The sequence below is a fragment of the Oryctolagus cuniculus genome, chromosome 17 (genome assembly GCF_964237555.1).
Source record: "Oryctolagus cuniculus chromosome 17, mOryCun1.1, whole genome shotgun sequence".
Classification (NCBI taxonomy): Eukaryota; Metazoa; Chordata; class Mammalia; order Lagomorpha; family Leporidae; genus Oryctolagus; species Oryctolagus cuniculus.
Genome location: NC_091448.1, coordinates 19,228,125 through 19,362,354, shown reverse-complemented (window position 1 = coordinate 19,362,354; position 134,230 = coordinate 19,228,125). Strand labels below are relative to the sequence as shown.

Sequence of the window (134,230 nt, the reverse complement as noted above, 5' to 3'; positions counted from 1 at the left end):
TCCCTAAATGGCTGCAATGGCTGGGGCTCAGCCAATCTGAAGCCAGGAGCCAGGAGCTTCAACCAGGTCTCCCCCATGGGTGCAGGGGCCCAAGGACTTGGGCCATCTTCTACTGCTTTCCCAGGCCACAGCAGAGCTAGACTGGAAGTAGAGCAGCCAGGACTTGAGACGGAGCCTTATATGGGATGCTTTACCCACTACGCCACAGCGCCAGCCCCCTTAACTAGCATCTAACCACTAAGCTAAACGTCCACCTGTTTGCTCTTTTATTGCTGAGTAACACTAATGATGTGGTTGTTCCATGACTTGATCACCATCTATTCACTGAAGGACATTCGGGTAGTTTGTTTATTTTTAAGATTCATTTTATTTATTTATTTATTTATTTTGACAGGCAGAGTGGACAGTGAGAGAGAGACACAGAAAGAAAGGTCTTCCTTTTCCATTGGTTCACCCCCCAGTGGCTGCTGTGGCTGGCGCGCTGCAGCCGGCGCACCGCGCTGATCCAAAGCCAGGAGCCAGGTACTTCTCCTGGTCTCCCATGGGGTGCAGGGCCCAAGCACTTGGGCCATCCTCCACTGCACTCCCGGGCCACAGCAGAGAGCTAGACAGGAAGAGGAGCGACTAGGACAGAATCTGACGCCCCGACCGGGACTAGGACCTGGTGTGCCAGCGCCACAGGCGGAGGATTAGCCTACTGAGCCATGGCGCCGGCAGTTTGTTTATTTTTAATATTAAGGATAAAGCTGTGGGGCCGGCACCATGGCACAGTAGGTTAATCCTCTGTCTGTGGCACCAGCATCCCATATGGGCACCAGTTTGAGTCCCGGCTGCTCCTCTTCCGATCCAGCTCTCTGCTATGGCCTGGGAAAGCAGTAGAAGATGGCCCAAGTCCTTGGGCCCCTGCACCCACGTGGGAGACCTGGAAGAGAAGCTCCTGGCTCCTGGCTTTGGATTGGCGCAGCTCTGGCCATTGTGGCCAAACTGGAGAGTGAACCAGCAGATGGAGAACCTTTCTGTCTGTCTGTCTCTCTTATTGTCTATAACTCTACCTCTCAAATTAATAATAAATAAAAAGTCTTTAAAAAATATAAAGCTGCTACAAACATTTGTGCACAAGTTTCTGCTTGCAAATAAGTTTTTTTTAAAAAAAAAGATTTTATTTATTTGAGAAGCAAAGTTACAGAGAAAGAGAGGGAGAGATAGAGAAAAAGGTCTTCCATCCACTGGTTCACTCCCCAGATGGCTGCAACAGCCAGAGCTGAGCCTCCTCTGGGTCTCCCATGTAGGTGCAGGGACCCAAGCACTTGTGCCATCCTCTACTGCCTTCCCAGGCCAGAGAGAGCTGGATGGGAAGGGGTTCACAGTCAGGACACAAACCAGCACCGATATGGGCTTAACCTGCTACATGGCACTGACCCTGCAATTAAGTTTTGATTTATCTGGGACAAATGCTCAAATAGTATGGTAGGTTCATTTTCAGGTATATATATATATATATATATATATATATATATATGTTAATATATATATATGTTAATGAGTTTGATGTTTGAGCTAGTTTTGTCCCAAATTGATGAGCTGTTAATTGTCTTAAAAAAAAAAAAAAAGACTTATTTGAGAAGTAGAGTTACAGACAGTGAGAGGCAGAGACAGAAAGATCCTCCCTCCATTGGTTCACTTCCCAAATGGCTGGGACGCCAGAGCTGTGCCGATTTAAAGCCAGGAGCCAGGAGCTTCTTCCCAGTCTCCCACGCGGGTGCAGGGGCCCAAGAACTTGGGCCATCTTCTGCTGCTTTCCCAGGCCACAGCAGAGAGCTGGACTGGAAGCGGAGCAACCGGGACTAGAACTGGTGCCCACAGAGACACCAGCGTCACAGGCGGAGGATTAACCTATTGTACCATAGTGCCAGCCCCTTGTTTTTAGTTTTAAAAGGAACTTTTCAGAGTTTCATGTTCCTGCCAGCAGTGGATGAGTGATCCAGTTTCCCCACACCCTCAGCAACCCTTGATACCATCTCATTTTTATTTTAGCCATTCTGACATGTGCGTAGTGACATCTTGTATGGTTTAAATTTGCATTTTTCTAGCAGTTAATGAAGTTGAATTCCTTTCATGTGCTTATTTGCTATCTGTGTGTCCTCTTTGGTGAAATGCCTGGGCGTGTCTTTTGCTCGTCAGTTAACTGGATTTTCTAACACTGAATTTTGTTATATGGTAAATATGTCTTTTGCCAAATACATGACTTGCATGGATTTTCTCTCAGTCCATAATTTTGTCTAACAGTCTTCCCCAAACTGTTTATCGTGATGACATCGTTTGTTCTGTCTTCACCGCAGCGATGTCAAGGTGCTGACTCTGACAGTGCAACGTGGTTTTGCTGGCACTGGGGCCGGCGTGGTGGTGTAGCGAGCGAGCCCCCCCCCCCCCCCCCCGCGGCACTGGCATCCGGCACAGGCACCAGCTCGTGTCCCAGGGGCTCCTCTGCCCATCCAGCTCTCTGCTGATGGTCTGGGAGAGTGGAAGATGGCCCACGTGCTAGAGCCCCTGCACCCTCGCGGGAGACCCAGAGGAAACTCCTGGCTTCAGATCAGCTTGGCTCTGACTTTTGTGGCCATTTGGGGAGTGAACCAGTGGATGGAAGACCTCTCTCTCTGTCTCTCCCTCTCTCTGTAACTCTACTTCTCAAATCAATAAAACTTAAAAAAAAAAAAAAATAGACTAGTACTTGGAGGCCCAGGAATGGGGCTCACTGGGTCTGATTATTTCTTATGCATATGTATATCTGTAATTACTTCAAAAGTTTAAAGGAAAAAAAGTCAAGATTTCCAAACATAAATTACTTATCAGCTGGTTCCCATTCATCTCGTGTGTGTGTGTGTGTGTGTGTGTGGAACAATCATTAAAGCCAGGAAGTCACCTTTTGCTCTCATCCTGACCCCCTCCCTACAAATCTCCAATCTACAAGGCCTACACTATCTCAGGCATGTGTGATTTATAACTGGTGTTAACACCAGGTATGCCCTGGTCACTCTGTAGTTGACCTCCTTGGCCTTGGCCATTCTTCCTCACAGGCATGGTTTTTTTTTTTTTTAAGATTTATTTATTTTATTTGAAAGTCAGAGTTACACAGAGAGAGGAGAGGCAGAGAGGTCGGTCTTCCATCCACTGGTTCACTCCCCAAATGGCCTTAATGGCTGGAGCTGGGCCAATCCAAAGCCAGGAGCCAGGGGATTCTTCTGGGTCTCCCACATGGGTGCAGGGGCCCAAGGACTTGGGCCATCTTCTACTGCTTTCCCAGGCCACAGCAGAGAGCTGGATCTGAAGTGGAGCAGCCAGGACTTGAACCAGTGCCCATATGGGATGCCAGCACTACAGGCAGTGGCTTTACTCGCTACACCACAGCGCTGGCCACAAGGCATGGTTTTAAATACAGCATCCAAGGCCCACTGTGATCCCGCCCTTCTGTCTTTGCAGCCTTTCTCAGCGCAAATTCTTAATTTCAAGCAATAAAAGCTTTGATTTAAGTGTTGAAATAATTCATGGAAAGAAAATGAATTCATTGGCCGGCGCCGTGGCTCAATAGGCTAATCCTCCACCTTGCGGCGCCGGCACACCGGGTTCTAGTCCCGGTCGGGGCGCCGGATTCTGTCCCGGTTGCCCCTCTTCCAGGCCAGCTCTCTGCTATGGCCAGGGAGTGCAGTGGAGGATGGCCCAGGTGCTTGGGCCCTGCACCCCATGGGAGACCAGGAAAAGCACCTGGCTCCTGGCTCCTGCCATCGGATCAGCGCGGTGCGCCGGCCACCGCGCACCAGCCGCGGCGGCCATTGGAGGGTGAACCAACGGCAAAGGAAGACCTTTCTCTCTCTGTCTCTCTCTCTCACTGTCCACTCTGCCTGTCAAAAATAAAAAAAATAAAAAAATAAAAAAAAAAAAAGAAAATGAATTCATTAAAAGTACTTGCTAGGAAACTGCAAAACTAAGCTTTGAGGTTTTTTTTGTTTTGTTTTGTTTTTGTTTTTGTTTTTTTTTGGCAGGCAGAGTGGACAGTGAGGGAGACAGAGAAAAAGGTCTTCCTTTGCCATTGGTTCACCCTCCAATGGCTGCCACGGCTGGCACACTGTGACCGGCGCACCGCACTGATCTGATGGCAGGAGCCAGGTACTTATCCTGGTCTCCCATGGGGTGCAGGGCCCAAGCACTTGGGCCATCCTCCACTGCACTCCCTGGCCACAGCAGAGAGCTGGCCTGGAAGAGGGGCAACCGGGACAGAATCCAGTGCCCCGACCGGGACTAGAACCTGGTGTGCCGGCACCACAAGGTGGAGGATTAGCCTGTTGAGCCACGGCGCCGGCCAGCTTCAAGGTTTAACGCGAGAACCACACCCAGGATCCGGCCACGGGGCCTGATTTGGAGGCGCAGCCACTCACTGCTGCCCCCAAACTAGAACTTGAGGAGCAGCTGCTGCGGCCTTGAGGCTCCGCTGTCTGCCACTCCAGGCCAGGGAAGGCGCAGGTGACTCGTGTGACTCAGACCCTGCGTCCATTCCCTGGCTGCAAAGGACTCTGGGAAGGCGATGTATCTGGCTTTTGTCCCCTTCCAGGCATGGGCTCTTCCTCTCGCAGGAGTCGGAGGACAGGAAATGTCCCCCAGATCAGGACGGGGCTCAGGCAATACGTTCCTGAGCACATCACGAACTTCCGCATCTTCCCTCTCATCACTCCTGGCCATTTCAGGCTAACAGAAGATTTTTTCTCCGCCCATGCTTTGCATTGTCCTTTCTAGCCAGAAGCCCACTCCCCAGGAAATTGCCATGAGCTACTCCAGATCTATCAGGCACAGTTTCAAAATGTGAGGGCATTTTTCTATTTTCATTGTTACTGAGTTTTGGTTTGATTCTGTTACGTCCAGAGAAAATATCCTATAATTTCCATGCTTTTTCGTTTGTTCAGGTGGTTTTATGACCCATGATGTGGCCTATGTAGGTGACTACTTTATGGCAGCTGGAAATAACGTGGACTGTGGGACTACGGGCAGGCGGGAGCTCTATGGATGTGTCAGGTCCTGATGGTTGATGGCGTCAGTTCTTTGGTTCTATCCACTGCTGGGAGCCCAGTCCCCTCTAGAATCGCAAGTTTGTCCATTTCTCCTCTCAGCTCCGTCAGTTTGGCTTCATGTATTGGAAGCTCTGTGGTGTTTGGTGAATACACATTAGGGCTGCTCTATGTTCTTGGTAGGTTGATCACTTCATCGCTCAATGTCCCTCTTCGTCCCTGGTTATTTCTCTGAAGAGTACTTATCTTCTATCAATAAAACCATTGCTGCTTTTTAAAAATAGCTTACGTGATATATTTTCTATCCTGACTCTCAGCCTATGTCATGGAAAACACACTTGCAGTCAGCCTATAGTCGGGTTCTTTCAGCCACTCTGCCAGTGTCTTAATTAATGCCTTTATCATCTCAACTTTTCAATGAAGATTTATTTATTTGAAAGGCAGAGTGACAGAGACAGTGATAGAGACTCAGAGAGAGAGAGAAAATCTACCATCTGCTAGTTCACTTCCCAAATGGCCACAACAGCCAGGGCTGGGCCAGGCCTACGCAGGGAGCTCAAAATTCCATCCAGGTCTCCCACGTGGGTGGCAGCAGCCCAAGCACTTGGCCATCATCTGCTGCTTTCCCAGGTGCACTAGCAGAGAACTATTTCTAGCTTCTCCATGCTTAAAATATGATTATTTCTTCTACGTAACTGGCATACCACATCAGAGGGTTGGTAGCTGCTGCTCCAATCAGGACATCTAGGAAACTGGAGAGGTCAAAGATGTCGTCCCTGATGCTGCTTCTGTTCTTTTTTCCCTCCAGTCTGGCAGGCCCAGCCGTTCGCTGATTTCTTTTGTTGAGAAAGCTTCCTCTACTCACGCTTCAAGGGCAGGTCTCAAAACACGTTCTTCCCTTCCATCCGAGGCTTTTTCTCCTTCATCTCGAGGTGCGGTGTCAGCAGATCCGAGACCAAGACCAGCTGCTTTCAGAACGTGACAAATGCTCCCTGCTTTCCGGACGTGGACTCTGCTGCGTGATGCTGGCTGTTTCTCCCTGTCTCAAACACTGGTTTCTTCACCTCTGGTTTTCAGATGAACCTCGAGGGCTCAGTGTGGGTTTTGGCTAGGTAGGCTAGAGTTGGGTCAACGTCTCGAATCTGTAGCTTTGTCTTTCCCCAGAGTTGGGGAGTTTCCAGGCCCCTGCCTCTCGCTCTCCCTCTCCCGCTGGCCTCCCTGACCCGGCTGTGAGCCCCCACCTGCCCCAAGGCACTTCCTTCACTGCTCTGTCCTCAAGTGTGCTGGCGGGACTTCTATCATAGCTGCTCTGCAGGGAGTTCAAGGCTTTGTGTTTTTTTGTTGTTGTTGTTGTTGTTGTTTTTACTTATTGTATTTTTCATTTCCATAGTTTCCATTTGGTTCTTTTTCACATCTCTTTGTTTGTTTGTTATGAAGATATCCTTTTTTTTTTTTTTCATTTATTTCAAAGGGATTTATCACTGTTGAAGCATTTTCACCAAAACTGCTTTGAGGGGCCGGCATGGCTCACTTGGTTAATCCTCCACCTGTGGCGCCGGCATCCCATATGGGTGTTGGGTTCTAGTCCCTGTTGCTCCTCTTCCAGTCCAGCTCTTTGCTGTGGCTGGGGAGGGCAGTGGAGGATGGCCCAAGTGCTTGCGTGCCTGCACCTGTGTGGGAGACCAGGCGGAAGCACCTGGTTCCTGGCTTAGGATTGGCGTAGCTCCAGCCGTAGTGGCCCTTTGGGGGGTGAACCAACGAAGGAAGACCTTTCTCTTTCTCTCTCACTAACTCTGTCTGTCAAATAAATAAATTAAATTATTTTTTAAAAAAGCTGCTTTGAGACCCTGCCAGCTACGCTGCAGCACCTGCATCGCGTTGGCATCATCCCCAGCTGTCTTGCCGAGGCTGGGGTTTTCCTGGTTCGGGTGTGCTCAGTGATTCCCCACTGCATCCCAGGCGTTCGGGCTATGACGTCAGGCATCTCTTACCCCGTATGCAGCAGGTGGCCGTCCTGTGTAAGTGCAGGGTCGAGGCTCGTGCCTCCCTTGGTGGGTTTTGGTTCCAACGAAACTTGGAGCCTTTGTGAAGCTACCGTGATCCGTTTCGCCTTCAGTGTTGCTGGGGCTCCTGCTCCGGGCCTTCGCTGGTTTCTGCCAAGGCAGAACATGCTTCCCTGGGGCGCGTGGTGTCACTCCCTGGCCATCCGCAGACGCAGACACGGCTGGGCCTGCACCTCCACAACTGTGCCACTGGGGGCAGGGCAGCAAGACACAGGACTTGGCTGCTGCTACTAACAAACTGAACCAGCAGCTGGTGTCACGGCAGGAAGCTAGGGCCGGGCTCCCCACTGAGTGTCTGTGGCGCTGTCCCTTGTCCAGAGAAAGCAACCTTGTCAGGACCAGAACTGTGGCACAGCAGGTTAGGCCAGCATTTGCGCTGCAAGCATCCCACATGCTCCACTTTGGTTCCAGCTCCCTGGTAGTGCACCTGGGAAAGCAAGGAAAATGACCCAAGAGCTTGCCACTCACGTGGAAGACCCAGATGGAATATTCCAGGCTCCAGCTTCAAGCCTGGCCCAGTCCTGGCTGTTGCGGTCATCTGGGAAGTGAACCAGCGGATGGCAGTGAGCTCTCTCTCTCTCTCTCTCACTCAATCTTTCAAATAAATAAATCTTTTTAAAAAAAAAAAAAAAAGGGTAAGCAAGCCACAGACCACTGGAGGGAGATGGGAAACAAACAGGAAACCCAAGGCTCGCCATCGCAGTTCCTCCAGCCCGAGGTCCTGGTCAATCCCCCACATTCTGTTCCGCTTCATCCCTTTACCACTGCCTGTTGCATTTCCAAGGTGTTTAATTGTATTCAGAGGAGAAGTGGAAGAAAAATCATTCGGCACCATGTTGTGAGAGCCAAGTCTGAGCCTTAAAGCAAGAACAGCTGGAGAATGTATTCAGGGAGCGGGGAAAGGGCAGCAGGAAGTCGATCAGTGTTAACTCCACCAAACTGAAAGGCAGCTGACTGGCTCCCTAATGATCTGATTCAAAAATGGGCTTCGCACAGAAGTGGAAATCTGTAGTTATTAAATAAACCAAGTGTTGGGGCCGGCACTGTGGCACAGTAGGTTAAAGGCCTGGCCTGCAGCACCAGCATTCCACATGGACGCTGGTTCGAGTCCTGGCTGCTCCACTTCCGATCCAGCTCCCTGCTGATGCATCTGGGAAAGCAGTAGAAGATGGCTCCAGTGTTTGGGCTCCTGTACCCACATGAGAGACCTGGAAGAAGCTCCTGGCTCCTGCCTTTGAGTTGGCTCAGCTCCAGCCATGTGGCCATTTGGGGACTGAACCAATGGATGGAAGACTTTCTCTCTCTCTGTAACTCTTTCAAATAAATAAAACAAATAAAAACTAAATAAACTGGCCGGCGCCGCATCTCAATAGGCTAATCCTCCACCTGCAGCGCCGGCACACTGGGTTCTAGTCCCAGTTGGGGTGCCAGATTCTGTCCCGGTTGCTCCTCTCCCAGGACAGCTCTCTGCTGTGGCCCGGGAGTGCAGTGGAGGATGGCCCAAGTGCTTGGGCCCTGCACCTGCATGGGAGACCAGGAGAAGCACCTGGCTCCTGGCTTCGGATCAGCTTGGTACGCCGGCTGCAGCGCGCCACCCGCAGCGGCCATTGGAGGGTGAACCAATGGCAAAAGGAAGACCTTTCTGTCTCTCTCTCTCTCACTGTCCACTCTGCCTGTCAAAAAAAAAAAAAAAAAAAAAAAAAAAACCTAAATAAACCAAGTGCTTTGGCAAACAGATGGACAATCTGGCCACCTGTTTAAAACAGGTATTAGAACAGAAAATGGTGACTGCACAGTGGGCTTGTATTTAACATACCAGAGCCCTGCTTGTGAATGACAGACGGTTGTAACTTTCTTAAACCCAACTCCTGTAGGGAGTAGAGAGGGTGTCAGATTACACATCCCTGGATCAAAGGTGGCAAGTAAGATATATTTACTTGCTAATTCTGCTCAACTGGTACTGTGTCCTGCAAGATGCGAAGGCAGTGCCTACATTCAACAGGAGAGTGCTGTGATCAATTAGCAATGTCTGTCACAGATGCAGGAATGGGTGGTGGCAGCACACACGCCAACCATTTAGCATTCCTGAACCAGGAAATTCCTCTAGAGCTCACACCCTCTCTGGTTAGACACAGGGAGAAGGGCTTACCTGTGTTTGACGGCCCAGAGAGAGCAGGAGGAAAGTACATCTCAGAGGGTTTTATGAGACTTCTTGGTGTGGAAGCTCAGAGTGAGACTTTTAAGCAAATGTGGGCAAGGTGCTCAGAACCCATGTAGTGCTAGGTGGAATGGGACTTGGAATGCATTCACACACAGTCCACCAATACGTATCTGCACACAGGTGCAATTTTAAAACAACGCTGCTGCTGCTTATGAACAGCAAAATCATCTTTCAGATGACCCCTTCCTCTGGGGCCCCGTCCCCCCTCCTGTCACACATCGAGCTGCCGTCGGCCTGGGTCAGGAGGCTACCTGACAAGAAGTAAAGAAGCTGCCTTTTGGGGCCAATGTTCTGGCACAGCAGATTAAGCCACCACCTGCAACGTTGGCATCCCATATGAGTGCCAGATCAAGTCCTGGCTGCTCCACTTCTAATCCAGCTCTCCGCTAATGCACCTGGGAAGGCAGCAGAAGATGACCCGAGTGCTTGGGCTCCTGCCACCCACACAGGAGTGGATGGAGTTCCAGGTTCCTGGCTTCAGTCTGGCCCAGTCCGGCCTGTTGCAGCCATCTGGGGAGTGAACCAGTAGATGGAAGCTCTCTCTCTCTCTAAAGATAGATAGATAGATAGATAGATAGATAGATAGATAGATAGATAGATATAGATAGATAGATAGATATATGGATAAACCTGCCTTTCAAGTAAAAATCTTAATCACATTTTAACTCCCTGTTCCATAATACATGTAAAGAGAATCACTACTGTTTCATATGACAATGTGCAAAAACATTGAGTAAGCAGCAGAAATTACCTACTGAGTCATACGACATACAGAAAAACTGACTCCCAGCGCTCAGCCACTGTATTCCAGGAGTGGAGGGAAAGTCGTCCAAGTGGGACTTCCTACCACTGGCGTGGGGTTCCACCACGTGGCCTCCCAGGGGTTTGCAAGAGCAAGTTTTGAATTTTTTTAAGATTTATTTTCATTGGCAAGGCAGAGTTACACAGAGAGAGAGAGAGACCAAGAGATCTTCCATCTGCTGGTTCGCTCCCCAGATGGCTGCAACAGCTGGGGCTTGGCCAGGAGCTTCTTCTGGGTCTCCCACATGGGAGCAGGGGCCCAAGGACTTGGGCCATCTTCCATTGCTTCCCCAGGCCATAGCAGAGAGCTGGATCGGAAGTGGAGCAGCCGGGACTCAAACTGGTGCCCACAGAGACGCCAGCGTCACAGGTGGCAGCTTTACCTGCTACGCCACGGCGCCAGCACCCCAGGAGTAATTTTCACCTGTGTGTTTTTCACCTGTGATGGCCGTTGGCCCCCAGCCCTCCCACACAACACACAACTGCGGTTGCGCCATCCACACTTCCCAACACAACACCCTCCCCCGCCCAGTTCTGTGTGAACCACTCAAGGCCACTTTCCCTTTAGGAGAAGCCAACACTCTAAGTGCAAAGCAGTCCCTGTCCTTTTGCTAGAAAGTTCTGAAGAGCGTGATCCTCTAGGTGGGCCCACCGGGTCGGGGAGCCGCAGGGCAGCACAGGCGCCCTGGTGTAAGGAGGTAAAGGGGACTCACCTTTGACCTGGCATCCTTTGCTCCCCATGGATTAAAAAAAAAAAAAAAAAAGAACTTAAAAACGTACACATGTGTAAGTAGCCACGTTTCAGTCTTACACACTTTGTGAACTCGCTCCTCACTTGCATGTCAATCATTTACTGAGCTGCCTCGACGAGGGAACCACGGAAGAACGGGACAGTATAGCACAGTGGTTAAGGACCATCTCTGACATCAGGGGGATAAGGGATTTTTTCGGAGCTTTGTACGCTTTGGTACATGAACCTTTCCAAGCCTTACTTATGCTCCTTTGTGTGATGGGATAGTAAGAGTCTCCTGCACTGGCCTGGTGTGTTTGTGAAGATAACACGAGCAAAGGCCCTGTTACAGTGTCTGGAACAGGATAAAGACTCAAACACATTGGCTGCTCACAACAGATCAATTCTCTGAGCAGCCAGGCTACGACCTGCACGTCTGTCACAAACAAATCCCATAGATGTCACAAGTCCTCGGTGACTTTCGTCGCTTTTGCCCAGAGACAACCCCTTAGGCCCACACTCTGAGTCTACAGACTTTTATTTTGACAGAAATGACATCAGGACCTACAGTTTTGGCAAGGAGTCACCTGGTTTCCCATGACCTAGCACAACAGGAGCGCCAGGAATCTCAAGTGGGGACGGGCTAGAACCAAGGCCATTGTCAGGAACAGAACAAACCAAAGCCAGGGCTTGACTTTAGAAGTCCAAGGATGTTGAGACGGGACCAGCGGCCCAGAGTCCCCCAGCGTCCCCGAAGGCACAGCTGCGACGCGGGGCGGGCCAGGCCTTCGCGGGGACGGTGAGGTGTGCCTCTGTCACCCAGAAGTCCACATCCGCCCACTGTTTAAAAAGGCAGAACCACGCCGTCTGTTTCCAGGCAAGCACTTATCCAGAAAAGGTTATGAGTGCTTGGACACGCAGCCGTGCCAGCTGCTCGGTCCCTCGGCTCAAACCATTTCATTTCCGATAAAGCTAAAAAAAGGAAGCATCCCTGGGCTCTCACGGCGGCCGCGCCCTGCCCATCGCCTGCGCCGCTGCCACCCCGAAACGCAGAGGCTGCTTAACTTTGGTACAAAGAATCAGGGCCTCCGGCCTGCGACACTTTGACAAAGGAAAGGTGATATGTCCCCTTCAACTCACGGATCCAAAGGGCGCCAACGGGAAACAGCCGACAAAACCCAGGATCCAACAGGATCTCCCACTTCTGGGCTTCTCGATGACAGCGTGGGGGCGGGGCAGAGGAGCAAGGCCGGGCTGGACAGTCCTCAAGGCCCCTCCAGCCACCTGATGCCTGGGAGGAAGTTACCTGACCCAACCAACAGGCACCCAGTGAGCGTCCTTGCGTAGCGCCTCCACGAGCCCGCGCAGCTGGCTGCAGGCAGCCTGCAGGTCCTCCCTCAGCAGCACGGCGTCCACCAGGTGGCCATAGTGCTGGTCCACGAAGGCGGCAGACGCAGCCATCTCCTGCTGCTGCTCGTCCTGCAAGGAGAGAGGCTGCGTAGAGCAAGGGGCGGTCCTTCGGGAAAGCCACGCCCCCACCGCCACCGTTCGCTGCGGAGTGCACCCGGCCGCCCCGCTGACACCACCCGTGACCACAGGGGCAGAACGCAGTGACGCCACCACATCAACGTTGCAAGAAAGCGGGCAGGCCACAGACACGATCACAGCGTGGTCACTCGCTCACAAAATCCCCCCAGGACCTGTGAGCTGAGAGCCACCGCACACAGCGCCCCAGGGGATGCTGGGTTTGTATCTGAGGGCGAGAGGTGTGTGTTAGCGTCACCACTGCTGCCCCCGCAGGACCCCCAGAGACGCCGCCATCCTGCGTCCCACGGCCATCCAGCGTCCAGGCTAAATGACAAGACAGGACTATAAATGATGTTCACGAGATAGAAGCAAAGCAAGCAGTTCTAGAATCACCCTGGGGAACAAAGAGGCAAGTAAGGGGTTCTAAAGACCTACAGCAGACAGCTCAACTCACAGCGCAGAACTCGGGTTCTCTCTGCACATCCTCATTCAATGGCCAAACACAAGCATGGCAGACAAAGCAGAGTCATTTAGGAAAGTGCTGGGACACCCCCGACCCCCCACTTCTGAGGGCGCCTGACCAGACTGCTCTCCTGCCACCTAGCATCAAGGGACAGACAGCAACTCCATCTGACTCAACCTGGCAGCGACTGCTTCTTCCTTCCAAACAAAGTCTACAAAGTCCACTGGACAGAGCTGCAGCCCGACAAGCAGCCTGGTTTTTGGAAGAGAAGAAATCGGCAGTGAAGTTACAAACTGCAAGTTCTCACTGCGTTCGCTCCCCCCCCTTCCTATCCCCGTCCAGGCCTCTGCCGCCTTCTCAGCTTCTTCCGGGGCTCAGTGCTGCCAGGGGGAAGGGGTGGGTTCTGTCCGGCCCGCAACCCCACCCCCCAACCCAAAATGTTCCTTCCTCTTCTGCCACCAGGCAAAGAGAGTACCTACAAGTTCACGATGTGAGTTCCAAAGGTCTAGAAGACAGGGTTTCAAAGACTGATTAATTTATTTGGAAGAAAGAGACAAAGAGATAGACATCTTCCATCTGCTGGTTTACTCCCCAAATAACCACATGACTGGAGCCGGGCCAGGCTGAAGCCAGGAGCCAGGAACTCCATCCGGGCCTCCCACATGGGTGGCAGGGGCCCAAGCACTTGAGCCACCTTCAGGCACATTCGCAGGGAGCTGAGACTGGAAACGGAGCAGCCAGGACACGAACCAGTACTCCCATCAGCGATGCCGGCATCACAGGTGGCAGCTCCACCTGCCACGTCGCAGTCCCGGCCCTGAGAGTTTCTGCTACCATACACCCAGTGAAAAGCTAAGAGGAGGCCGAGCTCACTGCTTCTCCTTCCTGCTTCCCCCCACGAGGGGAAAACCAGACCCAGGAGAGAGGCCTCCAGTCCTCGGTCTGTCCTGCAGGGCTCCTGTCACACTCAGAAACGCTCTGCAGCGGCCCTGTCCCCACAGGGCTCCTGGGCTGCCAGCCTCGCCTTCCCCACCCTGGGCACACGTCCCCGGGGACCTGTCTGCCGCCTCCAGAGCCCCCTGCTGCAGGCAGCCACGCAGTTCATCCTGGAAGCACCGAGCTGGCTGAGATTACAGACGGACAATGTCTGCATCCAAGCACCCCCATCTCCCTAACAAACACTTGTACCCGGGAAGAACTGCAGTAACCCCACTGCAGAACAAGCTGGGCATTGGCTTCGTGGCCACGAACCCCTGAACTCTCTTCCCAGCCTGTAAGGTGGGACCCGCCACCTGCGTTTTCAGCATGGCGGTGACGGTGACAGTGACGCCCCTGCGTCACACAGGAAAGATCCTCCCAGGCTGTCTCTTGTCCCCCTGCTGGCTCAGCTAGCTGTGTCAGCAGCAAGAGCCCCATCAGCTTGTGGGCAGCAGAGGCAGGGACAGAGGATGTGCCCAGCGGGTGTTTCACAGAACAGGTCCCCCACCTGGACCCCGGGGGCCACACAGTGCACAAATGCTGTCTGTTATGGCAAGTGTGGCCTGGGGGCTGCCCACATGCTCCTAAGTCACGTGAAAGGTGGAGGCTAGAAACAGAGACGCCAGAGCCCCACGCAAACCTCCCAGGTCAGAGTCTCCGGGGGTGGAGCCTGGGCTGTGTGTAGGGACAGCCTCCGCGGGGACTCCGTGAATGACGGTGGCATCAGGACAGGGTCTGCAGAGGGGCACGGTGACTTCACAACTGGAGAGTGAGCCAACTGACCCCCAGACAGCAAAACCCATCCACCAGGTGCGTGCAGTCATGCGGCGGGCACTAGAGGAGATGGCAAAACTGGCCTCACCGGGAGGGTGCCAGCAACAGACCACGTCCGCTTCTCCCGAACAACCGCCGCGGGCCAGGCAGCACCAGAAACACGCACTTCCCGCGGACCCGAAGCTCTGGCAGCACATTCCTGCGCCCTAGGAAGCCATCTCTTACCCTCCCTACACCCTATAGACGCCTTAAAATAAGTCTTTCCCACTCTTATTCAATTCTACCAATCCTAAAACATTTGTTAAAAAAAAAAAAAAAAAAAAAAAACAGCCAGCACTGCGGCTCACTAGGCTAATCCTCTGCCTGTGGCGCTGGCACCCAGGGTTCTAGTCCCGGTCGGGGTGCCGGATTCTGTCCCGGTTGCTCCTCTTCCAGTCCAGCTCTCTGCTGTGGCCAGGGAGTGCAGTGGAGGATGGCCCAAGTGCTTGGGCCCTGCACCCCATGGGAGACCAGGAGGAAGCACCTGGCTCCTAGATTTGGATTGGTGCGGCGCACCAGCCATAGCGGCCATATGGGGGAGGTGAACCAACGGAAAAAAGAAGACCTTGCTCTCTGTCTCTCTCTTTCACTAACTCTGCCTGTCAAAAAAAAAAAAAATATATATATATATATATATATATATATATATCAGAATGGCTGGCATGGCGGTGCGGTGGGTTAAGGTGCATCTCACATCAGAGGGCCAGTTTGAGTCCCACTTGTTCCACTTCCATTCAAACTCCCTCTAATGCTCCTGGGAAAGCAATGGATGATGGCTCAAATACTTAGGCCCCTGCTACCCATGTGAGAGACCCGGATGGAGCTCTAGGCTCTAGGTTTCGGCCTGACCCAGCCCTGGTCGTTGCATGCATTTAGGGAGTGAATAAAGATCTCTCTCTCTCTCGCTCTCTTTCTCTCTCTTTCTCTGTCACTAGTTCACTATTTTGAAGATAAGTAAATCTTCAAAAACATTTTTAAAAAATTTAGAGTAAATCGCCGGCGCCGTGGCTCAATAGGCTAATCCTCCACCTTGCGGCGCTGGCACACCGGGTTCTAGTCCCGGTCGGGGCGCCGGATTCTGTCCCTGTTGCCCCTCTTCCAGGCCAGCTCTCTGCTATGGCCAGGGAGTGCAGTGGAGGATGGCCCAGGTGCTTGGGCCCTGCACCCCATGGGAGACCAGGAAAAGCTCCTGGATCCTGGCTCCTGCCATCGGATCAGCGCGGTGCGCCGGCTGCAGGGGCAACCATTGGAGGGTGAACCAACGGCAAAGGAAGACCTTTCTCTCTCTGTCTCTCTCTCTCACTGTCCACTCTGCCTGTCAAAAAAAAAAAAAAAAAAAAAAAAATTTAGAGTACATCTCCAGGATCTTGAGTTGGGCAATGTTTTCTTAGACACGGCAGCAAAAACGAAGAAAGAAAAAACAGATCAATTGAACTTGACCAAAATTTTTTAACTTTCTGCTTCCAAACTGGTGGAAGAAAGTATTTGCAAGTCATACATCTGATAAGGGACTGTGTCCAGAATACATGAAGGGTTCTTACGACCCAATAACAAAGAAGAGAATCAGATTTTAAGACGGACAAAGTATTTCAATAGACGTTTCTTGTTCTCACCACCGCCACAAGGATTTCTAAGTAGCTCTGCACCCAAGCTGAGGCTCCCCCCAGGGCTCCTAGAGAGGAAAATGTCCGATGCTCCCACAAGTCAGTCACCCTCAGTAGCTGGCGGAGTGGACGCTTGCGTCAGAACGCGCATGGCCAAGCTCTGCCTCGCACTCCTCCTTGGGCCGGGGCTTCCCCACTGAGGGGGAGGACCCGAGGGCCTCTCGGAGGAGCCAGCCACACTGGAGCCTGCTCTGGAACGGGGCTGCTCCTGACCCCTGGAACAACTTCCGGCTCAGACTCCCGCCCGCCTCTGTTGAGAGCCAAGTCAGCAAGCCCAGACCCCTGGGACAACTCTGCCAACGCCCAGGTTTGGGGTGGGGGTCCTGACACGGCCGTCCCGCCTCCCTGATGGGCTGCCCACAGCACTCCCAGGAAACAAACAAGCCCCTCCCAACTTACGAGAGGGGCCGCTGTGCCCTCACAGGCCGGAGACACCGGGGGCGACTTCCTTTGTTCCTGAACGGCAGGCTTCACGAAGATGACATAGGGTTTGAACTCCGAGGTCCTCACTTGCTTCAGTGCCTGAGAAAGAAAGTTCCGGAATGTCACATACCCTCGAAGCACTGCAGTGTAAAACCCATTTTTTGAAAGCGCCATCCCATAACCTCCAGGTCAAAGGTCCCGGTTACACTGACCCTACGACAGCACACTGCAGACAGATCGCCTCATCCTCCAATGTGACACTCAACCCAGCCGGGCCCTGAGGCCACACACACAGGATGGAAGATTCCAGAGCCTGGCTCAGAGCCTCGAGTCCCCTCGGCTCCAACTAACCTTTGGAGGCTTTTCCCCACCCACTGGGTCCCCACGCACGGGGGAGCAGGATTCAGCATGCATCAGTCTGGCCAAGTGGCAGCACCGTGGACAACGCTCGGGGAATCCAAGCTGCCACACAGGCCTCCTCCTCCTGACTCTCAAAGCGTGGCCGCCTGGAACCAAACCGCAGGCTAGGTTTTTGATATGCAAATCATACTGCTCATTAGTGCATTTTATCCATACTGTTTGGAAACATCAGTACTAAACTGCTATTTGCATTATCTGCACCCCCCAAAAAAAACAGCAAAATCACTTTGCTTAAACAATTCAACATGCAGGCACTGCACATCGCCTGCGAGCTCCCGGCGGGACGCGGCCGGGGAAGGCTGTCCCTCACAGGCCCGCGCACTCTGGACCGTGTTGCAAGCACACATCTATACAATAAAGCCTACAGTGGGGATCACAAGTCAAGATCTGTCTCTACAGAGGGAACAAAAAATCCCCAGGCTGAGTTCAAAGCTGAAAGTCAAGGTTAAGAAGATGGCTAGGCCCCTGGGGCACCCGCCACAGGCTGGGCGGACAGAACTGGAAATGTTTTTGAAGCACCACACAGGGCCAGCCTCCCTCCCTCTTTTGCCCTTTCAAACCACTCTCTCGCCTGCCTCCCTGGGCGGTTCCCTGAGCACCAGTGCCATTTGTTCCAGCTGGGGAGGAGGCAGCCCGGCTCCGCCCGGGTCACATGTCACAATGAGCCAGCGCTGCCACCATCTACCGCGTGATTCGCTCCCTGCGGGGGTTACCAGCCCCGGCCTGCCATCCTACTAGAGGGGCTGTGCTCTTGACAGTTGGTACAGTGCCTGTGGATGGAGATGCACCTGTGGGTACAAAGCTCTCACTCCATTCTCCAGGTGAGACCCCAGGAAAGGGAACACCCGTGTTCCGGAATGAAAATCCCTCAGCCGGGGGGACAGGGAAGTGTCGAGCGTTCTGCACATCAGCCAGTCCCCTGGGTTATAAATACCAACTGGAAATCCCCAGCTGGCCCGAGAACTCACTTCCGGTTCCACATCCACCAAACAAACTTTGTTTTTGGCCATAACAGCCTGAATGGCCTCCAGGCTGGTTCCGTAGAGGTTATCTTGGTATTCCCCGTGCTCCAGGAACCTGAGACACCAGCAAAGGGGACAAGACCTTGAGTTAGGAAAACAGACTCCCTGGTGCCACTTCTCGCCCACCACCCCCACAGTTTGTCACAGCGCCCCCTGGAGGTCAAGGAGCACAGGACAGACAGACGCACGGCTGGCTCCAACAACCTACTTGTTGTGCTGTATGTCGGCTTCGAACGCTTGCCTCGAGACAAAGTGATATTCCACCCCTTCCTTCTCGTGGCTCTCCCGGGGCCGCGTGGTGTCTTGGAAAGAAAGAGGGAGAGCTGGGCAGAGCGAAGTCCAGCCCAGGGAGCCGCAGCCTCCCGTGGGAGCCCCCAGCCTCTGCTCGTCTAAGCCGCCCACCTCCACGTGGCCCTGTGCCCTCCCCAGGCCTGTCACCACACAGCACCATTCTCTGACGAAGCACAAGGAGGCCGCCCGTTCTGCAGCTGAAGGGACTGAGGAGCCGAGCGGTTAAGCTCAGGGAGCCTCGGCCAGGAGTGGTGCAGGCAGGGTGGCTATCTGTCTCCCTCTCTCTCTCCCATGGCCTCAGTGACACTGTGGCTTTGGAAGAATCAGCTACGGAGCCTCTGGTCCCCGCCTTTATTTCTTCATCGTTTTTCAGTTTCAAGGGCAAAAGGAGCCACAGCTGCGCCTGCCCTGCTGTGTGCCTTTAATTCGTTATCCAACTGCTCCTCACTGTGACAGCAAAGGAGACGTGCGGCCAGCCAGCCACCAGGTGCATTCAATGAGTTTAATGTCTCCCCACTGATCTGCACGCTAGGACCGAGAGACACACTTCTGGGGCACACACAGGCAGCAGCACACGGCTTCTTCCAAGACAAGGCGGGGTCTCGGTGGGGACGCCGTGTTCTCCGAGTGGCAGCTTCATCGCAACTGCGTCATTCCCTCGCTCACTGTTCTCCGCCCACTGGTCACATTCTTACACCTCAGATGAGCCGGTAAGACCCTCAGGGTCCGCTTGACCCCTGCCTCAGCGTCACCTCCTCCCCGGCCTCCCCAGTCCCTAGCCCAGCTACTCCAGGTCACCTCTGGCCCCTCGGCACGGGCCAGTCCCTCTCCACAGAGAACCCAGCCACCCTCTCTACCACAAAATCCCAGCTGCGTGGGGGACGCCTGGCGGCACTGAAGAGCTCGTCGGGGAGCGACTCCATCCACATGAAGCCTTCCAGGTCCATCAGAGGGGTGTGGCCAGAGTGGCCCCCGGCCCCACCACCTCCCGCACATCCCTGCCCCTGCACACTGGTTCCCAGAGCCCAGGGGCCAGGCTCTGGCGCCGAGGCCCAGGGGACAGCCCGTGACCTAAGCAAGCCTCTAGCTGCCCTGCCCAGAGCAGTCTGGGAAGGTCCCATTGCCACCACCACAGCATCCTCCCTTGGCAGTCACAGGCCATCTGCGCCACATCTGCCTCACGACAGCAGGACCCACAGCGACACCCAGAGTGGACAGGGCAGGAGCGGCAGGCAGCAGAGAGAGGCCGTGGCACAGCCTCATTAAGAAGTGACTGGGGCCAGCCAGATCCTGGCTTCATCACTTACCAGCTGCATGACGCTGAGCAAGTAACTTAACCTCTCTGATCCCGCTCTCAGGGGTCCCAGAGCGCCTGGCCACCTGGGGCAGCAGGAAGCCTCAGGACCTGGCTGGAGTGGTGTCACCCAGGAATGCACAAGCACCCTGACAGGCTGGCACCCAGCTGCAGGGGGCAGCCTGGGCAACAGCACGAGCTGGGCTGCCCAGCGTCCCCGAAATGCTCTCTCCAGTCACCCACAGGGCAGGGCCAGAGTTAGCTCATCTGCCCCCTACTGTAGGAGCCTCCGTGGCGTCAGATTGGGACTGTCTGGGACTGTCACCTGGCCTGCAGTGTGCTCCGGACTCCCCCCCCCCCCAGCCAGGAACCAGGCCTGTGGTCCTCCAGCTGCTGTCCCAGAGGGTGCTGGTGGACCACTGGGGGCAGTTATCACCCTCATGCCGAGGTCTCACGATCGGCTACAGCAGGCAGCGCCTGGCATCCCCCAGACCCGAAGTGAGGGTGGGATGGACACAGGGAATCAAGTTCCTAGGAAAGTGCGTGCACACACACATGCACACACACACATACGTGCACACACGCACACAGGGGCCCTCTTACGTGGAACAGCAACGCCGAAGTGCTGTGGGTCCTCAGCCACCACCTTCTGCTTCAGCTCATGCAATCGGGCTCCCAGAGACCCTGGGAAACAAGGGAAATTCGGGCTGACCGGGCTGCCTGCTGAGCCCCCTCCCCGCCCCTCCGGGGAAGAAACCGCGGCATGTCACGTACCGATCAGGACCACCAGGCGGGGCCGCTCCCCGGGCTGCTGCTGGTACCTGGTCACCTCCTCATAGGTCAGCAGCTCCGGAGACTCGGCTCCCACGGACGTCTTCCCCTCCTGGGAGCCCCCCAGCCTCTCCCGGCAGCCAAGGCGGAAACTCCTCCGAAGACCAGCTTGCGGGGAAGGGCAGAGGGACACCACTGGCAGTTGTCCCAAATTTTCCAGTAAAGGCTTTCTCCTCCTGGCTGGACCTGGAGGTGGGACTGAGTCCCACTGACCTCTCCCAACCGCCTCCCGCTCCGGGAAGGGCTGTACCGGAAGCACAGCAACGTGGAAAGAGTGGCCCTGGCACCCAAACACTAGGGTTCAAGGTCACTGTTTCTCTTGGCATGTGACCGACCTTGGGAAAACCTCTTCACCGCTCTGAGCCTGGGAAATGGGGACACAACCCTCCATGAAATGGGTGGTCCCAGGTTGGATCCTGGGTGAGGGGACCCTGCCTGAAGGGCGAGACTGTGACAATTTTTTTTTTTTTTTTTTTTGGACAGGCAGAGTGGACAGTGAGAGAGAGAGACAGAGAGAAAGCTTTTCCTTTACCGTTGGTTCACCCTCCAATGGCTGGCATACCGCACCGATCCGCAGCCAGGAGCCAGGTGCTTCTCCTGGTCTCCCATGCGGGAGCAGGGCCCAAGGACCTGGACCATCCTCCACTGCACTCCCCAGCCACAGCAGAGAGCTGGACTGGAAGAGGACAACCAGGACAGAATCCGGTGCCCCGACCGGGACTAGAACCTGGTGTGCTGGCGCCGCAGGCGGAGAATTAGCCTATTGAGCCACGGCGCCGGCAAGACTGTGACAATTTTAACAGCAGCACACAGCACAGCTGCAAATCCAGGACGTGAGAACCACCCTGAAGGTCGGTCAGGAGAGCCCTCGCCCTTAGGATACACCAGCTGAGCTGTGTGGGGTAGACAGGAGGGCTACAGCTGACTCCCGCGTGACGCGGGCAAAGACTGTCCCTTCAGCCGCCCTGTCTGTGGCTTCCGCGGATTGGATTCCACCAATAGTGGATCAAAAATGTTGCGACTGTACTGAACGTGTATTTTCCTGGTTATTATAAACAATACAGTATAAACACTACACACCACCATATAGCAAGGATTCTGTAGCATTTACAGTGTCAGGTACTACAGGTAATCTAGAGATGACTTAAAGGAATCGGGAGGGAGGGGGCAGGTTACGCGCAAACACTGCGTCATTTTGACAAAAGACTCGAGCAGCCACGGGAGGTCCCGGATCAAGGCCTGGACACGGATGGACGACTGCAGACATGGAGAAGGAAACAATAAAGCAACCAAGGCCAAGTGTTAACAAGGTGGCCCTGGGTGTGGAGGGCAAGGGAGATCTTTGTGCAACCCGTACGACTTTTCAGAGAGTTTGAAATAACTTCGAGATAAAAGCTTAAGCTCTCGGGACCGGCCCTGTGGCGGAGCAGGTAATGCCACCACCTGCAGTGCTGGCATCCCAAATGGGCAACGGTTCAAGTCCAGGCTGTTCCACTACTGATCCAGCTCTCTGCTATGGCCTGGGAAACCCATGGAAGATGGCCCAAGTGCTTGGGCCCCTGCACTCGCATGGGAGACCCGGAAGAAGGTCCTGGCTCCTGGTTTTGGATCGGCACAGCTCCAGCCATTGTGGCCATCTGAGGAGTGAACCAGCGGATGGAAGACCTCTCTCTGCCTCTGCCTCTCTGTAACTCTGCCTTTCAAATAAATAAATCTTATTTAAAAAAAAAAAAAAAAAAAAAAAAAGCTTAGGATCTCTGGCTGTCTCTAGGGCCTGGGGAACCCTGGTGAGAGGAAGAGTCTTTGGAGGCCCAGCCCGTGCAGCGGAGCGTGAACCATGAATGAACTCCCATCGGGTGATGCGTGGGTCAGGCGTCTGCTGCAGCTGTCAAGAGGCCGCGCGAGACGCCCACCTCCACCGTCCCAGTGCCTGGTGTGAGGCCTGCTATTCCACTTCCCAGCCAACTTCCCGCTAATGCACACCCTGGGGACAGCAGGTGACAACTCAAGTACTTGGGTCCCTGCCACCGTGTGAGAGTCCCAGATTGAGTTGAACTCCTGGCTTAAACCTGGCCCAGCCCTGGCTGTCTGTGGGCATCTGGGGAGTGAACCATCACGTGGAAGGACTCTGTCTCATTTTCTGCCTTTCAAATACAATGAAAACACACACACAACTTGATAGAAGACGATAACCACGGTAAAAGCAGTGTTAATGCAGTGGGCTGTGTGCCAATCTTTCACCAGTGGCTGGCGGAAGGCGGGGCGGGGGCTCCCCCAGCTGACAGGGATAGGGAGAGGTGAGCGCCCTTCACCCCGGCCCGGCTGCTCTTGGCTCGTCCCTGCGGCTCAGATCCTTCTGCCCATGTCCTGCCTGATGCTGGAGCCGTGGGTGGGCAGCCTGGGCAGGGGTCAGCGAGGACCTTGCTACTCACCCACGTAGTGTCCTCTGAGATAGCCCTCACAGTCGCAGGTCTCTGGCAACCAAACAGAGGGAGGGAGGCCAGTGAGTGGCGCTGGACCCTCACCCTGCCAGAGGGGCCCAGTCTCCGGCTGGCCAGGTACCCCAGCGTGGAGCCTCGGGGCAAGCTCAGAAACCCATGTCTTGGCCACCCTAGGAGAATGAACCCTTCCTCTCCGCCCACTTGTCCACACTCAGGCCCCTCGCAGCCTTTCCAGGCCCTGGTGGGGGCTCTGGGCCACTCTCCCAGCCCTGAACCAGGATCCACTCTGCCTGCCCCAACCCCCAGGCTCCTGGTCACACAGTCAGCCTAGCTGAGCCAAGTGGTGGCCTTGCAGGGTGTGCAGGCAGGGGCCCTGAGGCCTGAGCCCTGTCCCCACCAGCTCTGCACGCTTCAAGGTATGAGCCAGGCCCGCTGCAGCCCCGGGTGGATGTGCAAAAGCTGGGGCGACGGCGGGGCGGGGGCACAGCCCCCAGTGGGGGATGGAAGACGAGCCCCTCCAGCCCAGGACATGCCATAGAAACAGGCCCCTGCCCATGTGCACAGGGGACGAACACCGGCCTACCTTTGTCACAAGGCTGGTCATCTGCGGTGTGCACAAAAGACAGACGGAGTGGCATTAGCACAGTATCGGGAAGCCCTGCGGCTGAGAGGCAGCCGCGGCCTCGGGGCCCCAAGGAGCCTCCATCTGTCCCCTCTCTTCCTCCCCCAAAGCTGTGATCTGCGCTGCTCTAATCAGTCTTCCTGTGCACATCTCATTAGTAGCCCACAGAGAGCCAGCTCATCTCTGCGGGGGGCGGCGTCAAGGCCGTTCCTTCCAACTGGACAGTGAGCCTGGAAAGGCGCCCTTGGCAATGGCCACTGAAGCTGCTCCCTGCATGGCCCTGCAGGGAGAATCCGCCCTGCTCTCCCTTGCCTGGGGTTCTGCAAATGCCAGAGGGTGGACGGGGCAGAGCAGAGCAGCTGCCAGCTACACTCTGGTCTCTGTGCCTGTTCGGGTCTCACCTGCACCAGAGGGGCCAGGCCCTGGCAGCCCGGCCTCGGAGCTAGGGCCTTAGACAGCGGGCCTGTGAGACCCCAGCCCAGCTCCCCTCGCTGGACTGCGCCCAACTCTGCCCATCTTGGAAAAGGAGATGCCCGACTGCACCTCCATCCCAGGGTGGTCGTGGCAATGGCAGGAAGGTAAAGGGATAAAGGTGAAGTGCCACACGGGGCAGACGAAACACCGGCCTCTCAGGGATGCCCCAGTTTCAAGCAAACAAGGAATTTCTTGGTATAAGTATATCCCGAACACTGCATGGGATATACTTATGCTAAAAAACAAATCTATCTGACATGCAAATGGAACTGGGTCTCCTTTGTAGGCACCTGAAGGCACAGGATCACTCAGGCCTGCTCCCCTCCCCTCCCTCCCAACGTCAATGGCTCCATTTTCAGAGTCAGACAGAACCAAAGGGAATCTGATGAAAGCCATGGACCCCTCCCAAACACACACCCCCCACTTGGGGAGAGGCGTTACTATATGCCTCTGTGGCCCCCAAATACTGAAGTGCCTCCGCAGGCAGCAACTGCCCCCTGCCCACCCACCCCCATGTCCCCTCCTCCCGCCAGCCCCGACACCAGTCCCCAGGTCCTAGCCCCGGGCCCTCCCTGCCAATCTACTCACAGGGGGGCTTCTTGAGGCTCTGGGGGCTCGGCAGGGTGCCCGCGGCCCTCCGGTAGCTCAGTCGTCTAGGGAGAGACAAAGGGTCACCCGGGCTCTGGGTCAGAGAAGCAGCTGCAGGGAACCTTCCAGGCCAAGGCCCGGGGCCACCAAGGGCAGAAACCGGCGCGGCGGGCTCCGGCGCAGGGGCCACTTTCCCCGGGGCCTTGCTAGTCTCTTGCCCTTGGAAAGGCCTGCACAGCTCGGGACAGCTGCACATGGGGACCCAGGCCCAAATTCTGTATCCAACACTTGGAGGGAAATCCCGGGAAGCAAATAAATGTTGCTGTTTAGAGTGGCGAGACCTGCTCCTCCTCGTCTGCAGTTTTGCACCCTCTAAGCGCCTCTGCATCCAAAGTCTCCACCCAGGGATCTAACCAGCCTCAGGTCGCAAACACGGGTTGAAAAGACAAGTGCACACGCAGAGACTTTCCCACCTCACTGTTATTCCCTAAATGGCACAGAGTAACCGTGTTCAGGGCACTCGGATTGCATTAGGTATTACAAGTGACCCAGAGATGGTTTGAAGTGTGTCAGGATGGGTAGAGATTATAGGCAAACACCCAGCATTTCATATAACAGATGGACTTCAGCACCTGAGGGTTTTAGGATCTGCCAGGGGTCCTGGAACCAATCCCCCAAAGACACCAAGGGACAACCGCCTAAACTAATAACGATAAGTCCACGAACGTAGTTAAGTCTCAGTCATCAGCACCCATCACAGGACAGGAAGAACTAGCACAGCCTAATTGGTACTTACCGCAAGGAGCAACACTTAGCAGGCGCCCCTATTGGGGTTGGTACCCAAGCCTCTGGCCACCGCAGGGCCACCCCAGGACGGCACGCCCCAGACCCACCTCTCCTGGAACTGCTTGGAGGGGATGAGGCCGGCTCGAAGGTTGGCGTCCCCGACACGCTTGGCCTGCCACCACGTGGGGTCGTCCTGGCTCACCACCTCCAGGACCTGCCTGCGCTGGAAGGGCAGGCCTGCCTCCTGGCACGGGATGGCCCGGTCCTCCCGAGGGTTGTAGTGGAAGAGGGCCCGCATGAACACCTGCGTGGGAAGGGCTCTGGTGAGGCGGCAGTGCAGCCACGTGACAGTGGCCGGTCACAGGCAGGAAGAACAAGCAGCCTTGAGAAGAGGAAGCTCATCAGAAACACAGTGCACCTGCTTTCTTATTGTTCTTCCGCCTTCTTAGCTATGATAGAAAATCCAACAGGAATTGGAAAACTGGGACCAGAGTCCTGGTGCAGTGAGTGGGCTAAGCCGATGCCTGAGATGCCGGCATCCCAGATCTGAGCGCCAGTCTGAGTCCTGCCTACTGTGCTTCTGGTCCAGGTTCCTGCTAATGTGCGCCCTGGGAAGGCCGCACATGACGGCTCAAGTACGTGGGTCCCTGCCACCCAGGTGGGAGACCTGGATGGAGTTCCAGGTTCTGGCATTGACCTGCCCCAGATCTGGCCATTACAGCCACTTGAGGAGTGAACCCGCAGATGAAGATCAGTCAATCTCTCTCTCTCTCTCTCTCTCTCTCTCTCTCTCTCTCTCTCTGTTTCCCTCCCTCTTCCCTTCTTGCTCTTTCAAATAAATGAATGAATAAATCTTTAATAAAAAAGAATCGGAAAATCGAGGCACGCCTTTGACAGAGAATTCAGTCAGCGCCTGGGGACACCCACCTCCCCCATCAGAGAGCCAGGTTCAAGTCCCAGCCGCTCTGCTTCTGCTCAGTGCCCGGCCAATCCTGGGAAGCAGCAGGTGATGACGAAAACTACTCGGGTCCCACCACCCACGCAGGAGACCTGGATGGGCTTCGGCCTGGCCAGCTCCTGGCTACTGCAGGGAATGTGGGGAGAGACCCAGAGGACGGAAGACCTTGTCTTTCCAATAAAATGAAAATTAAAAAAAAAAAAAAAAAAGGAATGTTAACAGATAGGCCCATGACTGAATCTTTTACTTTTTTTTTTTTTTTTTAGATTTTATTAATTTGAAAGAGTACAGAGAGAGAGGGAGAGAAAGACAAAGAGGTCTTCCATCCACTGGTTCACTCCCCAGATGGCTACAATGGCCGGGGCTGGGCCAGGCTGAAGCCAGGAGCCAGGAGCTTCATCTGCATCTCCCACGTGGGTTCAGAGGTCCAAGCACTTGGGCCATCTAGTGCTGCTTTCCCAGGTGCATTAGCAGGGAGCTGGGTCAGAGGTGGAGCAGCCAGGTCTCAAACTGATGCCCATATGAGATGCTGGCATCGCAGGCGGAGGCTTAACCCACCAAGCCACACGCTGGCCCCTGAATCTCACTTTTTTTTTTGACAGGCAAAGTTAGACAGTGAGAGAGAGAGACAGAGAGAAAAGGTCTTCCTTCCGTTGGTTCACCCCCCAAATGGCTGCTACAGCTGGCGCACTGCGCTGATCAGAAGGCAGGAGCCAGGTGCTTCTCCTGGTCTCCCATGGGATGCAGGGCCCAGGCACTTGGGCCATCCTCCACTGCACTCCCGGGTCACAGCAGAGAGCTGGCCTGGAAGAGGGGCAACTGGGACAGAATCCGGCACCCCAACTGGGACTAGAACTCGGGGTGCCAGCGCCGCAGATGAAGGATTAGCCGAGTGAGCCGCGGCGCCGGCCGAATCTCACTTTTCAACCTAAATATTTCCTCATCTACCTGGTCTGCTACCCTCCTGACAGCCTCTTAACTACACAAAGCAACAACAGATCCTGGGCACCAAAGGCAAAAGCAAGCACAACCAGTAACTCAAATGCTCCTTCGGATTTGCACGTGCGCCTAATGAGGACAGCAGGCATCTGTCAAACAAGGAATCCAGATGCTGCTGGAAGACACCAATCCACAAAGCACAGGTCCTGAGTCCCCAGCTTCACTTGACACTAAAGCTGCATCCCAGCCCCTCTGCTCCGACTCACCTTTCACCCTGGAGCCCCACTCTGGAGCAGACAGTGAGGACACGGCGATGTCCCTCCCGTGTCTGACTCAGCGGCATGGGTTGATTTTATTTCTACTTCCAGACCATCAGAGCCCAGTTGCTTCCGTGGCAAATGGTGGGTGGGACAGAGCTATTTGGCATCTGTGTTCAAACTGTCTGCCTGTCTGTGCCAACGGAAAAGATTCTAGACAAGAATAAGAGTGGCGTGAGGACAGACACCCTTACCCAGCCCAGCTGTCACCAGGGTCCTGGGCACTTAGGAAAGTGTCTTCCTAACTGGCCAGCCAGCTCACGCATGAGATCAGGAAAAAAATAGCGAGGAGGGGTGGCCTGAGGGACAGCTGCCCATCGTGTCCTCCAGGAAAGCCAGGCTCTCCTGTGCCACGTCAGAGCCTCTGCCAGCCTACCCGGTGCCTCGTTCACCTGCAAAGGAAGAACCACCTTCCACCTGGTCAGAGCCGGTGGGACCAGTGCCTGGGGCTTCAAAAGGGTGCAAATTAGCAACAGCCATATAAAAATTAGTTCTTCCCTTGTTGTAAAAAAGCTGTCATTGCCGGCGCTGTGGCATAGTGGGTAAGGCCACTGCCTGCAGTGCGACTTCCCATATGGGCGCCGGTTCAAGTCCTGGCTGCTCCTCTTCTGATCAGCTCTTTACCTATGGTCTGGGAAAGCAGCAGAAGATGGCCAAGTCCTGGGGGCCCTGTACCCGTGTGGGAGACCTGGAAGAAGCTCTTGGCTTTTAATCAAATTGGCCATTTGGGCAGTGAACCAGTGAATAGAAGACATCTCTTCCCCCCCCCCACCCTGCCTCTGCCTCTGCCTCTCTGTAACTCTGCCTTTCCAATAAATCTTTAAAAAAAATAAAATAAAAGCTGTCATTGAAGACATCGCCCTTTATTAATCTTCATCCATGCAAGGATTTATTGGCATCTCCTCTGTGCCAGATGCTGCCGGTCCCTTCTTTCCTGCACTGAGTATTGGGGGTGGGGGTGGAGGAGACTTGGCCTGCTCCCTCCATCCACCAATGGAAAGCAAGAAATTCACTGGGGGCCAGTGCTGTGGTGCAGCAGGTTAAAGCCCCTGCCTGCAGTGTCGGCATCCCATATGGATGCTGGTTCAAGTCCCAGCTGCTCCATTTCCTATCCAGCTCCCTGCTAATGGCCCGGGAAAGCAGTAGAAGATGGCCCAAGTACTTGGGCCCCTGCACCCACGTGGGAGACCTGAAAGAAGCTCCTGGTGCCTGGATTCGGATTGGCTCAGCTCTAGCAGTTGTGGCTATTTGGGGAGTGAATCAGCAGATGGAAGACCTTTCTCTCAGTCTCTACCTCTCTCTTTAACTCTTTCAAATAAAGTAAATCTTAAAAAAAAAAAATTCACGGATCCAATGTTGTGGCACAGCGGATTAAGTGGCCACGCAATATGCCAGCATCCCATGTGAGCACTGGTTCAAGTCCCAGCAGCTCCACTTCTGATCAAGCTCTCTGCTAATGTGCCTTGGAAGGCTGTGGAGATGGCTGAAGTGCTGAGGCCCCTGCATCCGTGTGGGTGACCCAGTGGAATTCCAGGCTCCTGGCTGTGTGTGCTGCCCCTGCCCCCAGGGCTGGACCATGTCCACGCACCCCAGACTGACTTCCAAGAGCCAGCACTGCACGGCTTTGCCTAAGCACCTGCTCTCTGCCACCCTAACCCAGCAGGGAGGCCTTGCCAGCAATGAGCCCAGGGCAGCCCGGCAGGGGCTGGTGCACAGAACTCAGCATCTTGGGCTCGGGGGTGGGATTTTGGAGGCACGTGTTCTACGGGGTTCCCGAGTTCTTTAGCAAGCCAAGCCCAGGTGCCCACAGTGCCAACCGGCTTCACGGCACAGCCTTGGTCACATGGCTGCCTGCCCTTTCCCTCTCCTATACCGGGACTTTGGGGTCACCTCCCAAAGAAACCATTTTCATCCAAATCCTTATCTTCAGTTGGCTTCTAAGAGACCCGAAACTAAGCCGAGGTTGTGCCAAACCCCCAGCAAAACCGGCAAGTCCACCTGGAGGACAGACTGGACCCTCCCCTGGGCCCCACATCGCCTCTTCTCACTGTACCCTAATCCATGCCCTTCATGACACCCTGGAGCCCCCGCACCTGCAGACACCGCCACCCGCCCCACCCGCCCCCAGGCCCCACTGCCAGCTCTGTGACTGCGTGCCCGTGCCCGTGGGGTCTGTAGCTCTGAAGAATCCTCCCCAAACCACAGCCAGGAAACACCACTCCCCACGCCCTGCCTCTGCACGAGGAACTCTGCAGACCACCACGGCCACCCCACCCGGGGCAGCTGGCAGGGCGCCAGGCACAGAGTGGGTGCCCACAAGAGGGAGGCCAGCAAATAACTCAGTCACCGGCAGTTCTCCCCTGCTCCAGGGTCCAGCACGCCTGATGCCTTCTCTCCTCCTCTCCGTGGCCCTGAGTTCCTATTCCAGCTAGAACACCCGTGTCTTTTATTAGCAAGCTACATCAACTGCTGTTCAGAAAGAGGCAGGGTACAAACAAATGAATCATTTTGCCCCTCCAATGAAGCTACTGGCCACAGATGCTGTGCTCCCAAATGGTTGGCCCAGGGGTTGTGCTGTGGCACAGGGGGCTAAGCCACCACCTACGACACCACCATCCCAAACAAGTGCAGGTTTGAGCCCCTGCTGCTGCTCCATTTCCAATCCAGCTCTCTGCCATGGCCTGGGACAGCAGCAGCAGATGGCCCAAGCACTTGGGTCCCTGCATCCACATGGGAGATTGGATGGAGCTCCTGGCTCCTGGCTTCAGCCTGGCCCAGACCTGGCCATTGTGGCCATTTGGGGAGTGAACCAGAAGATGGGGACCCAGTGCCCCAGCCCGCCAGCAAGTGCCCCTCCGGAGCCGATGGCGCCCACCTGGCCGTACCTTGCTCTCCTTGAAGCGATCCTCCTCCTGCGTGGCTGGGATGATTTTGAGGGTGATGGATCCCTGGGACTGGGCCTGCGAAAAGAGAGAACAGAGACCGTTTACCTTCTCGGTCTGACTCTCCACGTGTTCAAGGCTTACTACTGAGGTCTAAAAACCAACATTCAGGGGCCCGAGCGTGATACAGTGGGTTATGCCACTGCCTGTAACTCCAGCATCCCACATCTGAGCACAGGTTCAAATCCCAGCTGCTCCACTTCCAATCCAGCTTCCTGCTAATGGGCCAGCAGATGACGGCCCATATACTTAGGTCCCTGCCACCCACCTGGGACACCCAGATGGAGTTCCTGGCTCCTGGCTTTGGCCTGACCCACCTCAGGCCACTGCAGTCATTTGGGGAGTGAACCAGTGGATGTCTCTCCTTCCTTCACTCTATCCCTCCCTTTGTCTTCCTCTCTCTCACTCTGCCTGTCACATAGATAAATAAACCTTGAAAAATTTTAACAGAAAATGGAATTAGGGGCTGTCACTGTGGCACAGTGGGTTAAAGCCATGGTCTGCAGCACTGGCATTCCATATGGGCGCTGGTTCAAGTCCCGGATGCTCCATGTCTGATCCAGCTCTCTGCTAATGTCCTGGAAAAGCAGCAGAAGATGGCTCAAGTGCTTGGGCCCCTGCACCCTCGCAGGAGACCCAGAAGAAGCTCCTGGCTCCTGGCTTCATCTTGGCCCTGCCCTGGCCATTGCAGCCATTTGGGGAGTGAACCAGCAGATGGAAGATCTCCCTCTGTAACTCTACCTTTCAAATAAAGACAATAAATCTTTTTAAAAATTTAGAAAGAAACATGGAATTAAAAGTTTAACAAACAAACAGAAAGTGATGTTCCAAATACAGCCTCACTCCTAGAGCCCACCCTTGCAGAGGGCGCCCCGAATAAACCAGCAATGCAAACCCCAGAGAGCAAGCGTGTGCAGGCCCTGGGACAGAGCGACAGCAGAGTTTAAACACAGCCCCAGGACACGGCATGCGCGGGGCCTCCTGACCTCGGGCCCTAAAATCTCCTCCTGTGGCTTTTCTCCAGGGTCCCCTTCATGGTCCTCTTTCTCGCTGGATTTGGGGCCGCCCCCCAGCTAGCACTTTCCTCTGCGCATCCATCTTCCTGTGGCTCTTCCACCCCAGGCCACTCACATCTTTTGAGAAGGCCCCCTTCCCTCCACATGACAGGGACCCTGCCCCAGGGCCAGGGACCTCGTGAAGGCGGCCGTCAGACCAGGGGGTTCAGCCCCTCGGGGGCCTCCATCCCCGCATGGCTGCCCAGAAGGCCGGATCGCTGCTCAGGAGCGTAGGAGGTAGGGCCAGAGCCGGGGAAGGAGATGAAGGGCCGAGCTGTGGCTGGGGGCTCTGCCGCGGGGCCTGCAGGGTGGCCTCCTCCTTCTGGACTTTTCTGTCTCTGCCCCCGGACCACCAGAACTTAGCAGAAGCACCAGGCTGCTGGGGACAAAGCTGTGATGGGGGCTCTTCCCCACTGTGGCTTTGACTGGCAGCCCTCGTGCTGCACCCCCAGCCCAGGCCCCAGAGCACGGGAAGCGCCTCGTCTTTTTCAGGTGCCTGCACCCTCCTGAAAGCCACGAGTCCTTTCCCTACCTCACAGGGGAAAGAAACAAGCTCAGATGATTTGATGACTTGTCCGAGGCTGCGCAGTGAGAAAGGGGCAGAGCCAGGATTCAAACCCAGGCCCCAGCAGGGTCAGAAAGGGAGCCAGGGGCAGGGGCATGGGTGGCTGTGCTGAGAGAGGTGGTGGCCAGGAAGCTCTGTCCTGCTGCCCTCTCCCACCACCTTGAGTACTCTGTAAGGCTACTGGGCCTGCCGCCTCCGCATGGACACAGCCAGGCCAGGCCGGAAGCTGCCTGGCTCTGGGAGACCTGCTCGGGGGCTCTGGAGACGCCCACCCCATCCCCAGGAGCGCAGCACCCACCAGGATCTGGCTGATCTCGTCCGGCCTCTTGTGCAGGACGGCGATCCCGTTCACTTCCCGGAGCTCGTCTCCAACGTGCACCAAGCCTGGCAGACACAGGAAGCAGAAGCAGGCCTCAGCGCGGGCGCTCACAGCTTAGGGCACCACCAGCGTCTGTCTGAGGCTCCCACGGCCAGGCAGACACAGGGTTAAAAGATGGGTGGGGACTGGCACTGTGGAGCAGCGGGTTAAGCCACAGCCTGCAGCACTAGCATCCCATATGGGCACTGATTTGAATCCTGGCTGCTCCACTTCTGATCCAGCTCCCTGCTAATGCAACTGGGAAAGCAGTGGAGGATGGCTCATGTCCTTGGGCCCCTGCACCCATGCGGGAGACCCAGAAGAAGCTCCTGGCTCCTGGCTTCAGAGTGGCCTAGCCTTGGCCATTGTGGCCATCTGGGGAGTGAACCAGCAGGTGGAAGATCTCTCGGTCTCTGTCTCTCCCTCTAACTTTGCCTTTCAAATAAATAAATAAATCTGAAAAAAAAAAAAAAAAAACACAAAAACACAAAAACAGGTGGGTGTGAGGGGACGGCCTGAGCCCTGTGTGCTGGGTACCTCGCCCAATAGCGGAGTCTCACCCCCACCAGCAGGGACAGCCCTAGTTGACAAGCTGGAAGCTGAGACCCAGGCAGACAAAGCAGCTTGCCCAAGGTCACCAAGCTACAAAATGATGGAGCCTATATTCAAACCCATTTCTTTGAGATAGGAAGTCTATGTCTTTGCCCTGTAAACTCTGCTTTGTTTTTTTAAAGATTTATTTATTTATTTGAAAGTCAGAGTTACACAGAGCAAGAAGGAGAGACAGAAAGAGAGAGAGAAGTCCTCCATCCCCTGGTTCACTCCCCAATTGGCCTCACCGGCCAGAGCCCCACCAGTCTGAAGCCAGGAGCCAGGAGCTTCTTCCAGATCTCCTATGTGGGTGCAGGAGCCCAAGGACTTGGGCCATCCTCCACTGCTTTCCCAGGCCATAGCAGAGGGCTGGATTGGAAGTGGAGCAGCCGGGACTCAAACTGGTGCCTATATGGGATGCCGGTGCTGCAGGCAGTGGCTTTACCAGCTATGCCACAGCGCTGGCCCCACCTCTGCTCCTTTAACAACACAATTAACTCCTCACCTTGCTGGGTTTACAGGCACACTCAGGCCAGCCCTCTCAAATCTCCACTGAGAAATCTAAAGGTACCAGCAAGGGGTCAGTGCTGTGGCGCAGTAGGTAAGGCCACCACCTGCAATGCGCATCCCATGTGGGCACTGGTTCAAGTCCCAGCTGCTCCACTTCCAATCCAGCTCCCTGCTAACGTGCCTGGGAAAGCAATGGAGGAGGGCCCAAGTGCTTGGGCTCCTGATCCCACGTGGGAAACCTGGATGACGCTCCAGGCTCCTGGCTTTGGCCTGGCCCAGTCCTGGCCATTTTGGTCATTTGAGGAATGAACCAGTGGATGAAAAAAAGGAGAAAGGAAAGGGGGCTGGTGTTGTGGCAGGTTAAGATTCCGCCTGTGACACTGGCATCCCATATAGGTGCCAGTTCAAGTCCCAGCTGGTCCACTTCTAACCCAGCTCCCTGCTAACGCACCTGGGAAAGCAGCAGAAGACGGCCCAAGTGCTTGGGGCCCTGGCACCCACGTGGGAGACCCAGATGGCGTTTCAGGCTCCTGGCTTTGCCCTGGCCCAGCCCTAGCCATTGTGGCCATTTGGAGAGAAAACCAGTGGATGGAAGATTGCTCTGTGTTTATGTCTCTGACTCTCTGTAACTCTGGCTTTCAAATAAAATAAATCTTTAAAAAAAAAAAAAAAGGCACCAGTAAGGACACCACCAGGAGCTACAGAGGCCTGACAGCCCCAGCATTAACCCTGGCGGCTCCGCAGCCCCATTCCCGCCTGCTACTCCTGGGGCCCTGGGCGACAGCAGCTGCTGAGCACGGCCTGGGAAGGGTCACAGTCCAACTCCCAGGCCCCCCCGGCCTTCAGGGTCACAGCCTGCACTTGACCCAGGTGCCCGCCCAGGGGGCCCCTGCGCTCCTTAACATTCGGGAAGCACTGCTTGAGGACCCCCACGCCCAGGGCCCCCGACTGGGAGGGGATCAGCCTCCTGCATGGGCAGCTCTGCCTCCCGGCCTCGCAGCCCTTCCACTCCAGTGCCCCACAGCCTGTTTTCCACGCAGATGAATCTGGGACACACACAGCCTCCCTTTGGTACGAGGAGCATGAGAAAGCAAGTCGGGGTGGGGGGGACCATCCTCCCCTAGTTAGGAACCCCCTTACCAAACCCACACTCTATGCTTAATTTTCATTGTCCTCGAGCTAAGCCAATGTGCCCCAAAGCACTCCATGCCCCTGGGCTTTCCGTAACAATCCCCACTGAGCTCGGGCAGGAGACCAGAACTCCAGTCCCAGTCCCAGAAAGCAAAGCGCATCCCAGTGAGGTGCGAGGCTGGGCCACCACGGCGACGGCCCTGCCCCAGCCAGGCCGACAGCACCTGGCCCGCACTCACCGCTCCGGTCGGCTGCGCCCCCTCGCATGATCCTGGCCACCACAACAGCCCCCGAGTGCTCGTCCCGCCGGATGGTGGCACCCTGCATTAGACGCGGAACGGGCAGGCTCCTGAGAGGCAGCCCCAGAGTCACCCTGACTCTGCCACTGCCCCTCCCCCCTCCGCCTGCCACCCCAGAGGGCGGACCGGTGGGGACCCTCTAAAAAGCAACACCTCGGCTTAGCACAGTCCCACGGCACAGCCTAAAAAAGCACAACCGCCCTGCGACATTGAAGACCCTCAAGGTCACTGGGAGGGAAGGTGGGCGCTTTCTGAGAAGCCACAGCCAGCTCGCCCCGACAGACCCCGGCACCCTCACCACTTGCCAAGACATTCAATATCGAGGACAGGAGCCAGCTGACTCTCAACCCACCACTAACCAGTCACGGGGTCCCTGGGACCAGCCAGAGCCCCAGGAGCCCCGCAGAGACAACGTCTAGGAGGAGGAAGGCCCTGATGAGCCCTCCATGTCCGCCCCAGGCAGCAGGGAGGCCAAGAACTAAGCCAGGGCTTCGAACCCAGCTCCACCACTGACCAGCGGCCACGCGGCCCGAGCAAGGAAGCCCCTTGTCCGCTCTGAGCCTGTTCCCTCTATTAGGGGCAGCACTGGACTCACAAGGTCGCGACACGATAACATCAGGTTAACTTGAGCGCTCAACAAACGAGCCGTTTATGTCTGCTAGAACGGCCAACGTGTTAGCGCAGTTGTCCACTCCACTCGTGTCACCTCTCTGAAGCTCATCAGACAAAGGCTGCAGGCAGGACAGGCCACCTGCTGAGAGCCCCGGCTTGTCCCCAGCGTCTCTGGGCATCACTCACTCGTCTCTGAGCGCCAGCCCTCGCCCGCTTGCAGAACCCACGGCTGACTGCCCCCTTTGGCAGGTGGAACAGGGGCAGAGGAACCCGGCCTGTTTGCAAAGTCATCAGAGGTCGCTTAGTGAGAGCCGCGTGTAGAGAATGCCAGCTGTGGGACTGTCCAGGGCCAGGACGCCACCTCTCTCTCCATCTAATAAACAAGGCCGCCCCTGTGCGCAGGCAGTCCACGCTGACCCGGGGCTGCGGCGGACATCAGAGCGGGGGTCAGCAAACTTTCTCTGGGTGGGGCTCTGCAGCCACGTTCCCCGTCAGCACCGCTCTCCTCTGCTCTGAGAGCGTGAAGGCTGCTACAGACGACGCACAAGTGAGCAGGTGAGGCCGAGCATCAATCACACGTGATATCAACCCGCCATGGGCTGGATTCGGGACTCGGCCGAGGCAGCCGTGATTATCAGATGCTACCTCGTACAGCTGTGCAGGTTACCGACTGCACAAAGCGGCTTGGCCACAGTTGAGGGGTCCGTATCTAGCCAGGGAAAGAGAAAGGACCGAGGGGCCAGCACATGCTCTGAGGCCTTTAGGAGGCCGCCGTCCTGGTCCTCGGGGCGGGGACCACGTACCAGGGGCTCTTTGTTCTTCACCAGGCGCACGATCTTCACGGACTCCTCCTCAAACTCCTCGTCCATGCTCTCGGGCAGAGGCGGCAGGACAGGGTCGAAGTTCTTCTGGGCCACGGTGTCATGGACCATGAGCACGGCCTGCCAGGACAGCACAAGGAAGCAGGGCTGGCCCCACAGCTCAGGGGGCCGGGCAGGGGCCTGGGGGGCCCAGGCCTCTCACTAAGACACGGCCACCCCGGACGCCAGTGCCGAGGAGCCCCCGCTCAGCAGCTGCCTTCCTCAGCCTCAGTGCACTGGCACTCCCGCCCGCCCCCAGCCGGGGAGACACGAGCTACGTGGGGTGGGCGGGCAGGCGGGTGACTACCCTGAGGTGGGGGGTGGACAGCAGCTGCAGCAGCTCCCTCTCATCGCTGTGCACAGAGGCGGCCTGCAGCTCCTCCATCACCTGCAGGGAAAGGAGACAACGCCCGGGCAGCTGGGAGGAACTCACTAAGCCCCCCCGGGTACCACCCACGCTGTGTGCACCTGCTGACCACCTGGCTTTAGTGCGTCCTACAGAGGGCTTCGAAAAGTTCGTGGAAATGGGTCTTAGGAAAACATGCATGGGTTTCAACTCTTTTTGACCAAAGAACTTCTCTTTGCTAACCACTCTCCACAAACTTTGTGAAATACCCGCATCTCGCTTTGCCATTTCACAGGTACAAATCCTGAGGCCGGGGAGACGAAATGTCCTGCCCAAGGTCACGGAGCGGGCGAGTGGCACAGCCAGGATCCGAACCTGGGCTTTTCTGGCCAGACTTCCGCACCCTTACCACCGCGCTGCGCCACAGAGGAGGAAGCCGGGTCTCAGATAGGTTCGGGCGCCTCGTGGGAGGTCACAGAAGCCACAGCGAGGGCAGTGCCGAGCCTGGGAGCCTGGCTCTCAGGCACGCAGCACTGGAGAGGGACGCGGGGGTCTGCAGCACAGGCTGCTCTCCTCCCTCCCTCCCTGGGGTCAGTGCATCTGCTCAGGAGTTGATCTCAGTGAGCAGCCAGGACGGCTCCTCCGCACCATGCAGCAGGCAAGCACACCTTTGAAAAACTGAGCCGAGCAGGCACTTGGCCCAGCAGTAGAGATGCCCTTGCCCATACAGGAGGGCCTGGGCTCGAGTCCCAGCTGGGCTCCCGACTCCGGGAGGCAGTAGTGAAGGCTCCAATAATTGGGCTTCTGCTGCCCACGCGGGAGACCTGGACTGAGCTCTCGGCTCCTGGCTTCAGGCCGGCCCAGTCCTAGCTAGGGTGGGCATTTGGGGGGTGAATCAGCAGATGGGAGCTTGCTCTCTCCTTGTTTGTCTCTCAAACAAACAGAAATTTTAAAACACAGGCAGAATGGAAAGCCGGAGCCAGTAACGGGGACGCACTGTGAGTCCCCGCCCTTGAGGGCTGCAGGTGGGCACCCAGAAGGCAACGGGCGCGGGCGGCCGATCCTGGTCGCCAGCTCGCAGAACAGATGGGCGAGTGCTGACCCAATCCCGCACCCTCGCTCACAGCCCAGGAGGCAGACTTTGGCAAGAACACACAGGAGGTGGGTGTTACCCTGGCCCGGTCCATGGCTCCGGAGTTCATCTGTGCCTGCCAGAGGCCCAGGGGGGAGGAGGAGAAGGAGCTACTCTTCACCCATTCCCAGCACCCACAGGTTTAGCAAGGGCGACAGGGTGAGACGAGCCCCTGCGGGGTGGGGAGTGGGGCTGCCTCCCCAGGGCTTACGTCCTCAGCCAGGGCCACAGCGCTGTGCAGGACTGGCGTTGGGCTCTGCCTCTCATAGTAGCGAAGCTTCTCATGGATCTGCAAAGACAGGCGAAGCCTAGTTTAAGCCGGATACCACCCGCCCCACTGGCTGGCCGCGGGGACCCCGGGGGCAGCCCAAGAGGAAGCCTCTGCCGGGGCTGCGCAGACCTGCAGAGCCCGCCTGTCAGGGAGGCGGGAGGATGTGGAGCCCACCTTCATCAAGTACCCCAGGCTCTTCTCGCTGAACACATCCCGCAGGAAGCCCATCTCCTCCTGCTGGTTGGAGTCGGGTCTGAGCTGAGACGTCAGCAGTGCCAGGGTTTCGTGCAAACCTGGAGAGGGGAGGAGCAACAGGGGAAAACCAACTCAAGGACCCCTTCCGGGCCCTGCGGACCTCCTCCCCCAACGGCCCCTCAGGCATGGCGGCAGCAGGTGCCAGGGCATCCTGCAGCAGCCTGGACTGTTTCTAGCCCTGGAGTGCTGGGCAGGCGCAGGTCTTCCAGGCTGTGCCGGGGGCGAGGGGGGCACTCACCGGAGTCCTCCGATAGCACTGGCATGCCTGGGCCGGTCAGCTCCGCAGCTCTCCCAGCACGGAGGACGGGGTGGGGGAGGGGCTGGCGGCAACAGAGACGACACACCTGCCAGTCTGTCTGTGACCAATTCGGGGATACAGAGAATGGGAACAAGCTCACTTTTTCTCAGAAAGGAAGGAAAGAAAACATCTTTGCTGAGTGCCCCCCCCCCCCAAAGGCCAAGCATTGAGCTGCCTGATTGCACAGAAGGTTTTCATCAGCAGGAGGCCTGAGGAATGGATACTAACCATTCCCTCTTAAGAGTCAGAGGCTTGGAGGGGCTCCCTAAGTAACTCTGGAGTTAGTTAGGGAATCCATACTCCCCAGGAGTCTCCCAGGCTGGCGGTGGAGGCAGCCAGGGGCCCAGCCTGGCGGCAGGTGTACCCCTTGCCACTGTTACCCTGGGAGAGGCTGTGCCAGGCCCCGGACTGACACCTTCACCAACCACCTGGCTGGGCCTACAACCCCCCTCCCCCCAGCCCCAACCCAAAGGAGGCCTCCAGAAAAGAGCCTAGGGAGGAGGCGCGGGCCGTGAGAGTTGGGTTTCTACTATGCCACAGGAGGGACCCCAGGGCGCTCTGCAGCACGTGGACCCCAAAGTCCTCCTTCCACAGGGCGCAAGGAGAGTCATGATTCATTCATTCCGCAAACATGGAGCCAGCCCACTGCGCTGAGCAGCGGGGACGCGAAGATGCGTTAAGAATGGTGCCCGGCCCTCCCGCCTCAGAGCCCAGCTCCGCGGGACTCACCCTCCGGCTGCGTGCGGCTGCGAGCCCCCCGCTCCCCCGCGGCGGCCGAGCGCAGACTCCAGCTCGCTCTCAGAAGGGACCTGTGGGACCCAGGAGCGCGGCTGGGGGAGGGAGGCGACAGCCGGCGGCCCGGAGAGCGGTCTCGGAGGGTGCGGAGCAGGGACGCACCGGGCAGGGATGCGCGGGGGAAGGCGGTGGGGGACGGAGGGGCGGGGGCTCCGTGGGCCGCGAGGCTGCGGGGCCCGCGAGGGGCGGTCTCGGCGCGCGCCCCGCGCCCGCCCGGCCTCTCCCGCCAGCTCCCGCTGCCTTGTCTCTTCCCTGCGCCGCCTCCTACCTCGTCGCGCGGGGATCCAGGCTCCGTGACCGGGAGCGGCGCGGGCACCCCGAGCCTCAGCCGCCGCTGGCTCCGCCTTCCTGGGCCCCTCCCTGGCGCGGCCGCGCGGGGCGGGGGAGGCGGCGGCGGCGCAGGAGGAGGGGGAGGAGCGCAGGCGGCCCCGTGCCGGGCCCGGCGGCCCTGGGCCCGCAGGCGCTGCGCTAGCACCGCAGTCCCCTCCCTGTTCCCGCCTACCGAGCCTGGGCGCGGGGCCGGCCTCCCGCCCGCCCGCACCTCCCCAGCCCCGCGGGCCAAGGCCCGGACACCTGCTCCACGCACCGCTCGCTTTTGCCAGCACTTACTGAGCGCCCTCCAAGCGCCGGGCGCTGTGCCGGGGTCTGGAGTTCCAAGGCAAGCGAGGCAGAGATCCTGGCGTGGAGGGGCGGTCGGCCGCGAGGGCACCTCCCTGCAACAATGCAACGGGCTGGGAAGATTTATCGGTGCACCTGCCCCGGGGCGCGGATAGGCAGCGCGGAGAAGGCGGGCTCAGCTCTGCCCGCGTGTAGGGGGTGGGGCCGCGAGGAAAAGGCGACGAGTGTCCAAGGGCTTCTCCAGAGGGCCAGCTGTGAAATGACCGTGACCGTCCCCGACTTCTGTTGTGCTGTGTCTGTGCCCAGGCGCTCCTCAGAGCACACCCCGGAAGCCCCTGATACGGAGACCATCAGTATTTCAGCTCAGCAGGGGTGGAGGGAGAAAGGGGGCTGGGGGGAGGGGGTTTGGGGGCGAGGGCAGGTAGGTACGCCCAGGCGAAGTCTGGGAGGAAACAAGCCGCGCCGGCCGGCCGGGAGAGGCGTCACACTCAGTCCTCAAAACTAGCTGCACCTGTGCTCCTCCGAGGCCCCCTGCCTGGGGCTGGACGGGGCTGAGACAGAGCACACTGGGTGGAGAAAGACAACGGCTGCGGTGCTGTTTGGGAAAGTCACCAGAGCCTTCTGATAAAGATAGCTTTTAACAAGGGTACCAAGAAATGGTGTTGGAACAGAAACAATAGGAAAAGTTAGCAGAAATGTCAGAAAAATCACTAAGTGCCTACAATAATGTCCCTGCTTCTCACTGAGATGTGAAGAGAGCTAAGTGCTCCCGGGTCTGACTCACCCTCTTAGTGGGGTCGGGGATGGGCCCACCCCCCCCCCAGTCGCTCCTGGTTCCCTTCGCTGCCTGCCCCCCACCCCCCAAAGCAGACACCTGCAGCCTGAGGCAGGCAGTCTCCGTCTCCTCTTCAAGGACTCCCAGCTTTGGGGCTTTGACAGAGTGTGCTTCCTAAGCGTTCTTCTCTGGGGTCCGCTTGGACCCCAGAATCATTTATTCCTCCAGTAGTGAGCTCACTTCCTGTGCCCTCAGCAGCTGGTCTGAATGGTGCACCCTGACCCAGCACTGGCCCTGGGCCGCTGGCTACCTTGGCCCCCTCTCCGCCTTGGGATCCAGCTCTCATTCACCATGTCTCCTCCCTCTTGGCTGGTCTTTCCTTCCAACCTGCTCGCCCAAATGTCTCCTAGACACAGGGCTTGTGCCCAGAACATTCTAGCTCATATTGTTAAACCCTCAACCAAATACTTGCAAACCAACCTCTTTCCAACTGTGTAACCATGTTAGTTTCTTCACACCCTTCACGCCACTGGATGGATGTCAATGAACATTTTTGTCTTAATATGTGCACGTTCTAAGAATTCTTTGAGAGTGAGAGTGTGTGTGTGGTTTGTTTGAGGTAGAGTTACAGATAAAGAGGAAGAGACAGAGAGAGAGGTCTTCCATTGACTGGTTCACTCCCCAAATGGCCACAAGGGCTGGAGCTGAGCTGATTTGAAGCCAGGAGCTACTTCTGGGTCTCCCATGTGGGTGCAGGGGCCCAAGCACCTGAGCCATCTTCCGCTGCTTTCCCAGACTGTAAGCAGGGAGCTGGATTGGAAGTGGAGCAGCTGGGACTCGAAACGGCATCTATATGGGATGCCGGCGCTGCAGGCAGAGGCTTAACCTACAATATACCACAGCGCTGGCCCCAAGTATGTGTCTTTATGTAAGTGTATCAGCTGTATGAACTTGCTTCACAGAAAACTCTTTTAATTAACCATTTTTTTATCTTTTCTTGTTGTAGATTCATTTGAATTCTTCTAAATGAAGGAATTAACTCCATCATATTGTATATGATAGCACGCTATAAATTATATTTTTCTATAAATGTTAACATTTTCCAGTTTATATTCTGATTGATTTATTTATTTGAAAGGCAGAGTTACAAAGAGGCAGAGAGAGAGAGAAGGAGAGAGAGAGAGAGAGAGAGAGAGAGAGAGAGAGATGTCTTCCATTCCACTGGTTTATTCCCCAAATGGTTGCAACAGCGGAACTGGGCTGATCTAAAGCCAGGAGCCAGAAATTTCTTCCAGGTCTTCCACAGGGGTGCAGGCCCAAGGACTAGGGCCATCTTCTACTGCTTTCCCAGGCCATAGCAGAGAACTGGATTGGAAGTGGAGCAGCCGGGACTAGAACCGGTGCCCAGATGGGATGCCAGCCCTGCAGGCAGAGGCTTAACCCGCTACACCAGAGCACCAGCCCCCTAGCAGGCATATTTAAAAAAAAATTTTTTTTTAATTTTTTTGAGGGGCTGGCGCTATGGTGTAGCAGGTAAAGCCACCGCCAGCAGTGCTGGCATCCCATATGAGCACTGGTTCAAGTCCCCGCTGTTCCACTTCCAATCCAGCTCTCTGCTGTGGCCTGGGAAAGCAGTGGAAGATGGCCCAAGTCCTTGAGCCCCTGCACCCACATGGGAGACCCGGAAGAAGCTCCAGGTTCCTGGCTTTGGATCGGCAAAGTTCTGGCTATTGCAGCCAACTGGGAGGTGAACCATCAGATGGAAGACATCTGTGTGTGTGTGTGTGTGTGTGTGTGCCTCTCCTTCTCTCTCTGTGTAACTCTGACTTTCAAATAAATAAATAGATCTTTAAAAAAACTTTGAGAGGCAGGCCCCCTAAAATTTTTTAATTGTATTAACGTACCATAATTGCTTGTTTTCATGGGTACAGTGAAATTCCACCACATGTCTACAGCACAGACAGGATCAGGCCGCGAGCATTTGCAGTTCCATGTCATTCTCTGCTTCGAGCCCCACAGCTCCTCTCCCAGTTCCTCATGAAGCGGATGGCACGCGACTGTGAGCCAGAGCCACTGTGCTGTGCTGGGGAAAGGCCTGTTACTTCTGCGTGCGTGTTCAGGTGTGTGTTCACATATGTGTGTTCATGTGTGTTCATGTATGTTCACATATGTGTGTTTGTGTGTTCATGTGTATGTGAGAGCATTTATTTGAAAGGTAGAGACAGAGAAAGATGGACAGCGATCTCCCCCCCGCCGCATTGGTTCTCTCCCCAGATGCCTGCAACAGCCGTGGGTCAGGAACTCTCCATCCAAGTCTCCCACATGACTCAACAACTTGAGCCAACACCTGCTGCCTTCCCAGGGTGCACATCAGTGGGAAGCTGGAATTCGGAGCGGAGCCAGGACTCGAACCTAGGCCCTCAGATATGGGGTACAGGCATCTCAACCAGTGTCTTACAGCCACTAAGCCCAATGTCCACCTCTCCATAAACTTTGTAAGTATGCTCATATATATCATTACATATTTTTACAAGTAATTTGTTTATTTATCTGAAAGACAGAAGGGGGAGGAGATTTTCCTTTCATTGATTCACTCCCCAAATGGCCACAGTGGCTGGGACTGGGCCAGGCCAAAGCCAGGAGCCTGGAATTCCCTCCAGGTCTCCATGTGGGTGCAGGGGCCTAAGAACTCTGGCCATCTTCTGCTGCCTTCCCAGGCACATTAGCAGGGCACATTAGCTGAACTGGAAGTGGAGAAGCTGGGACTCGAACCAGTGCGTATATGTGATGCTGGGGTCGCAGGCCTGGCTTAACTCACTGCACCACAAGGCCAGCCCCAATACAATACTGTTTAATTTGGGCTGTTTTAAATTTCAGATAAATGGAAACACACAATACACCTGGCTTCGTCATGCAACATGATTTTTATGTTCACAATTTGTCTCTGATGTGTGTGACTGATATTTGACTTCTAATTCAAGTTCAAAGATTGAGGTTTTCCAGGACACTGAAATGAGATGGAGCTGTGTTGAATGTCCGTGGAAGCCTGGTTCACCTGCAGCTCACCCGTCCCCGGGGGCTGGGGGGCCTTTGTGGCGCCCGCGCTCCTCCAGCTGGTACAGCTCCTGGCTCCGCGGCTCCCCGGCTCCCCCAGGTGCTCACGTCCCAGTCACTGACAGAGTGCAGGCTCCACCCAGTGCTGTCTGCTCCGCCCAGTGGCCCTGGGGAGTAGTGACCGAGGGTTGGGTGGGGAGGGGGAGCCCCATGATAAAATCATGGCAGCTTTGCAAGGGGGGGAGCCCTGCCTGTCAGCCACTGCTTTCCCGCTCATTATGAGACCCTCCCCCTGTACCTGTTCATCCGCCATCGCCCTCAGCAGACACCACACCGAGGGTCTCGGCCTGTGACCCTCCAAAACCATGAGCCTTTCTCTCCCCCACCCCCACCATCTCTAGAACTCTGCCTTGCAAACAAATAAACAAATCCTTCACAAATAAATAAACAAGAGGGCTGGTGCTGAGGCACCTGCAACACCGGCATCAGGTATGAGCGTTGGTCTGAGTCCCGGCTGCTCCGCTTCGGGTCCAGCTCCCTGCAACCGCGCCTGGGAAAGCAGCGGGAGACAGCCCAAGTGCTAGGGCCCCTGCGCCCACCTGGGAGACCCAGAAGAAGCTCCTGGCTCCTGGCTTTGGCCTGGCCCATTTGGAGAGTGAACCAGCAGATCAAAGATCTCTCTCTCTCTCTTTCACTGTCTCTCTCTCTCTAACTCTGTCTTTCAAATAAGTAAATAAATATTTAAAAATAAATACATAAACCTTCTTCCCACCTCAGTAGCTCCCCCTTGGGGGGTTTTAGCCACAGGGATGAAAAGCTGACCCACACCCTAGTGTGACCGCAAGTCCACCAGGTCCCCCACCCCCGCCTTGGAGGAGCAGGACCCTCACGGGCAGGAAGTGCCCTGAGGCTGAAAGCACATGGGACACGGAGCCACTGAGCTCGTCTTCCTGGGTTTCTGTCTGCTCCATTCTCGGCCTGGTCATCTCTCGCGCCCCTACCAGCTTTTCATTGCCTTTTTAAAGTTCTTGAACTTACGTATTTCTGCTTGAATAACAGACATCTCTTTCCATCTCCTATTTCACTCTGCAAACGCCCATGACAGCCAGTGCTAGGCCAGGTCAAAGCCAGGAGCCCAGAAGCCAGTCATGGTCTCTAGAGTGTCGGGGACCCAAGTGCTCGAACCATCTCCTGCTGCCTCCAGGGGGCGCCGTAGCGGGACGCTGGGAGAGGCAGCCAGCTGGGGCTTGAATGCAGGTGCTCCAACACGGGACTCCGGAGTCACAGCGATGTCTTAACCACAGAGCCAAACTCCTCTCCGGATTTGTTTAAAAATAAACTCAACATTTTGGAATAATTTTAGATTTACAGAAAAGTTGGCAGTATAGAACAGAGAGTCCCAGAACACCTGTACTCTGGTTGCCTAGTGTTGGCATCTTACATAGCTACGGTGCATTTGTCAAAACTGAGAAACTCACACTGGTGCCTTCCTGCTAACTAAACCCCGGACTTCAGAAGTGTTTCACCTGCTTCTCCACTAATACCCTTTCTCTGCTCTGGGATCCAACCCAAGGCGCCACACTACACTTAACCTTCAACGTTTTTAAGAAGATTTTTTTAAATTCATTAATTTATTAATTTGAAAGAGAGAGAGTGTGTGTGTGTGTTTCCATCCACTGACTTACTCCCCACATGTTCGCAATGGCCAGGGCTGGGCCAGGAGCCAGGAAGTCAAGCCAGGTCCCTCGGCTGGGTGTCAAGTACTCAGGTACTTGAACCATCATCTGCTGTCTCTGTAACTCTGCTTTTCAAATAAATAGACTAAATCTTTAAAAAGAAAAAAAAACACTTAACAAGACCACTACTTTCCTGGAATGACACTCATCAACAATACACTGCATCACTCATTTAATATTTAAATATTGCAACCTAATGCCTGAGCAGTACTGGGGAGAAAAAAAATAGAAGGAACAGTTTGTAGGCAGGTACGACCTATTTCAGAATGCCAGTGCTGGGTCCAGGGTGCTAGGAAGCACACTGAAATGCAGGTGCTGCCTCCCGCGTACAGTAAGGAAGTTAGCGTTTAAGAAAAGCAAAGCAGAAAGCCCAGAAATTATTCTAAGGAAAAAAGAAATATGGCCGGCGCCGCAGCTCACTAGGCTAATCCTCCACCTTGCAGCGCTGGTACACCGGGTTCTAGTCCCAGTCGGGGCGCCAGATTCTGTCCCGGTTGCCCATCTTCCAGGCCAGCTCTCTGCTGTGGCCAGGGAGTGCAGTGGAGGATGGCCCAAGTCCTTGGGCCCTGCACCCCATGGGAGACCAGGAGAAGCAGCTGGCTCCTGCCATCGGATCAGCACGGTGCGCCGGCCGCAGCACACCAGCTGCGGCAGCCATTGGAAGGTGAACCAACGGCAAAGGAAGACCTTTCTCTGTCTCTCTCTCTCACTGTCCACTCTACCTGTAAAAAAAAAAAGAAGAAGAAGAAGAAGAAGAAGAAGAAGAAGAAGAAGAAGAAGAAGAAGAAGAAGAAGAAGAAGAAGAAGAAGAAGAAGAAGAAGAAATAAACCCTCAGAGTTACAAGAGTAAATGCTAGAATGGGGTAGTGCTGTGGCACGGCAGGTTAAGCCACCACCTGCGGCACCAGCTCATGTCCCGGCTGCCCCACTTCACATCCAACTGAGCTCCCTGCTAGTGCACCTGGGAAAGCAATGGAAGATGGTCCAAGTGCTCGGGCCCCTGCACCCACATTGGAGACCCGGATGAAGCTCCTGACTTCAGCCTGGCTCAGCCCAGGCCATTGCAGTCACTTGGGAAGTGAATGAGCAAAAGATTCTCTCTCTCTCTCTCTCTTTCTCTCTCTCTCTCTCTCTCTCTCTCTCTCTCTCTGTAACTGACTTTCAAACAAATAAGTGCATCTTAAAAAAAAAAAACTAGAACAGATGTTATTTTAATCTGTTTTTTCTAAATTGCAAACCCAAGTGGGTTTTCACCCACCTGACCTCCGTACTGCCTGAATGGCAGCCCTGCCCCCTAACCGCAGGGAAATCAACAGCTCCCCCCAAGTCTCAGGGTTAACATTTCAATATTACACTGCCAAGCAGGTAAAATTCCAACTGTGCAGATGGAAGGATGGACACCAAAACATTAACGGCAACTGTCGGGGCAGGAAGGGGCTTCCAGGAGACACCCCCCTACTGTGCAAAATTCTCTTCCACCTGCATCCACTTTGCAATCAGAAAAAACGTGCCAGGGCTCCTTCTAGTGTGTCTGTTTTGTTCCTTGCCAACCGCACTCAGGCTTGCAGGAAGAGCTGGTTCCAAAGGCATGCAACATCCCAAAGGCATGCAACAGCTGGGGACCGGGTCAGGAACCCCACACTCATTCCGGGTCTCCCACGTGGGCGGCAAGAACCCAAGAACTTGGGCCATGGACCTGCTGCCTCCCAGGCTGTTCATTGGCAGGAATGCTGGAATTAGGAGCGGAGCCGGGAATGGAACTCAGGACTTCTGATACAGGATGCGGGTATTCCAAGTAGTATCTTAACCTGGGCGCCAAACCCCGCCCCCCCTTCACTTAGACAATGAGGAGGGTGTGTAAGTAGCAGCCCAACCACAGCTCCAGGGTAGGCGCTCCGTTCAGCCCGGCCTGCATCGCCACCCTGTGGTCTCTGGCGGTACTGCACCTTCCCGGGTGGTGACGGAAGAGGGGCAAGGCGCGCTGGCCCTGACCCCTGGCAGTCTCTCGAAGCTTAGGGACCTTCTTGGAATAACGACCCCTCCAAATATATGATAAAGTACATACGCCTAAAACAAAACTAACTAGTGAAATGGTCGTGAAAACATTTGTAGTTGTGTGATAGTAACAAACACGCATCTTTGTTGATGCTTTGAAAAACCCACACTCGGGCGGGTCTGGTAACTGACGCTTCTGCAAGCACTGAGGCGCATGCGTGCTATTTCACGCCGCCCGAACACCTTGATGTGCGGTGTTTGTGGGTTCTCTCCTGATGAAGCTACGCTGCACTCCTGAGAGAAGGGACAGCCGAGTGCCCACCACACATTCTCGAAGGTCAATGTGCCATTTTCCCCACCCACGTCCATGGGCTCGCTGAACTCTCCTCACAGAGCCTTTGGGGTGCACGGGCCACAGGTTAAAGCCCCTGGAAGGAGCTGGCATTGGGAGGCTTGGCTCCCCGGGCTCTGCTGGGGGAGTGGCCAGGCGTGCAGGGGTGACCGCAGGCCCCTCCCCTCCCTTCCTGTCTGGGTCTCGGCTCTGGAGGAAGGTTCATCCCGAGAGCCCAGAGAGGAGCGCCCGGTCTCAGCGCTGCTCCCACGGTGTCCAGCGCGCGCCATGCAGCTCCTGGTCCTGCTGTGGGGCTGCCTGGTGCTCCCAGGTGAGATGGGGAGGGGCTCGTGGGAGGGCTGTGGGGCCCCTGCCTAGGCTCACCCTCTGGGTCAGCAGAAAGGGGACCCCGTGTCCCTGATGAGCCGGTGGCTGTGACCTCGCCCCCGCATCCTCAGCCCCCAGAGGGGGAACCGCTCCTGCAGTTTCTGGAAGCGAGGGGCAGGGTTTGTCCCGGACCCGTGTGGCAGGAAGCGTCTCCCTCCAGCCCTCCACTTCCCTGCTCTGCATCAAGCCTAGAGCAGACCGGACAGCCCTGGCGGCGGCCCAGTTAAGCTCAGCAGAGCTGTGGCCTCTGGGCTGTGCCACTCCCAGCACTGCCGAGAGACAAAAGGGGAAAACTCAGGTCCAGCAAGGTCCCCAAGGTCACACGGCCACCAAGCGGCAGTGCTGGGAGTCCAACTCGCAGCCGTCAGAAGGCAGAGTTCCCTGGTCCCCTCATTCAGCCAGGTGTGGCAAGCCAGCACCAGCCCCGCCCCCGGCCCCCTGGAGGGCGGCCACAGATCAGCCTGCCTCCCTCCCGCGGAAATGGCAACTTCTGGTCTTGATCTTGGGGTTGAGTCTGGACCCTTCCAAGCCCGGCCTGCGCTGTGGTTCCAGGTCTTGGAGCCCTGCAGGGCCCGAAGGAGATCAGCGGGTTTGAGGGCGACACGGTGTCGCTGCAGTGCACCTACGACGAGGAGCAGCAAGAACTCCCCAAGTACTGGTGCCGAGAGGCCGGCTTTCTGCTATCTCGCTGCTCCAACACCGTGTACGCGGCACAGGACGGCCAGGAGACGACCGTGGGCAGGGTGTCCGTCCGCGACAGCCCCCAGGAGCGCGTGCTCACCGTGACCTTGAGAAACCTCACCCTGCAGGACGCGGGGATGTACTGGTGCGGGGCCAAGAGGCTGGGCTTCCACAAGACCTTCTCGGTCAAGCTGCTCGTCTTCAAAGGTACCGGGGCCTGGCGCGCCAGGGAAGCCGGGAGGCGCTGGCGGCCAGGGACGGGGCGCGCCGGAAAGCTACGCAGGCCGGGGGCGGGGGGCTGAGCGCCGTCTTCCACCACCCACGCGGCAGAGCAGCCGGGAGGGTGCCCACGTCTGCCCAAACCTCTGCTCAGTGCCTTTCCTCTCTGCCCACGTGGGCGGGAGGGAGGTGAAGAAGACCCCTCCTGGGGCGGCGCCAGCCATTGCTGCAGCCCAGCCCTGGCCCCAGCACCGTCTCAACACAGCCACGCTGGCCTCACTCTGGCCCTCAAGCGGCCGGTGCCCACCTCCTGCCCGCCAGATCTTACAGCCCAGGTGCTGGTGTTGGGAGTGCCGGGAACCAGCCGCTGGGTAGGGTGCCTGAGGGGGCACACCACGTGGCCACGGCAGGGGTTGGAGCACTCTGTGGGTACCTGGAACGCCGCCAGGACTCGCTGAGTTACAGAGAAAGGGCCCAGTGAGGACCCAGGGCGCCGGGCAGCTCCAGGCTGTGGCCAGTGAGTGTGAGTTGGGTCTTTGAATCCCCCTTTCACAGATGGGGACTGAGGCTCCCAGAGATGAACTGGTTTGCCCAAGGTCTCAAGGCAGGAAGTGATGCAGCCAGGAGTCAATGCGGGTGTTGCTGGCTTTGGCGTCCATCGTTTGTTGTTTTTTTTTTTTTTTTTTTTTTTTCTTCCTTCCTTTTCCCTAGGGCCAAGGGGCAGGGGGTGGCTGTAAAGATTTATGTATTCACTTATTGAAAAAGCGGAAGCCAGTGCCGCGGCTCACTAGGCTAATCCTCCGCCTGTTGCGCTGGCACACCAGGTTCTAGTCCTGGTCGGGGCGCCGGATTCTGTCCCGGTTGCTCCTCTTCCAGGCCAGCTCTCTGCTGTGGCCCGGGAGTGCAGTGAAGGATGGCTCAAGTCCTTGGGCCCTGCACGCGCATGGGAGACCAGGAGAAGCACCTGGCTCCTGGCTTCGGATCAGCGCGGTGTGCTGGCCACAGCGGCCATTGGCGGGTGAACCAATGGAAAAGGAAGACCTTTCTCTGTCTCTCTCTCTCTCTCTCTCTCTCTCTCACTGTCCACTCTGCCTGTCAAAAATAATAATAATAATAATAATAACACGGAGCAACGCCAAGAGAGAAGGAGAGAGAGACAGAGGGATCGTCTGTCTGCCAATTCTCCTCCCAAATGGCCCCAATGGCCAGAGCTGGGCCAGGCCAAAGCCAGGAGCCAGGAGCTTCTTCCCAGTCTCCCACACGGGTGCAGGGGCCCAAGGACTTGGGCCATCTTCTACTACTTTTCCAGGCCACAGCAGAGAGCTGGATCAGAAGTGGAGCAGCTGGGACTCAAACCGGCGCCCAAATGGGATGCCGGCACTGCAGGCAGCAACTTTACCCGCTACACCACAGCGCCAGCCCCATCATTTCCTCTATGACCAATGCCCAGAGGCCCCAGGCCTGAACTATGAAAAGATGAAGAAGTAGAAATATGGGAAGGAAAAGACACAGACTCTTTACTTGCAGAAGAAGTCCAAGGACAGAGTGTTGGAACAGAAGACGGCCACGCCGGGGGCATCTGGGCGGCACACAGTCAGAAGGGCCGTGGGGGCTCCAATGCTCTGCCCCTTCAAGTGCCTGCCCCGGCTGAGCTCAGAGGGTGAGGGTGGGTGTTTTGCCTCTGGGCTGCCCGGCCCAGCGGGCACAAGAGCAACCACAACGTAACCGAGCAGAGCAGTCCCCACCTCGCTGGGGAGAGTCCACTCCCAGACGTCCTGTGTGGGGCCAAGCTCTCTGGGTGCTGCTTTTTCCTACATGAACACACCTAGGATGGCTTCATTTAGAAGTCCCACTGGGGCCGGCGCTGGGGCGGAGTAGGCTGTCTCTGTCCACAGCGCCGGCAACCCAGTTCGAGTCCCGGCTGCTCCTCTTCTGATCCAGCTCTCCGCTTACGGCCTGGGAAAGCAGTAGATGTCCCAAATGGCCCCCTGCACCGGAGTGGGAGACCCGGAGGAAGCTCCTGGCTCCTGGCTCCAGATCTGCTCAACTCTGGCTGTTGTAGCCATCTGGGAAGTGAACCAGTGGATGGAAGACCTACCTCTCTGTCTCTCCCTGTCTTTGCCTATAACTCTACTTCTCAAATAAATAAAATCTTTTTTAAAAAAGAGAAGGTAGAAAATCTTCCCACTTAAAAAAAGAAAAAGAAAAAGAAAGAAAGAAATCGCCCAGGGTGTGGCTTAACCCAGGTGGTGCAGTGGGTTAAGCCTCCGCTGTGACATGGCATCCCACATCAGGGTGCCCATCGGAGTCCCGGCTGCTTCACTTCTGATCCAGCTCCCTACTGGTGCACCAGGTGCTTGGGCCCCTGCACCCAGGTGGGCTGGAGTTCCTGGCTCCAGGCTTCATCCAGGACCAGCCCTAGCTGTTGCAGCCACCGGGGAGTGAACAGGTTTTTTTTTTGTTGTTGTTGTTGTTGTTGTTGTTGTTTTGAGTGTCAATTGTTTAGTTCTGGAATTCTCCATGTAATACTTTCAGACCATTAACTGAATCCGTGGAAAGCAGAACTGTGGGCCGGGGGCTTCCGTGTTGCTCAGCCGGAGGCGCGCACAGCGTTCAGTGGGGGCACGAAGGGAAAGGACGTCCCCCTCCCAGGAGGGACATCAGGGAGAAATGGACTCTGAGCCCGTGTGGAAGGACAGGAAGTGTGTGGGCAGAGGGGACAGGACAGGCACACACACAGAGGAGCAGCAGGGGTGGGGAGGGGGCGGGAGGGGACAAAGGGCAGCTGGGTGCAGCTCCAGCACCACTTGAGAAGAGGCAAAGCTGACCCGGATGAAGTCCGAGTGTCAAAGGCCCTCAGCAGGGGCCGGCACTCTGGGGCAGCGGGTCAAGCCGCTGCCTGCAACGCCACCATCCCACATGGGCACCAGTTCAAGTCCATTTATCATCCAGCTCCTGCTAATGCAATTGTGAAAGATGGTCCGAATGCTTGAGCCCCTGCACCCGCGTGGGAGACCCGGATGAAGCTCCTGACTCCTGGCTTCGGCCTGGCTCAGTCCCAGCCATTGCAGTCATTTGGAGAATGAACCATCAGATGGAAGATCTCTCTGTCTCTCAGTAACTCTGCCTTTCAAATAAATAAAATAGATCTTTAAAGACAATGACATTGAATAGCGTGCTGTAAGTTTGGACTTCAGCCTGCAGGTTTCGGGGAGTCCAGAGTGATGGGATCCCATATAGGGTATTTTTTTTTTAGATTTATTTTATTTATTGGAAACTCAGAGTGACAGAGACAGGCAGAGACAGAGATTTTCCATGCACTGGTTCATTTCCCGAATGGCTGGGATGGTTGTGGCTAGGCCAGGCTGAAGTCAGGAACTTCATCCGGGTCTCTCACGTGGGTGCAGGTGCCCAGGCACTTGGGCCATCCTGAGCTGCTTTCCCAGGCACATTAGCAGGGAGCTGGGTGGAAGTGGAGCAGCCAGGACTTGAACCAGCACCCATATGGGATGTGGGCACTGCTAGGCGGCGGCTTTACCCGCTACACCACAACGCTGGTCCCCAATTATTTTTAAGACCAAACTGGCTTGGGTGTGAAGAGTGGCAGGGAGGAAGCTGGCTGGAGGCAGAGAGGCTGAAGGTCTGAGCCCAGCGGGAGGCAGAGGGCTGGGCCAGTGGTGATTCCTGATTGGGTGAGGTGAGAAGAGGGCAGGGCTCCGTGCCAAGGGCAGGGCGGGTGGAGGGCGGGAGCTGAGCTGCTCCCACGGCAGGACCCGCAGCTCAGACACAACTGGGGACCGGGCCTCGGCTGAAAGCAGCCTTTCCCTCTCCTCTAGGGCCCTGCTGTCCTCTCTCCCCCACTGCCTCCTCCCAGCCTCTGGTTACCTGGAGCCTGCAGCCCAAGGCAAAAGCTTGGCCAACCCAACCCCCAGATCCGAGTGAGTGGATGGTTTTCTGTCCCCCTCCATCTCCATAGGAAAAAACAAAAAAGCCTGTGGCCAGTGCCTGCTGGATGCCACCCGGGTGCCCCACACGCTGGGGGCTGGAGTGCTCAGCCGAAGAACGCAGGCTCGACGGGGTCAGGTGCCCACTCAAGGCCACACGGGGAACAGCAGAGCGAGGAAGCAGTCACAGCCTGGCCCCAAAGCTCATGCGCTCTCTACTCCGTCCAGGCTCTGGGGGGAGAGCCCTGGGCCTTGACCTCTGCCCTCTGCCCTCTGCCCACACCCTGCCCTGCTCTTGCAGGAGGTGAAGAGCTGACGGGCATGGGAGTGTTAAGGATGGGGGTAGGGGGCAGGGGATGGGGACGACTGGCCAGGACCATAGCGGGAGGGCAGGAAGGCAGACACTGGACTGGGTTGTGGAAGTGGGGGTGGAGCTGTGCCTGGGGGTGCAAAAAGAGGCCGGAGACTGCACCGGCGTGGGGCCTGCCCGATTCACGGCTGCTGGATTAAAACGGCCACAGCAGTGTCCGTGCAGAGGCTCCCAGCCGTCCTTTAGCTGCAGATGTCTGAAAAGCCGGAAGCCCAGGGCTCAGGGGACAGGGTCCGAGGTCTGGGGTGCTGGGGTCAGGTCGGGGAAGGTGCTGAGGCGTTGCTTTTAAACTTGTAGCTTCTGCTGGTCTCCACCCAACACTCACCACAGCCAAGCAGGGGAACACAGGGGCCAAAGCACCTCCGATGGCAGGGACCACCCCGTGCAGGCACACAGCAGCCGCCCCGTACCCAGGAACCTCTCCGCCCGCAGGGACCGCTGCTCCCGCCAGGGGCTCCTCCCCAACTGTGCAGCTGCACGCCCCTTCTGCAGAGGACGCCATGCCTGCCCCCAGCAGCGGCAGCTCCCAGCTCAGGTGAGCCCCAGGACACAGCCTCTTGGCCTGGTCCCAGCCTGTGGTCCAGAAGGCAGGTCCAAGCTCCTTTCCGCCCCCTGCAGGAGCCTGTGAGCAGTGCATGACCCGCGCTGCGGGAGCCTGGACACGCAGGCCTGCCCTGGGTGAGGGGCCCACCACCTCACCCCCTGCCCCAGCCTCCGGCTCAGCCCCTGGGGTCAGTAGCTTTCGCCTGTATACTTTGCACTGAGCCCTGTGTTGTGCATAAAAATAGGGAATCCGAGAAAAGTCATTTTCCTTACCCAACTGCAGTCCTAGCCCGAAGGCCGGCATCTCGGGGGTCCTGACTGCACTTGGCTCCTGCCATCCAGGTGACTGCTGGGGGGCCCCCACCCAGATGGAAGCGTCTCCTGGGCTTGGCCATGGGGACCGCCCTCACCAGACGGCCACTTAACCATGGGCTGACCAGACAGCCTGGCCCCTGGAGCCCGGTGATCTCTCGGGAGAGACAGGGGACCCACCCGGGGAGACTCACAGCAGGTTGTCGTCATTGGTGGCAGTAGTGGTGCCGGGGACACCAGCTGGATCCAGGCCACCGTGTCCCAGGGCGCACTCTGCCAGAATTGCTCAGTCTCTTCGGGCATCAGTTTCTCCCAGGGGAAAGCTGGGGCCACTCGCCCTCCAGCGACCCTGCTCCCGGAAGCCAGCGGCTCACACCCCCGCCGCGCCGGGTGGCATCAGGCACTGGGCTAAGAACGTTATGCGTTCTCACTATGGTGGGAAATGGATGTCCTGGGAGGTTAGGTCACTCGCCCCAGGCCACCCATGAAGAACGCAGTGGAGCCGGGATTTCCACCCAGGGTCTGAGCTCATAGAACAGTAGGGCTGGCCGGCACCACGGCTCACTTGGCTAATCCTCCACCTGTGGCGCTGGCACCCTGGGTTCTAGTCCCGGTCGGGGCACTGGATTCTGTCCTGGTCACTCCTCTTCCTGTCCAGCTCTCTGCTGTGTCCCGGGCAGCAGTGGAGGATGGCCCAAGTGCTTGGGCCCTGCACCCGCATGGGAGACCAGGAGGAAGCACCTGGCTCCTGGCTTCGGGTCAGCGTGATGCACCAGCTGCAGCATGCCAGCCACAGCGGCCATTGGAGGGTGAACCAACGGCAAAAGGAGGACCTTTCTCTCTGTGTCTCTCTCTCACTGTCCACTCTGCCTGTCAAAAAAAAAAAAGAAAAGAAAAGAAAAAAAGGAACAGGAGGGCAAGTGCAGGGACAGTAAGTGCTCCCCCAGTGGGGCTGGATTCCATGAGGGGCCGGGGTGGGGGTGGCTGTCTCAGCCCCTGCCCAGAACCCCAAACAGCACAGACTGGCTCCTCTGGTGACAAGCGCCGCCCCCGCCCCTGTCTTCCCCAGGGTGTCCATCCCGACGGTCCGCATGTTGGCCCCCTTCCTGGTGCTGCTGACCCTGCTGGTGGCCGCGGGCCTCATCACCGTGGGCAGCCACCTGCTGCCGTGGAGAAAGGAAGGTGAGCGAGGGTGGGGGAGGCTCACTGAGACCTGCAGCCCCTCCCCAGCCCACAACCCTGGAAAGACCGTGTAGGCTTCAGTGTGTCCTTCTGAGAGATGGGTATTGGGCCCGCCTACTTCTGAGGATTGACACGAAGCGCCAAAGGGAAGCGGGAGGATGCGGGGCTCCCAGCTTCCTCCCAGGTGTTCCCGTCGGCCCCACAACTCCACGCCCAGCATCCTCGTGTGGGGGCTGCAAGCCTGAGCACTTGAACTCCAATGGGGTGGACATCACAGCCCTGCACCTGCCCCAGGGTCGATCCCAGCTCCACCCCCTCTCGAGCTGTGTGACCTCGGGCGAGTCACCCAGTCGCTGCGAGCCTCGGTTTCCCCACACCAGATATCTGTTGAGCAGAAAGAGAATGCAAGACTGATAGGTAAAGGAGCAGACTTGAGTAGCCGCATGAAGAGAGCAGAGAAGTTCGTGTGACCAAAACATCACGGCGGCCGGGAGCCAGCAGGAAAATACGAGGGGCGCAGGGTCCATGTCTGTCTCAGTGCCCCCTGCAGTGTGAGCGGTGCCATTTCCCTGCCTGACAGCCACGTGTGCCCAGGGCTCCCCTGCTGGACCGGACGGTGTGGATTACAAGTCTCACCTGCAGCTCTGGGAATCCGAGCCACCATGTGCCAGGCACGTGGTTGCTTATCTCCTTGGCCCTGGAGGAAACTGAGGCAGCCTGCCCTCTGTTTGCACAGCGAGCAGGTGGTGGAGGCCGGACGATGGCTGCCAGGTCACCAGGGAGTGTGGCCGAGGAGGAATGCTGGGCCTGCTTCCCGACTCCTCCCCATGTGACCCCCAGGAAAGAATGTCGGCTTTGCCCTCATCCCCAGGCTGCCCAGAGAAGTCCCGGAGGGGGCACGCAGGGAGAACACAGTCCCCGTCCCAGCCTCAGAGCCACTGGGCACCTTGCAGCAGTGGCATCGCCCAGAGCCTTCAGAAATGCAGATTCTCAGGCCCCAGCCCCAACCTGTTCTCTCCGATTCTGCATTTGAAGGAAATGTCCAGGGCACCGTGTGGGCTTGGGAAGCAGTGGCCTCAGCTTGCAGACTCGTTGCCCCAGCCCCTCTCCTGCCCTCCCACGGCCGGTCATTCCCAAGGGGCTGGGCTGGAAGGGGCGGCCCGCCAGCTCCCACCCAGGAGCCCCTGCTCCCAGGTACAAGCAGGGGCCCACCTATTTTCCCCGGAGCAGCCGCAGGCCACTCCTGGCTTCAAGCTGCTCCCACTGGGTCTCTTTCAGCTCAGCCGGCCGCAGAGACAGAGAAGAGCAAGGGGACTCAGGTCTGCCTCTCGGCCTTGGTAAGGACCCAGCGCCAATCCCCAGAGCCTGCGGATCTGGGCTCCTGGGCCCTGCCTCTACGCCCTCCTGATTGGTCCTCTGTGCCTCGCCACCCACCTCCCAGCAGGCTGTGAGCCCGGCATCAGCCCTCCCCACCGCCGCCCCCGGGTGTGCGGCGGGCAGAGCGCCTGTCCTCACCCCTGGCTGCCCACCAGGTGCCAGGCAAGGTGGGCACAGGGAGCCCGGGGGTGCCTCTTACCCAGGCCTGGTTCCCTCTTCCCTCCCCCTCCGCAGAAGCAAAGCATCTGGGCCCCGGATGCAGGGGAGCTCATGGAAGCACCGTGGCAGACCAGACCGGGGGCTCGGGGAGCTGTCACAGGGGCACCCCCTCCCTGCCTGGTCCCAGCTGAACCCTCCAGGGTGAGGACCGGGAACTTGGACAGCGCACCAGACTCTGTCCTGTGCTTTCACCAGAGACTAAACGGAGGCCCAGAGAGGGAGAAGGTCTTGCCCAAGGCCACACAGCAGGCGGCGGCCAAGATGGAGAGCAGGACCCAGCCCTTCTGACCCCGGCCCTCTTCTCTCCAGAATGTTTTCTCTGGGATTTCCTTGGCTCTGACCCGGTGGCTGCCCAGGGACCCAGGCTGAGGGTGACACTCAGGGAATCAGGGAGCAGAAGGAGCAGGGGTCCCACCTTCCTGGAGAGGGGACCCTGCCCAGAGACTGCCTGCTCCGCAGCCCTCTGCAGCCCGTGGCAAGCAGAGACCACGGCCACCCCGGCCTGCACCCCTGGAGGGGTGGGGGCTACGGAACGGAGGGCCAGGAACCAGCCTGCCGACCTCACCCCGCACGCCCACCCAGTCTCCGTGCCCCCAGCTGTTGCCCCGGGCCACCCCCACTCTGAGTCCCTCGAACACGGGGCAGGAAAGGGGCCCTGCATCACCTTCTTTCCTGGCGCCAGTGAGGACAAAGGACCGATCCCCAGGGAGGGCCGGGCTGGGAGTGGGCTCTGCCTGGCCAAGGAAGCAGCTGCCGCTGTCTCAGGAAGGCAACAAGGCCAAGGGCGGCAGAGGGGAGTGAGGGAAATGTCACGGACACAGGGCATGGGACTGCCAGCGGCCACCGTGCCCAACCTGGGAAGAGGGGCTGGAGGCCGCAAGGACACCTGTGTGCCTGCCCCAGCCACGTCCCCCTGCGCTGCTGCCGGCCGCACCTGGTCCTGGCCTTGCAGACCTGGGAGGGGCCAGGATAGGGCGCAGGCCAGCGTCTGTTCTTTCCCTGTTTCCCCTCTGACTTCTCCGTGGTTTTGAATGGGGTCTGAAGGTGGAGCCGCTGGGCGTTGGGGTTTGCTTTGCTTGTGTTCATGTCTGGGGGTGCCTTCCTTGTCCTGCAAAAACACCCCAGGGGCAGTGAGAGTGCAGAGGAAGCCCTGGGGGTCACGCCGAGCTCCTCTGTCCTGGGGGCACTCAGCAAGTGACCGGCAGAATCGCCCCCATTTCACAGATGAAGAAGCAGAGGCTTCGAGAGGGTGCCTGCTGCCTGCCCCAGGGACCCAATCCGGGGCGTGCTGCTCGTGCGTGCTTTGGTCTCTGCCCCACCAGGGTCTTTCCTCAAACTCAGTTCCCTGGAGCGGGTGCCACCACGGCAGCCACAAGTGGCCTGTGGCAGCAGGGACTGAGTTCTGCCCAAATCTCAGAGCTACAAGTAAGAGATGCACTTCCTACGAGGTGGCTCAGACATCCACCCCTGTCCACACCGCAGCAGCCAGGCGTCCACACAAGTGGGGCCCGGCTGGAAGACAGCGGGTGCTGAGCCGCAGAAGTTCGAGAAGGCCCGGCTAGGCCGGCAGCGCGGCAGAGGGCCCTGGGCTGAGTCCCAGCCCAGCCGCTCCAGCCCGGAGATGTCGGTCCTAGCTGGGAGGGACTGAGATGGAGCCCCTGCAGGGGCTCAGAGTGGCCGGCGTGCTCTGGCTTCAGTGTCCGTCTGACCATAGAATTTGCTGCTCGAGGCTGGGGGCCTTGGATGGAGGGGCCTGACCTGAGACCCCTGGGGAGCAGCCAGGCCCACCGCCCCTCCCTGGGCTGCAGCCTGATGGACGAGGGGTTGCTCAGACTGTTGGTCTTCCCAGCATTTTCCCTCTTTTGTTTGTTGTTTCGTGGCTCTTTGAGGTGTCCCTCCGTCCCCGGGTCCATCACCAAGAGCTCGCGTGGCCCGCTTTAAAGCGAGAACAGATTCATCCTCCCAGAAGTGCTCGCTGCTGAGTGGCAGGACGCCACCGGGAGCATTGATTACAACCGCAGGGCAAAGCTTTTATTCCCATTTCGCAGCAGAGGAAAACTGAGCTTCTGCCTTGGAGCTGAGGGTCGCGCCCCTCCTCTCTGCCAAGCTCCCCTCCCAGGGCTCCCTGCTCCTCTCCCACCTCCACCTGGCAGCCAGGGACAGGTTGTTCTCACCCCAGTGTCTGTCCTGACCGTTCCCTGCAGCTGACAACGCAGGGAAGTGGGGGAGGGCTCGCTCCTCGTGCCTCGCATCCGCACCCTGGCCCTGGCAAGACTTCTTGAGTGGCTCTCAGGAACTGATGGCTTAAAGCGCTCTGGGCTGGCGGGATCTCCCCAACTGGGGGAGAGTTAGCGTGTGTGTGTGTGTGTGTGTGTGTATGTGTGTGTGAGAGAGAGAGAGCGCGAGCGAGAGCGGGATCTCCCGGGGAGGGAGAGGCAGGAGTCAAAGCCTTGGGGTGCTGGGGAGAAGCTGTGAGCTCTTCAGCCACTGCAGGTGGGCAGAGGTGGGGGACACAGCAGCTCCCCGGGGTCCTCTCGAGCCAGGCTCTGCTGTTCACCCCCACTGTTATCTCTGCAGGCTCCGGAGGAAGAGACAGCCCCTTCCCAGGCCCCCGAGGGGCACATGATCCCAGCACCCACCCTCCGGAAGTCTGAGGAGGAGCTGGCCCTCTCCAAGTTCATCTCGGGCTAGCTGCAGGACGCCCTCCTGGCCCGGCTGGCAGTGGTCAAGTGGCCGTGAAGTGAGCGGCTAGATGGGCACCGCCACCAGCTCGGAGGCCAGCTACCCGGACTCCAGGGCTCTGCCCACCCTCCCAGCTGTCCTCCTGCGATTGCAGCCCTGGAGCCACCATGGGGGGGCCCACAGCACCATGGGGAGACAGAGCCCTCCCTGCTATGTTCCGGGGCACACAGGCGGGGCTCAGCAAGTCTGTCGTTGCTCCAGGAAACCCTTAGGACCCAGCTCACTCCGCTCCAGAGCCCACTCCCTCCTCCCTCCCAGCAGACCAAAGTCTGCCAAACCCGCTGAGCCCAGCCCAGAGTCTGCCTAGCCCAGCCCAGAGTCTGCCTAGTGAGCCACGTGCATGCAGCTCTTCAGAAAGCTACTCACAAAGCTCACTCCTGGGCCCCGGAAAGACCCACCCAGACCATCTCCAGCACTGAGCCCAGGGCTCTCACGTGAACCTCCCCAGGTCCTCCCCAGGTCTCAAGCAGCTCCCCACAGGGACTGCTCTGCTCACAACCCTACCACCCAGATGCAGGTCCGTGGGGCCCACCCAGGCCCAGAGTCAGGTGCACACTGGAAGGCGTGGGCCCAGGGCCGCCAGAAGCAGCTGCCTGTCCATGCCGCCCACACCGGCCCTGCATTCCTGGCCCCTTCCTTGTCCAGAAAGCGCTGGGACTGGAACCCGCAGCAGCTGGAAGCTCACCTTGCGTCTGGCCCCCAGGGAGAGGAGGGGGGAACAGGGGAGTGAGAGCAGCAGAACTATTTTTTTAATTTTTGTTAAAAAGTGAAATGGTGACTGTGGCGGTGTCCTTGAGTATACAGAACTTAGAGAAATGAGGGAAAAAAAAAAAAGGAAGAAAAAATGACCTCCCATGTGCGCGCCAGCCCGGTCAGGACCTCTGCATTGCACTTTCTTCCTGTTTTTGTCCCTCCACAAACTCCCTGGCGTCTTTCTAAGGAGTGATTGTCATGTAGATACACTCTGTATCCTGCTTGTCCCCCTTAGTTCTTACACTGTAAGCATTTCTCCAAGCTTTGGCAAACGCTTTGTAAATAAAATGATTCCTCAGCTGTGCAATCGTCCGCCCCATCAGTGCGCCTCCGCTTATTTAACCGATTCTCTCTCACAAGGTCTTTCACTCTTGCTGTTGTTGCTTTGATAATACTAGTGTGGCGAATCTTTGCCCGGGCTTCATCTGTCTTTGGAGATGGCTTCGGATCGGCCCAGCTCCAGCTCACTCCATTTGGGGAGTGAACCAATGGATGGAAGACCTCTCTCTCTCTCTCTGCCTATGCACCTCTGTAACTCTGCTTTTCAAATAATAAATAAATCTTTAAAAAAAAAAAAAAAAGAGGGACTTGCTCACGCCGAAGTGCACTGACAAGTGTTGCTAAACTCTCTGAGTGACAGTCCTCCCTCACCCCTGGGGGCCGGTGGATCAGTGTTTCTGGGGTGCCTGCAGCAGCCTCTGCACCTGCCCCTGTGGGCGTGGCTGGAGGAGGGGCCCGGCGGTGACAGCTCCAGGGAGGCCAGTGAATTGGAGGAGCCTCAGCAAAGGTGGCCACCAGTGTCCACAGACCCAGGAGGGGGCCAGTGCCCCACACACCTTCCCCGGGGCAGAGTGCAGGAGGATCCTGCCCAGGGTCCAGCCACTCGGGGCGCCCACATATTGGGAAGGGAGGAAGGGAGGGAGGACATGTTGCACGTGGTCTTGCTGTGCCCCGCGCCGCCCTGGGAGGGGAGGACGCCCACGCCCACTCCACACTGCTCCCTGCCCGTCACCTCCTCCAGCCAGAGCTTCCTGGGGACCCGGAGGTCCTCAGCTCAGCCATGCCGCCCCCAGTGCTTGCCCGCGGGCAGAGAGTGGCCCCGTTGAGTAAAGTGACATCTAGGGCTGGCACCAGCACCCTAAACTCCCGTGGATTTGTCAGACGTTCTCCTGGCTCCTCCCCCCACAGCAGCCCAGCCAGGTCCTCACAGGCAGGGGACAAACACTGCTCCCTGACCAATCCCCCACGTTGCTTTGCTTTGTATCTGTACACCAGGAGACCTGCAATCCTCTGTGTGAGCTGGGGTGAGCACTGTGCTGCAATGGATTAAGCCATCTCCTGGATGGCCAAGCCCCATATTCGAGTGCCTGGGATTGAGTCCCACCTCTGTCTCTGATCCAGTTTCCTGCTAATGTGCCCAAGAGGCAGCAGGTGGTGGCCCGAGCAGTTGAGTCCCAAACAAACACCCATGTGGGAGACCCAGATGGATTTCCAGGCTCCTGGCTTCAGACTAGCCCAGTCCCAGCTGTTGTGGGCATTTAGGGAGTGACCCAGTGGATGGAAGCACTGGATCTCTCCCTCTGTGCTGCCCCCACCCCCAGCCCCGCCCCCTTTCCCTTATTCAATCCTCTTAAACGCAAGAATCTAACACTGCTCGCCTATTCTGAGAACAAGGATTTCCAACCTGGGGGGCTTTTGTTTTTATATTAATACCTTCATTTCATATAAATGACTTTGGATTTCGGGAGGGTGTTTGTTTTAATTTATTTGAGAGGCAAAGAGACAGGGAGTTACCACTGACTGGTTCATTCCCCAATGCCTACCACAGCCAGGGCTGGGCCAGGCCAAAGCTGGGAGGCCAGAACCCCAGCCAGGTCTCCCATGTGGGTGGGCGAGATGCGAGCACATGGGCCATCACTGACCCTTGTCACCTCCCAAGGTGCACGAGAGGAAGCTGGGGTCAGGAGCCGGAGCTGGGAATGAAAGCCAGGGACTCAGATGTGGGATGGGGTTGTCCTGGTCCGCACCTTAGCCACCAGGTCACGAGCCTGGCCTGGGTCTGGGGGCTTTTGCTGAGAGGTAAAACTTCAAGAAAAATTGGGGTATCCAAGTGTTGGAACTGCTCAGTCTGCCAGATTGGGGCAGTAAATATCACCGCAGTTAACGATCCACTGCCATCAACCCTCGCACAGGCTGACCTCAAGTACGAATGGGCAAAGCGGAGACCTGGAGGCCTCCCTTCCCCACCTGCCTGTCTTAAAGAGACGGCTGCAGACTAGACATGGGCGGCCCTTTGCTCTCTCTTTTTGAAACCGGTTGGGTTTTGTCTGGTTTTGTTCACTGTGTCGTTCTTTCTCCCGCAGCATGGAAGGGGTGCCCTCTGATTCGCCCACTGTTCCCATTCCTGTAAGTGCCTTCTTCACCACGCACCGCCCCTAAATCTAGTCCTCCCCACCTCCCCGCTCTAGGACTGTAAGGACAAAGTTTTAGGATGGAGAGGCTTGTATCTAGGTTCGGCTCGGGTAAACACGTAACTTGTCTGCCAGATGACCTTCTCCTGCTCCTTGGGAGCCTGGCCAGTTCCCAGAGAGGAGGATAAAGGAATGTTTCTGATAAACAGGTGGGCATGCTTCGTGTCTCGGCTCTCTGGCCAAGATCCGAGACGGGACGCACTGCTTGCCTAAAATCTTGGCAATGAGCCCCCTTTGTCCTTGGGGGCTTTAAGAGGGAGCCAGAGCAAGCCTCTGCTGCTGCTGTTCCATCCCGGGGGAACACGCAGTCATGCTGGACGTTGAACGTGCCCGTGATGTCTACTGATGATGCTTCGTTCTCAGTAGGGATCCTTTTCCGGTGCTGTGTGAAGATCGCCTAGTGGTAACTTCCCGGGTTGAGTCCCTACTCTTAGGGACTCCCCCCACCTTCTCTCTCTCTCTCTCTCTCTCTGCCCTACTTAAACTTTGCTACTTGAATAAACTACTTGTTTCTTTATACTACAAGGCTTGCAGAGTATTTCTTGCAGATTGAACTAAAAGTAACTAAGTCTGTGCACAGCAGACAGCTAAAAAATAATTTGCTGTCACAAATTGGCATAGTCGGCAGGATCCCCAAGTATACAAAGCAATGCCTTTCTTTAATAAGAAAGCTGAAGTTGCATGTGTAACCTGTGATGTTCCTGGTTGGGAAGACCCTCAGTTCGCCTCTTTGGCGAACTGCTCAGGATTGAGTGAAAAGGAGGGATGGCAAGTTATGGAGTGCATAGCCTCCACAAGTTATTGAGGTTTTGTAATCGGTGCCGGTAGAAAAGGGGAATGAACTATAGGCTTTTGGGAGGTGAGGATGGATTTTGTTATCTGCATACTGATGCATGTGCAAGCAATTAGAAAAAAGCAGTACAGGATAAATGTAAATTGGATTAAAGAAAATGCTGCCCTTTGCCGTCAAACTGCTATGTAGTGGCAGGAAAATTCTATCAAGCTCTAGTACCTGCTGCCAGAGCCAACTAAGGCTATTCAGTGTAAACAATACAGAATTCCAGGTGGACATGAGGAAATATCTAAAACAGTAAAAAATTATGTTAATGCTGGAGCGATGATTCCCATAACCACTAAAAGGAGTAATCCAATTTGGCCTGTTAAGAAATCAGATGAAACCTGGAGAATGTGGATTACAGGAAATTGAACAAAGTTACTGCCCCATTGACTACTGCAGTCCCAGATACCATCACTTTAATAAAAAAAAAATCCAAACACATTCTGGTACTTGGTATGCAGTTATTGGTGTAGCTAATGCCTTTTTCACAATACCTGTATGTGGGGGGAGGCGGGAACAATTTGCTGTTACCCGGCAAGGAAGACAATATACCCTTACAAGACTGCCTTAAGGATACAAACATAGTCCCACAATATGCCGCAGAATACTTGCTAAACATTTAGATGAACTTGAGGCTCCCCCCGACATTTTGATTACTCACTATATAGATGATATTTTAATACAAGCAACCACCCAGGAAAAAGTACAACAATTAGAAGTGATCTTTTTTTTATTTTTTTTAAGGTCTCAAGAATTGGAAATAAATTTACCAAAAAAAGGGGCCCTCTCAAACCGTTCAGTTTACCATAGGCCATGTATTCTTAATAAGCTTGTAAATCAAAAAGTCAACAAATGGTAAAAGGTCACAAGTATAAAAGCGTGTTCTTGATAAGGAAAGTTAAAAGGAAAGAGGTTTTTAAATAAAGGAAGGACATGGTTTGTAAAAATTGTTTATCTTAATGGCTAGTTTACTCTTAATGGAATGGAAAAAAAAAAGAAAGGTTTGAGCAAGTTACAGAAGGTGTGAGAAAGTCACAAAATGTTATGGGAAAAAGAAATTTTTGGTTACAAAACTATTAGTCCATTTTCTTTAACATAAAATCAAAATCTGATCCTCTGTTGAAGCAATGAGTTAAAGTACTCTATTATGTTCTCTTGATGTCTCTGTTAAATTCTAATTGTTTAAAAATAGCTGAGTTTTTATTAAAAGCATGTGTGGTTCACAGATGGGTCAGCAAAATATATACGGCACCAAAGATATTAGAAAGCTGTGGTATATAACGCAAACACCACCATGGTATTAGAGTCCCAAGGAAAAAAAAAAACCTTAGCAGTCAGTTTGCTGAATTACAAGCAATATACCAGGCTTTAAAACATGAGGAAGGAAGGGAGTGTCACCTTTTTACTGATTCATGGGCCATAGCAATAGTCTAACTACCTGGATCACTAAATAAAAAAAGGATAATTGGCAGATTCATGGCGGACACCTATGGGGGGATAAACTATGGGAAAAAAAATGGAAATTGATTCAATGTACTGATGTTACTGTCTTCCATGTAGATGCTCACAGTACGGTGAATTCTATGGAACGTAAGTACAACGTGGACGTGGATCGATTGGCTACTGTGGCAGAGGTATTCTGTGACAGTCCCTCTGACGAGGGATTAGCAAAATGGATTCACTTAAAAACAGGACATTCAGGACCTGCCGCTATGCACAGGTGGGCACAGGACCAAGACATACATGTACCCTTATCAGCATTAAAAAAAAATCCAAGATCAATGCAAAACCTGTCAGTTAGATAAAGAGAGGCGCCTGCCCTGAATAGTTACTGGAGCATTACACAGAGGACAGGCCCCTGCACAAATTTGGCAGATGGATTACATTGGCCCTCTTCCGTTTTCACACGGATGTCAACACATATGTACATGTGTGGATACATTCTCTGGTGTACTGGTTGCCTGTGCATCCTGGAAGGCCACCTAGAAAAATACCATTAGGACTTTAGATATTGTGGCCTTATATTATAGGGTGCCTTTGCAAATCCAAAGTAACAATAAAACCCATTGTAAAGGAGAGTATGTACCATATTACCCCCAGGCAGCTGGCCTTATTGAAAAAATAAATAAATTATTAAAAGAAAAGGTAAGAAAGCTAGGGGACAATTCATATAAGAATCGGAAGGACAACTTACTTACAGCCCCACAACAGTTAAATAACAGAATATCGGGGATGGAGAGTACTCCTTTAAGGAGAATGATGACACCTAATTTACAAATTGGGAAATTTTATACCTTCCAGGATGTAAAGTGTAAAAAACTCACAAGGATGCACAAATGCCCTATGCTGCCACCATTAACTCAGCCAAATATGATTTATACAACCTTAAGGAAGTATGGATAGATCCAGGAGCTATTGTAAAGGTAGAAACAAAAATAGACATACAGATTCCCCTAGGATATTATGGTCAAACTGCACCCCATTCCAGTTTGACACTAAAGGAAATTCAGATAATGGCCAGTATAACTGACACAGATTACAGGGGGAAAATTCAAATTACACTTTATAATCTTGGAAGGGAAAACTTACACTTTCCCGCCCAGACCAAAATTGCTAATATTGCTAATTCTGTGTGCCAGCACCAAGAAATGGGTCTTATTAGAAAAACCTCCATCAACAGTTACCCGTGCTGGTGGGTTCGGGTTTGCTGAGATAATAGCTGGATCCAAGGTTTGGGTAAAGAAACACCACAAGGACATTCCCAGACTGGGTAAAGTGATTACACAGGGAGTAAATAACACTGTGATGGCAATATTTCTTGGTCAAGAAAAACCTAAAGTTATCCCTACTAATCATTTATTCCTTTGAAATCAGATCCTTTCTGTTTCTATTCTCTTCTTGGACCGCTTGTGCTTGGACTCCTGGAACTCCCCTGCAGTTCTGTGGCACCAGGACTACCGTTACCCGCAGATGGGATGGAGCAATCACACAAGATCTCGCCTGAAGATACCTTCTCCTGTCCTACTAATCAGCCATGTTACATGATAAATTTGACAGTAACTGGATAAAATGTAGCTACTTACACTGGGAGTAAAAAATGTAAATGAGTGTACACTGGACACCCCCACCCTGCATTTGAATACTTCATCTGAAGTAAATGTTACCTGTTGTAAAGTTATATTACTATGTAAAAAGAGAAATTGTGGTGACAAAATGTCTGGACTGCAGTAAAACAATGTGATCCTTCTATCACTGAATTCAATATTACTCATTCTGGTTTTGTATTATGTACTAACTCTACCCCTATTACTGATAGGAATGCTTGGAAATTATGCTTGGTTTGCTTTACAAAAAATTGTAAATCAAAATACTCTGCAAATAGTTAAAATTCCACAAACCTACAAAAATGTAACAATTACAGATAATAAGAGGCTACTACTATTATGACTAAATGGTTACCCACAGTGTTCCATCCACAGAAAAATTTGTTGTCTTATCAAAGAAAATGTCGCAAATATTTAATAAAACCCAAATCACTAATTTTAGAGAAATACAAAATGTTAACACATTTGTTAATTGGACTGTGTACATCTTACAACTTATATATATCCTAACTCAAAGGGAAAAAGCTCAATGACAAATAATAAAAAAAACACCCCAAAATATGGCAAACTCTATTTAAGATACTGTGTTTATACAACCACACTTAGAAGGGTAATATATATAAATAATAAAAATATTACTCTTTAGATCAATGTAAAGATACTAATCAAGGACCGTCTTGCTATAGTCTACTTAGAGCAATGAAGTCATGTATTGCAACATTCTGTTAATCTATGCTCCTTTACCATCTTCCCTTTAAGTAACTTCAGTGCGCTCTAAGAGGTTGCCCCTCAACATGTCTGTTTAGCAGGTAGCAGTGCCTCAGGTCTCCCTGCCACGGGGTTGTCTAGCCCGTTCTCAGGCTGTCTGCAGCAGCTTGAGTTGCTGTATTGGAACGGTGATGTTTTCATGTCCCTGACATGGGTGCCCAAGAGGCTGATTCTCCATTAGCTACATCTCAATTTATCCTTGAAATGTATTGATGCATACTTGTATGAAAAATTTGTATTATATTCTTATGATGTAACGAGCCCATGTTAATTATGCCTACACCTCGATACAACCCTAGGACCGAATGTAAGGACACATTTTTCAGATGGAGAGGCTTGTATCTAGGTTCGGTTCGGGTAAACAAGTAACTTGTCTGCCAGATGACCTTCTCCTGCTCCTTGGGAGCCTGGCCAGTTCCCAGGGAGGAGAATAAAGGAATGTTTCTGATAAACAGGTGGGCATGCTTCATGTCTCGGCTCTCTGGCCAAGATCCGAGACAGGATGCACTGCTTGCCTAAAATCTTGGCAATGAGCCCCCTTTGTCCTTGGGGGCTTTACGAGGGAGCCAGAGCAAGCCTCTGCTGCTGCTGTTCCATCCCGGGGGAACACGCAGTCATGCTGGACGTTGAACATGCCCATGATGTCTACTGATGATGCTTCGTTCTCAGTAGGGATCCTTTTCCGGTGCTGTGTGAAGATCGCCTAGTGGTAACTTCCCGGGTTGAGTCCCTACTCTTAGGGACTCCCCCCCCCCTTCTTTCTCTCTCTCTCTCTCTCTCTCTGCCCTACTTCTTAAAACTTGCTACTTGAATAAACTACTTGTTTCTTTATACTACAAGGCTTGCAGCGTATTTCTTGATTTCTTGCAGATCAAACTAAAAGTAACTAAGTCTGTGCACAGCAGACAGCTAAGAAATAATTTGCTGTCACAAGGACACAGCAGTGGGGCGGGGCGTGGAATGCCACCCACTGGTCCATTTCCAGCCCCCCTAATGGCTGTCCAGGTGACAATGGACACAGCTCTTCACTTGTCCCTGCTGTTGTACTAACCACACAACATCGTGCCAGCTGGGGGAAAGGATTGAAAAAGCAAAAACAAACAGGTAGCAGAATTCGACCATCTTTGTTTACCAAAATACCTTGATGCCAGTCGGAGGCTGAAAACTGATTTCCTCCACACAAGGGTGCAGCCAACGTGGACAAGCAGTGGCCAGCAGCCTGGGCTATGCGAGAGCCACTCAGGGAGGTGTTAAACAAACTGCTTCCCAGGTCCCACTCTCAGCCTGGACGAGTCTGGAGGGCGCCGGCTTCCGCTGTGAAGGGAGACATTTCCCAGCCCTCCGTGCAGTCACCTGGGGTCGCCTGACGTGGTTCTGGCCAAGGGATGTGGGCAGAAAGGCCAAGCCCTTCCTCCTCAGTGACATTTGTAGAGTCCACACGTGGAAGATGACCATGTTCAAGACACAGAGACTGCTGGAAGCGCCACCCAGCCTGCCTATGGTGTGACCCGGCAAGGAAGGAATAAAGGTGCCCAGTTGCCACGGTTACTATACGCCCCGCCTTGTCTGCAGTGACTCCTGGAACGGGCTCCAGGCAATTGTTCCCAACTCCCCAGGTGACTGTGCTGTGCAGCCAGGGCTGACAACTCCAGGGAAAGGACAGACACACAGGTGCAGGGGCTGCCTGGGTTCCTTGAGAGATGCGGAGCTTCCGGGGTGCCCCGGGGGATGGGATAAAGGTTGTCCAGATCTGAGAGAGGGCGGTGGGAGGCTGTGACCCAAGTGGAGAAAAGCTGCCCGGGACAACACCCTTTGTGCTGGGACTGGTCAGAGGCTCTTCAGAACAGCAGATTTAATATCCATGCTCTGTTCCCACCAGAGCTGTGAGCTGGGGCTGGTGGGCACCCCACGGCTGCCTCCAGATCACCTGCCACGTTGGTCCCAAGTTCGTCCCTGGGTGGTGGGGGGGGGGGGAGAGTGTGGGATGGGGAGAGGCAGGCATCACAGAACACAAGACATGTGGCTCCAACCTGCATTCTAGAACCATCTGTGCTGTGCTTCCAGGCTCTCAACCTCTCCCAAAGCCATCCACCCCACCCCAACGTCAGGGGGATGGCATTGTGCCACAGTGCCAATTTGAGTCCTGGCTGCTCAGTTTCCGACCCAGCCCCCTGCTAATGTGCCTGGAAAAGCAGCAGCCACTGGTCCAAGTGCTTGGGCCCCTGCCACCCACGTGGGAGACCTGGATGGAGTTCCTGGCTCCTGGCTTCCGCCTGGCCCAGCCTTGGATGTTGCAGTCATTTGAGAGTGAAGCAGAGGATGGAAAATCTTTCAAATACATAGATCTAAAACAAAAGCAACCCAGAGCCCAGAAGCCTTTGCTTTTTCATTTAATCAAAGGAAAAGAGAAAAACACAGAGAAAACTCGAGAAAGTGATGGCTCCAGAGGGGCAGGGGAGGCAACGGGGCTGGGGCTTGGCCTGGGCGTGGGCGTGGGCGTGGGCAGTGGGCAGGGTCCTCCTTCTCCTGCAGTCCCCCTAATTCAGGTCCCCTCTGAGAGAGGAGGACAGCCATGGAGCAAACACGGTGGGCACACACCTGTTCCAGTCCACACAGCCCCAGCGCCTTCCAGGTGATGGGGACTCCACCCCCACCTGATGGGTACCCAGGACGGGCCTGGCATGGGCTCAGCCCCAAGAGGAGGGACCCAGCCCCACCCCTTGGGCACCACCAGTAGCAAAGCTGCCAGAATCACACCAACCAATAGGGAGGGGTGGCTGCAGCAGGAGAGGTGGGACCAGCAATTACCCCACAGCCTCAAGTCAGCAGGAAAATGACCCCTCTTCTTCCCACTCCAGGCCCTTTTAAGCTGAGGGTGAGGATGAGGGTGAGACAGGGAGAGCTGAATCAGGCACAAAAGAGAGGCTGACTTGGGGGCAAAGAAGAGTATAAAGATGACTGCATAGTGTATGCAGAGCTATGCAAATGAGATGGGAGCAGGTGGACCCTTACCTCTCATTTGCATATCTTATGCAAATGTAAAATGAGGTTCTAATATAATAAATATATTTCTAACATTTGTAATAAATAATTCTGTTCATTCTCCCTCCCCTCCCCAGGACACGGGCACACAGTGGCTCAGGGGCCAGCTCTGGCTGACACCATGGTGACAACTGACCAGACACGGGGCAGGGGTCCCCTGGGGTCCCTGGCGAGGGCAGGCTCACCTGGGGCAGGAGCACAGACGAGGAGGGGGAGCAGGTGCCTGGGGTCATCCAGGACAGCACTTCTCTTAACAGGGGGTCTACTTCACAACACTGCCCTCCCAGGGACTGAGGGGTGACGTTTAGGGCGGGGAGGGGGCAATCAGAAAAGGAAGACCCCAAGGAGGACCAAGGCTCAGGAATCTGGGGCAGGGTCTCATAAGAAACGGGGGCTGACAGGGAACCCCCAAAAAGGGGCCTCTAAAAGAAAACAAGCCTCCCCCAACCAAGCCACACACACACACACACACACACGTACACACACATGCACACACACGTCAGCGCCAGATCCACAGAGCAATGCAGCGTGTGGGGCCATGGCCAGGCAGGCCAGGGCCTCCCACTGGGGCAGCCCTGACCCAAGTGGGCCACCTGGACCTTACCAGGAAGATGAGCCTGGACAAAGGTTACGGGCAGGGCGACCAGACCCGGCCCACCCCGGAGCGCCCAGGGCTCCCCGTCACAGGGTCAGGCTCCAGCCACCCCTCCCTTGGCTGAGCCCACCCAGCCCCGCCAGCCTCGCCTCCCCCCCCCCAGGGGTGGGGCTGACCCAGCAGGGACTCGCTGGAGAAGTTTGAGGGGAGACTTAGGCAGTGAGACGCTGTGGAGGAAGGAGGGACAAGGCCACATCCACTCCTGGTCCCTGCCCCTCCCCGAGCTGAGAGCAGTCCCGCCCGTTCCCCCAGCCCAGGCCAACAAGGACCAAGGCCAGCCCCACCCACCGGGAGGCAGGGGTGAGACATGCAGGGGCCCTGGAGCTGGGGGCTGTGGCCAGTCCGGAGGAGGAAAGGTGCCTGGGGAGAGGTGGCTGGGACAGTGCACCTGCTGACCACGTGGTCCCAAAGCAGATTTCCCATCTCTGCACTGAGCAGGCGGAGGAGACTCTGACACACCCTGGGCATGGCTGGGCCCTTGGACAGGGACATCTGGTAGCCAATGGACATCGGGAGTGGGCAGCACCTGGGCACAGAGGTGCCCCACGAACACCCACCTCCCTGGCAGTGCTCGCCTCTCTGCTGGAGCCAGACCTCAGGGCTTGCTGGTGGCTGCTACCCAGGGCAAGCCAGGGAGCCGGGGACGGGGGCTGAGGATGGTGGCTGGAGTCACAGGGGAGCAGGGGACGGGTTCGGGTCCCGGGACAGGCTCAGTACACCCAGCTGACGGGCACCCACTGGGGCTCCGTCCGCAGCTTCTCCATGGCAGCCTGCAGCTCCCGGAAGGTCCTCTCCAGGTTGCTGTTGACCAGGCTGAGGTCAAAGTAGTGGCCGTAGCCCCTCTGGATGCGGCTGCTCTCCTCCACTGTCCGCCTGAGGTCTGCCTCCTGCCAGGCACGGGGGTCAACAGCAGGTCAGCGTCCACAACGCACTCCCATAGCCTGCTCCATCCTCCTCCCCAGAGTCCAGGCAGGAGTCCCTCCCTGCAGGCCACCAGGCCTGGCTTTAGAAAGTGCCACGCCCCTCACTAGGGCTCTGCAAGGTAGGATTAATTCCATCTCACTTTCTACAGAAAACTAAGGTACAAAGAGTCAGCCAGCAGCTCCCCGGGTCTGCCAGACTTCTTAAAGTCTAGGCAGGCCCCTTACCTATGCAACATGGGAGGCCTGTACCAGAGCAGCCAGCCCACAGTGCCCAAGGCAACCCCTCACCCCAGCCTCAGTGGAAGCAGGCAACGCTGGGTAGGAAAGGGAATGGATATTAAATAAGCCAGGCACGAGCTCCCAGGAGCATTCCCCGGGCTCCAGGAAGCCGGCCCTGTGCTGTCAGGGAGGGGGCACCCAGAGCTCCCTCCCCAGCCACCAGGGAGCCTCTCTCAGAAGTGACAGTACCCTGTGTGGCCAGCAGAGGGACCCCTGAGCCAAGCGCTCTGCAAATCCTACTCCCTGCGGGAAGGCTACATACAGCCAGCCCCAGTGGGGTGCCCTGGAGCCCCTAGCAGGGCAGTGGGCTGCTGGGGCACTCTGGCTCCTGCATGCTGATTCCTCCTCCGTCCAGCCTGCTGCCAGCTGTAGGCTGCTGTCGCCCCCCAGCCCCTCTGCCCCACAGATCTCCCCCCATCCCCGCACCCTCTGGAACTTACTTTGGCCAGTACTCCGTCCCTGCAGAGTGGGTGAGGCAGTGGGCTCTGCGCCCAGAGCTAGCTGTGTCCCCGCTGGCTGAGCCCTGGGGCACTACCTGTCCTCTCTGACCCCAGGCTCCACTTGCCCGAAGCAGGGGGTCACGAGTCCTCCCTCACCAGTGGCTCCATCCGCTGAGCCAGGCCCCCACCCCCGCAGCCGGCAGACAGTGTCCCCGAGCCCCTCACCGTGAGCTGCTTGGTGGACACTCCACTCTCCAGCGCAGCCCGGTTCATGGCCCGCAGGGTCTCATAGTCGGGGGCCTCAATGAACACCACGTAAGGGACAAACTCAGCTGTTCTCAGCACCTTCACAGCCTGCAGGAGAGAAGGGAGAAAGGAATCTGGGACGACGGGCAGGCACCTGCGAGAGACAGCGAGCGGACACGGTCCTGGGCAAACATGATGGATAGCCGGGCGGGGGCACTACTGCAGGAGGCCAGAGGAGGGCGACAGGGAGGCTGGTAAAGAGACTTTAGAGGGGCTGGGTCCCTGGCAGCAGTTAGGGGTCCAGAGGTGCACCTGCTGCGGGGGGGGGGGGGGGGGGCAAAGCATGGGAAGGGGGCCTGGGTGCTGGGGAGGAGCGTGCGGGGCCGTACCTGGGGGTTGACGTCCAGCACGCACACCTTGCCGGCCGCGACCACACCCCGGATGGAGTCGATCCGCGTGCCGTACAGGTTGCCCTCGTACTCGCCGTGCTCCAGGTAGCGCCCGGCCCGGATGTCAGCCTCCATCTCCCCCCGGGACACAAAGCTGTAACCCTGGCCTTCCCGCTCCGAGTCCTTGGGCCTCCGGGACGTGTCTGGAGGGAGGGAGGGAGGGCCGAATGGGCGGGGCACAGGATCCATGAGTGTTCCACACCCTCAGCGTGCCTGCACTGCCGCACCTACTCACACCTGACCACGGCACACACAGACACCAGTCGTCCACAGAGGGAGGGCCTTCAGGGAGCATCTGGCCCGACCCCGTAGTCCCGTACGGATAAGACTGAGGTCCAGGAAGGGCCATATGCAGCCCAAAGCCACACAGCTCCTGGTTCCTGCTTCCCCCTTGGCCAGCGACTTCACCACCCCTGCTGGTTCTCTCTTCCAAGAGGCCACACGAAGCGAGCACACTGCCTGGTTTCACCTCAGTCCTCAGCTGGACACACACTTTTTTTTTTTTTTTACTGCATATAGCAAATGACACAAGGGAAAAGAAAAGGCCAGGCCAGGCCAGGCCAGCACAAGGAGCCAACAGTGGGCAAAACCCCTACTAGGCCTGCAGTTCCACCACCCACCCACAGAGGGCGCACACCCAAAGACGCCACCTGCCCTGGGACCCAGCAAGGTACCCCATTCAGTGCTGGCCCCGTCCCCACGGCAGGGTCCAGCTCCCACTCACAGGGCACGGTGGTACCATAGCGATCCGGATCCCACATGATGAGCTTGTTCTTCAGGCTGCGCCGGCCCACGCCCTGAGCCCCGATCAACACCAGCGTCTTCCGGCGGAAAGGGGGCATGCGGGCCACCTCCTCGTAAATGAGCAGCTCGTGGCGGTCGAACTCTGCACATGGGGGACGCCCCGCTCACCAGGCTGCAGGGTGCTCCCAGAGGCAAGCCTAAGAGGGCTCGGGACCAGGGGAGCAGGGAGGGGCTGGCCAGGTCCCGGGGGCCAAGGCTGGCAGCATGGGGCGGGGGATGGGGAGACACACTCAAGGTCGCAGTGGTGGGAGGGGAACAGAGCGGGTGGGCTCTAAGACCCACCTGCGTTCTTAGTGGTCAAATACATCATCCGCTTCTTTTTCTTTCCTGCAAGGCTGCCGCACAGGGTCCCTGGCCGCAGGGAGATGGGTGAGTGAGGCAGGCAGGGCCGCCCAGACCCCCCATCAGGGCTGGGAGGTGGGAGGGGACCTCGTACCTGAGGTTGGTGTCAGCTCCAGGTCCCGCTTCACGAACGCTTTCCGCTTCTCCTCCAGCAGCTGGCTGGGGATGAGCCCAGCGCTGCCACCTTCCACGTGGCACGCCTGCCCCGGGCATGGGACAAAGACCTGCCTGAGTGAGGGGCCCCTCCCTGGCAGCCCCTCCCCCACACCTGCAGGGACCACACCTGCCACCAGTTGGCGTCATCCTGGTTCACAATTTGCAGCAGGTCCCCGGCACTGAAGCGCAGGCCGGCTTCCTTGCAGGGGATCAGGCTGTCTCGCACCGGGTCGTAGTCGAAGTGGCATTTCACAAACACCTGGACCCAGGCATGGGCGAAGGGTCGGGGGAGGGGCGAGGGAGGTGAGCTCCGTTGGGGAGAGGGGGTCACACAGGCCACTCCCCGCCACCCCCACCACAAAGATGCAAGAGGGTGATGCCCCTGCCTCTGTCTCCGTTCACATTTAGAACGAAGACGCTCAGACTGCAGGGTGCGGAGACCGCGGGCCTCAGGAGAGCCAGGGTAGGGGCCAGGAGCGGAGGACCATCCCCAGGCCCCTGCTTCTCCCCACTCCCCTTGGAGGAGAGCCTCCAGCAGAGGTCAGAGAGAGCCAACAGGGCAGGTGGGCTGAGCAGCCAGACCCCACAACCCACCCAGCGGGAGGCAGCTGTCCAGGACACCAGACGACCGCACCCTGTGCACGCGCACACAGGCACGTAAGTCCACGAAACCACCACGCCATTCAAGTGCCCCAGGCAGGGGACACATGCATGTCCCTCGCACATGCGCACGGGTGCCAATGCGTAATGCGGCCGAGTGCCCAAGCACGAGCGCCCGAGCGCGAACACAGGCCTGTGGGAGGCCGTGGTCAGGAGCCCCCAGCCTGCCGGTCCTGCTCCCTGTCTCGCCTTGCCCCCAGCGGAACAGGCTGAGGGGAGGAGCTCCAGGAGGCCTGGAAGGCGCAGCCATCCCTTTGGGCTCGAGCCCGGGAGGGGCTGGGCGGAGGGGCACACCTGGCGGGGCAGATGCGGCTCCTGGTAGCTGGGCAGGATCTTGAGGATGACGCTGCCGCTGGCGCTGCGCAGGAGCTCCTGAAGCGCGCGGGGGTCGCTGCCCACCGGCTGCCCGTTCACTTCCTTGATGATGTCGCCCACGTGCAGCAGCCCTTGCTGCGCCACCATGCCCCCGTGCAGAATGCGCGCGATCACCAACTCACCGCCCTCCACGCGGAACGTCACGCCCTGGGGGATGGGGGCGCGCAGGGTGAGGCCCCACCGTCCGGGGTCAGCCCCTCCATGTCTGTCCCCACCCACCCCTGTCCCACAAAGCCCTCTTCCGCCACCCTGCAGAGGACGCTAATGGGAGAGGGACGCGGGTGTCCCGGAGAGGGTCCTGATACAGCTTGCCTGTGCCTGTGCGTCTGTGTGCACAGTGGCAGAGGTCTTCCCTGGGCAAAGCTAACACCACCACCCCCCTTCATCTTCAGCCCACTCCTGCCCTTCCCGGTCCCCTGCTGGCTCCTCCCAATGCCCCGCCCACAGCGGCCCTACCCACTGCCCTCACCAGATGCTCGCCAGCCGTCTTGCGGATGCCCACCATGCGCACCGCGTCCGGAGGCACCGGCTGGCTGCTGAACGTGGGGTCCAGGCCAGGGCTGGGGGGCGGGGTCTCATAGGTCTTGGAAGCCACAGAGTCGTGCGTCTCCAGGAGGGACTGGGGAGGTGGTGGGAAGAAGGGACTATGGGACCACGCCCTGTGGTCCTTTCTCCCCCAGGCGCCTCCCCCTGCCACCCGCCCAGCCCAGCGGCTGGAACCTGGAAGTGGGGCTCCTGGAGGATGCGGGCCAGCTCGGCGGCCGCGCTGCTCCGCTCGGCCAGCTGAGCCAGGTCCCGTAGGATCTCCTGCACCAGCTCCAAGTTGTTGTCACCCACAGCCTCCAGCTTCGTCTCCTCCAGCCGTTCGTGGGCCTGGTGGGGAAGGGGCAGGAGAGGTGAGGCTGGGCGCTTTCCCAGGAGCCCCAGCCCCAGGTCCCAGGTCCCAGCCACAGCACTGCCCCCTCCAACACCAGCACCCCCAGAGGAGGGCTCAGAGGTGTAGGGACTCCCATCCCCCACCTTGAGGTGGATTAGGAGCCACTTTAGGGAGGGGAGAAGCCACGGGGCAGCCCTTCCTTTCTACCCCCTTGCCACAGAGGGTCATCAAAAATTAACCTCCCTGGCTCCCAACACCCTGAGCACATCTGAGTTTAAGGACAGCTTTTTCACCCAATGGTCATGGGTGGGCGGAGCCTTGGAGACCCTGTGGTCCAAGATGAGGAGGCCAAGGAGGTCAGTAACTTCCCCAAAGTCACCAGGACTTGAACTTGGGTCCCCAGGCCCTCAGCCAGCGAGGAAGAGGGGAATCGATTCACATCTGGAGCCAGGAGAGGGCCTCCTACCTGCTGCTAATCTACAGCCTCAGGGCTCCAGGACACGTTGCTGGGGGGACTGGTGAAAGGAAGCCAGTGGGGAGGAGTCATCTTAGGTGGGTGGGGAAAGGGGGAGCCCGCCCACCTCAGGGACCTAGGGGAAGAGGCCCTTCCCCTCTGAGACATTTGAAGAGCTGCAGACCCTTCATCCCAAAGCACTCTGGCACGGATGTTCTAAGAACAAAACCAGTCTGCTACATAAACCACGGTACCATGATCACAGGGAAACAGAGGAGGAATCTAACAGGTGTTCACAGCTGTCTCAGAAACACCCGTGAGGGTTTTCTTTTCTGATCCAGCACCCAGCCAAGGCCCATACACCCCACTCGGCCATCACATCTTTCTGTTTTCCTAGAATAAACCCCATGACGTCTGGGCTTTCGAACATTTTCTGGAAATCCAGGCCAGTGGTGTGTAGAATGGTCCACAGCTGGGTCTGGTCGCCTCCTCACCATGGGCCCTAGGTGGAGTCGCTTAGGCGTGAGTTCCACATTTCTCGCGTACAAACGCCCCTTGGCTGAGACCAGGTGAACGTCCTAGTTCCTAACAAGCCTTCACCAACGGATTTAGCCTCCAGTGTGGCCCTTATCTCCACAGATCATTATTATGTTGAGGGTGAAAACCAGTGGTCATGGGGGGGTGTGGGGCTGGCATTTGGCCTAGCAGTTAAGGTGCGGGTTCCCATATCCAAGTGCCTGGATTCAAGTCCTGGCTCCCGCTCCTGAGTCCAGCTTCCTACCCATGCAGTCCCTGGGACACAGCAGCAATGGCTCAAGAGACAGGGCTCCTGCCGCCCATGTGGGAGAACTGGATTGAGTTCCCAGCTCCTGGCCCTGGCCTTGGCCCAGCCACTGCAGGCATTTGGAAAGTGCACCAGGGGATGGGAGAGCATGCCCTTTCTGTGTCTCTCTCTCCCCCTCTCTCCAGTTTTTTAAAAATATTTATTGGAAAAGGCGGCGGGGGGGGAGAGAAAGGGGTCTTCCATCTGTTGTTTCATTCCCCAAATGGCTGCAATGGCTGGAGCTGAGCAGGTCTGAAATCAGAAGCCTGGAGCTTCTTCCAGGTCTCTCTTGGGTGCAGGGGCCCAAGGACTTGGGGCATCTTCCACTGGACTTGGGCCATACTCTGATGCTTTCCCAGGCACACTAGCAGGGAGCTGGATCAGAAGTGGAGCAGCCAAGACTCAAACCAGCACCCACATGGGATGCCCGCACTGCATGGGGCAGTTTTACCTGCCATGCCACAGTGCTGGCCCCTGAAATAGTTTTAAAACATTTTTAAAAATCAGTGATTATCTAACTCCATCACTCCTGTTACATTTATTGGCATTCTACTCCAAGAAAGTCCCTCCCTTCTCCCTGCCCCTTCACTGTCGCGCCAGTTTGAATGCACTGTGTTCTAATCCATCATCATCACCGTCATCACTGGCTCAGTGCATGCTGGATGTCTCTGCCCCACACCTGCGTCCCCCAGGCCCATTCCCACCAGTGCTCGGGCACTCTCCTCCGGCACAGGCTGGTCTGACACTTTCTGGAGCCAGCAACTGCTCGGTGGATGGCGTTTAGAACAAGGTCTGCAGCCAGCGCCCCCTGCGTCAGGGGGTGGAGTTTCCGTGCTAAGACCTCAGGGAGCGCCTCATCTCCCTGGATCATCCCTTCTCCTTCCGCAAGAGCGCACTTCCCGATAAGGACCACGTTCTGCCCTTCAGCATTCAGCTTCGGAATCGCCATGGAAACGCCATTGCAGATCACCAGGAGAAAATCCAGACTCCCCTGCACTCCCCGTCCTCCGGATCTCCTCGTCTGGAGGAGCCCAGAGCATCGGCGGCAACATCTGGCCATGTGTGGCTGCCACGCACTTGCCGTGTGGCTCATGTGACTGAGGAACTGAACTCAGGCATTTTAGTTTACTTGTTACCTTAGTCTGTTTTTGCTGTTCGGACAAAATATCTGGGAACTTTATATATAACAGAAATTATCTCATGTTTTGTAGGCTGAGAAGTTCAAGACCAAAGCACCGGCACTTGGTGTCTAGTGAGCGCCTTCTTTGTTAATGTTTTATTTACTGGGGCGGTGGGGTGGGTGAATGCAGAGAGCAAATGCTGTCCTCTGCCGGTTCCCTCTCCAGATTCTGCAATAAGCAAGGCTGGGTGTGGCCAGAGCCAGGAGCCAGAAGGACAATGCTGGTCTCCCACTGGGCGGCAGGAATCCAATTACCTGAGCCAGCAGCAGTGCCTCCCTGGGTCCACACTGATGGGAAGCTGAAGCCAGGAGCTGAGGCTGAACACGGGAACTCTGAGGGCGGAAGCGGGCCTCTTACCCACCAGGCCAAATGCCTGCACCTGGGGGAGGCCTGCGTGCTGCAGCTCCACACGGGCGCGCACAGTGCGGCACAGAGCGGCAAAGAGAGCCAGCTTTCCCTCCAGCCTGTCTGTAAGGCTGCTAATCCCACGCAGCACTGCCTAAAGGCTCCACCTCTTAATCCTGTTGCATTGAGGATCACGTTGCAACATGAGTTTTGCAAGAGATGCAAACACTCAGGCCATAGCAAGTGCTTTAACTTAAGGGGCAGGCATTTGGGGCAGCAGCTGGGACGCCCACATCCCATATTGGAGTGCCTGGGTTCAAGGTCTGACTACTCTGCTTCCAATTCCGGCTTCCTGCTAACGCGCTCCCTGGGAAACAGCAGTGATGGCTCAAGTGCGTGGGCCCCTGTCACCCACATGAGAGACCTGGACTGCGATCCGGGCTCCTGGCTTCAGCCTGGCCCAGCCCCAGCTGCTGCAGGCATTTGGGGAGTGAGCCAGCAGATGGAAGATCTGTCTGTCCCCCTCCCTTCATGTTTCTCTGCCCTTCAAATACAATGAAAATAAATACTTTAAAATTTTAATTCAAGTATTTAAACAAGTGGCAGCAGGTGGCTAGTGGCTACTGTATGAAATGGCATCCCATTAAGGCTGAGCTCTCCTAGGGGGTACAGCCAGAATGTTGAATTAATTCATTTTTCTGAATGACTATGCCAACAATTTGCTATAGAGATGAGATTTGCTCATCTGCCCTTAATTTAGAGTTTGCTTTTTTCATTCTTTTCTGAATCTTATTTTCTGAATATGACAACATCTCCATGGCTCATTCCAAATCTATATAAGGCATGAGCACAAGTCTCACTTGTGTCCTTATCCCCCCCTTCACACTCACGCCCAGAGCCAGTCACTCGGAGTTTATGGAATGTCCTATCCGTCTTTCCCTTCCTGCATAGAAGGCAGAAAGCTGAGCAGCTCTGCCGCTGGGGCTGTTTGTTTGGTGCCAGCGGCTGACGCCAGGCTGACTGGAGTCCTGGCCCGCATCTAAGCAGGCATCCAGGTGAGTCCTAATATTTTGCAACCACATTGCAGCCCAAGAAGCCTGGCATAGCGCTCTCTGTCTGTGGAGAGCATCTGCCAAGTGAATTCTCAGAACCCCTGCGGGGCAAGCAGCAAACACACCAAATCCCCCTCCACGGGCCGGGCTGCTCCGCCCGCCCAGCAGCGCAGGCGGTGAGGTCCTCCTGAAACACCGCGGAGGCTCAGCCCACCGTGGGATGTCTGCCTATCACACGGCTGAGACTCGAGCGCCCCCTGGAGAGCGCCCGTAAGGGATGCCGGCACTCAGGCAGTGGTGTAACCCGCTGCACCGCAGCACCGGCCCCTGGTCATCTGAATTGTGAGGCGTAATTCTAAGTAGGTGGGGCTTTCCTCATCACATACCCATGTCTTTTCCTAGGATGCACACGGTTTACATTTTTTAAAAAAGATTTATTTATTTATTTATTTGAAAGCTAGAGTTACACAGACAGAGGAGAGGCAGAGAGAGAAAGAGGTCTTCTGTCTGCTGCTTCACTCTCCAGATGGCCACAATGGCCGGTGCTGTGCCAATCCGAAACCAGGAGCCAGGAGCTTCTTCCGGGTCTCCCACATGGGTGCAGGGCCCCAAGCACTTGGGCCATCTTCTACTGCTTTCCCAGGCCATAGCAGAGAGCTGGATCGGAAGAGGAGCAGCCGGGACTAGAATCGGCGCCCACATGGGATGCCAGCGCTTCAGGCCAGGGCGTTAACTGGCTGCGCCACAGCGCCAGCCCCACGGTTTACATTTCCACATTTAGATTTCTGATCCTCTTGGGGTCCATTCTGATGTACAACATGAGGTATGGGTGATTCTGGCAAATTTCAAAAAACTGCCAGACGTCCCAATACCATTTATTAAAAATCCATAAGGGGGGCCAGCATTGTGGCATAGCGGGTAAAGCCTGCGGTGCTGGCATCCCCTATGGGTGCCAGTTTGAGTCCTGGCTGCTCCACTTCCAATCCAGCTCTCTGCTACGGCCTGGGAAAGCAGTAGAAGATGGCCTAAGTCCCAGGGCCCCTAGACCCACGTGGGAAACCCAGAAGAAGCTCCTGGCTCCTGGCTTCAGATCGGCACAGCTCCAGCCGTTGCAGCCAATTGGGGAGTGAACCAGCAAATGGAAGACCTTTCCCTTTCCCTCTCTCTCTCTCTCTCTCTCCCTCCCTCCCTCCCTCCTCCCTCTCCTTCTCTCTCTGTGTAACTCTTTCAAATAAATAAATAAATATTTAAAATAAAATAAAAATCCATAAGAAAGGTATTGTTTATCTTCTTAGGGATGATAATGGCAGTATGACTATTTTTCCAAAAAGAATCCTTATCTCTTGATATACTCTATACTGGATACAGATAAAACTGTATAATGTCTGAGACCTGTTTCAAAACAATTCCAGACAGAGGGAGGAGGGCAGAGGGATGGGCGGAAGGAGGTTGTTGAAGTGCGAGGATGGACAAGGAGGGTGCAGGATGCATTTTTTAAATTTTGCACAGCAGGATTTTTTGAGGAGGGGGGGGCGGAGTTCCGTTATACCTCCTAGGGAATTACTGACCCCAGGAGTAAGTGAGATGGACGCAGCCCAGGCACACAGCATACTCGGCAAAGGCTGAGCCCTCTGCCATCTGCTCCCCCAGCAGGACGGTCAGCGCTTCACATGCCCTCTCACGGCCTGGCTGGGCCACGTTGCTAGGGGTGAGGCAGTGGACTGGGGACGAGGACCAGCCCCCGAAGAGTTTTCCACCAAGCCCACATCATTCAGCTCCACACAGCCCACGTGCCCCTGAACGAGGGCCGGAGTCACCGCTGAACCGGGACAGCGCGCAGACACTGGGGCTCCGAGAGCTGAGCACAGACGCTCAGGCAGCAGCAGTGTCACCAAGGCAGCCCTAGCGGGGCCAGCTGTGGCCCAGGTGTCCTGAGTGTGAGAGAGGTCGCTGGCTGGGCTCTGGCACCTTCTGCCCAAGATGGAGGACAAGCTTCCGGAGGAGACTCGCCTGACCAACAGGGGGCCAGGGCCTCCTAGGCCGCTTGCCACCCCTCCCAGAAGCCGAGCCATCCCTCCTCCTGTGGCCACCCCCGGGGAATCCTACCCACAGACACAAAACCCCACCCTCCCAGTCCACGGGAGACCTCCAGCAGTCCATCACTCAAACACGAACCACTTCTGCAGGCTGAGAGGAACGGGTTCTGCCCGCATGGTTGAAAACACCCAGCCAGCAGCACAGTGCACAACTCCCTGGGGCTTCAGAAACCCAGACGCAGCCCCCGGACCCTGATCTGTTCTCGTCGCTGGCTTGGGCCAGGCTTCTCTGTGGTTAGGTGATGTTGAATCAGATATTTTTAACGCTACAACAAGGCTCAAGAACCCACCACCCAAACCAGGACACAGCGCGACAACCTCCTTCATGTCACCACATGCCTCTCGCACCTGCTCACCCACCCCTCCCATGAGGCTACACTTCCCTGAAATGAGTTCAGTTTTTAATGGAAAGGCAGAGGCCGGTGTTGTGGCGCAGCAGGTTAAGCTGCAGCTTGGACGCGTGCATCCCATATAGGAGCTGTGGTTCACGTTCCAGCTGTTCCCTTGCCATCCCAGCTCCCTGCTAGTGCACCTGGGAGAGGGCAGAGGATGGTCTACGTGCTTGGGCCCCGGCCATCCATGTGGGAGACCAGGATGGAGTTCCTGGCTCCTGGCTGTGGCCTGGTCCAGACAACTCTCTCTATCTCTCTGTCTCTCTCCACACCCCCTCTCCCCCTCTGCCTTTCTAGATAAATAAATAAAATTTTTATAAAGGCAATCATGCTATTTATAAATAAAACCCCTGGGGATCTGATACCTTCTCACGTAATATTACTAAGTGAGCACTTATTTCGCTTGCTGCCTTTGCCTCACTGTTATTACACTAAGACTTCCTCTTATTTTTTGCATCAAGTGATACAGCACGCGCTGCAGGATTAGGGGCACCGACCCCAGGACCAGGACAGCGATTGGCGTTTCTGTGGCAACCATGTGTTTCATTCTGCTCCGAAAACCAGCCCCGCAGGCAGGAGCTCAGGCTCACCGCAGAGCAGAAGCCCGGGCCTGGGACACAGCGAGGTCCTGGCAGAGCCAGTACCAGTGCCCAGCTCTGCCCGCTGCGGCTCCAGAACCACAACACGGCCGTCTCTCTGCAAAGCACTCCCTCCGCCTTCCCACTCGGACCCTGCTGATCTTGCCAGGAAACAGGCAGTCCTCAATGGAGCCCAGCCTCCTCACGAAATAGCTCAGAAGTAAAGGCAGTTCCTGAGCGTGGGACGCCAGGAGGGAGAGCGACTCTCCCACGTGCAGGGAAGAGCCGGGCTCTTGGGTAAGTCAAGCAAGCACAGCTCTGGCTTTGGCCAATGTGACGTTAGCAGATGTGATGTCTGGTAAGGGCCTGGGGCTTCTCCTGCCACGAAGACCTCTGGGCCACCACCTTAGAGGCCCAGCCATCCCAGCCCACCCAACCCACCTACAAACGCAGGAGATCTGAACCGAGCCAAGCGGCGGTTTGTGATGGAGCCCAAGTGACCGACATATGGCTCCCCACTACCGCCATGTCCCTCATCAGAGTCTCCCCTAGAAACATCTCCAGACACATAGTCCTCTAGGGCCCTGGCTGGCTGGGCCCACCCTCCTTGTGAACTCCAGTCCCGTGGCTATGACCACATTGTAACACCTCTCTATGGCTTCCAGGGGTGGACGTTGGGCCTAGCAGTGAAGATATCCATTAAGATGCATGGATCTGGACCGGCACTGTGACATGGTGGGTTAAGCCGCCTGTGCCATCAGCATCCCATATGAGAGCTGCTTCAAGTCCCACATGGGAGAGCCTGATGGAGCTCCAGGCTCCTGGCTTTAGCCTCGCCCAGCCCCGCCCACTGGCGATATCTGGGGTGTGAACTATGGATGGAAGATTGTGTGTGTGTGTGTGTGTGTGTGTGTGTAAAACTCTGTTTTTCAAATAAATAAATAAATCTTTGGGAAAAAGAAAAAGATGTCCACATCCCATATCGTAGTAGCTGGGCTCAACCCGGGCTCTGCCCCTGACTCCAGCTTCCTGCTAATGCAGACCCTGGGGGCAGCGGTGACGACCCAGGTAGCTGGGGTCCTGCCACCCACAGGGGAGACCCGGATTGAGTTCCTGGCCCCCAGATTCCTGTGGCACTTGGAGGAGTGAACCAATGAATGGGAGCTCTCTGTCTCTCCCAAATAAATTTTTTGCAAAAGCACTCCCACATCCTTGATCTCCATCCAGCCCCACGGCAACTCTGAGACAGGTACTATTCTCACTCCTCAGAGGAAATAACTGAAACTCAGAGTGGCTGGTGGGCATAAGTCACACAGCCAGTCAGTGAACCTTCTAGACCAACCCTGCACTCTTTCTTCTTTATCTCCTGTGGATTAGTTCACACGCCGCCTTCACGTTCTTCCCAGATGTCACCGTGGGAATCATTTTTCTGAACGTCTAAATGCCACCTGCCTTGGATTCTGCACCTTGGCCTCGCCTGCTGCTGGATCCATGTCAGCCCTCCAGACGCCCCCCAAGCTGCCAGGGTTCTCCGAGTTTGTTTCCTGGGGCAGTTCCCTGGCCACCTGTCCACCCAGCCCAGCCCCTCCCTCACTGCCTGCAACACCCCCAGAAGGAGAGCCAAGCCCATCTCCTCAAGGGGTTAGCAGCCACCATGCTACAGTTCCAACCCGACCCCACTCCTGTGGGTCCCTGGCTACTGCATCAGGAGAATCAAGTGTTTTCACTTGAATATGTTTTTTTTTTCTTTTAAAGAGAAAGACAAGACTTCCCATCTACTGGGTCACTCCCCAAAAATGCCCACAAGGGCCAGGACTAGGCCAGGTCAAAGCCAGCAGCTGGGAACTCAACCTGGGTCTCCCATGTCGGTGATAGGGACCTAAGTACTGGGCCATCGCCTGCTGCCTCTCAGGGTGCCCCTTAGGAGCACTGAAGCTGAATCTTTGACCACAGTATTTTTTCTATCAGGGTAGAAATTTATTTATGTATGGACAATCATTAAAATTGGTGAGGAGGAGGAAGAAGGTTCCATCATCCAAAGAAAGTCATCGTCAAGCCCAGCTTGGACAGTGGGGACAGTGAAGGGAGAGACTGTATCTTTTGATGAGATAGATGGTAAATTTTTTTAAATATTTATTTTTGTATTTGAAAGGCATAGTAAGAGAGAGAGAGAGAGAGAGAGAAGAGGTCTTCTATCTGCTGGTTTACTCCCCAAATGGCTGGAATGGCCAGAGCTGGGCCAATCTGAAGCCAGGAGCCAGGAGCCAGGAGCTTCTTCCAGGTCTCCCATGCGGGTGCAGGGGCCCAGGGACTTGGCCGTCTTCTACTGCCTTCCCAGGCCATAGCGGAGAGCTGGATCAGAAGTGGAACTTCCAGGACTCGAACCGGCGCCCATATGGGATGCCAGCACTGCTGCCCCCTTCCTTTTAATGAGCTCATACAGGGACTCCATGCTTGTTTATTTCACAGCCAGACAGAAGAAATCACTGGATCCAGGAGTAAGGAATCTTTTTTCCTGCAAAGGACCATGTGGCTATTTACATCATTCAGGGCCACACAAAATCACCAACTTAAAAATGAGCATGCTGGGCCCGGCATGAGTCCTGGCTGCTCCACTTCTGATCCAGCTCTCTGCTATGGCCTGGGAAAGCAGTAGAAGATGGCCCAAGTCCTTGGGCCCCTGCACTGTGTGGGAGACCTGGAAGAAGCTCCTGGCTCCTGGCTTCAGATTGGCTCAGCTCTGGCTGTTGCAGCCATTTGGGGAGCAACCCAGCGGATGGAAGACCTCTCTCTGTCTCTCCCTCTCTACTTCTCAAATAAATAATTTTTTAAAAACTGTTTTTAAATGAGCCTGCTATAGATGTATGGACTTCTGAGTCTTGCCTGTGGGTGCCTTGGCAGGGCCAGGCCAGATGACTTCGCCAGCCCTATGAGAACTGGACTATCCGACCCTGAGCTTCTGCCACCTCCAGGGCCCCCCGTGTGTCACTGTCTCCCTGTAGGAGCAGTAGCTAAAGTGACAAGAGACAAAGTGGCCCCAATGAAACCAACTCCCAAATCCACAGCAGAAGGTTACAGATGTCGGCATTCAAAATGCCTGCACTCAGCACTTCCAACGCCCAGTGTCCACCCTAGAGAAACGCACACACGTGTGCAGAAGCAGGTGGATGGAGGATGTCACCACAGCACTGGCCTTGACAGAGAAAACTCAGCAACAACAACACAGCTGTCTCTCAAAAGGGGGACTGGGACAGAAACTGGGCTCTATTCTTAGGGTAGAAAAGTCACACTACAGTTAAAACAAGCCTATCTATCTACACATACCCATACATGGCCAATAGCTCTGTTATCTGTCTGAGTTAGACGTCTCAAAAACAGAAGCGGCTAACGTTATCATCCCATTTATGTAAAATTTTTAAACATATATAACAGGATATTTCATTTACAGACAAGATAAGCCAGTGTTGGGGCTGGCGCTGTGGCGCAGCCAGTTAACGCCCTGGCCTAAAGTGCCAGCATCCCATATGGGTGCCAGTTCAAGTCCCAGCTGCTCCACTTCTGATCCAGCTCTCTGCTATGGCCTGGGAAAGCAGTAGAAGATGGCCCAAGTCCTTGGACCCCTGCACCCGCATGGGAGACCTGGAAGAAGCTCCTGGCTCCTGGCTTTGGATCGGTGTAGCTCCAGCCATTGCAGCCAATTGGAGAGTGAACCAGGGGATAGAAGACCTCTCTCTCTCTCTCTCTCTCTCTCTCTCTCTCTCTCTGCCTCTCCTGTCTGTGTAACTCTGACTTTCAAATAAATAAATAAATCTTTTAAAAAAAAAAGATAAAAAGATAAACCATTGTTTACCTGTAGGGAGGGAAAGCCATGGAAATGAGGAAGGAGGAGGTGCTGCCTACACCCTACATTTGAAAAAGAAAGAGCAGGTGGTTGGACCAGCACTTAAGATACCTGCATCCCACTTTGCAGTACCTGGCTGTGATTCTTGGCTTGGGCTCCTGACTCTAGCTTCCTGCTAACGCAGACCCTGGGAGGCAGTGGCAATGGCTCAAATACCTGGGATCCTGCCACCCTCGTGGGAGACCTAGACTGAGTCCCCGTCTTTGGTCCCAACCCAGTCCTGGCTGTTGTGGGCATTTGGGGAGTCAACCAGCACTTGGGAGGGCTCTCCCTCTGTCTGTCTCTCTATCCTTCTCTCCTTGTCAGACAAATAAGAAAAAAGAAAGAAGAGCAACAACAAAGCCACTGTGGCCAGGATGAACGCCTTGCAGATGCATCCTCGGGTTTGCGCCCTGACTCTGGCCACACGCGGAGTCACGCAACAACTATGCAGAGAGCATCTGCTGTGTGCAGAGGCTGCTCCAGGTCCTGGTGACGCAGCTGTGCAAGGAACACTTCTGCCCTTGTGGGGCCTACACGCTTGGTATCTGAAACATGCACGATCTATCTCATACCTTTTCTTATTTTCATAAATGAGTGCAACCCGCAGTCACTGAGTGAAAAGGAAGCTGCCTTTCTCCAGTCTGCTCAGTTCTCTCTTCCTCAGAACCTCCCACTATTTTTTTTTAAGATTTATTTATTTATTTGAAAGTCAGAGTTACACAGACAGAAGGAGAGGCAGAGAGAGAGAGAGAGAGACAGAGAGAGAGAGAGAGACAGAGAGAGAGAGAGACAGAGAGAGAGAGAGACACAGAGAGAGGTCTTCCATCACTGGTTCACTCCCCAGTTGGCCATGATGGCTGGAGCTGAGACGATCCAAAGCCAGGAGCCAGGAGCTTCCTCCAGGTCCCCCATGTGGGTGCAGGGGCCCAATGACTTGGACCATCTTCTACTGCTTTCCCAGGCCATAGCAGAGAGCTGGATTGGAAGTGGAGCAGCTGGGTCTTGAACCGGCACCCATATGAGATGCCAGCACTGCAGGCAGCGGCTTTACCCATTATGCCACAGCGCCGGCCCCAGAACCTCTCACTATTAACCCTCTCAGCCTCTCCACCTCCTGCTGCTAACAACCTCCCCCGCCCTAGCCATCTCACAGATGACAAGGTGACCAGGCGGGTCCCAGGGACTCGGCTCTTCCCCTTCAGCGGGACCTGGTCCTCCTCCACAGCCTGCCTGAGACCAAGTCCCCACCCTACCTGTAGAAAACCCGCTGCCTGCTGTACTGCTCTTTCCCCCGAACCAACCATCGCTGCTGCTGCCAACTGCTATCACCCCCACCACCATTCCCTGAAGACCCAGGGGACTGCCTCGGTCATTGCCCCTCCCCAACACCCGCCATGGCCCCAGATCCAATGCCCACGTAGACACCACATCCACCCCACACTGAGCCTTCCACCCCGGACTTCTTCAGGGCTGACCATGACTGACCTGCCCACCACAGCCACGCGACATTGCCGGGTCATCCTCCCGGGAAATCTCCCACCTCCCGCCTCCCTCTCTCTGCCCTTGGCCTCTGCTGCTCCATCTATCTCGTCACCTACCCCCAAACACTGTGACCTCGGGGATCCCCCAGGCCTTTGCCCTTTCTCTCGCTGCCTCTCCATCCCCTCCCAGCCTGGGCCCCAGACAAGGCTCTGGGCTGCTCTCACCAGCTCCCTCCTTGCCCTCCCCTGTACCTCGGCCTTCATAATACACCCTGGGTCCAGGCCATCTCTTGTTTCTCTTCACCCTGGACCAATGACATGGCACTCGGGCTCTTGCCCGTCTGACTCCCACTGCCCGCCAGGGGCAAGCCCCACCTTCACTCGGAATCCCGCCCCCGACTCCATTCCCAGGAGGGGCCGCCCTACCTTTTCCACCCAGTTTCCCCGGCTCCCAGCCTTGCCTCAGTCGTGGGCACCCTCCTCACAGCCCACGAATCCCAGGCACCTTGCTACACCCAGCACCAATTTACACCAACACACCGGGAGCCCCATGACCACTGCTCCAAGCGCACCCCACATTGAACCACAGTCTGGCTTTCCCAACTGGTCTCCCCAGCACCGGGCGTGATCCTTCCAAGGTTCCCCATGAGGCTGCCAAAGGGGCGTTCCATGTGCCACCATCACAGCCCTGCCTGAAACCCACAAAGCCTCCGGACGCTCGCAGGAGGGTGCCCTGCGCACCCCCCATCCCGAGCGCACATGCCCTGTCTTGCACTTGAGCTCCAGCCTCGCACCAGCACTCAGAGCCCTCGAGCCCTCCTGACTGTCCTCACCCCGTCTTCCTGCTCATGTTCTTCCCATGGTCCAGGATGCCCGCCCTGTCCCCATTCGTCTACCCTCTGCTCAAGTGGCCCTTCCTCCAGGAAGCCTGCCCTGCCCCGAGAGGCTGGGGAAGGCACTCACCTGTCCGTTATGCTCCCCAAACCCCTAGTGCATTGGCCTCTATCACTGCCACTGCCAAACTGCTACATCATTCTCTCTTCCAGTGGGTCTCTCCCCAACCTGACACACAACAGGTGATCTTAAAAGGACATCTGTGTGGCCGGCACTGTGGCTCACTAGGCTAATCCTCCGCCTGCGGTGCCGGCACACCAGGTTCTAGTCCCTTGTCAGGGCGCCGGACAGAAAGCCATCCTGGCTTCGGATGCAGCCGGTGCATCGCACTGGCCGCAGCGGCCATTGGAGGGTGAACCAAATGCAAAGGAAGACCTTTCTCTCTGTCTCTCTCTCTCACTGTCCACCCTGCCTGTCAAAAAAAAAAAAAAAAAAAAAAAAAAGAAAGAAAAAAAAAGAAAAAAAGGACATCTGTGGGCTGGCGCAGTGGCACAGGAGGTTAATCTTCTGCCTGCGGTACCGGCATCCAATATGGGCACTGGTTCTAGTCCCAGCTGTTCCTCTTCCAATCTAGCTCTCTGCTGTGGCCAAGATGGCCCAAGTGCTTGGGCCCCTGCACCCACATGGGAGACCAGAAGGAAGCACCTGGCTCCTGGCTTTGGATCGGCACAGCTCCGGCCACTTGGGGAGTGAACCAACAGAAGGAAGACCTTTCTCTCTGTCTCTCCCTCTCACTGTCTGTAACTCTAACTCTCAAATAAATAAATAATCTTAAAAAAAAAAAAAAAAGGACATCTGCAAGGGGCCAGCGCTGTGGTTTAGTGGGTAAAAGCCACCACCTGCAGTGCTGGCATCCCATGTGGGCACCGGTTCGAGTCCCGGCTGCTCCACTTCCAATCCAGCTCTCTGCTATGGCCTGGGAAAGCAGAAGAAGATGGCCCAAGTCCTTGGCCCCCTGCTTCCATGTGGGAGGCCCAGAAGAAGCTGCTGGCTTTGGATCAGTGCAGCTCCAACCGTTGTGGCTAGTTAGGGAATGAACCAGTGGATGGAAGACCTCTCTCTCTCTCTCTCTCTCTCTCTCTCTGCCTCTCCTTCTCCCTCTGTATAACTCTGACTTTCAAATAAATAAATAAATCTTAAAAAAAAAAAAAAAAAAGGAGGGCCGGCGCCGCGGCTCACTAGGCTAATCCTCCACCTTGCGGCGCCAGCACACCAGGTTCTAGTCCCGGTCGGGGCACCGGATTCTGTCCCGGTTGCCCCTCTTCCAGGCCAGCTCTCTGCTGTGGCCAGGGAGTGCAGTGGAGGATGGCCCAGGTGCTTGGGCCCTGCACCCCATGGGAGACCAGGAAAAGCACCTGGCTCCTGGCTCCTGCCATCGGATCAGCGCGGTGCGCCAGCCGCAGCGCGTGTGCCGCGGCGGCCATTGGAGGGTGAACCAACGGCAAAGGAAGACCTTTCTCTCTGTCTCTCTCTCTCACTGTCCACTCTGCCTGTCAAAAAAAAAAAAAAAAAAAAAAAAAAAAAAAAAAAGGAATCTGTAGGCCGGTGCTATGGCATAGCAGGTTAAGCCTTTGCCTGCAACACCAGCATCCCATATGAGCACTGGTAGAATTCCAGCTGCTCCACTTCCGATCCAGCTCCTGCTAACGTATCTGAGAAAGCAGCAGAGGATGGCCCAGGTGCTTGGGCCCCTGCACCTCGTGGGAGATCTGGAAGCTCTTGACTCTGAAGCCTGGCCCAGCCCTGCCCATTGTGGCCATTTGGGGAGTGAACCAGTGGATAGAAGATACCTCCCTCTCCTCTCCCTCTCTACCTCCCTCTTTTTCTCTCCCTCTCCCTCTCTATCTCTCTGTCTCCCTCTCCCTGTGACTCTGCTTTTCAAATAAACAAAAAATAAATCTTTAAAAAATAAATACATCAGGGTTAGTTCTATGGCACAGTGGGTTAAGGCCCTGGCCTGTGGCGCCAGCATCCAATATGGGTACCAGTTCAAGTCCTGGCTGCTCCACTTCTGATCCAGCTCCTGCTAATGCACCTGGGAAAGCAGTGGAGGATGGCCCAGGTGCTTGGGCCCCTGCACCCACATGGGAGACCTGGAGGAAGCTCTCGGCTCCTCGCTTCAGCCTGGCCCAGTCCTGGCTGTTGTGGCCATTCCGGAGTGAACCAGCAGATGGAAGATCTCTCTTTCTCTCTCCCTCTTTCTTTCCCTCTCCCTATACTCTGCCTTTCAAATAAATAAAAAATAATTTTTTTTGGACAGGCAGAGTGGACCGTGAGAGAGAGAGACAGAGAGAAAGGTCTTCCTTTTTCCGTTGGTTCACCCCCCAATGGCTGCTGCAGCCAGCGCACCACGCTGATCCGAAGCCATTAGGGCAGGAGCTGTGGCACCATTCGCCCCCATTAACACCAACCCTGATTCTGCCTGTGCCTCCCCAGGCACAGCCCCTGGGCCCCCTCCTGGAGTACTGTACCTTGGCCAGGGATCTCACTATCGGACTCTCCATAATGCCTCGAAGGAAGATCAGGTCCAGCTCCGCGGCCCCCGTGGCGCTGGGGAGAGATCCCAGATTGTCCAGGACCTGCTGCATGGCTGGGGGCAAAGGGCAGGTGGTCAGACGCAGGTGCCAGCAGGGCACAGCAGACACACAACACCGCCCCTCCCCCACCAAATCACAAAGACCACCCCTCCCCAGCAGCACTGCCCTCCCTGCCCAGCGCAGGCACCCCAGGCCCTTGAGTGCCTGGGACAGGGGTCCTAGGAGATGGGGGACAGTTTCCGTGGCCTGTTCTCTCCACCCTAAGCAATGGCAGCCTGGATAGGCTGGGAAGCTCCAAACAGCAGGAAGTGGACTCTGGGGGCGGGGAGAGAAAGGGAAGCAGGTGTCAGGTTCTTCCCTGCACCAGAGAGCCAGGGCCCCCTCAACCGGTAAAAATCAACGTGTAAGACACAAAGACCAAGCTGAGGCTCAGAACACGGGCAGGAGCTGGGGAAACAAGCACCCAGGGCTTCGGCCAGCTGGGGGCACCCAAAGGCAGAGGTCAGACCAAGTCCTCGCAGGAGTCAGCAAACTCTGAGCCTGGGTCAGGACATGAGGACGTCAGAAGCTGGGCCACAGCAATACCACCCAAGATCTGAGGATGGGAGGCGCGCATGCACCCGCCGGGGGCAGCGATGGGCAGGGGGTATCATTACTCTGCCACCCTGCCACCCACGCCTGCATCTGCCTAACAGCACCCAAGCCCTGAGGAGAGGGGGCAGATCTGCTTCCCCGGCACCTCCCAACGCCGCCAGTGCCCCCTCCTCCTGGAGGAGCGGGGGTGGCGAGAAGGGGGCTCTGAGGCTGCAGCTGGCAGAGACGGTCAGCGTCTCCTATCGGCCTGCTCTCCTGAGCCCTTTTGCCCCTGCCTGGGCTGGGCCCTGGTCAGAGACCTACAAGGTCCTCAGTGCGCTGTCCAAGGAGCCTGGACCCCTCCCATTCTGCCCGGTATGCTGGGAGCCCCCTCCGGGGTCACCCCCTCCCGCCCCAAGCCTGCCAGTTATGGGGGAGGGCTGACCAGAGCGCTCGGTGCCTTCCGCCCAAGCCCCCTCTCCAGATGCCCCAAATCCCGCTGAAGAGCAGGTGAAAGGGCCCGTCCTTCCCTACCTTCCCTCCGGAGCTCCGCTTCCTCAGAGGAGCCCAGGGACAGCCCCTCCAAAGAGGTCTCGCTGCCTGGGCTGCCTGCCATGGCGCCCCCAGCCCCGGCCCGGGCAGCAGCCTCCACACGCTCGCTGCCCGACCGCTGCTTGCAGGCGGCAGCGCTGGAGAAGGCGGAACTCGGGGGAGCGCCTTCTGCAGAGGCAGCCAATAGCAAGGCTCGGACGCCCTGATCGCCCTGCCGATTGGCAGAGCCGCGCCGGGCGTTGTCGGGTGGGGTGGGGGCGGGAACGTGAGCAGGAGGAGGGCGAAGGCAAGGAGAGTACGCATCCAGCCCAAGGCCCGATGCCCGCGGTTTCAGTATCACTGTGGATGCAGAGGAGGGTTGGGGGCAGGGGAGGCGAAGTGTGATACCCCCTTAAGACAGCACGGAACTCAAGGGGTGAGGGTCCTGGGCCCATTTTGTCCATGCCCCCCCTCATTCCTGAAAGTCCCTTATCCAGCACGCTCCAAGCCACCTTCTCCCTGTGCCCTCTGTCCTCTGCTCTCTGTCCCGTGCCCAGGCCTCCAGGCCAGTTCTTTCACAATGACCCCCTCAGTCAAGGGAAGCCCCCAAGAGCAACACCCAGGCATCGGCCAGGAGGCCGTGGCGTCTTTGCAACCCAAAAACCTCCCTAGCAGCCGTGCGGCAACCCAAGGGGAGGATGGCACCACAGGGGCAGGGGAGGGGGCCAACCCCCACGCCCCATCTCCTGCAGATTTTCTGGGGTAACAGGCTGATCCAGAACAGGGGGCAAGCCAGGCATCTGGGAACTGGGGAAGGGAAAGAAAAGGCAAGGGCACGTCCCTGCAGCAGGAGTAAGGGTGGGCAGGAGGGAGGGACTTGGCAATTGTCCTGGCCCCGTGCCCCCACTCCTCTGAGACCCAGCACCCATGAGGTCACCACCAGGGCCCCACTGCAACCACCAGCCAGTGGGTCCCTGAGGAGTGGCACCAGGTTGCACTGCACCCTGGTTGCCATGGCAGCAGGCAGGCTTACACACCGGGACAGTAACCTAGGCATGCAGGAGAGATTTAAAGGGACAGCTCCACTGGAAAGCAGACCCACACCCCAGGCCTTGATGCAAAGAGAGGAGGGAGTCTCAGGAAAGGAGGCAGGCAAGACCACAGGTCAGGAGATGCCAGCGGTGAGACGGCTGAGCTCTCAGCCTGTGCTGCCACTCACAGACCCCCACCCCACCCCACCCCCGGGAAAGGGGCCCTTCCCCCTACTCAAGTAGAGTTGGCGTCTCTCTGCCAGGGGAATGCCCTCACACCACTCCCCTCCTTCCACAGTGGCAATGACCTACTGGGGGGGGGGAGGGGAGCGGGTCCTTGCTAGCTTCCCCCTTTGCCGAGCCCAAGGCAAGGGTTTTTCAGGGAAGGGCAAGGGCGGGGAGGAATAGCCTGGCTACAGAGGCGGGGGTGCAGCCGTCCCCCTATTAGTCCTGTAGGAAGTACAGTGACTGCCAGGTGACAAAGAGTAGGGGCCATGGCTAGATTTGGGGGGCCAGGTGGGAGTAGAGGGCTGCCTGTGCGTGTGTCGGGGGAAGCCAGAAGTAGCTGGTGGCACACCAGGGGAGCAGGGACCTGCACCCATACCCATACCCCTGGGCGCCACTCTGCTCTGTCCCAGCCACGTCCCCAGCAAATGGCCTACCACAGGGAAGCCACACTGCTGGGCCGCTCCTCCCCTCCCCCCCACCCCCACCGGGCACTATTAATGGGTTTACGGGGCAGTCCCAGATTGAGAGGCCTTTAATCACAGGCTCAGGGATGGGTTTAATTAAACCGCTTACAGTGGGGCCCAGGCAGGCTAGAGCAGGGACAGAGCCCCAGGGGCCCAGCAGGCTGGACAGGAGGTGAAGCCTGCAGAAGCTGGGGACATTGGGACAGCTTCTCAGTGGCCCAGAGGGGTCTCTCCTGGCCAACTAGGCTGTCACAGTGTCATTCACGGCAGCGTTCACTTTGCGGGCTCACTTTCCCAGAGGGGGTGGCATCACGCTAACAGCATGGGGAGCGGGAACACGCGGCAGAGTCAGGGGCAGGGCCCAGAGCCGGGGTGGGGGTGGGGGTTGGGGTGCTGTACAGCCAGAGGCCAGGAGGCAGGGTTGCTCCACCAGCTGGGTGTAGCTGCTACAGCCCTAGAGAGCCTGAGCCCCTGGTGCCGCGGGATCGCTGAGTGCACTCAAGGGGGCCCACGAACCCCCACGAAGAGTCCACACGAGAACAATTGTCTAGGGCCGGATTCTCTGAGATCCAGGACCAGTGAAAGCTAAGAACTCCAGTGCGGTCCCATCGCTTCACTCTCATGGGAACTGGGACCCTCAAAGGCACAGGGTCAACGCCAGATGAGTCAGCCGCAGCACAGCTGCATCGCTGCACACCCTCCTGCCGGCGACCTGCCTTCCTGTCACAGCCTCCCAGTGCCACATCAGCCTCATCACGGAAGAGGCCAGGCAGCTCCAGAGCTTCCCAGCTCTCCCGCGGCTCCGCCCCGGCCCCGAAACTTCCTGCAGAACCGACCCCGGCATCCCGACCTGGGTCCTTGTCCCCACACTCCCAGCTCCCTGTGCCCCAGCACCCCGGGGCCCACCTCCGACACTTGCTGGGTGGGGGGACACCACACTGTGGACTTGGCCCCACAGGGACCCCCATGGAGGAGATGGCCAGAGAGGCTGCCTGAATGCAAGGCCAAGCGGCTGTTCTCCTGGGAGCTGTGAAGAGCCTGGGGGCTGCTCGCTGCCCCCAATCCCTTGCCTGGCACCCTTGGAATCATGGGAATCAGCTGACATCCTCGCCCCCTTCTTACCAGATTCAGAGTTGGTGGCGGCAACTGGCATGGTGAGGTCAGCGAGGGCTGCAAATGTGCCTCCTGGAGAGGGGGAGAGAAGCATGAGAAAGAGGGGGGCAGAACCCCAGGGAGGGCCGGGGGAGGGTCTCCCCTTCCGGAGCAGGGCAGGGAGAGAGGCCCTGGAGCAGGGGCCTGGATTCCTGGGAGGGTGCAGAAGCAGACGCCATGCCCTATCTATTTCTCGGAGAAGGAGGATCAGAGGCTCACTGCATTGCCCTGGGTCACAAGGCTCCTAAAAAGAGGGGTGGGGGGCTCCAGAACTTGAGTCAAAAGCAGGAAGGGTGACTGTTCCCTGACTGTAAGCTCCATGACAGCAAGAAGCTCATCCATTTCCTTTGACCCTGGAACCCGGGCCCAGTGCAGTGCGGGTGCCCTACAAACATTTGTGTCTGGGGCCAGCCCTGTGGCCCAGTGGGTTGAGCTACCACCTGTGACATCAGCATCCCATATGAGCGCCAGTTCAAGTACCTGCTGCTCTGCTTCCTATCCAGCTCTCTGCCAATGCGCCTGGGAAGGCAGTGGAAGATGGTGCAAGTACTTGGGCCCCTGCACCCATGTGGGAGACCCAGATGGAGTTCCAGGTTTCTGGCTTCAGCCTAGCCAAGCCCCAGCTGTTGTACCTACTGGGGAGGGAGATCTCTCTCTCTCTGTAACAAGAGCTTTTAATTAAATAAATCTTAAAGAACATTTGTGTCCAACTGACAGAATGATATCCTACCTCTTAAGGCCTCTCTCCCCTCTCCCCATCTTAGCCCAGAGTTGGGACAAGGTGAGCAGGGGGCTCCAGGTAGCCTGAAACATGGACTCCCCTTTTCCTGGGCTGGCGTGAGCTGCTGGATAAAACCCTAATTCCCCAGTTGCCATGATGACAGGGGGCAGGGACTCACAGCAGAGGAGCAGGGGAAGCAGCCTGGCAATGCCCACTTTAGGACCAAATGCCTGCTGGGCCCCAGGGCGGAGGGGAGCCACAGCCACTTCATCTCCCTCCACCCCTAAAAAAATGTTTCTTGGGAAGACCTCTCTCTGAGGTCAGTAAAACCCTCTCTGCTCAGCTCCCCTCCCAGGCCCAAGCTTGTCACAAAGGCGAGAGGCAGGGCTCCCCTTCCTTCTGAGCCCAGAATGGGGTGCTCAGGGAGAGGAAGGACACCCCCCTAAGGCCAGCTCGCAGGGGGGGGAGGAATGCCCAGGAGCCGCTGTCCAGCCAGGGCCTCTGGGGCCAATCCCTCCATCCCTACTCCTGGAGAGCAGGGGGAGAGCCTGTTCATCCTCCCTCACCCCGCCCCCCCCCACCGGCCCCCACAACCTGGAACCTGAGGCTCTCTCCTGGCTGACTCTGCTCCTCCCGATCAAGGCAGCCGCAGGGGCACAGGGAGCCTCCAGGCCTGGCAGGGGGAAGCAGCAGGAGGATCCTGCATGGAATCTCCTGGCCCAGAAGTCCTGCCCAGGCTGCCCGTTTTCTCCCTGGGAAGTCCTTTCCCACGGCACCAGCTGGCTCTGCCCCACCCCCACCCAAGCCCACAGGAGGACATCGGTGCCAGGCAAGCCAGCCTGGCTCTGTGCCAAGGTCTGGGGCCCAGGCCTGTCTCTGGGAACCCTCACCTCGGCTTCCAAAAGCCCGGGCCCAGGTGCCTCCTCACCCTGGCCTCCCAGCTCTCCCAGGCACCCAGTGTCCCAGGCACTGTCCTCTGGCTTCCCACCCCCCCACCAGCGATCCACATACAAAGAGGTGGGGAGGAGACAGGTCTGACAGAGGCGCTTTGGAGACGCACAGCTCGTGGGCAGGGCCGGACAGAACCGAGGGCAGAGGCAGGGGTCTAGAAGCAAGCCGACCTGCCGCCCCCACCCACCGACCCAGCCCAACACGCCGGGCGCTAGGACCTTGGGGGGGGGGGCGTGTTTCGAGCCTCAGCGAAGGCTCCTTGCGCGGCCGCCAGAGACGGGGGATGAGGTCATTGAATACCCACCCCCCCTCACTCTAACCCTCATCCCCCCTTCCCCAGCAGTTGCCCTAACTTTGCACACTGGCTCCCCGGCGTCCTCCCAACCCCCTGGCCCCCTGAACTGGCCCCCCCCCCACCCACGGTCTGAGAGGCGGGAGAAACAGCTCGCCCCCTTCCCTCAACCCCTCCCAGGAGAAACGCAGGTGTCGGCCTCCCGGGGTCGGCAGGTTGCCTCGGGGACTGAGCGCCTCCTCCGTCTGGCTCGCCCACCCCCGGAAGCGCGAACCGCGAGATTCTTACGTAATGCCCGGCTTCCAGGTCCCCCCAACCCGCACAGCCCCCAGGGAGCGGCCGCGACGGTACTCAGACCCCCGCTTGGCTCCTCCAGTTCCCGCTGCCACTCTGGAGCGCTCAGCCAGGGGAGGGGGCGGGCGTCCGGGGCCAGGGGGTTTGGTTTTCCCTTTGAGCACCCCAGAAAGAGGGCCCGGGGGCGGGGGGCGGAGAAGAGAGACGGGTCTGTGGGGAAGGGACCCAGGGAGTTTGGACCCCAAGTGCCAGGACGGGAAGGAGGCAGGCGTCTGGGGTGCGTGCTGGCCCGGAGGTCGGGTTCGCGTACCTGCGCCCCGGGGAGCCCCTGGCTTGGGGCGGCTCCAGCGCAGCCCGGCGCTCGGCGTTTGTTGCTTGTCAATCGCTAGCCCGGCTCTTAAAGCGGCGAGGCCTCCGCGGCGCCAGGGGGCGGAGACAGAAGGGAGCGCGGGGAGGGCAATTCGGGGGAGGGGGCGAGAAAGCGTCCTGTCCTCGGCTGGCTGGGGGCCGCAGAGGTGGTGGTTAGGGGCTCAGCCCACGGCCCCCAGCTCCCTCCCTCTCGGAGAAGCACGGCCTGAGATCCGCGCGCCCGGAGATCCCTTAAAAGGGCCACGGTGAAAGCCACAGCCGAATGGGACCGCTCCTACTCCTGGGCTTGCACCTGCGGTCCAGTGCTCGCCGTCCTCGTAGTCCTTCCCAGCGAGGGGACAGAACGGGAAGGCATTAGAGTATCAGCCTCTACGGGACTCCGGGCAGCTCGGAAGAACTCGAATGGTGGGTACCTAGATCTCGCTCTTTCAAGAAATTTGCAAAGGAAAAAAAATGTATTCGTGAAGAGGTTCGAGACTATTTTAGGTCTGCACAGGGGAGTTGATCTTTGCCTCTTTTGTTTCTTTGTTTAAAGCAACTCTGCCCTTCCTCAGTGGCATCCGAAAAAGCTAATAAAGGGTTAACCCCATGGTCAGCCTGGGCCCAACCTTGGGCTCCACCCAGACCTGCTGGTGGATGATAGCGCTGGAAACCGCCTTTTCCAGCGCTGGGGCCTGTAGCGCCCTCGCTGCCCTCCCTGGCTGCTGGGCCACTCTATGACAGGCATTACCCTTCTTCCTTACCAACAGATCTCCCAAGATCAGAGATAGACTGCATCTTGGAGACCTGATGGGAAATCTTAGAAATGGTTTGAACCTAGGAATCCATCACCACAGGCCCTGGGGTCCCCAGGGGTCTCAGCTCGCCCCTGAACCCCGAAGGTATAGGTTTAAGAACAGGTACAGGGAAAAGCCAAGAGGGGCTGAACGCAAGACCAGTGGTTCCGTTGCCCCTCCTTACCGTCCCCCAATTTAGGGAGGGAGGAGAGAAAGTGAGTGCCCCCAGATGGTGGCGACTGGAATTGCAAGCTCCAGTCTGACCGCCCAGGCTTCCGGGAGCACAAGGCTTTGCCCTCTCCTCTGCCTTTAAGCAAGCAAACTCAGGAAAAGAGGGCCCCCTCCCATTATAAAGGCCACCTCCCACTACTGTCTGCCCCCCAGTGCACGGAGAAAACATCAGCTATTTGCATTTGGCATTTGGTTGGGGGAGCAAAGGATTTTAAATCTCTCCAAAATCGTTACCACCCCTTAGCAACCCAAAGCAAACTTTCAGTCCCATTCAGGATCCCCAGGACCAGATGGGCTCCCAAATCCCAGCCCTACAGAGGGGGCGAGCTGAACACGTGCTTTGTGCAGGCCACCTCTCCCTGCCAGTGAGCCAACAGGCGTCTCTCTGACAGGGCCTTCAGAACGCCAGCAGCTCCCATCTGTCCCGGGCCTTACAATTGATGGATTGTTGTGTTCTCACAGCAGCACAGTGAGGCTGCAGGCCGAGCAGAAGAAGCCTTGCCCGATGCACACTAGCATGCCCCCGTGTTGTTCCGGAAGGTGCAGTTTGTGTGACACTGGGATTAGATAGCGGTCCTGACCGCCAGGAGCTCACAGGCTGGGGTGGAGGTCCAGGAGGGCTATGTCACAGAGACACAATGCACTCTCTGTGGGTGCAGGAAGTGTTCCAAGCTGGGCTCCCAAAGGAATGAGGATGCTACTGGATGCTGGAAAGGGAAGCAGCTTTGGGGATCCACAGTGAACCCCACAGCACTGTTAGAGGCTGCCCCCCACCCCCAGCCACACACACACACACACACACCCTGAGTTTTCTCTCTGGGTCTGTGGTTAGCTCTGCCTTCCTCTTCCCAGAGGCCACAAGAGTGAAGGCACTGTCTCTGATTCCCCTAAAGTCAAGAGTTTTCTCTGATGAGTGTTCAGCCTGAAGCTTTGGCAATCAGGGCATAAATGGAACTAAAACTCAGGATCCATGTGAATTTCCAGTAGATGGACCAGAGTGATGTTGCACTTCTGGGAATGGCCAACAGGGGCCGCCATGCCCAGCCTATCTTTCTATCCCAGCCTCAGGGCTTCCTGCTTGTCTCCACTCCTGCAGCTAGGCAGAGTCTGTCTTAGGAACATTTTTTTCTCTTTTGTCTCAGAGGCAGAGAGAGAGAGAGAGAGAGAGAGAGAGAGAGAGAGAGAGAGAGAGAGTTCCCATTTGCTGGTTCACTCCTCAAATGCCCACAACAGCCAAGGCTTGCGGGACTCCATCCAGGTCTTCTACGTGGCCAGCAGGGACTCGGCTGCTTAAGCCATCCTGCTGCGTCCCGGGGTCTGCATTAGCAGGAAGTCAGATTAGGAGCTAGGACTCAAACCCACACGGACTCCAACGCGTACCACAGGTGTCTGAACCGTCATCCTGACTGGCTGGGTCAGGCACCCACCCTCAAACCTCTCCAGCTGGCTATAGTTTAGACCCTCGATGCTGAGAGAGAGAGAGAGAGAGAGAGAGAGAGAGAGAGTTATATAGACATTTGCTTATAAATTATTGTATATGTGCTACTGAAGTAATGTAGAATAGAAATATTCACATATACCACAAATTAAAAGATTATTTTAAAACTATAAATAAAAGTCCATACATTTCCTTCCCACCCAAAGGGTCATCTTGCACACCCAAGGTGCACCCCACTTGGGAAACCACTGTTTTTTTTTTTGTTTTTTTTTTTTTTTTTTTGACAGGCAGAGTGGACAGTGAGAGAGAGAGACAGAGAGAAAGGTCTTCCTTTGCCGTTGGTTCACCCTCCAATGGCCGCCGCGGGCGGTGCACCGCATTGATCCGAAGGCAAGAGCCAGGTACTTCTCCTGGTCTCCCATGGGGTGCAAGAGAGAGCTGGCCTGGAAGAGGGGCAACCGGGACAGAATCCGGCGCCCCGACCGGGACTAGAACCCAGTGTGCCGGCGCCGCAAGGCGGAGGATTAGCCTAGTGAGCCGCGGCACCAGCCGAAACCACTGTTCTAAAAGAAACGCTATGACCCCTCCCCAACCCAGCCTCAACAGAACAGCCAGACAAATGCTTTGCCTTCCCTTCAGAACCCCTTGATCCCCCTACAACCTCAGGACAGAGCCCAAAGCACCCCTCCAACAGCCTCCCCCCCACCAACCCCCAGCCGCCACCTGCCTGTGCTCTGGTCAGATTGCCCGGCAGGAAGGCAGAGACCAAAGGAAGCGGGCTCCTTGCCCTTGGGTTTGCTCTGCATGCCATGCCGTTGGGGTGGAATATTCTGGAACCAGACCATTCTGTGTTGAAATCCTGGCTCAGCCGGTAGTTTACGCTGGTTACATAATCTCCCTGGGCCTCCATTTCCACATCCGTGCAATAGGGCCAGCCACCTCCACCTTGGGAGAGGACAGATGTAGAGCAGCCGCCACAGTGCCTGGCATACAGAAGGCACTCTAAATGCAGCTCTGTGGGCAGGCTCGTGCTGGATGCCAGCTGGGCGGGGGGCTGGCATCCCTGACATGCCCTCCTGGGAAGGAGGACTCCCCCCAGGGCTTCTGGAGCCTCCGCTCTCTGGTGCAGGTAGCGTGTCGTCTTCCCACTGCCCACACACCCTGTGGGGCGCCGTGCCCAGCCTCAGCTAGCGTGCCACCCACTTCTGTCAACCTCTGTCCCTCCAGGTGCCAAGGGCTTCAGGGTGGCACCAGGTGGTATGGTCAGGAACAGGTGAGGGAGACATCGCAGAAGTCAGCGCAGGCCCGGAGGGGAGGGGAAGAATCCTGCTGCCTGTGCCCATAACCCAGCATCCACTGCGGGAGACTCTGCACACAGAGCCACCCTGGAGTGCCCCTGGAGGCCCAAATAGGGCAGGGATTTGTGGGAAGAAGGTGAAGAAGCAGAGTGTGCCATGTGCCAGCAGGAGCTGGGCAGGGAACCAAAGTAGCGAGCAGACCTGGGGAAGCAGGGAAGGCCCTGAGGTGGCTGTTTGGAGACAGAGGAATGTCTTGGCTTGAACTGGGGACCTGCAGGACTGTGTGGCCATACATGTACTCACTCACACGCCGGCACACACCTGCACACGCACTTGGCGCATGCTGCTTCCCTCTGCTGTTGCCCCACAGCATGTGCAGAGCAGACTGGGGCTGGACAGAAGGGAGAAGGGCCGTGGAGAGCCCTGGGTGACCTCGGGGAGCCCCCGGGCCTGCGCTCTGTCTGCTGTCGTGGGGGCAGCTAACGTCTGCGTCACAGGCCTGGGGAAGGTGGACAAGCGCTCTGTGAGCCAGGAGCGGGGCCAGGCCTCCCAGGCCAGGCCCTGCCCGTGCTGCAGCAATGCAGGGGCCCCAGGTCCAAAGCCATGACCTGCCCCTCCTGGCCACTCTGCCACCCGCCCTGCTTGGAGCAAGGGCTCAGCTCCAGGGCCCTTTGACGCCCTCCCTGCTGGGGCCTGGCCACCACAGGGCAGCCCTGTGCACCTCTCCTTTCTGAGGTACCTGGGGCAGCCCCTGCCATCTCCCAGGCCTTCTGGCTCCTCCACGTGCAGCTGCCTGCCCCGAGGTATGCAGGTATCAGCTTGGGGAGCAGGTGGCGCCCTGGGAGAATTCCTCCCCCACCACTGTCCTTTTCCAGGCATAACCATTGGAGGAGGGACTGTCCCCACCCCATCCCGCCCCTGTCATCAGGACGGAGTAAAGGGGGGTGCTCGCCATCACCCAGAGATGTGGGGTGCAGGAGGCCAGGTCATTTGTGCAGAGACATACACAGGCCGGGGTCTGGCCGTCTGGGCCCAGGCTCCACGAGACGCTGCGCCCCACTCACAGGTGCCAGGATTTGCTTCGTTTTGTGGGTGAGGAAGCTGAAGGTGAGAGGCGTTAAATGCATCGCCAGGGACCGTGCGGCAAGCACAGCTCAGGAGGACGGCTGGGGGCGAGATGTGTGGGTTCTCCGTCAGTGGGCTTTTGTTTGTTGCTAAGAACATGGAAAATCTGAGAGCCTGAGCCTGGCCCCTAACCAGGAGGCAATTACCCAGATAAAGACGGCTGGTGCTGGCGTTGTGACGCAGCAAATTAAGCAGCCGCCTGCTGCGCCGGCATCCCACAGGAGCTCCGGTTCCAGTCCCAGCTGTTCCACTTCCGATCCAGCTCTCTGCTAATGCGCCTGGGAAAGTAGCAGCAGATGGCTCAAGTGCTTGGACTCCTACTACCCATGAGGGAGACCTGGATGGAATTCCAGGCTCCTGGCTTTGGCCTGACCCAGCCCTGGCTGTTATAACCATTTGTGGGGATAAACCAGTGGGTGGAAGATCTCTATCTCCATCTCTGTCTCTGTCTTTGTCTCTCTGTTTCAAATAAATAAAATAAAATCTTAAAAGACAGAAAAGTTGGCCCTGCAGGACCACCTGGGAAAGCACCTGGTTGGTCGGGAGGCAGAGGGAGCTGAAGTCCAGGCAAGACCTTTTATTGCAGTTTCCACAGGGAGGAACAAGCAAAGCAGGTGAGCAGGGTGGGGCAGGCTTGTTCAGATCAAGTCAGCAGGTTCTGGGGCTTGAAGGCCAACCCTCGTCGTCTCGTGTTGGGCCTGGGATGCACAAGGGGTGGACAGTGTCTGGAGCAGGTCAGCAGAGAGAGGAGGTGGGAGGTGGTGGGCTCCGGGCTGTTTCGTAGACATACAAAAGGTGTGCTGGCAGGTGCGTCCTGTACTACCACTGGGTAGCTCTGGGCAGGACCACCTCCCCAGGATCAGCAAGACGCCAGCTGCCAAAGCATCAGGAAAACAAAGTAAAAGGGCTTGCAGATTGCCCACTCCTCCCCGAGGGTTCCTGCTGCAGCTGGGAGGTGGCCTGCCCCGCCCTCCCTCAGCTCCCCAGAAATCCATACAGAGAAGCCCTACCCAATCCTGTAGATTCTGTCTCCCAGGCAAGGCAGTGGGTTCACTCAGTGGGCAGTGGCTGTGGGACTTAGCGAGTGACATTGTCCCCTCTCCTCTCGGGGAATTCACCCCGGCACAGGACCTGGCAGAATACCCAGAAACATCATTAGAGACACCTGTTGCAACACGAGCCCCAGGAGCCCAGAGCGGGACAGGGAGGTGTCAGAGAAGTGTTTCCTCAACGGGCCCCAGTGAGATCTCGCAGGGCGCAGGGGCACAGCGGGTCATTCCCAAGAGAAGGAACAGCACAAGCAGAGGCGACGGGGTGTGGCAGCGCGGGACTATCACAGAGGCCACTGGCGCGTAAGAGGCGAAGGCTGGGATGGGCACAGCGGGGAAGCAGCAGAGGTGGCTAAAGGGCCGGAGAAATGCCAGTGGCTGGGACAAGTTCATGATGAACTGCGAGCCAGGCTCCGAAGGGGAATCGCGGCGCGAGGACATTATGTGAAGCGGGCAAAGCACCTAGTCTTTAACTCCGTTATTTGAAGTTCCAGCCTGGGCAAAACTGAGAGATCAGATCCAGGGTATGGTCTGTGTCTTTGCTACGTGGGTGGTGACATATTTGTCAAAAGTCACCACACCACACTTCCAATGGGGAGATTGTACTGTGTGCAAATTATTCGTCTATGAAGTTTATTCTAAAGTTTTTTTTTTTTTTAAAGTAGGCATGTAACAGGATCCATGTACCAAGACAAGACACCAAAGCCTTTTAAGAGGAAGTAGTCTTTAATTATGCCAGCAAAAGGCCCAGGTGGAATTTCTTATCCAAAATCCTGAGCCCCAGAGAAAGAAAGGTTCCCCCTTTTATATGGTTTTGAGGTAGGCAGGCTTAGAGGATAAAATTAATTAGATTTGTGGGCTGAAAGACCATGCCTTCACCACGCCCCTGTGTGATCTCATGCCCCTACCTGACCCCACCTGTATGCCCACCTGCCAATCAGGCTACATAACCACGCCCCTTCGGAAGTGGATAAAAGGCCTGAAACAGGCCGCATGGCTTTTTGCCCTTTTTCGCCATTATGGACCTGTGTTGCCCCGTGCCTTCAGGGCACGTGGGCTTCGGGCACCTGCGCTCTCTCCCTCTGCTTTGCTGCCCGTGGTAAGCTGTTTGTAGCTGCTCAAAACCGAAGGCTTGCTACACGCGGCCTTTGGCCTGCTTTCTGCTTGGCATGGATTCCAACTGAATTTTCCGGACTTTCCCTTCTCCCTTAGATGAATGCCCTCACTCCCCTATGCACTTCTCTCACTGAATAAAAAGCTTAAAACTTACCATGTTGCCTGGTTCATTTGAGCCAGTATTCAGAATTCGTCTCAATAAATGGCAAGAGCCCACATGGTTTATTAACATGGAAATACTAAATAGGCAAATCAGTATCATTTTAGCCTCTTTGTCTCCCTTGCATGGTTACCTGTGTACATTGGATTGGATAGTCTAACAGGAATTGGTATAGGACTGCACATGGGTATATGGTTGTGGGAGATGTCCTTCTCCACACACGTACTGAGCCGTACCTGTCTGGCAAATATTAACACCACCACTCTGTACCAACAGAACCTAAAATGGTTACATATAAGCCGATAGACTGCAGGTGAAGCATTCCTAGGCAAGCAAATAACAACCACATTTCACTCCCAGGACAGGTTCCTCCCCTCTTCTTCTGACCTTGGGAAGGCATTTACCATATGTCAGTTAGAAACTAATTTAGGGGCCAGTGCTGTTGGTGCAGTGGGCTAAGCCTCCGCTGTGGTGCCAGCATCCCATCTGGGTGTGTCATTGGCTAGAGCAGGAGGATAGATTTCCTCTCCAGATCTGAGTCAGTCCTGAACTCAAATCTCGGTCCTTCCCCTGACCTTGGGTAGTCTCATAACTGCTCTAAACCTGTATCTTGAAATGCTAAAGGAAGTAATGCCCACAGGTGTCACCTAGGTGACACGAGAGTACCTGCAACAGAATTCTCAGCCAGGGGCTGGTGCTGTGGCGTAGTGGGTAAAACCATTGCCTACGGTGCCCGCATCCCATATGGGTGCTGGTTTGAGTCCCAGCTACTCTACTTCCGGTTCAGCTCTCTGCTACAGCCTGAGAAAGCAGATTTATTTAATTTATTTGAAAGAGTTACAGAGAGGCAGAGAGAGAGAGAGGTCTTCCATCTGCCTGTTTACTCCCCAGATGGCTGCAACAGCGGAAGCTGTGCCAGTCCGAAGCTAAGAGCCAGGAGATTCTTCCAGGTCTCCCACGCGGGTGCAGTGGCCCGAACACTTGGGCCATCTTCTATTGCTTTCCCAGCCTGTAGCAGAGAGCTGGATCGGAAGAAAAACAGCTGGGACTCAAACCAGTGCCCATATGGGATGCTAACACCGTAGGTGGCAGCTTTACCCGCTATGCCACAATGCCAGCCCCTACATACAGGATTCTTGTGGTTTCTTTTAGTGAGCCTCAGCCCCCTGAGCCTCTTGCTCCAGCGTCTCCGAGCACGAAGCACCTTCTCACTCTGGGTTAGGTAGGCGAGCTACCCAGCACCATCACACACACACTCCCACTCCCTCAGAGCTTGACAGGTTCTGGAGTGAGCAAAGGACCATGAGAGCACTTGGTGCCTGCACGTGAACCCTCAGGTCCTCACAGCCAAGTCGCAGAGGGAACACATCATTGCCGTCGGGGTGGGGCAGGGGTGGGGCTCCACATGGGGCTTGTGTCTTGTTGGTGTCTAGGTGCACCTGCCTCCAGATGGCCTCCCCACCTGCACTATGGACCGGGTCTTGTTTTTGTGAAAAGTCTGTCTCTGATGTAGTCTTGGTCTCACTTGGCTACTGAGCCATCCCATAAACTTCAGTGACATTGACACTGAATTTCTCACCCCCTCCTTGAGAGAAGGTTTGAATACAGAGAGGGTCAGGATGGAAGGAGATGGGTGTGGGGAGCAACTGGGAGCAACTCGGACTAGACTAAGTTACTGGAATTAAGACTTATTCTATGCATCTGCTCTCCCACAATATGGCACTGGGAGAGGAGGCAACAGCTTCTACCCAGCTGCCTCTCACCAACTTGACAAGCTGCAGGAGCTGCTCCTGATTGGAGGAGAGCAGCGTACTCGGCGTGTGGGTAGCAGAGTTGGGATTGGTGGAAGAGGACTATAAAGGAGGAGAGAGACAACATGCACCAGGAACATCTAAGAGGAACATCTATCTGAAGGAACACCTGTGCAGCCCCCGAGAGAGCCGGCCGGCGGTGTGCCGCTCCCCCGCGGAAGTGGGGAATGTGGCAGGGGGAACCGCACTTCCACGGAGGTGGAAGGGTCGGTAGCCAACCCGGGAAGAACCAGCAGCAAACCTGGGGAGGGCTGAGCAGACGAAAGAACAATGCAGGGTCCTGTGTCGTTCCCCCACGAAGACGGGGAGCGACATAATGGTGCCGTGACTCGGATATGAAGCCTAGGCAGGGTTTAGTGTCGTTCCTCCGCGAAGAGGGGGAGCGACAGATGGGGGCTCCCACATATTCACCCCCAGGATGTGCCAGGAGTTATTCAGGGGCTGAGCTAGATGACCTAAATCAGTCTTTGAGTCTCATGCTACAGGTGTAGTCAGCTCCACTTTCCAGTAGTCAATGTGGAAGTTTGGGGAAGATATTGTCCCTCCACCAAGGTCACACAGCCAGGAAGTGGTGATGTCAGGATTCCCGCCCGAAAGCCCCTGCTTTTTCAACGGGGCCCCTTCCAAAAGTGAGATGGCCATGAAAAATCGGCGGACATTTCCTAACTTTGCCTCAGAAGGGCAGCAGTGCCCAGTGGGCAGAGAGGAGCTGATGACCCTTCACTGCAGCCAAGACCCTCCACTGCCCTCCATGAGCCCACCAAAGGGCTCCCAAATGGCAGTGCAGGCTGAGTGGCTAGACCTGCCATCCTCCATCCTCCGGGACAAGCTCGTGGCATTCCAACAGAAGGGGACAGGGGAACACTGGCAACAGTTTACTCACTAGAGCCTGTTTCTCAAAGCATGTTTCAAAAAAGCTTCATCTTGCAACATTGTACTCAGAGGACCAGGCAGCCTGGTCCTCTGAGTACAGATATTTGAATATGCAACATATGCAAATGTACATTGTTTGGGCAAGGAGGGCCCTCCTACCCTCTCCCCCCCCACACACACACACCTTTCTCTATCTTGGACATACCCCCAGCTCTTGCAATAAAAGCCCTGGCAAGTCTCAGGAAGGTAGTTTCTTTAGAGAACTAAACCTTCCTGCTGTCCCCCTTACTGTCACAAGTAAATGAAGTTTTCCTCCTAGCAGCTGCCCCTGGAGGCTATTTGGCAACACCCCAAATGAACAGACCTCCCATGTCTGCCAAAATCCTCAAGGTACAAATAGCAACGGCAGCCCTTCCCCCTTCAGCCAGGCTCGCACAGCAGCCCCACAGGGACAGAAGGTACCTGGGGTCCAGCTGGATGGGAAGGGGGCATCTGGTCTGCAGTAGAGTTCCCCACCCAACCCCAAGAATTGCTCCTGGGTGGAGCCAGGGCAGAGTGGATTAAGCCTCTGCCTGCAGTGCCAGCATACCATATGGACTCCGGTTCCAGTCTCCACTGTTCCACTTCCAACCCAGCTCTCTGCTGCTGGTCTGGGAAAGCAGCAGCAAACAGCCCAAGTCCTTGGACCCCTGCACTCACGTGGGAGACCCAGAAGAAGCTCCTGGCTCTTGGTTTTGGATCGGCCCAGCTCCGGCTGTTGTGGCTATTTGGGGAGTGAACCATCAGATGAAGACCTCTCTCCTGTCTTTCCCTCTCTTTGTAACTCTGCCTCTCAAATAAGTAAATGAATCTTTAGAATAGCTCCTGGGAAAAGCATAGTCCCTTAGCTGTCCCAGAGATGGGACAAGTCTTCCCTAGGATGGGTAGACTTGGAGCAAAAAGTTACCTGACCCCCCAGTGCCTCCCGCCTCCGCCACCCACCCCTCCAAGCCCCGGCAGGCACTGTACCCCAGGCAGGACAATGGGCAGCCCGTGTGCTTCCACCCCCACCTTCTCTCTGTCCAGCCCAGAAGGAGGCCGAGCTGGGAGTGCAGCCCTAGAAGAAAAGGGGCAGGCATCGGAAGGCATATAAATGGCCGGGAGGTCCCGGCCCGAGAATTTGCTGAGCCGCTCTGCACCTGTCCAGCACCATGGTAATGTCATCAGCCGGGTCCGGGAGCACTAGCAGTAGAATTCCCTGGAAGCTTGGGGATGGCACCAGGGGCATGAAGCAGTGAGGCCCAGACTGCTGCCAGGGCTTCCTGTCACTACTTGGGGTGGAGCGGAAGAGGAGAGTTCCTGGCTGCGAGAAAGCTGAGGGGCTCCAGGCTCTGGGGGTTCATGCCAGGTTCATGGGTGCCATGGTCTGGCAAACACTGGGTGCCTCTGATTCTGGCTGGGCGTGCCTGTGGTACTCCCCAGGCTGGCAGTGGTCAGTTATTCACTCACGTCTATTGCTTAGCACTAACTAGGTGCCCCGCACTCTTCTAGCTGCTGGTGATACCTCAGCAGACAACGCAGGCCGAGAGTCCAGCGGCCGTGGCGCTACCTTGAGGGAGCAGGTGTGGGAGGGAAGGGACTCAGACAATAACGGAACGAAGTGCAACAGGGACACCCGCAGGACGAGCTGGGGGGAGTCAGGTGGGGCCCTTGCTGGCGCCTAAAGGGTCTGGAGGAAGAATTCCTGGGCACGGAATGGCGTGTCCAGTATTTCTGAGGAACTGAGAGGAGGCAAGGGAGAGGCTGGGGAAGGATGAGCAGAGAGTTTGCAGGCGAGGCCAGCGCGATCCGGAGGCTGGGCAGTGGCTCTGTGCCGCCCTCCTGCGTCCAGCGCGGGCCTCCCCGTCCTTTTTCACCTGGGTGTCTCGTGTGCACCGCTGTGCACGTACAGGTGGGCACCATTGTCCCTGGGCACCAGTGCACCTTTGTGAGCCCCAGAAGCAGACCCGTCCCTGGATCCGACAGGCCCCGCAGCACAGCCCGACCAGCCCGCGAGCGCCCCCAGCCGTTGTACGGCCGCACCTGCCCGGAGTCACGTGGTCGCCCACGGCGCTGTCTGCCCCGCCCCTGCAGACTCCGGCTCCGCGCTGTGCGTGCGCACTGGCCCTGCTGTGCCTGCTCTCGCTGCTGCTGCTGCCTGAGCGCACCGCGGGTGACGTGCTGCTTCTGGCTGTGGACACCCCCAGGCCCAGGGTGGCCAGGTGGCTGAACCTAGGCCCACTCAACAAGTACGTGGAGAAGATCTTCAGCGGCAGGTGGGCCAGCGCCGGTAGGGGGGGAGGAGTACGGGAGGGAGCGGGAGGGGGAGGACGCGGACGCCCCCTGGCCTCCCCTGCGCTCGCCGCGGCGCCGTGACCACTACACAGACGTGTTCCCCAGTTCGAAGAAATACAAAACCCCAAAGAAAACCGCCGACACCACGAAATTCCCTCCAACGAACGCCACGAAGTCGCTGCCGCCGAGCACCGCGACCCCGCGACCACCCGCCTCATCCCAGGGCCCCAGGTAGGAGCCCCTGGACCCTGCTGGCACCGAGTCGGGGGCCTCAGAACCGGGGCCACGTGGACGGGCCCTGGGGGGTCGGGGGGATCCCTGGGCCCCAGAGATGTTCTTCTCCAGGCCTGGCCCTGCCCTCTGGATGCCCGACCCCTGAGTGGCCACCAGCCCCTTTCGTTGTGAGACCAACTCTTTCCACCCCTGGGGTGAGAACAATAAAGCAGCAAAAGCTCTGTGGCTTCATGGATTTCTTGGGGCTGGGGTGGACGGGGACCTTGGAGCTGCCTCTCTGGAGACAGAAAGACCTCAGTGAGGGGCCTTCCTGCCTACCCATGCACACCACTCCTGGAAGGACCCCTCCTCACCCACATACACTCTGCCTGGCGGTTCTGGGTGGAGGGAGAGCAGGGGGGTCCCAGCAACCTCGTAAGAAGGGTTTTGGACCCACACACACGCACGCACACAGAGACAGACCCCCGCTCACACACTCACATGCATCCCCTACAGGGTCTGCACTGACCAGGCTTGTCTCAGTGATGGCCCAGGGACCCACAGAGGGGCTTGCCTGCCCCTCGGGGAGCAGGGCTTTGGGAGCCCCTTTGCCTCCTGGAGCGTCTCAGCCCCTCTGGTAGTGAATAGAACAGGGGAGGGGGCAGGGCCTGTGGGGTGGAGGTGAGGGCTGTCCCTGAAAAGCTGGGGGTAAGGCTGGTGCTCGCTTGTGGGGGTCACAGCCATGGGAGAGGCCCTCGCTTGGCCAGACTCTCATGCCGCAGTGTGTGTTCTTCATCCACCGGTGTCCCGGTCCGGGAAAAGGGAGCCACAAGCTCATGTCTCACACTTCACAGGGAGCCCACCCTATCCCCACCCATTCCTGGGGCCTGGGAAGGTGGGGGGCTGAGCCGCCGAGGCCCCTGGGATTCCTTCCCAGGGCAGGGCTCCTGGGGCAGCCACATGCAGACCCCTGTGGTGGGCTGCAGCTCGGGGCTCAGCTCGTCTCCTCCCTCCAGTGGGCTCCCAGGTCCGGGCAGTCTCTCCGAAGTTCTGGAGAGTGGCTCTGGGACCACCCAGGGTCGCCCTTGACTGCCTCAGCAAGAGTCATGCCTTGAGGCTGGGCGCTTGCCCGCGTCCAGAACACTTCAGTGTGAATGGGCACTGCACCTGCAGCCTTGGCGTGGGAGGGGCCGTTTGGGAGCAGGTGGAAGCCTGGGCTGCTGAAGTGGAGGGACTGGATGACCTTGGCCAAGGCCCTGCCTCCCTCTGGGCTGCACTGTGTGGAGCTGAGTGCATGAGCTAGGGAAGCCCTCGGTTCTCTCCTCCCTGCCCGTCCTCTCTGTCTTGTGCCTCAGCTTCTTCCTTGCCCCCCAGGGGTCCACAGAGACAGAGAGGCCTTGACTTTGATGTGCTTTATTTAGCCTGTGGGGGAGCAGGGGCCGAGGGTGCGGCGGGAGAGCTGGGCTGGTTGCACGGTGGACTTGTGGGAGGAGAGGCAGCATCACAGGTCCATGGTGCTGAGCTCCCTGCGGGGAGAGGCCGGAGCGGGACACTGTGGGGGCAGTCCTGCTGCCCTGGGCCCCTCTTCTACCCCCACTCCCAGGTTGTCCAGCCCTGATCCAGTCCCTGCCCTCACTTCTGCCTCAGGAAAGCAAACTGACCTGGGTGCGGCTGCGTGGGGGTGGCCCCATTCCAAGAAACCCAGAGTGTCCACTTGGTCTCTCTTCCCGTACCTGTGAGGGCAGAGGCAGCTGGAGCAAATCCCCTGGCCTGTGTCCCCTTAGGCAGCATTTCGCCCACACTGCACAGGCCCAGGCATGGTCAGCTGAGAGCAGGCATGGAAGGGGCTGGGGCTGGGGCCCAGCGCAGACTCCCCCTCCCTCCTCCTCCCCACTGACCCCCAACACACCTGGGCCTGGTCAGCATGTTGATGTATCGGCGGAGATCGGCCACGTACTCAGCCATCTGCTCTGGCGTGGCATCGTCCCCTGGGTACACCGGCTCCGGCGGGGCTCCCTGGGCAGCCAGAGGCGGCCGCAGCAGCAGAGCCACGCAGGTGGACAGGAGCAGCAGGGAGACGCAGCGGTGTGCGGCAGCCATCTGAGGAGCAGGCAGTGGGAGCCATAGAGGCAGCACAGAGCCCGCTTGCCCCGCCTCCATCCCTCACCAGGGCTGCCCACCCTTAGATGCTGCACTGGGGGCACAGACAGCCCTGGGAGCAGCCCAGCAGCTGAAACTCGACCAGGTCCAGGAGCTGGGGACTCCTGGGAGGGAGCCACGGGGCACGGATGGAGGGAACGGGCTGGTGGGCAGCAGGGCAGGGAAGGGACACACAGTGACCGTAGGAAGGAAGGACAGAAGTCCATGGCCTTGTGGGTCTGGCGTCCACCAAGAGCCAAGGCACAGACAGGAGGCCTTGGAGAAACGGCACTCGGTGTCCCTGCTGCCCCCGGGGCAGGCGGGCGCCAGCATGGGCAGACAGACGGCCCTTCTGGTGTGACAGGTTTGTCCAGGTGCAGAGCCCCCCTGAGCCCCACCAGGCCCCAAGCCCTGCAAAGCACAGGCTCCTCCCCTCATCCCAGCTCTGGGGTCCCCAGAGCCCCACTCACCTTGAGTCCTGCGTGAGAGGAGTGGGTGCGGGTGCGTGCCTCAGGCCGTGTGGGTCCCCTGCTGTCGGCCCCTTTATAGTCCTCAGCACCCCAAGTCCCCGCCTCCCATCAGCCTCAGTCCCCAGCCCTCACCCCCCTCCTCCCACTGTCTCCCTGGTGCCCACAGCGCCAGCGCTGGGGCCAGGGACAGGAGGGAGGCAGGGCAATGTTGATAACCGTCTCCTGTGGGCCCGTCTGTGATGCCCCCACCCCTGGGGCACCAGTGCAGGCCAGGTTCACAAGCGTGCTGTTTGGGGACTTCAGGGTCGCCACCAGACCCTTCTCGCTGGCCTTGGAATGCAAGAGTCAACCCAGACCCCTGAAAGAAGATTGAGGCCACAGGGACCCCCAGCCTTCTCCAGGGAGCAGCCAGACGCAGGTGGGCACAGGGAAGGGGCTCCAGGTTCCAGGCCATGTGGTGAGGATGGGGCACCAAGCATGGAAAAATGCACTGGGTGGGAGCCGAGGGTGCTGGGGCCAGGGGAAATGGGGTGCCCATTTCTGGTGGTCATTTGCCCCCCCATCTCTGGAGCCCCTACTCCAGGGAAGTGAGCCAAACCACCTGCAAAGCTTCAGCTTTCCTCACCCCACCGAGTCCCTACAACCCGTTACAGAGTCCGAGACCGAAACATGCTCAGAGATGTGAAATAACTGGCCCAGCGCACACAGCCAGCCAGTGGGAGATCAGGGCTAGACACTAAGTCTAACTCCCAAGCCGTGATCCTGCGTTGCTGTCACACATTGGCTGCTCAGGTGTCGCTGTGACTCCCCACTTTGGAGGCGCTTGCTGCTGCCCAGGTCTTGCAATCTGGCTCGATTCGCAGCCCCCTATCTCCCTCCACCCCCCTCCCAGAGCCTCCAAGCCTTTCCCCTGCACTGGCCCCCCCTCCAGCCCGCCACCCCCTCCCTGGCTCAGGACAAGGAGCAGTACCTGGCTGTACCTCTACATGTTGGCACCTGGGTAGGGAGCAAGGGACCTCTCCCCCAGGCTTCCTGCTGTCCCAGATCTGGACAGTAGGAAATATTCAGGCAGGGCCGGGGCCGCAGGTGGACTTGAGGCTGGGGGAGAGGACTGGGGGCAAGGCTGGGATCTGGCATGCTGGGCTTGGAGGGTCACACTGGCCTGGCTCCAAATCCCAGCTCTGCTTCTCACCAGCTGTGTAGGCCTGGGAAAATAATTCCTTTAACCTCTCTAAGCTTCAATTTTCCTCTCTGTAAAGGGTTTATCAGGGTCTGTGCTGTGGTGTAGTGGTTAAAGCCACTGCCCGCAGTGCCAGCATCCCATATGGGTGCCAATTCAAGTCCCAGCTTCTCTACTTCCAGTCCAGTTCCCAGCTAATGCACCTGGGGAAGCAATAGAAGATGGTCCAAGTGCTTGGGCCCCTGCATCCACGCGGGAGACCCGGCTCCTGACTCCAGGCTCTGGATCAGCCCAGCTCCGGCCATAGCAGCCATTTGGGGAGTGAACCAGCAGATGGAAGACCTCTCTCTCTCTCTCTCTCTCTCTCTCTCTCTCTCTAACTCTGCCCTTCAATTAGATAAAACTTTAAAAAGGTTGTATCCTGTGCATCTCAAGATAAGAATAAAGAAAGCTCAGTAAACATCGGGGTTCTGCCTTGTTCCTCCCAGCTCTGATTTCTGCTCAGCAGGCAACAGTTCACATTCCACAAAGCAAACATGGGGCCCCTCTCCGGGCCTGGGTTTCCCACCTCCCAGCATGAGGATGGTGAACTGATGGCGGGTCCCAGGTGGCTCCAGTGTGGAGGCAGCAGCAAGCCACCAGGGGGCGCCCGGCTTCGTCCATAGATCAAGCTGCCCGGGCTCCCCCTGGGATGGCTGCCTTTTGGGCCGAGTTCTAACCACCACCACCACCAGCAGCGGTGAGGATCTAGCCCCACCAGACAGGGAGGAATCCAGGGGTGGGCGCAGATGTGAGGCCGCTGATAGCTCTGTCCTGCTGCAGAGGTAAACCAGACTACTTCACAAGTGTCCACTAAACCTGTAGCTTTTGGGTTTCTCCTTTGCAAATGAGAGTCCTGGGCCCTCTCGGGGACGTGGTGGGGATCAGAGAACAAGAGGTGATGGGTGGGCTTCCTGCGCCGGGTGGCCATGTCAGAGCAGAGCCGCGGGCCTCGCTCACCTGCACCTGTCCTGCGGTGCTTGCCAGGCAGCCCTGCCGAGAGAAGGCACGCGGTACCCCTGCCCAGAGAAGGCACGGGGTACCGACCTGCACACAGCCTGGCTGAGGGCCAGCCCAGCCTCACGCCCTCTGGATAGGGTGGTGCTGGGGATGGAGTGGAGGACCAGGCGCGGTGAAGGAAGGCAGGTGACGGGGCGGTCAGGACTGCGGGGGCAGGAGTTGGGCCTGTGAGGCTGCCTTCACCACTGCCTGACCTCAGTCCCTTCTGCTCCTTCGGCGGTCGGTATCGTGCACCTGGCCTGGGCCCCGCACTGGAGCCACCTCGGCTGGTGGGGAATGGAGAAGTGAGCGTTCTGCGGAGCTGAGTGCGGAACCCAGGATGCCTTCAAAACATGTGTTTGTCTATTCAAAAGGCAGAGTGACAGAGAGAGGGAGAGAGAGAGAATCGGTCTTCCGTCCACTGCTGGTTCAGTTCCCAGATGGCTGCTTCAGGATACGGGAAGCTAGCATCACAAGCGGACCATAACATCAGCCCCTGGGAGGGCTTTTTTTAAAGATTTTTTTATTATTATTTAAAAGTCAGAGCTACAGAAAGAGAGGAGAGAGAGGAAGAGATAGAAAGAGAACTTTTCCCTCTGCGGGTTCACTCCCCAGATGGCCACAGTGGCCAGGTCTAGGCCAGGCTGAAGTCAGGAGCCAGGAGCTTCACCTGGGTCTCCCACATGGGTGCAGGGGCCCCAGCACCTGGGTCATCTGCTGCTGCTTTTCCCAGGCCATCAGCAGGGAGCTGGATTGGAAGTGGAGCAGCCGGGACATGAACCAGCGCCCACATGGGATGCCGGCGCTGCAGACCGTGTCTTTACCTGCTGCGCCACAGCGGCGGCCCCTGGGATGGCTTTTTTTGAGATGATTTCACTGGTGGTGGTGTTCAGTGCGGCAGTAAAATCATCACTCGGAGGCCCGCCTCCCCTCTCAGAGTGCCTGCTTCCAGGTCAGCGCCTCTGCTTCCTGCCCGGCTTCCTGCTAATGTGCACCCTGGGAGGCAGCAGGGGACGGCTCAAATACCTGGGCCCCTGCCACCCACTCAGGAGACCCAGATGGAGTTCTGGGCTCCTGCCTTTGGCCTGGCCCAGTCCTGGCTGTTGCAGGCAGTTGGGGAGTGAACCAGCAGATGCAAGAGCTGTGCGTGTGTATGTATGTGTCTGCCTTTGAAATATTTTTTTAAATATTTTAAAAGTCATTAGCTTATTTTAAGGTGTAGATGTCCGTTTTTTTTTTTTTAATATTTGTTTATTTACTTGAAAGGAAGAGTGAAAGAGAGAGAGAGAGAGAGAATCTTCCATCCTCTGGTTCACTCCTCAAATGGCCACAACAGCCAGGGCTGGGCCAGGCCAAAGCCAGGAACCAGGAGGTTCTTCCGGGTCTCCCATGGGGGTGCAGGGGCCCAAGGACCTGGGAAGTCGTCTGCTGCCTTCCCAGGGCACAGCAGGGAGCTGGATGGGAGGCGGAGGCGGTCCTGCTGGGGTGCGGTTCGGCCCGATGCACCCTCACCTGAGGTCAAGAAGAGGGAGCCCAGACACAGCAGCAGGCACGGCGGAGGGGGACGCGTGGGCACAGGGAGAAGACACCCAACTCAGGCCAAGGATCCTGTCTGTACCTGCAGAGGGACTGAGCCCTGGCAGCACTGGGTACGGGCTCCGGCTCAGCCTCCGGAGAGGTCCTTTAGAACCCCGGTTCTGTTCTTTGTCACGGCAGCCCCAGCAAATGAACACACTTCCCTTCCCGGGGAGCCGTGAGGTTTCAGTCACCTGCAGTTAGCCACAGTCAGAAAATATGAGATGGGGCCGGCGCCGCGGCTCACTAGGCTAATCCTCCGCCTTGCGGCGCCGGCACACCGGGTTCTAGTCCCGGTCAGGGAGCCGGATTCTGTTCCGGTTGCCCCTCTTCCAGGCCAGCCCTCTGCTGTGGCCAGGGAGTGCAGTGGAGGATGGCCCAGGTGCTTGGGCCCTGCACCCCATGGGAGACCAGGAAAAGCACCTGGCTCCTGGCTCCTGCCATCGGATCAGCGCGGTGCGCCGTCCGCAGCGTGCCGGCCGCGGCGGCCATTGGAGGGTGAACCAACGGCAAAGGAAGACCTTTCTCTCTGTCTCTCTCTCTCACTGTCCACTCTGCCTGTCAAAAAAAAAAAAAAAAAAAAAAAAGAAAATATGAGATGGAAAGTTCCAGAAATAAACAAGTCATAAGATTTCAATTGCAACCGATTTCTTTGTTTATTTGCTTGTTTTCTTTATCAGACACAGAGAGAGACAGACAGCGAGATCCCACCTGCTGCTTCACCCCCCCCAAATGCCAACAACAGCCAAGCTGAAGTCAAGGCCTCCCACAGGGGCAGGTGGGGCCAAGGACTTGAGCTACCGCTGCTGCTTCCCGGGCTGCACATCAGCAGGGGCAGAGGCGGAGACCCCGACTCAGGCACCCTGACATGCTATGCGAGCACCCCAAGTGGAGCCCGCTCCATGGGTCTCGCACCTCTGGCTCTGTCCAACCCTGAACTTGAATCACCCCTTGGCCCAGCATATCACCGAGGTCCTGCTACCCACAGGTTGGTCACTCAGAAGCCAGCTTGGTCTTCGGATCGACTGTCGCGGCTCCAGTCACCCTCCCAGGGCAGCCTCAGGCGGCACCGCAGTGCCCAGGCCGCCCCCTCCCCCGGCTCACACCTGCACACGAAGGGGAAGTGCACTGGGGTGTTTGGCGAGAGCCCACAGTCACACACCGCTGTTACGGCGTTGATTATGGTGAATTAGAATTCTCTGTTGGGCCCGGCACCATGGCTCACTTGGCTAATCCTCGACCTGTGGTGTCAGCATCCCATGTGGGCACCGGGTTCTAGTCCCTGTTGCCCCTCTTCCAGTCCAGCTCTCTGCTGTGGCCCGGCAAGGCAGTGGAGGATGGCCCAAGTGCTTGGGCCCTGCACCCCATGGGAGACCAGGAGAAGCACCTGGCTCCTGGCTTCGGATCGGCATAGTTCTGGCTGTGGCGTCCATTTTGGGGGGTGAACCAATGGAGGGAAGACATTCCTCTCTGTCTCTCTCTCTCTCTCTCTCTCTCACTGTCTAACTCTATCTGTCAAATAAATTTTAAAAATATTTTTTAAAAAAAGAATTCTCTGTTGCTACTCTTATTCTCCTTTTACTGGGCTAACATAAATTAAATCTTTTAAAGATTTCATTTTATTTATTTCAAAGGCAGAGTGACAGAGAGAGAGAGCAAGATGGAGAGAGCTTCCATCCGCTGGTTCACTGCCCAAGTGGCCGCAACGGCCAGGACTGGGCTCAGCGAAAGCCAGAGCCAGGAGCTCCATCCGGGTCTCCCACACGGGTGGCAGGGACCCAAGCAAGGGGGCCATTTCTGCTGCATGGTCCAGGGAGCTGGATCGGAAGCAGAGCGGCCGCGACTGGAACCGGTGCTCTGATACATCACGCCAGTGTCACAGGCAGCGGCTTAAGCCACTGCGCCACAATGCCAGTCCCTATAAATTAAACTTCATAATAGGTGAGTGAGTGCAGAGAAGAGCACAGCGTTTGGAGAGCCTGCAGCTTCAGGCATCCACCGGGGTCCTGCCGCGTGCTCCTGGCCGATGAGGGAGGCCGCTGCACAGCAATGTAGACCCCCCCACCCCACCCCACCCCGGGTGTGCCCTGGGGAAAGCCGGCTGCAGCTAACTCCCACCTCCCCAAGAGCGTCACACTGGAGGCTGTGCACAGGCCCTGTGGTCAGCAGCGCCTCCCTCCCCAAGCTCCAAACTGCCAGCCAGCACCCGCACACACGTTCAAGTGAGCATTCCTGGGAGCCAGACAGCCCCGGGCCTGGCCAGCCTCCGGCCCTAAGAGCATGAGAGACGCCAGGAGAGACGGAGAGGTGAGCCCCTCCCTCTCCTGCCCCCAGGGTGTTCCTGAGGGGAACACGGTGCTTCTTGCAAGCTGCACAGTAGCCTGCACGCCTGCCCTGGCCCTGCCAGGAGCCCGGATGCAGCTGAGATGGGGACGGGCCAGGCCGGCTGCCACCCGGGGAGAGCACACGGCAGGAACCTGGGCTCTCGGAGGCCCCGCGCGGCACAGCTGCCAGCTCCCCAGATGCCCCTGGCATTTCACCTAAGGGAGAAATGAAACTTCCATCTGTGTGCTCCACTGATGACTCCATGCAGTAAAAAAAAGGGGGGGTTGGCATAGCGGGTACTTGCCAGGTCGGGAAGCCTGCACTCTGTACCAGAGCGCCAGGGCTGGAGTTCCGGCTCCACTCCGGATCCAGCGCCCTCCTCGTGTGCACCCTGGGAGGCAGCAGGTGATGGCTCAAGGACTTGGGTCCCTGCCAACCACGTGGGCGACCTGGATGGCGCTGTGGGCATTTGGAAAGCTAACCAGCAAGTGGGAAAGTGGGAGCTGTGTGTGTGTGTCTCAAAAAAAAAAAAAAAAAAAAAAACAGCCAAGTCAACATCCTAGCAATAGGATACTTGTGAAACGCATTGCCTAGCACATAATTAAGTGCTTAAAAAACAAGACAGCTGTCGCTGCTGTCACTGCGATTCTTCCTCCTACGCTCCCTGTGGCTCCGGCACTGGTGGAGTCTGACCAGCCGAGGATTAGCCACCTGCTCGCCAGCCTCACAGTGGATGGCAGGTGAACCCGTGTCCCTGACGGGCACCCAGATGGGTCAAGCTGGGCAGAAATTGTGGCCACGTGGAACCCCGCCAGGCCTCTCTTCCGGTAGTCTGGGGCTGGGCACAGGTCTTCCAGGCGGGTGGGCGGGCAGAGGACCGGAACACCCCCCCCCCACACACACACACAGATGCCCCCTCCTTCGCAGTGAACCGAAGCTCAAGGCGGCCACGGCCACTGGGAGAGAAGACAGGGGACAAGACGGGACTCAGATAAGGGCAGTAGAGGGGGCAAGGCCCCGGAGATGCACACCTTCCCCCAACACACACACACACACATGCACACACACGCATGCACACTGGAGAAATCAGGAAGCACTCTGGGGCCTGAGTGTTCCCTGGGGCACACACCCTGGCGCCCCTGCCCCCAGTGGCCTTAGCTGGAGGGAGGTGAGGGCAGAGCCTGTGGCCCCCAGGGCAGGCTGCGTCCCCCTCCCAGAGCCGCCTCGTGCCCTGCAGCCCTCCTGACCTAGGCCTGTGGCCTCAGCCCAGGACGCCCCGCCCTTAGAGACCCCGCAGGCGACACAGAGGGGGGACACAGAGACAGCGTCGGCCTCTTTGTTTCTTGTTTCAAATTCACTGGACAGAGCACCCAATCCCTGGCTCACTCCCTAAGCGCCCGAAATGGCCAGAGCTGGGCCACAGCTAAGGTGGGGTGCCAGAACTCAAGTCTCCCGCTTGGGTGGCAGGGATCTGTACAAGGAGGAAGCCGGAGTGCGGAGCCAGAGCCAGGAAACCGAACCCAGGCATTCCCACGTGGGCCACTGTCGTCTTCCTGGACGGAACTCCGTGGGCAGGCAGTGGCAGAGCAGTGAGAGCTGAGCGGTCAGCAGGCAGGGAGAATGCACGTCAGGGCCAACCGAGGCGGGCTTCCTGGAGGAAAGGGACTGAGAGGAAGGAAGTCAGGGGACTTGGGGGACACTTTGAACATCTGCAGTGCCTCTGGACTGACCCCAGGGCCTTGTGCAGTGTGGACACGGAGGGTGTCTGATGGCTGGCCACAGGCACAGCTAGTGACTTACCCAGCTGGAGTGAATTCCCGGAGGAGGGAGAGGCGGCTCCACACTCCCTTGCCCCGCCCACCTCTCACCCAGCAAGACATGCCCCTCGCCGGCCCACCCCGCAGTCCAGGGAAGCCTCCACGGCCCCGGCTCTCGGGGGTCAGCGTCCCGGGCCTGGGTGCCTCGCCTGTCCCCGTCCGTCCGTCCGTCGGCTCTCCTAGGCTGCCACGTTCCCACCGTCCCTCCTGCCTGCCGCCCGCCCCTGCCCGACTAGGGCCGTCTCCTCTCCCGGCCTCTGGCGCCCACCCTCACTCCCGCCGGAAGCCACCCTCAGAGAGGGAACATCAACACACGCTTTCCGTTTCTGTGAAATGTGCTCTTTATTTTGGGACGGGGAAGGACCACACGCAGCACTCCCACCCAGGGGGCGGGGACACAGAGGGCCCCGTGCCAACCCCGCCCCCAACATGCAACCGGCTGTGGGGGGATCCAGGTTCCAGGGTCAGAAGCAAATATGCAAATGAGTTGGCGTAGTTAGCATATCTCCCAGGAGGCCTCGGGGGTCTTCACCACGGGTAGGCGCCTTCTGACCTGCAATCGGATATGGGGCGGAGAGACCGAGGGCGTCTTAGGTGGTGGTGGCCCACGGTGGGGGTTCCGTGCGGCAGCAGGGCCGGACCACGTGTCAGGGGTCAGGGGGTATACTGAGCGGGGTGCATTTACCGAGACCTGACGGGACGGTTCTCGCCGTCGGGGAACAGCAGTTTGGAGAAGAGCGTTTCCGAGCCGTCGCGTTTCCCATACCTGGGGGCGGGGCCGCGGGGGACTGTGAGCAGGCTTGGCCACACCCCCTGGGTGGGGCGGGGCGGAGGGCGAGGGACCCCCGGACCACCGGCCCCGCGCATGCGCTCACCTCTGTCGGGTAACTAGGTTGAGGTAGTGGCGCAGGGAGGCGTAGTAGCGGTTCAGCTCCTCAGGGGAGGCGTCTTCTCCTGGAGCCTCGGGTTTGGAGGGGTAGGCGTCGACCAGCGTCCCCAGGCAGGCGAGCAGGGCCAGCAGCACTGCGGCCACGGCGGGCCACGGCCTGCGCATCGTCACCATCTGGGAAGGGGGCGTTGGAGCGTGGTGGGAGGCTGCACCTGCCGTCGAACCCACGCTCCGGCCGACTGGCTGGGGCTGGCGCTGGACCAGGCAGGCTGTGTGTCCGGGGCCGCTGTGCCGCCCTGGCCTCCGGCTCCTCACCTGTGAGAGCGCCGGAAGCCTTGCCTGCCTCCCCATCCCTACCCCCGTCTTCGATGGAGGAAGAGGGCTCAGCTTCCCACCGCCGCTGGCTCCCTGCTAGTCCTGCTCCCCGCTACCCGGCCTCAGTTTCCCCAAGAAATAGCGCGGGTCCCCCGGTACCAGGGGACTCCGAGTCCACTCACAGCGACGATCCCGAGGCGAGCTGAGCAGGAGGTGGAGAGGAGGGGAGTCCCAAGGGCTGGGCTGCTGCAGGGCGGCTCTGCGGGGCCTCCTCGGCTGGGCTGGCGCTTTCCCCCGCGGGGCTTATATCCCGGCCTGGAAGGGGAGGGGGAGCGCGGAGGGAGGGCCCTGCCTCCTCCCTCCCTCCACCCGCGCCCAGCCTCGCCCCGAGTTTCCACCCAGCCTGTGCCTGACGTCTGCGCCTCGCAGGAGCCAGGGTGCAGGCGACCACACCCCGGGTCCCAGACCAGGGTGCCTGGCGCACCTGTGTGCACCCACAGCCCCCCCGTGGCAGGTCTGGGCTCCTGAGATGTGAAGGGGGCCCAGCTAGATTCCCGGGGCAGCCTCCAGCACCAGGGATGGTTCACCATGGAGCCCGTCCATGGGCGCAGTGAGGCGTGGGAGGGACACGATCCACCAGCCTGTGGGACCTGTGACCGCCCCTCCAGACAGCCCCTGCTTGGTTTCACCTTGGAGAAGGGCACAAGGGTGACTGGACCTAGGAAGGAAGTCCTACTAAAGGCCGTAGAGGGAGCCCGTGACCTGGGCTCCGGACCTGCCGGTTATGATGCCGTGGGGAGAGGCCCTCTGGATATGTGAGCTCTCTGCACTCAAGATCTGGTGGGAGAGAGGCAGCAGCAGGTCCTCCTAGCGGAAGCAGCTGAGTCGGGCACGCAGGCATCCAGCCTGGCACATACAGATGGGGCTCCAGCCTGGCCTGGCATAGAGCCCCCTCCCAAGTGTCCCCCGCCCCCAGCCGAGGTGTCATCAGGGCACAGTGCCTCCCGGAGCTGAGTGGTGCCAAGGTTGCCCAAGCACTTGCCACTGTCTCCAGGCCACTGGCGCCTCCACTGGGTTCTGGAGCCAGGATGCTCCCCGAGCCTTTGAAGAGGAAGGGTCAATGTTTACTACGCAGCTGCTGAGCGCGGGGTGGTAAATGACTTCAGACAGGGGATGAGCTGACTCTGTCCCCAGTTTACAGATGAGGAAGCTGAAACTCTGCAAGCAGCCAAGGGCACCCTGATTCCAATGGGAAGAGGACGGGGCAAGGCCACACCCAGCCTGAGGGGCAGACAGGTGGTCAGACATGCAGCAGGGCACCACCTGTCTGAGGCCTGGGCTGTGCGAGGAACCCAGGCTGCACCTCCCATCAGACCCACCTGCCCCCACCCAGGAGGAGAGAGGGCAACTGCGGGGCCTCCCCGTAAAGCCCCTCCCCGCCTCCTCTCCCCCAGCCTGGCCGGAGCCTCCAGCAGAGCAGGAGGGGCCCTCGTGTCCGGGTTTGTCCTGTTTCTGGGCCGCCCCCTCTCCCCAGTACAGATGGCTGCGGGTCTATTTTTAGAGCGTGCAGAGATGGTGCGTCAGGGCTCCTTCAATCACCTTTTTATGGGTTCAGTCACCTGCACCCTCCGGAAATGGCGCCTTATCAGGCAGGCAGGCCCCAGGGGCCTTGCACATCCCAAGAAACTCCACGGTGCCTCGCTGAGCGCGGAGGAGGAAGAGGACGCCAGGACACGGAGACGCAGAGCCTTCCTTGGAGGCCTCCAGTGTCCCTTGAGGTCCCCATCGGAGGCCTTCCCTGATCCCAGAGTGACACAAGCCTGGGCAGGGGTGCCCGAGAGTGGGGACGCCTGGCTCCTGTGAGCCAGCAGCACCAGCCGGGAGGAGGTGGGGGCTTTCTAGGGTACCATCCCCTACCCAGCAGAGAGATGCGCGGGGAACTGAGACCCCAGCCCCTCTAGCCGCAGGGTGCGGGTCTGAGGCGGTGGGGGAGGTGGAAGGCCTGAGCTCTGGTAGGCTCGGAAGAGCCACTTACTGTTGACTTTTCAAGCCGAGGTGACCAGGACCGAGGGGCCCCATGGCGCGGAGCAGGAGCGAGCCAGCCGTCACCCCCTCCCTCCACCTCCACTCCCAATTACAAGGCAAGCTGATTGGTTCATTAATCACCACCCTCTCGTTGAAGACTTGATTAACTTGTTGATCCGTGGGGAGGATCGATGGGCTCGCCAGCCGCACCCACTGGCCCACCGCCACCATCGATGCGGGGCTGGGTGGCTGTGGGACGTGGCTGGGCTGACAGTGGGGAAGGGAGAAACGTCAGGACCAGTTGTTATCACAGACGAGGCCAGGACCTGCCTCCAACTTGTCCTTGAAGAGAATGGGGCCAGACTCACTAAGGAACCCTTGGCCCCGTCCTAGCAGGGCCACCCAGGTCAGGCTGGCCGTGGACCTGGACCCCAACTGGCCACACCCCTTGCCCAACTGAAGGGCCATCATCAAGACGGGGTGGACTGAGCTGGTGTGATGGCACTGCAGGTTAAGCAGCTGCCCGCCGATGCCAGGATCTCATATTGGAGCACTGGCTGCTCCACTTCCTATCCAGCTCCCTGCTGTGGCCTGGGAAAGCAGCGGAAGATGGCCCAAGTGCTTGGGCCCCTGCCACCCATGTGGGAGACCTGGATGGACTTCTAGGCTCCTGGCTTTAGCTGGCCCAGCCCTGGCCATTGAGGCCATTTGGAACCAGTGGGTGGAAAATACTCTCTCTCTCTCTTTCTCGCTCTCTGTAACTCTGCCTTTCAAAAAAAAAAAAAAAAAAAAACACAAAAGACAAAGTGGCCCATAACACTCATCTTCAGAGGTTTAGTCTACACCCAGCGCCCACCTGTCCCCACCCCCATACACAGGCCCCTGCTGTGCTGAGTGATGGGCAGGGCCAGTCCACTGCCTCCACCCTCAGGCAGGGCCTCTTGCCCAGAGCCCTCCAGACAGCAGGTCGCCAGGCAGCAAAAGCCATCCAGTCCTCATCCAATATGACTTCTTCTTCTTCTTTTTTTTTTTTTTAAAGAGGCAGCGTTAGAGAGAGGTTTTCCATCTGCTGGCTCACTCCCCAATTGGCTGTGGTGATCTGAAGCCAGGAGCCAGGAGCTTCTTCCAAGTCTCTGATACAGGTGCAGGGGCCCAAGGACTTGGGCCATCTTCTACTGCTTTCCCAACCCATAGCAGAGAGCTGGATGGGAAGTGGAGCAGCCGGGACTCAAACCAGCACCCATATGGGATGCCGGCACTGCAGGCGGCAGCTCTACCCGCTATGCCACATCACCGGCCTCCAATGTGCACTTCTTAAGCCCCACTGTGTGCCAGGCAGTGCTCTGGATGCCAGGACAAAACAGAGAACAAAAAGGAAAAACCTACTCTGGTGGCAAAAAATAGAAAATAAACAAGCAAGCAAATGGCTGACTGATGGTAAGTACTACAGACGCAATTCAGGGTAAGGTGGATGGCGTGCGGGGGTGTGGGAAGGGCTCACCTGTAAGCTGGTGTTTGAAAGTGATGAAGCAAACCAGGAGGTTCTCTTGGGAAGATGGTTCCAGGTGGAGCAAACAGCACGTGCAAGGGCCCTGACGTAGGAGCCTGCTTGGCAGGTGGAGGCACAGCAAGGTGGCCCATGTGGCTGGAGTGGAGTGAGTGATGGAGGAAGCTGGCAGGAGAGGGCAGCAGATCAGATGAGGGAGGCAGCAGGGGTTAGATCGTGCAGGGCCTTAAAGCTTTGGCTTTGCTCAGAAGGAGATGAGAGCTTCGGGTGCAGGAGTGACTTCTGGTGTAAGAGAAGCACTGAGTGTCAGGACAGATGGAGGGCATCAAGGCCAAATGCAGGGAGGCCAGTTAGGACTCATGTCAGTGACACAGCCGGGAGCACACATGCACACGCCTGCACACACGTACACTCAGGCACCGCTCGCAGCTGTAGCTGTCTCCCCATGTCTCACACAGCTGCACACATGGAGCAGCTGCTGGCTGGGGCCAGGCAGCTTCCCTCTGGCTCAAACGGTCTGCTGGATGCAGAGAATCAGGGGCCTCACGGCAGGTGTCTCGGGGCTCGGCCTGCTCTGATCGCCAGGACTCCTTGTGCATCACCTCGTGCAGCCCAGGGGCATGCCGGCCACAGGGTGGAGTTTACAGGAAGGGCAGGCACACACATGTCCTCGTATTTCAAACACTGTGCTGCTCCCTGTGCAGCATGGAGCAGGGGATGAAGACGACAATGGGGCATCATCCGAAAATGGTCCGTCCCTGTACGGGGTAAGAGGAAAGGTTTTTTTTTTTTTTTAAGATTTATTTATTTATTTGAAAGTCAGAGTTACACAGAGAAAGGAGAGGCAGAGAGAGAGAGAGAGAGAGAGAGAGAGAGAGAGAGAGAGGTCTTCCATCCAATGATTCACTCCCCAATTGGCCGCAACTGCCAGAACTGTGCTGATCCGAAGCCAGGAGCCAGGAGCTTCTTCTGGGTCTCCCACACAGGTGCAGGGGCCCAAGCACTTGTGCCATCTTCTACTGCTTTCCCGGGCCATAGCAGAGAGCTGGATTGGAAGAGGAGCAGCTGGGTCTTGTACCAGCACCCATATGGGATGCTGGCGCTTCAGGCCAGGGCGTTGACCCGCTGCACCACAGCACCAGCCCCAAGAGGAAAGTGTTTTTAAAAGATTTGATCGGGGCCAGCGCTGTGGCATAGTGGGCTGGGCCTCCGCCTGCGGTGCCGGCATCCCATATGGGTGCCCGTTCATGTCCCAGCTGCTCCTCTTCTGATCCGGCTCTCTGCTATGGCCTGGGAAAGCAATGGAAGATGGCCCAGGTCCTTGGGCCCCTGCACTCACATTGGAAGACCCGGAATAAGCTCCTGGCTCTTGACTTCAATCAGCCCAGCTCTGGCCTTTCAAAAAAAAAAGAGAGAGAGAGAGAGAGAGAGAGAGAGAAGCTGTTGGGCATAAATCAACAGTCTCTGCCATAGAACATGAGGGAGAAAATGGCCATGTTTTACTTTATTTTTATTTATTTGAGAGAGAGAGAGAGAGAGAGAGAGAGAGAATCTTCCATCTGCTGTTTCGCTCACCAAGTGCCTGTAACAGCTGGGGCTGGGCCAAAGCCAATAATGAGGAACTGAATCCGGTCTTGAACGTGAATGGCAGCAACTCAGGTACTTCAGCCATCACTGCTATCTCCCAGGGTCTGCAGTGGCAGGAAGCCGGAGCCAGGAGTGGAAGCCAGGTGGTCGGATGGGGGTGCGGGTGGCTTTACTGCTGACCCGACACCTGCTCCAAAGGCGGTCCTCCTGGGGAGGCAGGTGCATGTGGGCACTGGGGGGCTCCCCTGGGAAGCAGAGACAACACAGCAGGCAGAAGCCGGACTCAGCGAAGGACCTGAGGCTGGAGCCCAGGCTGTGACTCAGCACCGACATTTAGTGAGTTGGAACACGGAGGACCACCAGGAGGGCAGGCACACAGGACACCAAGCGCTTGCCCTCACCCACCTGTGCCTCTGCGCTCGCTCGGTGGAGCTGCTCTGAGCAGGGAAGCCGAACCCTCAGGACCTCCCACCAGCACCTGGCCGGAGCCCCGCATTCCTCCCACGCTACAGCGGCCCCTCTAGCCTCTCTGGTCTGTCTCTATCTCGGGTCCAGGACTGGACCCGCGTCCACCCGGCACTGGGCTTCTGTCTCTCCATCTCCCCTGCCACTCAGGTCGGCCCAGGCTTGTCCTCATGGCCAGGCTGTCCCCACAGGGGCCGTGTGGCCTTCAGATCACAGCCTTGCCCGGTATCTCACTCAGCTGTTCCGTTCTTTTCCATCCCTGATGGGCACTGCCAGCTCTTCCCCGACCTCCATTCTCCTCTTCCGCCATAACAGAGTTCAGCTGCGCACTCGGCTTCCGGGCTGAAGACCACGTTCCCCAGTCCCCACCGCTGCCACCCGTGATAGGCTCCAGCCAGTGGCTCCACCGTGTGCTGTTCAGGGGAATGGGCACAGTCCCTCAATGCAATGCAAAACCAGCAAAGTAAAAATGATGCGTTTTCACTGCTTTATTGAGCTAGATGGCCAAAAAACTGTAAATGTTTAAAGTATACCATCTGATGATGTGTGGGGAGCAACCCGGACTGGACTAAGTTACTGGAATTAAGACTTATTCTATGCATCTGCTCTCCCACAATATGGCGCTGGGAGAGGAGAAAACAGCTTCTGCACAGCTGCCTCCAGTTCAACCAACAAGCTGCGGGACCTGCTCCTGATTGGAGGAGAGCAGCGTACTCGGCGTGTGGGTAGCAGAGTTGGGATTGGTAAAGAGGACTATAAAGGAGGAGAGAGACAACATGCACAAGGAACATCTAGGGGGAACATCTAAGGGGAACACCTGTGCAGCCCCCGAGAGAGCTGGCCGGCGGTGTGCCGCTCCCCCGCGGAAGTGGGGAATGTGGCAGGGGGAACCGCCCTTCCACGGAGGTGGAAGGGTCGGTAGCCAACCCGGGAAGGACCAGCAGCCAACCCGGGAAGGGACGGTAGCCAACCCGGGAAGAACCAGCGGCAAACCCGGGGAGGGCCGAGCAGACGAAAGAACAGCGCAGGGTCCTGTGTCGTTCCTCCACGAAGAGGGGGAGCGACAATGATGTGAAATGTCCAGTGTACGATATAATATTATCAATATAGTCCTCATGCCACACACTCAATGTCTAGAGTTCTTCACATGTGTGAACCTGGAAGGCCTCATGCTAAGTAAAATAAGCCAGAAACAGAGAGGAGAATGCTGGGGCTGGCATCGTGGTGCAACCAACTGAGCTGCTGCTTTGGACGCCTACATGCCCTTTCCAAGTGCAGGTTCGAGTCTCAGCTGCTCTGCTTCCATTCTAGCTCCCTGCTAATGCACCTGAGAAGCAGACGAAGGCCCAAGTCCTTGGGCCCCTGCCACCCATGTGGAAGACCTGAACAGAGTGCCAGGCTACTGATTGCAGCCTAGCCCAGCACTGGCTGTTGGGGACATTTGGAGAGTGAACTAGTAAGCATAAAATACCCCCCATCACTTCGACTTCAAATAAATAAATCTATTTTTAAAAGTGTCTACAAAAAAGCAGAACCAATCAGCAAGCAGAATTATATTCTTTTTTTAAAACCAATCTTTTACTGATTCTTTATTTGAGAAGTAGAGTTACAGACAGAGGCAGAGACAGAGAGAGAGGTCTTCCATCTGATGGTTCACTCCCCAAATGGCTGCAGTGGCTGGGGATGCACTGATCTGAAGCCAGGAGCTTCTTCCGGGTCTCCCATGTGGGTGCAGGGGCCCAAGGACTTGGGCCATCTTCTGCTGCTTTCCCAGGCCATAGCAGAGAGCCAGATTGGAAGGGGAGCAGCTGGGACTTGAACCGGCACCCATCTGGGATACCCGCGCCGCCCCCACCCCCGCACTATTCTTTCCTGATTCTTTCTTCCTTTTGCTGCCGCAGTGACGCCGGCGCTCCCAGGGGTGAGCTTGCTTTTCCTCTCCTCCGTCTTCTTCGCCATGGGGTTCTCACCAAACCCGAGATTTAACCAGCTCTTGTGCTAATGATCCCCAAGTCTCCGTAACTTCCTGCCCTGCCGGGTTCCTCGTGTGCATGAGCCACGGTAGACACGGCTGCGTGGATGTCGCACAATGTGTCCCCTGACTGCGTGGGGACTACAAGGATGGGAAGTCACCTCTGGGGGCCGCACCCCCAGTCTTGCCAGGTCCCAGCACTCCCAGCCCTCCTGCCCCGCCCTATCCCCCAAGCCCCGACCATTCCTTGGCATTCTGTGCCGACATCTCCTGTGAGTGTTTATGGCCTGGCTGCTGGACCACGGGCCCCAGGGGGCTCTCGCCCATTTTCCTCACTAAATGTCCCCGCGCCCACAGCACCAGAACAGCGTCTGACACACCAGGGGCTCCAGTCGCGTTTGTTGAGCGAATGGACCCCTATCCCAGCCTTCAGTGACTGCAGTCACTTGCAAAACACATGGGTGCGTGCACATACATACGCACATGCACACATATACACACACATCATATGGGCGCACACGCACACTTGTACACAAGTGCACACACATGCACACTCTCCAAGCCCAAAGTCTATCCCTGAGTGAATGCCCCAAAGTGGAAACAACTCCAGTGCCCCTCGATGGGTGGCTGAGGTAATAACCGTGGAACATCTGCAAATTGGGAGATTTACCACTCGGTCATAAAAAGGAACACACTGTTGGCACACAGAGCAAATTGGATTAATCTCAAAGGCATTAGACTGAGTGAACAAGCCTGTTTCAAAAGGTTACGTCCCGTTTAATTCATTTATAGGACATCCTCAAAGAGACCGCCCCATCGTGATGGAGAGCAGCGAGCGGTTGCCAAGACGAGGGCTGCAAGGAGGCCGACGCACCTGACCGCGGTGCCGGTGGTGGGGAGGATCTGCGCATGTGCAGAACGCCAACCACAGCGGCGTTATTCCTGGTGCTTCCTTTACCTGTCATAGGAACAGCTTCGCAGGGACAAGTGTGGTGCGGCAGTAGGACAGCACGTGCGACGCCCACACCCCGTCGCAGAGTGCCAAGGTTTGGGTGCTGGCTTTGCTCCCATTCCAGCCTCCTGCTCACGCAACCCTGATTGGCAGCAGGTGATGGCTCAGACAGTGGGGCTCCTGCCGCCTGCCCCGAGTTACCTGGATTGAGTTCCTGGCTCCTGGCCATTTGGGTAGTAAACTAGCAGACGGGAGGTCTCCCTCCCTCCCTCCCTCCCTCCCTCTCCCTCCCTTTCTACTTCTCAAATAAAAATGTAAAGTCTTTAAAGTGCTCAGAACAATGCCTGGAAAATGATAAGCTTTCAGAAAACCTTTTCAAGGAGACATGGCTGCCAGGCTCCCGTGCTGAGCCACCCACCGGCGTCAGAAGCCCCAGCGGAGCGGGCCCGTGGGCGGCTGCCGAAAGACCAGCGGACCTGCGGGTTGCCTGGGGTCTGTCCTTTCCGCGGGGTCACACCCGAGGCAGGGTCTGCGATGTTTGTGTGCGAGCAGAAGGGAAGCAGTGGCGATGCGCAGCGTCCTGCACAGACAGGGTGCGGAGGAAGGGCTGGGTCCAGGCAGACCTGCGGGCACCGGTGGAGGCGCTGCCCCCGGAGCTCAGAGCCCAGCTCCAGCGACGGACACAAGCTGGCTCCAGGTCTGCTTGGGTCACTCAGGGGGTCTCTCTGCCCTGAGAAAGTTGTGTCCTCTCAGAGCCCCCTTTTTGTCATCTGTGAAAGCAGCTGGGGCAGGTGGCGAGGGCTTCATGAGCATCATTGCAGGTGCCCGTGACCAACACACGTTTCAATAGACAGAGAGAGAGAGAGAGAGAGAGAGAGAGAGAGAGAGAGAGAGAGAGAGGTCTTTCATCCACTGGTCCACTCCCCAGATGGCCGCCACGGCCAAAGCTTGGCCAGACCAAAGTTAGGAACCAGGAGCTTCATCCAGGTCTCCCACACGGGTGCAGGGGCCCAAGCACTTGGACCATCTTTCACTGCTTTCCCAGGTGCATTAGCAGGGAGCTGGATGGGAAGTGGAGCAGCCGGGACATGAACCAGCAGCGCCCATATGGGATGCAAGGTCGCAGGCGGTGGCTTTACCCACTGAGCCACAGTGCAGGTCCCTGCTCTGGAAATTTGAGCCCCAAACTTCCATCATGAAATCTGCAGAGTGACATGCGGAAAGGCAGCTCAGTGAGTGGGGTGGGGGTTTCTCTGTTTGTGCTTCTTTGTAGCTCATACAAAGGGGCTTCAAAAAGTTCTTGGGGACAAGGCAGAGTGGCATTTGGCACGCAGTTAAGGGTTAAGATGCTGCTTGGGCCACCCCGCATCCCATATCCGAGCGCCTGGGTTTGAGTCCCAGCTCTGTCCCTCATCCCAGCTTCCTGCTAATGCGCACCTCGGGGGGCAGCAGTGACAGCAGTGGTGGCCCAAGGATTGAGCCCCTGCCACCCACTCCCAGCTCCCAGCCTCAGCCTGGCCCAGCCCTGGCCATCGCGGGCATTTGGGGAGTGAACCATCAGATGGAAGATCTCTGTCTCTTTCTTTTTTTAAAAAAAGATTTATTTTATTTATTTCAAAGACAGAGTTACAGAGAGAGGTAGAGACAGAGAGAGAGGTCTTCCATCCGCTGGTTTACTCCCCAGATGACCACAACGGCCGAAGCTGCGCCGATCCGAAACCAGGAGCCAGGAGCCTCCTCTGGGTCCCCCACATGGGTGCAGGGGCCCAAGGACTTGGGCCAACCTCCACTGCTATCCCAGGCCATAGCAGAGAGCTGGATCGGAAGTGGAGCAGCTGGGAC

At 57.2% G+C, this 134,230-nt stretch overlaps 5 protein-coding genes, 1 long non-coding RNA gene and 1 other non-coding gene across 17 annotated transcripts; 2 read left to right on the top strand and 5 right to left on the bottom strand.

The window, feature by feature from the left end:
• Window positions 1-11,389: 11,389 nt before the first annotated feature.
• Window positions 11,390-40,486, bottom strand: MPP3 (MAGUK p55 scaffold protein 3). 5 transcript variants are annotated; one of them, XM_051825711.2, is made up of 21 exons: window positions 40,350-40,486; window positions 39,675-39,754; window positions 38,886-39,003; window positions 38,567-38,685; window positions 38,333-38,410; window positions 36,951-37,031; window positions 36,587-36,724; window positions 35,112-35,193; window positions 32,581-32,666; window positions 30,606-30,680; window positions 25,614-25,810; window positions 24,721-24,785; window positions 23,620-23,640; window positions 23,028-23,069; window positions 20,539-20,703; window positions 20,368-20,448; window positions 18,388-18,481; window positions 18,126-18,234; window positions 16,714-16,836; window positions 13,037-13,111; window positions 12,032-12,348 (listed from the first exon to the last, which is right to left on the bottom strand). In XM_051825711.2, exons 3-21 carry the CDS (start codon window positions 38,908-38,910, stop codon window positions 12,172-12,174), a joined length of 1,833 nt encoding a protein of 610 aa, XP_051681671.1. In that variant the 5' UTR covers window positions 38,911-39,003; window positions 39,675-39,754; window positions 40,350-40,486; the 3' UTR covers window positions 12,032-12,171. The 5 variants fall into 5 exon arrangements, with proteins under 5 accessions (XP_008269780.2, XP_051681671.1, XP_051681673.1 ...); XM_051825713.2 differs by having other exon boundaries at window positions 38,886-38,999; window positions 40,350-40,480; XM_051825710.2 differs by lacking the exon at window positions 40,350-40,486 and adding an exon at window positions 40,009-40,146.
• A 7,827-nt stretch (window positions 40,487-48,313) lies between these two features.
• Window positions 48,314-61,285, top strand: CD300LG (CD300 molecule like family member g). 4 transcript variants are annotated; one of them, XM_008271561.4, is made up of 7 exons: window positions 48,430-48,580; window positions 49,189-49,524; window positions 53,373-53,474; window positions 54,283-54,385; window positions 55,775-55,887; window positions 57,166-57,224; window positions 60,061-61,285. In XM_008271561.4, exons 1-7 carry the CDS (start codon window positions 48,538-48,540, stop codon window positions 60,172-60,174), a joined length of 870 nt encoding a protein of 289 aa, XP_008269783.2. In that variant the 5' UTR covers window positions 48,430-48,537; the 3' UTR covers window positions 60,175-61,285. The 4 variants fall into 4 exon arrangements, with proteins under 4 accessions (XP_002719222.2, XP_008269783.2, XP_008269781.3 ...); XM_008271559.4 differs by having other exon boundaries at window positions 54,148-54,385; XM_002719176.5 differs by lacking the exon at window positions 53,373-53,474 and having other exon boundaries at window positions 48,314-48,580.
• Window positions 61,286-70,533: 9,248 nt separating this feature from the next.
• MPP2 (MAGUK p55 scaffold protein 2) lies at window positions 70,534-99,802 on the bottom strand. 2 transcript variants are annotated; one of them, XM_008271563.4, is made up of 13 exons: window positions 99,671-99,802; window positions 97,073-97,135; window positions 93,058-93,176; window positions 77,251-77,403; window positions 77,000-77,149; window positions 76,450-76,677; window positions 75,623-75,754; window positions 75,434-75,539; window positions 75,280-75,348; window positions 74,918-75,079; window positions 74,134-74,336; window positions 73,724-73,852; window positions 70,534-72,743 (listed from the first exon to the last, which is right to left on the bottom strand). In XM_008271563.4, the coding sequence occupies exons 2-13, from the start codon at window positions 97,101-97,103 to the stop codon at window positions 72,567-72,569; spliced, it is 1,659 nt and encodes a 552-aa protein (XP_008269785.2). In that variant the 5' UTR covers window positions 97,104-97,135; window positions 99,671-99,802; the 3' UTR covers window positions 70,534-72,566. The 2 variants fall into 2 exon arrangements, with proteins under 2 accessions (XP_008269785.2, XP_069916734.1); XM_070060633.1 differs by lacking the exon at window positions 99,671-99,802 and adding an exon at window positions 99,355-99,378.
• A 193-nt stretch (window positions 99,803-99,995) lies between these two features.
• Window positions 99,996-112,377, top strand: LOC103351577 (uncharacterized). Its single transcript, XR_011383449.1, has 4 exons — window positions 99,996-100,134; window positions 110,672-110,799; window positions 111,719-111,900; window positions 112,025-112,377. It is a non-coding gene; the product is annotated as an uncharacterized protein (transcript).
• On the bottom strand, window positions 105,162-111,653 carry LOC103351578 (uncharacterized). The gene is made up of 3 exons (XR_007911535.2): window positions 111,502-111,653; window positions 105,608-105,728; window positions 105,162-105,471 (listed from the first exon to the last, which is right to left on the bottom strand). It is a non-coding gene; the product is annotated as an uncharacterized lncRNA (long non-coding RNA).
• Window positions 112,378-113,529: 1,152 nt separating the features above from the next.
• Window positions 113,530-121,268, bottom strand: PPY (pancreatic polypeptide). 2 transcript variants are annotated; one of them, XM_070060903.1, is made up of 4 exons: window positions 121,164-121,268; window positions 114,042-114,232; window positions 113,794-113,865; window positions 113,530-113,658 (listed from the first exon to the last, which is right to left on the bottom strand). In XM_070060903.1, the coding sequence occupies exons 2-4, from the start codon at window positions 114,230-114,232 to the stop codon at window positions 113,634-113,636; spliced, it is 288 nt and encodes a 95-aa protein (XP_069917004.1). In that variant the 5' UTR covers window positions 121,164-121,268; the 3' UTR covers window positions 113,530-113,633. The 2 variants fall into 2 exon arrangements, with proteins under 2 accessions (XP_069917004.1, XP_002719475.3); XM_002719429.5 differs by lacking the exon at window positions 121,164-121,268 and adding an exon at window positions 114,742-114,843.
• A 1,731-nt stretch (window positions 121,269-122,999) lies between these two features.
• Window positions 123,000-124,206, bottom strand: PYY (peptide YY). Of its 2 annotated transcripts, XM_017348857.3 has the most exons (4): window positions 124,063-124,206; window positions 123,552-123,739; window positions 123,362-123,442; window positions 123,000-123,229 (listed from the first exon to the last, which is right to left on the bottom strand). In XM_017348857.3, the coding sequence occupies exons 2-4, from the start codon at window positions 123,737-123,739 to the stop codon at window positions 123,205-123,207; spliced, it is 294 nt and encodes a 97-aa protein (XP_017204346.3). In that variant the 5' UTR covers window positions 124,063-124,206; the 3' UTR covers window positions 123,000-123,204. The 2 variants fall into 2 exon arrangements, with proteins under 2 accessions (XP_017204346.3, XP_051681678.2); XM_051825718.2 differs by lacking the exon at window positions 123,000-123,229 and having other exon boundaries at window positions 123,358-123,442.
• Window positions 124,207-134,230: the final 10,024 nt, after the last annotated feature.

Excerpts from the sequence above, each read along its gene's own strand:
- MPP3 (XM_051825711.2), bottom strand. The coding sequence starts at position 38,910 with ATGCCAGTGCTATCGGAGGACTCCG. Across the intron at positions 38,411-38,566 it reads GCCTGGGGTACTTGATGAAG|ATCCATGAGAAGCTTCGCTA; the intron begins GTGGGCTCCACA and ends CTGTCTTTGCAG. Across the intron at positions 16,837-18,125 it reads TGGTGGATGTGGAACCGGAA|GCACTGAAGCAAGTGAGGAC; the intron begins GTGAGTTCTCGG and ends TTTCTTTCTCAG.
- CD300LG (XM_008271559.4), top strand. The coding sequence starts at position 48,538 with ATGCAGCTCCTGGTCCTGCTGTGGGGCTGCCTGGTGCTCCCAG. Across the intron at positions 54,386-55,774 it reads AGCGGCAGCTCCCAGCTCAG|GGTGTCCATCCCGACGGTCC; the intron begins GTGAGCCCCAGG and ends TGTCTTCCCCAG. Across the intron at positions 55,888-57,165 it reads GCTGCCGTGGAGAAAGGAAG|CTCAGCCGGCCGCAGAGACA; the intron begins GTGAGCGAGGGT and ends GGTCTCTTTCAG.
- MPP2 (XM_008271563.4), bottom strand. The coding sequence starts at position 97,103 with ATGCCAGTTGCCGCCACCAACTCTGAATCTG. Across the intron at positions 76,678-76,999 it reads AGACGGCTGGCGAGCATCTG|GGCGTGACGTTCCGCGTGGA; the intron begins GTGAGGGCAGTG and ends CCCATCCCCCAG. Across the intron at positions 75,080-75,279 it reads TTTGACCACTAAGAACGCAG|AGTTCGACCGCCACGAGCTG; the intron begins GTGGGTCTTAGA and ends CCCCATGTGCAG.
- PPY (XM_070060903.1), bottom strand. The coding sequence starts at position 114,232 with ATGGCTGCCGCACACCGCTGCGTCTCCCTGCTGCTCCTGTCCACCTGC. Across the intron at positions 113,866-114,041 it reads AACATGCTGACCAGGCCCAG|GTACGGGAAGAGAGACCAAG; the intron begins GTGTGTTGGGGG and ends CTGCCCTCACAG. Across the intron at positions 113,659-113,793 it reads CCCCACGCAGCCGCACCCAG|GGAGCTCAGCACCATGGACC; the intron begins GTCAGTTTGCTT and ends CTCTCCCCGCAG.
- PYY (XM_017348857.3), bottom strand. The coding sequence starts at position 123,739 with ATGGTGACGATGCGCAGGCCGTGGCCCGCCGTGGCCGCAGTGCTGCTG. Across the intron at positions 123,443-123,551 it reads AACCTAGTTACCCGACAGAG|GTATGGGAAACGCGACGGCT; the intron begins GTGAGCGCATGC and ends CCCCGCCCCCAG. Across the intron at positions 123,230-123,361 it reads AACCGTCCCGTCAGGTCTCG|GTCAGAAGGCGCCTACCCGT; the intron begins GTAAATGCACCC and ends ATCCGATTGCAG.